The 121,896-nt window shown below is 48.3% G+C and overlaps 4 protein-coding genes and 2 long non-coding RNA genes across 11 annotated transcripts; 3 read left to right on the forward strand and 3 right to left on the reverse strand.

The window, feature by feature from the left end:
• Positions 1-18,307: 18,307 nt before the first annotated feature.
• Positions 18,308-19,606, reverse strand: LOC135306715 (uncharacterized). Its single transcript, XR_010367484.1, has 2 exons — positions 19,462-19,606; positions 18,308-19,117 (listed from the first exon to the last, which is right to left on the reverse strand). It is a non-coding gene; the product is annotated as an uncharacterized LOC135306715 (long non-coding RNA).
• Positions 19,607-19,759: 153 nt separating this feature from the next.
• On the forward strand, positions 19,760-79,281 carry FBXW4 (F-box and WD repeat domain containing 4). Of its 2 annotated transcripts, XM_064431104.1 has the most exons (9): positions 19,760-20,145; positions 31,129-31,224; positions 33,956-34,141; positions 35,309-35,441; positions 37,742-37,836; positions 65,399-65,464; positions 77,835-77,975; positions 78,132-78,273; positions 78,526-79,281. In XM_064431104.1, the coding sequence occupies exons 1-9, from the start codon at positions 19,895-19,897 to the stop codon at positions 78,640-78,642; spliced, it is 1,227 nt and encodes a 408-aa protein (XP_064287174.1). In that variant the 5' UTR covers positions 19,760-19,894; the 3' UTR covers positions 78,643-79,281. The 2 variants fall into 2 exon arrangements, with proteins under 2 accessions (XP_064287174.1, XP_064287176.1); XM_064431106.1 differs by lacking the exon at positions 65,399-65,464.
• A 153-nt stretch (positions 79,282-79,434) lies between these two features.
• Positions 79,435-99,530, forward strand: POLL (DNA polymerase lambda). Of its 5 annotated transcripts, none has more exons than XM_064431099.1 (10): positions 88,029-88,411; positions 88,879-88,947; positions 89,334-89,473; positions 89,717-90,014; positions 90,616-90,781; positions 93,320-93,643; positions 94,151-94,324; positions 95,231-95,359; positions 97,291-97,459; positions 97,759-99,530. In XM_064431099.1, the coding sequence occupies exons 1-10, from the start codon at positions 88,215-88,217 to the stop codon at positions 98,121-98,123; spliced, it is 2,031 nt and encodes a 676-aa protein (XP_064287169.1). In that variant the 5' UTR covers positions 88,029-88,214; the 3' UTR covers positions 98,124-99,530. The 5 variants fall into 5 exon arrangements, with proteins under 5 accessions (XP_064287172.1, XP_064287169.1, XP_064287170.1 ...); XM_064431100.1 differs by having other exon boundaries at positions 89,720-90,014; XM_064431102.1 differs by lacking the exons at positions 88,029-88,411; positions 88,879-88,947 and adding an exon at positions 79,435-80,489.
• DPCD (deleted in primary ciliary dyskinesia homolog (mouse)) lies at positions 80,890-88,039 on the reverse strand. The gene is made up of 6 exons (XM_064431107.1): positions 87,886-88,039; positions 87,578-87,658; positions 86,851-86,975; positions 85,912-86,045; positions 82,219-82,321; positions 80,890-81,097 (listed from the first exon to the last, which is right to left on the reverse strand). The coding sequence occupies exons 1-6, from the start codon at positions 87,947-87,949 to the stop codon at positions 80,993-80,995; spliced, it is 612 nt and encodes a 203-aa protein (XP_064287177.1). The 5' UTR covers positions 87,950-88,039; the 3' UTR covers positions 80,890-80,992.
• A 684-nt stretch (positions 99,531-100,214) lies between the features above and the next one.
• On the forward strand, positions 100,215-112,435 carry LOC135306717 (uncharacterized). The gene is made up of 3 exons (XR_010367485.1): positions 100,215-102,063; positions 103,024-103,199; positions 111,480-112,435. It is a non-coding gene; the product is annotated as an uncharacterized LOC135306717 (long non-coding RNA).
• A 243-nt stretch (positions 112,436-112,678) lies between these two features.
• Positions 112,679-121,149, reverse strand: LOC135306716 (solute carrier family 2, facilitated glucose transporter member 9-like). The gene is made up of 12 exons (XM_064431108.1): positions 120,898-121,149; positions 119,885-119,983; positions 119,298-119,458; positions 119,088-119,212; positions 118,692-118,837; positions 118,481-118,613; positions 117,949-118,136; positions 117,725-117,835; positions 116,474-116,575; positions 115,847-115,922; positions 114,213-114,340; positions 112,679-113,996 (listed from the first exon to the last, which is right to left on the reverse strand). Exons 1-12 carry the CDS (start codon positions 121,036-121,038, stop codon positions 113,757-113,759), a joined length of 1,650 nt encoding a protein of 549 aa, XP_064287178.1. The 5' UTR covers positions 121,039-121,149; the 3' UTR covers positions 112,679-113,756.
• Between the last annotated feature and the right edge of the window lie 747 nt (positions 121,150-121,896).

Here is a 121,896-nt window from a genome sequence, read left to right on the forward strand (position 1 = left end):
AATCTCCTCTTTAATGAGCTGCTCCCAGAGTAAGGAGCAGCCCTTGTCCCAAACACATCATGTTTCCTCTGGTCCACTGCAGCAGGTGCCATAAGCTGTCAAGATAAACATAAGCACATGTCTAGTGGGTACCACAGCAAAAGAGAGTCCTGAGAAGGGATTTGAAGACGAGCTGGAAGGTGTCCCTGTGGAAGTTCATAACAAACTTTAGGAAAACTCCAGTAACAACCTTTAAAAAAAAAAACATAAGAGCCTCCTGAAGTGCAGGATGAGACCTAGGCTGTACATCCACAGGATTTTTGACTATCAGGATGTGAAATGGGACCTTGAGTGCTGGCTGTGCCTGCTCAGGCCCCGGGCTGTGGCTGTGCTCCCTATCTCCCCATGAGAAGCAGAAGCCCAGCTGGGAGCCAGCCCTTTGGTAATGGCCTGCGAATTTCCCTGGACTCTGTTAATTGCCGCCTGGCTGCTAGTTACAACTCCAAGTCAATTGCTGGGAGTGTTGGGCCCTGCAAAACAACCCCTTGAAATCAGTTGTTAGCCCAATTAACAACCAGTTTGGCTTCGGTTCAGGCTGTTAACCATCAAACAGCTAACTGCTGGTAATGATTGATTTCTCAGCAGTTGGGGCTGCAGTGGAGGAGCCAACCTGTGTCACAAAATGCCATTAAAACCATAATTTTGTGAATGCATCTGGCTCAGGCAAACGTTTGAGCTGTCCCACACCAGGAGAGCAGGCAAGGGGATGACCAGAACTTTTATCCATTTTGATTAAAGTTGGGGTCACTGGTGTGTGTTGGGGTGAGCTGGCTGCCACCACACAGTGCTCTGGGAAGGCAGGCACCACTCTTTGCAGGGCAACCATTGATACTCAGGGGGCATCACAGCATTCAAAGCCCCCACATGGATGGGCACTGCTCATTGTCCAGCTCTCTTCCACAGTTACTGTTCCAGCCAGCAGACCTGCACAGATTAATGTATCTCATCTGGATGTGCAGGTGTTTCCACAAACCACCAATTCCATCTGCACCACCAGCCAGGAGCTTGTACAGGGACAGCAGCTCCCATCAGCATGTGCAAGCTTGGGGACGTCTCCACAGCAGCCTGGGACATTGTGCTTGCTGGAATATAGACTCCTCAGCAGGTGTGAGTATCTCTACAAAAACTATAAAATACTCTTTGGGTCCCAGGGTTTAGGCAGGGTTTGTTTGAGGCTGCTGGTCAGGTCTTCATTCTCTTCTCTCCACAGTTTCAGGTCCTGGTTCTCCACTGTGCCCTGACAGGCTGGTTCAAACACATTGCTGGTGTTATACCAAGAGCTTTTTCTCCCTGATCAAAGTGCCTGATTCAAGCTGTAGCATGTCTGGGGAGGAGGAAGACAGCCACCTGTTACGGAAAGACACTGAAAATGCCGAGGATGTGCTGCAGAGGTTGACTTTGTGAAATGTAGGCTCCAATGCAGGGTGAGGAGGGAGCACCTTGATGAACAGCACTGTGGTGGTTGTGCTTCTGTGGGTACTCGGGGGCCTGTGGTCCTGCCAGGGCCGCAGCCCTGAAGCCTGAGCTCAGTTTCTGAAGCTGGGACCTGGTGCCTTTCAGCAGGACACGTGCTCCTGACACCCATGCAGATGTTTCAAAGATCTTCCTGCAGGGTTCCTCTAAGTGCAGATCTGGCTCTCCCTGGAGCCATGCTCTCTGTCCTTTCACTGCAAGTATGGTCATCCCAGACTCCCACCAGTACACACCCCTGCGTGGTGCATGTTTTCTGTAATTAGCTGTATTAGATCCTTGGGCACACAGGACAAAGTTGCTTTTTCATCAGATACCTAATAAAAGAAGGTGTGTTCTCTCCCACCTTGGGATTACCTTGTCACCTGTACTGGGGGGGCTGGGGTGCAGCTGAAACTCCCCCATGCCAGGCAGTGAATGTGCAGTGAGCCTCCGCATCCGGGAGATCAGTCAGGGTTTCACCTCCAGTGGGTACAAGAAGAAACTGGTTCTTGCAAAAGTAAAAACGAGGAGTTTGGGGTAAGCAGACAACCCAGTTTTCTCACTCATTATATCTGTGAGCAAATGTTTTACTTGCAGCTTATGCGTTTGACTGGGCTGAGTTACAGCAGTCCCAGTCTGTGCATCTTCTGGGTGCCCCGTTGCCCCTGAGCTGCTGTTGAGCACATCCTTCCAGGTGGTGCTGATGGGTGCCTCTTGCCTGCTGGAGTTGGATGAGCTCTGCCTGGTCAAACTCTTTGTACACCAGAGAAGGTCAGCTATAAACAGAAATGATTGGTTTTGTTGGGGGCTCTTTTTAGACATCAAAAAATGCTCCATCATCACCAGGCTGGCTTAGCTTTCAGCAGCCAATGCAAACAGAGCCAAACCCTCAGCAGAGAATTTAGCAAGAGAAGAGCAGACTTTCCAGAGCTATTCTGCCAAAGTATCACATCCTCATTCCTCCTTACACTTTGTGCCACATCAGTTGATGCTGTTCTGGGCTCTGCACAGACACAGGGTGAACACAGAGGAGCTCCCAGCCAGAGCTGAAAGCAAGTGGCATAGCCCCTCTTTAGAGAAGGTGTGGGGAAAATTAGTAACCAGAAAGATTAAGATCTGATAGAAATTCTGGCAGAGCTGCAAATCAGCTGAATCAATCTGTAAGAGGCCAAGAAAAGGTATGGCAGTGGTCCAGTGGGAGAAGCAATGCATATATGCAATAATCTGAGTTATAAATGAGGTATAAAACCACAAACCTGATATTTTTTTTCTAAACCTCATGTCCAATTCCTCAGCTTTGACTGAAGATTGGACTCTATCCTGAATGCTGACTGGATTTGTTACATCAGCAGATTTCAAGGTTGTGGGGAATATTCCGAATGTTTGTCTCAGTCTTCTGCCACACTTGGATGAGAGAAACCTGCTCAGTGCCTTCTGAGTGAAAGTCACTTAAGGAACAGGAAGAAAGGATATTCTGCAGGGACCCCATATTTCAATATTCTTGTCATTTTTTGGCCTAAAATGCCTAACTTCAACTCACAGCACTTGATCTTGCCCTCTTCCAGCCTGCAGTCTCATCCCACCTGACCAAGTTTCTCCAGGCAGAGCAAGCAGGTTTTCCAGGACTCTCTGAACTCTTGTAGGGATTTTTAAAGCTGATTCCCATCTGTCAATATCTCTTGTGAAGTGCAGCCAAGTGTCTTGGCCTCAGCATCTGGTGATATATTCTGGTGTTGGCTTGGCTGTGTCCAGGACCTCGAGAGGAGAAAAGATGCATTGGCCACCCACTGGGGTGATGTCTCTGCTCAGAGCTGGTGTTTTCCAAGAGGCTCTTGCAGGACTTGCAGAGCAATTGAAACCAACCATGGAGCTGTAATCCTCATTCAGAGGGCACCACTACAACTCCAGTCTGTTTTGAAGAAGAGAGACATGATGGTCCTCACAGGAGGTGCAGGTAAGGCAGTTACAGTCTCCTGACATTTATATCCAGCTGCAATGGCTGCAGCACATCTCTAAGGCAAAGGCAGCGTTTATTTTATAATGAAATCTGAAATGCCAGATCCCGTGCCTTCCCAGGAGGACTCCATCTCCTGTCATCTATATATTGACATCTGATCTATTTTTGGTCTCAGTTTTGATGGGTAAAGCCACAGTCTTTCCTCCAATTTGACTAGAACCACTGTGGATAAGTTCACATGTGAGCAGAAGGTGGTTTGACCTAATTATCCTCCATGCCCATGTCTGCAATTCTCTCACACTAAGCCGGCACAGCGACAGCAGTGAGAGCACAAGTTTCATATACTCAAGGGTTTTGGCAGAATCTGTGTTTCTGGAGCTGGTCACTGACCCCAGATGCTGCCCCACAGCACTTTTGAGGAGTGACTGAGATGTAGAGGGGCACAATAGGGCAGGAAGTGCTGTGGAAACTGCAAATTCCCAAGGCTGTGGCTGTGGCTTGTGGCAGTATGTGCAGCACCTGCTGCTCTGACCCAAATCCCACCACTGTCACAAGCTGGTTAATTATAAGAAAAGCTCTTTCCTACTAATTGCTGCTGGCTGGTAAAGGGGCATCCCCAGCCCCTAAAGAACTGGTGGGATCAAGAGTGGGGAGTGGTGGCTGCTGACATGTGCTGAGCCATTGCAGCCTCCACTGTGGAGCCTGCAGGTGTCTGCACTTCTCTCCCTCTCAGAGCGATCACTGCAAGGAGCTGAGAGTTTCACCACCTCCCCCTGCAGAGCCGTGGGTTTGCCACGCACTTGACACCAGTGCAGGGGATGACTTGTGCTTGACGACTGTCCCCACCACAGCAGCCACCTGTCCTTCACAGTGCTCCCCTCCAACCTCCTTGCAAGGGTTGTGGCATTCCCAGAATGAGGCTGAACTCCAGGGTGGGGTGGTGGGATGTGGAGGTGGCACACCCAGGGCCATGTTGCCAGCTGGTGAATGTGACAGCCTCCAGGCCACTATGGTCCCAGACACTCCAGTCACCAGCTGGGGCTCCCCAAACCAAGTCTGGGGCTTCCTGGAGGACCCAGTTTGCCTTCAGCTTCAGTAAGGTTGAGAAACTTCCCTACAGTTAAGAGAAAATTGCAGCTGAGATTCTTGTCCTGATGGTGATCCTCTGTGAGCTGGGATTTCAGACAAATCCTCAGCACTGTGACATGGGATCACGTTACATGTGGTGTGGATGGGGCATTTCTTTTGTGTATTTGCTGCCTTTGGTGTGGAAAGCTGTACTGCTGATGTGAGCAAAGGGACAAACAGCAAGGGGGACAAAGCAGGCAGGAGTGTGGACAAGTCCTGCGTGGAAAAGCAGAAGCAACTGGACTGGCCAGTGGAAGGGCAAGGAGGGGCTTTGTGTCCCATCCTGTGCTCCCTAAAGTTTCCTGGGAATGAATACCTGTTGGAAGGAGAAGGAAGCTGGAGCTGGTTAGTGAAGCACATAGGCTTTTAGTCCTCTTGTCACCCAGGAGATGACAAATGTGGAGTCTCTGCTATTGAGACCAAGTGAACCCCTAATGGGCTGCTTCAAGGGACTGTCACTTAGAGGAATGGCAGTGTGACAAAGACAGCTATTTCATGGCCACTTTACCAGGCAGCACCCACTGCTCACTGCTCCTGTGCTGCCTGCTCCCCAGAGCCAGGCTCACCCTGTGGCATGGCAAGCTGGGACGAGCTGGCCATAACCTGTCCTGCTGAACGGTCCAGAGGAGCTGCACTGACTTCCTGGGGCAGATGTTGGACACCGAGATCAGACTCTGCTCTGGGCAGCATCACAGCTCTGTGCACTGCTGGGTACTTATGGATCTGCCTTGCTGGTTGGTGCCAGTGCAGGAAAGCTCTGAGTGTGCCAGCTTGCAGGATTTTATGCACAGGGTGGATAATGCTGCCACTGTTGTTGTCTGGAGCAGGTTTGGAGCTGTTACTTGAAGCTGGCCATGTGGGAAACAGTCATAATACAAAAGGTCATAAGGATAAAGGTAGAGTGGGTGCCAGTGGGGCATGAAGAGCTCAGCATGGGGAGGAGGGGAATCATCAACATAGCACAGAATCCTCATCCCCAGAAACCTTACTGTGCTGTTTCTTGCTCTGCTTTAAACCTATAGAGAAGCTGTGGGGGTAGGAACTCTGAAGTTTGTGTATTATTTCAGGAACATACACTGTGGGGAAGCAGATCTTTCCCTACCATAGCAGAGAATCCGTTCTTCTGCCAACAGCCTGCACAGAGAAGACTCTGCCCTAGATAAGACCCGAGGCAGCAGGTGAACATCAGGACCATAACACAGACTTAGCTGCAAGCTGGGTGCACCATTTACTGGTGGGAGCTGTCACAGAAAGCAACAGGTCTCCGGAGTTATTTGCCTGTATTGAGCTGCTAGGAAATGTCTGACCTTCCTTGAAACCAGAGTATGCAGAGCAGCCTGCTTACCCTCAGCAGTGATCTCTGGGCAGGAAGCTCAGATGTGAGCGATGAAGGCAGCAGCTTTGCTGAGGAAATGCATTTAATTTGATCTACACTGCAGTTTTTGTTGGAAAAAATGTTGATGCAGTAACATTCTGCACAGTAACTAGGGGTGGATTAAAGGTCATAGAGATAATGTAGCATGCTGAACTCACAGGTGGCAGATGGGAAAAGTCCAAGACGCACCGGGAAAGTCTCCCTGAAGTGTCTTCTCTGCAGCTTTATCTGTTCTACTCAAGAACTGTGTTTGCTTCTCCTTCCTAGCAGGTTTCACTCTTGCCTGGACACTTCTGCATACTGGGAATAGCTTGGCTAGTAAGGCTGCCCCTGAATTTTTCCCCCATGCTTTAAATCATGGGGTGAGCACTTAGCATGGTGCAGGTGGAGCAGGGAAGTGTCTGCTGATGGGGATGCAGAGATGGCTGGGCAAACACAGGCTCCAAGAAGCACTTTCCTGTGCACACAGATGGGTCTCGCTGCAGAGCATGCTCTGGGAGAGAGCTGGAGCAGGTTTCCCTGTCTGCTGCAACTTTTGCAGTTACCTGAGGAGATGGGAAGTCTTCTGTGGAAGACAGCAGGTCTGTGACGGAAGCATTTTAAAAGACTGTTCCCAGAGGTGTAAAATTCAGCACTGTGCATTGGGAGTGCCTGTGTGTCAATGAACAGTGGAGAGCCTCACACGGTCCTGCTCAGGACATGGAACGAATGGCCAAGCACCTGAGCTCCTCCTGCCCCCTGTGTGAAACAGAGCTGGTGCCAAACCACTCCACAGGCCACTGGAAGTTTAATGCAGGTTTCCCAGAGGTTTTGGAGCATGCAGTGAAGGATGTTGCAGTGCAAAGCACTGCTGTTTATTCCACCCTTATCAGCCAGTGGAGAAAAATGCAGAGTTCATTGTGACATCCACTGAAATGTCATGGGGAGAAAAAGCCAACTGCCCAGCAGTGAAATCACCCTGTCCTGCAGGACAGACAGACAGACAGCCCTGTCCTCGTCCCCCCAGCCCCTCCCGTATTTTGTGCTGTGTCCCAGCAGAGGGAGCCCGAGTTTATTAACAAATCCCGATCCCGGAGATGGCTGCTATCAAGGTGGTACCAAACCCCGGGCAGGATTCTGGCTGCTGGAGGAAGGCAGCAGCAGGAGCAGGGGTCTGGCAGTGATGTTGAAAGCAGGATCGTGTTTTCAGCCAGGGGAGCAAGCGAATGGTGAGCCAGGATGCCGTGCAAGGAACTCTGCTCCTGGAACACTGCAACTGTGTCAGGAGATGGATGGCCTGCAGCAGCCAGCAGCATGCTCACTGCACCGGGAAAACATTTTGCATCAACAGCTGCAGCAGATCCACACTGCGATGGATGAACTGAGTTTCATTTACTTCAGAGGCTGCTTCAAGGCAGTCAGCAACCTGTGTACCTGCACTTGTGCTGGGCTGGCCAGTTTTAATCCTGTCATCTGGACAGCTCTCCCAATAGTGTTCAAAGCCATCAATCACTGCGGTGCCAAATCCACAGCTGCTCGGCACCTTGTGCCTGAGTCTGATCCCATTCAGGCTGCATGGTAATGCTGTATAACCTTCCAAGCACAGGCCAGTGGCCCTGAGCCACCCAGCACGAGCTTTTGCACTGGTTTCCCTTGGTTTTAGAGGTTCTATGTTAGTGCACAGAGTTTAGTTGAAGGAAGCAGGAGCATTTTTAGTGAAGTGCCTTCTCAGAGCTCATGAGGATGCCCTAAGTTTTCTTTGCTGATAATGCGAGATGAAATGGTTCCCAGGGAGACAGAAGATTCCTGGCTCTGTGTTCTTTTTTACAGCCAGCAGTTGCACTGATACCATGGATGTGTGCATGGGTACAAGATTATCTGGGAGAGAAAAGGTTGTGTGATTGGGGTGCAGGGGGGTCACAGATAATTTTAGGCCAAATCCGAAAACCATTAATATCAATGCAAAGCTCCTCATTAGCCTGAGCAAGCACAGAGATTCTTGTTTTAGAAGCTGAGTAACAAATGGTGACATTTTAGGATGCAGGGATGAGAAGGCAAATGACTCAGGCTGCACTTTACAGAAAGCAGCAGGCAGATATTTTCCGAGGCAACTTTTAAAGGGAAGGTTAAATTTCTCCGAGATAAGGAGAGCTCCAGCTCGCTGGAATGCATCGTGACCCCCCCCACACATCATCCTATGATAACAGCTGCTGTGCTGGAAACCTAATGCTGATGAAAGAGTTAAAGGCTGGTTGATGGGCAATATCGGTGACACACCTCTGAATTGAGCATACTCCTGGAGTGAGACTGCGGACTGGTGTTACTCAATGAATAGAGGCCACTCCAAGGGAGTTTTTCCTTGAATAGAATGGGGTCAGGGAGCCGCTTTGGGGAACAATGGTTGCCACCGGCTAGCTGAATTTCTTACAATCACACACCATACCCCCTGATCAAATAGCTCCTTTGTCAGTCTGATATAAAAACATGTCATACAATGATGATCTGGAAGAATGACAAGAGCTGGCCTTTCAAAGAGATCAGAAGGGCTTGTTTTGCACAAAAAGAGCCCCCATCAGAGTCAAGACAGAAAAAAATGGAGAATAAAAGGGGGTGAATGGAAACAAACAGCAATAACAACAACAACAGAAAAGAGGGCAAGTTGGAAACTTTGGTCTGGCTTGTTTCACAGCATCCCGTAGCCACAGCAGTGCAGCACGGTCGAGTTGAATCTCTTTCAGTATGGACGTGGATGTCAGATTGCACTGCCATTGGGTTCCATTGTCATTCTGCACTGGGACAGAAGAAATTGCTGGATGGGAAAAGGTCACTTGGCCCAACGAATCATCTCCCTGCCCCCCCGAAAATGTCTCAACACCATCTCTCTCCTTTCTCACTGTAGTTCACTCCTCTGCCTTTTTAATGCAACGTTCATCTGCTGTCTTTATGCTCCTGTACAAAGTTCAGATTGCCCAGAAGGCTATTCTTGTCCATCTGTTCATGTGAGCTGGAAAATGTCTTTATTCTTCCCTACTACCTTGTTAACTTTAATATTTTTTTTCCCTCGAAGTATGTACCCTGTTTTCAACCCTATTTTCAGGATTTTCAGGGACGTAATTGAGATTCTGGATGGAGAGAAAGAGTTTTCCCCCAAAGAATGTTTCAAGATGGGCAGGGAAGTGGATCCCTGTCTGCTACTTGCAAGGGAGCTGCATTCCTACAGTATCTGTCACAGGAGTCCCAAGAGATGGCATTTACACACAATCATTACAATTATTTGCAAGCCAGAAAAGCTCAGCAGACCTGGAAGTGGGCAACTAAAGCTGCCATGTAATTTCAGCACCTAAAAGGGTTTGAAAAAAAAATTGTATTTAGATTTTAATCTGGTATTATATAAAATAAGAAGTCAGAACAGTCAGAAGAAATAGCATGTAAAAGACTGAGCTCTTGGGAAACTGTTTCTGAAAATACACTCACAATAACAACACACCAAAGCTTTGCCCTATGTTTAAGTTATCTTTATTTATTTTTTTAACCACAGCATTTGCTCTAAACAAAAACAAAACCCAAAAAAACCATTGCTAATGCTTCCAGGAGTTTGCATGATTAAGCACACAAACCAGGAGATACCTTGCAGAATGGATAACTATGTACTTCTTTTTATCTTCAAGACAAATATCTATTTTCATCTAGGATTTCTTCATTGTACAGTGTTACTTGCCCCTTTCTGCAATTTTGTACAGAATCTGTTGTACTCCTATGCACATTACTCATATGTTAATTTTTAAGAAAAATACTAGGTAAACTCTATTTACAGAATACATTGTTTATTAAATACAGAGAATATTTATAAACACACACATAACACTGACATATGTAAACCAAATAGAATTGATGCTGACCTGAATAGCTAAGATCTTCAATTCCTTTACATAGAAGTCGGTATAGCATAAAATTAGGGTCATAATTAATCACCTCCTCTCCTGAATAAAGGTCTGAAAAGCTAGCTGAAAATAACTAGGCCATATTCTGTGGGTGCAGGTAAAATTAGGATACAGGTTACAGATTCTGGGTAGGTTACATTTCAAGACTGTTCCTACCAGTGTATTTGAGGTGGTAGAGGAAATAGAGGACATGCTGTGCAGTGTTGTTTGGGAATTAATTTGGAATTGCAGTATTAAAATTTGCACCACAGCAAAATGGTGCAGAAGGTAGGTGAGACACAGCACATGTAGTGTTAAGAGTCAGAAACTAGACACTGAAATATTTATTTAGACACCTAAATAAAATGTTCTCGGTGGTCTTGAGCACCCAACAGTGCTCTGCACGATTTTCAGAGCCAGTGACAGACAAACGACTTTTGAGTTTGTCAGTCTGAAAGGCAGATTTTAGTGCTTGTATTTGTGGTTTTCCAGCTGGAAACCACAGGTAGCAAAGAAAGTGACAATTGAGTTCTCAAATGGGATGTACCTGCCCTGGGACCGGCTGCTGACTGAACTGAACACCTGGTAAGTGGTGATCGGGTTTCTGCAGTGCTGGTTTTGATCTAGCTGCCATTAAAGCATACCAAGACCTCATCATTTTGTGATCAAGGGGGGCTACTTGAGAAGAAGCCCTTGGCATGCCATTACCTGCTGGCTGGACTTTACAAGCCCAGTTTGCCTGGGAGAGTGTTATGCATGTCCTACAGGACTGGGGCTCTGCTCCACTGGGTGTGATATCCACCTGCAACTTCACAGCACTTTCATTTTTCTTACTTAAACCATTTTGAAATTGTGTTTGGTTTTCACTGGATATTTGTTTTGTGGTTAGTCTTGGTTACTGGGTTTTCTTTATTGTGGAAGTTCTGGATAGGTGGATAATTTTTGTGTTTTCTTTAGGTGACGCCCTGTTTCAATATAAAGCAGCATAATTCTGTAAAACTTAGGGAAAACTCTTGTTTACAGCACCCTCGCATCTGGTCCTGAGACCCTGGACAACTCTGGGAAAGAAAAAAATATGTTAAGGGAACACTCACTGTGGAATTAACTGTTCCAAAGACTGGAAGGCATAAGAGCCAGCTTGCACACACATCTTAATTTTGTCCTTTTGTCAACAGGTTGTACAATCAAAATTTAAGTGACACTTCTGTCTTCTTTGGGCTGCTGGCTCTGCTGTGCTGAATCTCACCTGTTCAAGTTTCCAGTGAACCTTCTTGCATTCTCCTCTGCTTCTTACCCTGCAGTTATAACCTCAGTATTGGGAGCAAGCCTGGAAAATTTCAGAATGAAAACTGAAACCTTCCAAAAGGTAGGAGCAAATAAAAAACAGAGGATATTAATATAGCAACAGCTGGACTTCAGCTTTAATAACGTATATTTTTTTAGAGCACGTAGCAATTCAGATCAGACAGAGGTATTTGTGTGCTCCTGTTAAATCAGGCCTCTTGCCAATAACACAGTGAGAGGCTGGTGCACTCTATTAAAATATTAATTACCAAGCCCCTTTCTTTTGATGGGTCTACTAAAGATACTTCAAATGGATATGTGAGAATTGATCAAAGATTCTGCAGGTTGTTGCCACTGCTCACTGGGCATTTCAAACCAAAGGAGAACCTGACTCCCATGAAAAAGATACTGTGTTTTTACAAGCAATAAAAAAACACTGGTCACTTGATTGCTATGGGGATGGATATAACTAAACCGGGCTTTCTTAAGGCAGAGAGCACGATCTAAGAGAAACAAAAAAAGACATGGGAGAGGGAGGGAAAGAGCGAGCAAGAGAGAGCTGAATTGATTTCAGTCTGTTCAGGTCTAGCTGGAAAACACAATGCAGTGAAACGGTCCCTTAGTCGGCAAGCTTCTTTTCCTAGGTTTTTCCCATGGTTTGAAGTGGAGAGGGAGGGATGGTATTAGAAAAAGTGTGTATGTGAGAGAGAGAGAGAGAAGGCTGTAGGAAAGGCAGAGAGATGAGAGACATCGTGTAAAATAGTCCTTTCCTTCTGGGGAGTGGAAAACTTTGATGTCCACATCTCTGGTTTTAAAGTGGCAGTGTCAGGTTCAGGCTGAAAGGTCCTGATATTTGAATCCTTGTGCTTGCGCTCAGGACTTTGCCTGTGCACACACCTGCACATCCAAACACCTGCCAGAGCATCCACACAGCAAATGGGCCCCACACTTCAGAGGGGCAACAGAAAACAAGCAAGGAGATGGCTTCACTGGTGCCTTGTACAGGTATTCATGCTGGGAAAAGAAAAGGCACTTTTGTATGTGTGTGCATGAAAAAAGACATAACCAAAAGGGAAAAAATGCTGTGGACTTTACCTGCCTTAGAAAGCTGTTTTCTTCCTGGCATTACTAATGCAGTTATTAGGCTCAGAGTGTGTTAAAGGCTCACAGTGGCTAAACAGATGAAGAAGCACAATTACTACTGAGGAGAATAATCTGTGAGAAGCACTGTGATTTGTCAGGCTTCACCATACTAGTAAATTCAGTTTCAAGAGTCACAACCTATGTCTGTTACTCAGAAGCCTTTTCTCCTCTGCAGGGACATGGACATCTTGTCCAGCCTGGATGTTTTGTACTTGAAATGCATTTCAATAGATTATTACTAACACTTCAGGCATACTAACAATGGTAAATCCACTGCAAACTGGATGAAAAGAAAAAGGATAGGAGAGAATTTAGCACTCATGGCAGTCAAGTGAATTCTGATAAAAGTTGACCCAGTGTGCAAGAGTCTCTTTCTCCTTTTCTCCCTTCCAAGAGCAGGAAGGTTTGTACTCATGGTGGAGCTGAGGGGGCTCATGCTCTGCTGGGTAGCAAGCTAATCTCACTGGAATCTGCACCCAAAAACTGCACCACATGCTAAAACCAGAAAGGTATTTGAGAATTGTGCAGTTTCAGATCAAGCCCATGGCAGATGTAAGTGTTGCTGTGATGGCCTGGGACTGTGAGGTCTGTTTCAAGCCAGAATAGAAGCATATGTGCATGGGGTGGCTTGTGGGTCCTGATGGGAGACAGACAATGGATCAATCTATGTTCAATTGACAGACCTCCTTTACTGGAGGGGGAGATTTTGACTTGAATCCCTGGAATGTCGGCATTTTTCTTCAGAATACTCAATTTTCAGTTTAAATAGATAGAGTGAAAAGCCTATTTTCATGGCAGGTGGGCTAGAGAAGGGAGGTTTTAATGACTCTTTATTCTTGGATTTATAATCTGACACGCTGTATGCACATGTGTTTGTCACAAAACTGTGTGAGGTGCCCACCACCCAACCACGCATTGTCCAACAGATGTTAAAGCCATCAAGTGTGTTTGCTTCCAGTTCCAAAGGAAAACATTCTCTATTTTGGGACCTGGGATTTTTTTTTTTTAAACTGATCTAAACAAACAAATAAAAATAGTCTTGGAGAGTGGGGCCTTATGTGATCATACAAAACTGTGTAAATGAGGATCTAAGGCCTGTTCCCTGACCCATAAACTGGGTTAGTAATCAGTGGTTCCTGCAGTTTGTTATTGTCGTCACAAAACCTGAGGTTAGGCTGCAGACTATTTAAAAATCACGTGCACTACCAACACGGGGTATCTAAACATACACTTACTGCACTGACAAAGCATTAATTGCTCCTTCTAACAATACTTGAGAGGCTCAGTCACAGCAGAGGTCATGTCGTGTGAGGTACTGTAGGGGCACAGAAAGGACAGTGCTTTCCCCAAGGTGGGTGCTAGCTGAAGACCCCAAATCTATCATGAATTTGTGTGGTAGGACTGTGCACAAGGTGCTCTGCTGCAGCACTAGGACCTACTGTGTGCAGACAGTGGGATACCGTCCTTGATTTATTTATATGTGTGTTTCATTTTTAAGAGGAGAGAGGATAAAACCTGCCTTATGGGTTGGCATAAGCTGAACTGAATAGAAAGAAAGGCTGTTTCTAGCACCAGCCAGATTCCTGTTGCTGCACTGTAAATCTCTTAACTTCAAATTAATGAATTTTGTGTTTCAGTAGTAAGAAATAGAATTAGCCAGCAAGAAATAAAAAATGTCAGCTTCCAGACTGAGAAATCCTATTGTGAAAGAAAGGACAAATAGTGAAATGTTTCCTCTGACTGTAGAAAAAGAGAGAAGTAAGCCTAGGACTCTAATAATTTTGCTTATTTGTAGTTGCTGCAGGTAATTAGGCTCCGTCTTGCTTGCCTGGTCAAGGCAGACCCAAAACCATTTGTAGGATTAGGTTTGCTCACCTTTCTTAAACAAACTATTACCTTGTAAGTGATATGACAGCAGTGAATCCTCCAAGAGCAATGAATCCCTCTGTACCCATGGACACAGGATGAGTCAGGGCACTGTCAGACTTGCTCAAGGCAGGTGAGGAACTGCACAATGCAGCCATGTAGGTAGAAGGAAAATGCAGGATAAAACAGTGTCACAGTCACTGCTACACAAAAATATTTATATTGCTTTATAAATACTCCAAAAAGTTTTGGAACTACTTGTGGAATTAATAAAAACTGAGCTGAGAATCCCTAGAAACAACTTTGTATGTCTTGATCTCACTCCTAAAAATGCCAGCGGTATTTGAATGTTTAGTTCCTCAGGTTTTAAGGACGAAAGGAAAAAGCCCCTAAAATATCTTCATAGGTAGCCCCTATAAAAGAACAAGATTCAAAAGCATTCCTTCAGGAGATCAAGGACGGTCCAGCCTTTGAAGCCTGGAGGATTGGGAAATTTAAAGATCTTTGTGGCAATCATATTGTGCCATTAGAAATCTACCATTTGGAATTGTAAAGTGTTTAAAAGGAATGATTCCAAATTCCACAGCTGTCTGGTGAATGACAACTTGATGTGGCCTGGGGGGGAGGAAGAAGGTCATTGTTGGGAAAACAGTTAAAATGAACATTTTCTGAACCGATGCTTTAGATAATACTTTGATAAATGAGGTTTAAAACAAATAAAATATTCCGGGTGACTTCCTGGGAAGAAAGATTAGTAAAACAAACAAACAAAACTCAAAATGCAAAGACAAGAAATAGGTATATGGCTTGTACTTAGCAAATAACAGAGGACTCTTCAAAATAAAATGCACAATAAGCAGAGTCTGAACCAGTAAGATGAGACACTTCTGCTGGCTATGGGAGGTGATATATTTTTTTTATTGCACTGCAGTTTTGCCAAGCAAGAAAGATTCTGGAAGGCTCTGTTCATTTTGATACACTAAAATATTCGAGAATCCCTTTTTATTGCCTTTTTTCCCAAACCATTCAAGCAGCTCAGCTGCTTGATCAAAATACAAAAGCATTGCATGTGCCTAGCAAGTGGATAATGAAAGTGATCCCCTCAGTTTAGTATCTTTGTCAGCAGAGTGTAGTGAGAAAAGTAAACAAACAGCATCACTGATGACAAACTGATTTATGGAATTGTTTGTTATCATAATTTTCAGCATAATCATGACTAAAGGTCTCAGTCCTGTGGCTGTTAAGAACATTTTAAGGACGGCTGCTAGCTGTGTGCCCATAGTATTCATCAAAAGCTTCTTGTGGATGGGTTTTGGAATAGGGTTTGTTCAGAATATTTTTAAGGGAAGATTTTTTCATCTCCCTTTAACAGAACCTGTATTAAACAGCTTCTAATCGTGGTTTCTTCTGGCAAATATTTTATAGGTAAAACCAAATCAATATGTATAATTTGGGAGAAAATTTAAAAGCAGAAAATTTGCCCCCAAATTCAGCATAACCTTTTAATTTTATCCTCTTTAATCCTTTGATAATTTTTGTGCTTCTCCTACAGAAAAGCAATTTTGCTAATCACCTTTGTGCCAATCCCTGCATTCCTGACAATAGCGTGAACAGCTTCCATCAAAGTCTTTGATGTGGGAAAGACACACACACACATATAATCTGAAAACAATTCAGCTCCTTGGCTCTCAATGGTGAGCACTCTGCTTTAATAGAGTGCAAGTTCTGTGGAGGTTTCTAATCCTTTCTGCCAAACAGAAGAGACACAGTCAGGTAGCACACCTTATTCAGAAGTTAAAATAACATGTTACTTGCTCTTAGAGAAAATCAAAACAACTCAAGATCAAAAACAGATTCCGCCAACCCTAACGGGATAGACTTTCTACTCAGATAACTCTTGATCTAAGTGTGTAACAAGTAACCTGCTTTAATCCCTCAAAGCGATGGTGTTACAGATAAGTACTGTAGTAGCAGAAGAGGTGTCTTAAGTTTCAGAAATACACAAAAGCATTGGTTGGAAGGAAAAACAAAACAAAGAGCTGTCCACATGAATGTGTCTTTAGGTGGAAAGGTGTATTTGAGGGCACTGCAAATAATAAAACCCCTTGAAGACAGAAAAAAAAAATTGACAGGCAGGTATTCAAATGGTGTTTCTCCAAGCTGGATTTCATTGACTTATGCTGTTAAGGCTGTGCAGACATAAGCCCCCTGATTCTTAGTTTACAAGCTGTGATACTGGAATGGTCTGCTACTTCAGCACAGAACCCTACCCCCTCTTCTAGAGGTTCAGACTGGTCATGAGCCATGAAAAGGACTGGGATCTTTGTAAGATTTGGGAATGATACATTATTATGCTTACACTGCACAGAGCACCTGCTTCAAGTCCTTTATTAGAGTGTGAACAATGCAGTGCAAAATAATTATATAAATATTAATATTATAATAAATGCAGTGCATGCTACACATACAGTTTTAGGAATGGTTCAGAACCTTCCTCAGTTCTTGCTCCTGCAGACACCTACATAAGCACTTACTTTGGCATTAATGCAGAGTAAGGCTATGAGGTTCTCAGTCTGCAATGCACAGCTTTGTGACAGCTCTGCAACAGGCAGAACCCAAAACCATGCCTGAGAGTGTGTGCAAGGGTAAGCAGTTGCTGGTCTATTTCTCTGAAAAAAGAACCCAGAGAAAGTAATGGATGACATTTACATTTTGGGCAAAAAATAACTATTGTTACTATGTTGTAAGACTATGGTCCATACTTTAAAACAATGCCATGTTTAAGAGGAACGTATTGTAATTTTTTTCTTCATACTGCTCTATGTCCCCTTGTTGGAGTGTAGTTGACCTTCTCCAAGATTACTGGGTGTAAACACCTTCCATCTTAACCAAATATTTCACAGTTGTTTATACCTTGGGTTACAGACTGGAAGGCACCAAGGCCCCCTTCTTCACTTGCACTTGTCCATACCTTGGGCCTGGCATCCCAGGACGTCATACTGCCCGTGCACTTTGCACCCAGGCTCCTTCTGGTCCGCACCAAGTAGTTTTTCTTGGTAAAGCAGCACAGCCAGAGGCTGGAAACTGTCCACTGGAATTTGGGTGCCACACAGTGCAGGAGATGCACAATGCACATGTTGCCTCTGTAGAGTAAGAGAGCCTAAGACTGGAAGAGACCCCTTGGGCTGTGTTGGTCTGATATCCTGAGTTAGGACTACCCAGGTCAATTCCTGGTGAAGTTTTAGCAATTGTTGTCAAGCTTCTCACTCACTCACTCTCTCTCTCTCAAAGGATAAAAACTCAAAACCAAACCCAACTGGTATTGTTTTTTATGAATCCATTAATGGTGAATCTACCATAAATCTTGGTAAGCTGTTTCAACAGTTGATTTTATTGACTACAAAAGCACACTTCATTCATGAATTTGTTTCCCATCACCTTCTGTCAAGAGATCTTATCTCTTTGTCTGTTAAATGGAAGATCCAGATTTTTCTTCCTGTTTCAGTGCTCATAAGGTATGATCACCTCACACCTTAACCTTCTCTTTAGAAAGCTAAAATAGATTGAGCTCTTTGGGTCTTACTACAAAACATGTTTGACAGTTCTGTAATCATTCTTTACTACTCTTCTTTGAAACCCCTCTAAACATCCTTCTTGAAGTGTTGTCTGGACAAATTATTTCCAAAACAGTCACAACAGAGTCAAAACCAGAGGTAAAAGAACTCTGAGCTCCTGTTTGTTCCCAGGACAGCACTAGCCCTTTGGTCACAGCACAGCAGAAGGAGCTCACGTTCAGCTGATTATTCATCTTAATGAAGTCTTTACGGAATTGCAGCTTTGCAGGATAGAGTTACATCCTTTCAGTGTGACCTACGTTCTTTGTTCCTAGATGTGAGACTTTACATTTGGCTTGATTGAAATACATATGATGTGATTATGCCTTAACTTAACTTAGGGCTATGCAGCCATAAGCATCCTTTGCCTCTTGCTCCATGCTCTGTGCCTCCTACAAAGTTTTGCTAAGAAGGATTTCAGATTTTTTTCAGATTGTTAGTAAATATCTTAAATAGTGTGGGGTGCACAAGCAGTCTCTGTGGGATCCTACTAGAAAAAGACCAACTTGATATTAAGTATGTCTTTACAATAACAATTTCAGACAGTCACTCAGCTTTTAAAGCTTTTATTTTAATCAATAATTTTAATGTTTCAGAAAGTATTGTAGTCTGTTACAAAAAGAACAAGTTTTGTGTTATCAGAAAGATATGAAATTGACATAAAATTGCATTCACACAAAGTTTCCATAATTTTAAGGAAAATTTGTTGTATTACCTCCCTTTCAGCTGGCTACTTAAGTCCTGTACTAGATGTGCTGTTAATTTCAAATGAGCTCAAACTCAGGTTGAGAAAATTTTAATTACTTCAGACATCACTCCTTGAAAATGGTGATAAAAAAATCTGCTTCTGAAACTTCCTTGACTTCCAGGGTATATTAAAACTTAGTGTAAATGGACCAGAGAGCTCCTTATCCAGCAGTTTTGAATTCTAAAACACGAGGCTTCCAGACCTGTTGATTTATTCATAGCAGTATTTGGGAGCTTCAGATTAGACAGACAAGATGACTTTCTGGAATAGGATGCAAGTACTGTCAAGTGGCCTGTATACTATGGTAACATCATTATATGCTAAAATTTATTATCCTACTCCACCCTGCAACATGAGATGTTGATTGTGGTGGCTAAGTGATACCTGTTCAAAGCATTCTAGGCAGATGATGAACTTCTTATAATTTATCTTTTTTTTTTTTTTTTTTATTCTGAGGAAGAAATTTCCCCAGCATTTCAGGCTTATGTAGAGTGGAAAGTACTGTAAGAAAGAATAACACAACACTAGACTCATATTTTCCTGCTCCACTGTCTGTGGACAGCTACTTTGCCATTTTGGACCAGAATCCTGCCTTGTCAGTACTCCAGGCTCCTGTGGATGGCAACAATGACTCAGTTATTATGAACTGTTCTTTCGAGGTGGTGTGCTTGTGTATGTATGTGTACACACACGTGTGAACTGTGGGCACTTTTCAGACCCAAACCACTCTGCAGGGGGTGGGAATGGTTTGCAAGGAAGGGTGCAGGTGAAAAGCCAGCCCTAAATCCATTGTAGCAAGGCCTGCTCTTATATGGGGAAGACCCTTTCTTTTATGTGTCATGGGGATCTGGGAGTGTTGAAAACTGCTGTGCAGCACCAGATGACCCCTGCTGTCACTCTGTGGGTGACAGGCGCTTCTGACCCTGGTCAAGGATAATTAACGAGCATTAAATCACCTTGCTGTTCACCTTCCTTTGCAGGACTGCAGTACCTAGCCGGTGTTGCTCCAGGTGGCGAGGCAGATGTTCTGGTTACCTGGGATCACCATCTCCACCATTAATTGTTCACGTTATTAGGGAATACTCGGATCAGGTGACGTTGCTAAGCCCAGAGCGGAAGACACAGACCCGTGAGCCGGTCGTGGCGTGGCGAGGGGGTGCGGGGGAGGGCAAGCGGCTCCCGTTAATGAATTAATCGGCTAACGAGGGGGGGCTCGGCGGCCCGTGCCCCCTCCGGTCCCGGCAGCCGCCTCCTCCCCCGGAGGGGGCAGTGACAGGCAGCGGCTTCTGCCCCATGTGACTGGGGAGCGGCTGCCCCGTCCATGGCTTGGCCTCCCCCGGGCAGCAGCAGCTCCGGCTCCCGGGGAGGAGGGGCGGGAGCTGCTGCTCCATGGGGAGGAAGGGCAGCCCCCGGTCCCCCCAGGCGGAGGGGGGATCCCGGGCCGCCTCCCCCCCCTCCCCGCTCTGGGCCTTACCTGAGGAGCTGCTGCTCCTCATCTGCTCCTACCTGGACGCGCAGGCCTTGGGCCGCCTGGCCCAGGTCTGCCGCCGCCTGCGCTTCCTCAGCGGCCGCGATGTCCTCTGGAGGCGCATAGCCCGCGGCTGCCTCAACTCCGGCTTCACCCAGCTCGGCACCGATGTGTAAGCGCGGCCTTCCCGGCGGAAGGGCGGGGGGCGGCGGCGGCGGCGGCCCGGAAAGGCCGGGGATGCCGCGGCCCAGCCGGTTGCCAGGGCCGCGCTGCGCTCCTGGCGTGGCTCCGCTGGGCCGCGAGGGGCGGGGGACGCGGGGCCATTCCCCGAGCGCGGTTGCGCCGCCCTTTCCCTGCGCCAGGAGGGGCGGCGAGGGCGCGGAAGGGCCTCCCTGGCAGGGAGCGGCCGAGGGCGCACGCCGGGTGGCGGGGCCCAGCCCCGGCGCTGCCCGCAGGGGTGGGGGAGGCGCCTCTCGTCCCCACGAGGCAGCGGCGGGGATGGCGGCGTTTCACGGGGTGTCTCAATGGCAGGCCCAGCGGGAGTGCTGGAGCGTGAGGCCCTCTCCACGTCTGGAGAACTGTGTCCAGTTCTGGCCTCCTCGATACAAGAAAGACAGGGAGCTACGGGTGAGGGTCCAGCGGAGGCCAGGAACAATGATAAGAGGTCTGAACTCTCCCCTGTGGGAGCCAGGCCTGTTCAGTCTAGAGATGACTGAGAAGGATCTCATCAATGCATTGAAGTATCTCAAAGGCAGGTGCCAGCAACAGGATGAGTAGCAACGTCCATAAACTAAAACAACAAAGTTTCACCTGCACATGAGGAAGAACGTTATGCTGAGGGTGGCAAAGCACTGGAATGGGCTGCCAAGGGAGGGCATGGAGTCTGCCTCTGGAGACATTCAAATCCCACCTGGACTCATGGCTGTGTAACCTGCTCTAGGTCACCCTGCCTTGGCAGGGAGGTTGGGTTAGATTATGTTTAGAGGTCTTTTCCAACCCTAATAACTCTGTGATTTTGTGATCTTCTCAGTCCCCAGACCCCTCCAAACACTGAGGCTTGGGGGCTTCAGGCTAGGGGAGGTTGGAGCACAAGGAGATGGAGCTGTGTGCAGCTGGCATGGATCCTATATGCCCACATGCCCTCCCCACTTCTGAGCACTGATTTCTGCCATGGTCTTAAAAGCACCTCAGAGAAGAAGCTGCAAGGGAGCAAGGCCTGGGAAAAGGCTGGAGAGTGGGCTCAGCACATTCTTAGGTGAAAGAGCTTTTGTGGGCCCCCAGGAACACATATCTTAGGTTCTCTCAGAGCAGCTTGCTGGTATGAATGGTGATGGCTGGCACGGAGAAAGTGACTCTTGGACTTTTCATAGCTTCTGGGTTTTAAAGTTTTGTGAGTAGGAATTATTTGAGTTTTTTTCCCCAGTTCAATAGCAGAGCACAGGTTAGGAATAGGGTCAAGCCCTCTAGGCTTTGCAGTGTGTATGACACCAACATTTTCTTAGATGAAGTACCTTTGGGCCTTGGGCCTTGCTTAGTGATGATCCAGAGTTTGCCTTTCCTCTTTCAAATTTGGCTGTGTGCCAAATGCCACTTGGAGGCAACTTCACAAAGTGAGCCTTCCTTCCTCATTTAAGGATCCCAAGAGAGGTTTGTGTTGTTGGGATCTACAAATCCCTTCCTATGGCTTCTCTTTAGCTGCCAGCATGGATCTTGTTTGTCATTTAGTGACTCAGTATTGTTTCCATAAACACTGTGCTGACATGACTCAAAAGAAAGGATGGCAAGTTTTGACCCTTGTTTTGCTGTCTGATGTTGCTGTCTCATCAATGCATAGACTTTAGAGAAACAATTATGGCTTCTGCTGGCAGGAGCAGCAGAACTTTGCTGGTGCTGAAAATCCTTGTGTTGGGTTTTCAGGCCAGCACTTCAACCCACTCAGTGTTCACAGGTTGGAAGTTAAGCAAAGTTCCCTTGCAAGTCAAGGGGAATAAGCACTGTGGAATGGCTGTGCTTTGGACTCTTGTCTACTGTGATATATGATTTTGTCTCCTGAGGAAATGAAGTTCTGTATTTTTCATTAAGAATAAGGTGATACTCTGCTCCTTCAGTTGCAGTAGGGATCAGGTGTACAGCAGAGCAGGTGCAGTGTGTGTAAGGACCACCACTTCCCCCTGCAGAGGAATGCAGGTCTATAAACAGCTACAGAAGAGATTTGCTAGGTCAGAGGGTTTCAGAGAAGGGAAGGCTGCTTGAGTATCATGAACTCACAGGGATTTCAGTGCTGTTAGATTTGCTGTGAACAGAGGTTTTTTTTAGTAATTCTAGGATGTACTTTTGTGTTGTGTCCTATTTTCAAGTTTTCCTCAAACAACTCCACTACTGAGGGCTGCTTTTAACATTGGTCAGCATTTCCTTGGTCCTGGGGAGTTCAGACATAGGTAACACACTAAGTTATATTGCAAGTGGTTGTGAAGAAGCCTTGAGATATATCTAGAGGATGATTCCTTTAATTACTTTTAACTTCATAGAAAGCTCAGACAGTCTCCAGTTCCTTGAAATAGTGTATCAAATCCTATGGAGAATACCTGAAAAACAAACACTTGTTTTGGATCTCTGGGTGGAGATCCAGCACCTGGGGCAGCTGCAGGAGTTTTACTCCAGTAGGGTAGAGTTTGGCAACAGATACAAGGCAAGGGCATATTGCAGAACCAGGATTTCTGGATATCTGAACATCTGCAGAAGAACCAGTATGGCTGCATGTGTTGAGTTATACAGCTGTAAAATTTGTATTACTTAGCTGAAGAAGAGTTTAATAGTCTCTGTGGCAGCTGAAGGGTTTTAACTAGCCATGTCTCTTCTGTAGCACTTGCTCCTCGTGTCTCCAAGAGCAATCTCTTGCAATTGAGGGAGTAAGATTTGCAGAGAGATGCTGTATTTTATTTGAGTAATCAGTACAAGCTGGGGAGGGAGTTTCGGCAAGTTTCTGGGCACACCATCCTTCTTAATAGCAATTTTAAGTAGGGACCTGGTAGATTGCTTGTTGAAGGTAAAATTTGAGCTGAGTAGGTATTTAAGCTAAAATATTACTGTGAAAATAGAGTGGTGATGAAGATGTTGGATAGCTGGACCTTGATAACTGTGCTCTCTTAGCAATATGGAATAACTCTTGAGTTTGTCAGACTTGGCTTTGACTCATTCAGGAGCTGAAGCTTCTGTTGCATGTTCTGGCTAATGTTGCAGGTGAACACTAGTTTTTACTTTTGAGAGGTTTTTGTGCAATACTGTTTGCAGTTGAGAAAGCAAAGGCTGGAACCGTTTATGGTTAATATACTTAATGAAATAACATGCATGGTTCTCACATTAGATCTTAAACTGATGGTCCCTAGGAGGCTGGCATAAGTTAAAAACTAGTCTAGGGAGTATTTACAGTTTAAGACAAAAATCCATCTCAGAATAGTTTGATCATTTCTGCTGTTAAGTGGCTTTTGATAAGCCATCTGTTAATGCTTTGTAAATAGCCATAAATTTGAGCCTAAAGGAGATAGCTGTGAAACTTAACTCCTGCCCCCACTTTCCCATTTTTAAAAAGGTGATTAACTTGGAAATTACACTCTTTCTTTAAAATGCTTTTTCTTTTGGGTATATCTTCAGATAATTGTCACAACAAGGATCAGAAGAAACAAGCTTTATCTCCTATGTGAAAAAAACTGTTTGAACAGTCAGCTTGCTTATTAAACTTCTTTCTGCCAAAATAGGGAAGTGGTAAGATTGATAAGAAACTGGTTGCAAACTTCTAGCTGTTAGCAGCATGGAGAAGAAAAATAGTAATATATTTAAAAAAAATTAATTTAAAAAATGGTCATTCTGGCTACATACTTTTAAAAATTGCCAGCTGTGGTTATCTCTGGGCATGTGCTTGTTCTTAAACAGTATTAAATTAAGTTGCTAATGAAGTCAAAGGAAGGTGTGGACTTAAGCCCAGACACTAGCTGTTATGCTGAAAGGCATATTCACAACATTGACAGTCTCTAATGTTTTCACTTTCTGGTAGATTCAGCCAAATGGGAGTCACAGATGTAAGCCAAGTTAAGTGTTTAAGGCACTTAATTCAATTGTGCACTTTTAGGAGAAGAAAGAAGTTTGCTTTGAGGGATGTATCTGTACACTTCATCCCCTTGGCAGAGGGGAGGGAATCACTAAGGTTCACATTCACCTGAGTCCCTGTGTTAGGATGGTAGGGGCTGACCTGGAAGAGTTCTTAAAGCACATTCTCAGTGTTAAAAATGTGCTGTTTCTTCATTGAATCAGCAGTAACTACATGTTCAATAGAATATTGTGTCACTGTTATGGAAGTACTTTTATGGAGTGGCTTTACATGGATGTGCTTCTTGGCATCTGAACTGTGAGTCTCTCCAGATCAGGTTTTCACTTTTTCTGTATAAACAAGCTAATTTTATAGATAGATCTGTACTGCTACAAGACCTTGTCAGGAGGATGGTAAAAAGAGAGTCCTTATGCTAAGATTTTTGCTTTACTCAGTCATAGGAGCAGCTGAAGTAAAAGTTGAGCCATGTCTTCACGATCTAAGGTGAAAGGAGAATTTTTTGTTTCAAAAATGCGTGGCAGCATATCACAGAAAAGTTAAGACTTAACAACACTTTCTGCAGCTAAACTGTAGCTGAGTAATAACACAAAGCCTTTGGGGGTTTTGGTGATGTAGTGATATTACAGTTGTGTCCTGTAGTCTGTGTCTGTTTTGCCAGCTGTTGTACAGCCCCAGCAAGAGCAGTCTCTGTCCTGATGAGCTTGCTGCCTAAATAGCCAGGGTAAACAGGGGCTGGAGGGGAAGGAGAGGCAGGGAGATGTCAACCAAGCTGCCCTCTCTGCAGCAGGTCAGTGTCAGAGCCAGGAATAGCAGAGGGTGCTTTAAGCCTTTATCCAGGGCCTGCTTGCTGGACCACCTTGGACTGGAGAAATCGGAGAGGCAAAGAGCTCATTGTAAGGTGATTCTTTATTTAAGGCATGGAAGAAAGGAATAAAGTTGCAGCTGGGCTAAACTTATTTCCTCTTTGTTACAAAGGAATTTTAGAGGGCAGGTTAAAAGTTGGAACCTAAATAGCTTGACAATTTGTTCTTTGTAATGTATTAATAGATGTCAAAATATAGAAGTGTTCCACTGCATGTTTTCTCTTCCCCTGTCTCTTGTTCTGCCTTGCCCACTAGGATCATGGTATATTCTCCAGTTCAGAGAAGCAGATTCATTAATGGACAGATTTATCATCTATGAGTATTTAAGAGCTTGTATAAGCATTTTGGTGAGTTAATAAAAGCTGGGTTTTCTCCAGATCTTGGAAAAATGTATACACCTACAGGAGCAGGAAATGGCCAATCTGTGCAAGTCAAATCCAAATGCAAACTGCAGCAATCATAGGAGACCTCAGCCTTCACCACTGGAGGGGGAGGGAGTGTGAGTGCTTGTAAAGCTGCTTCATATTCCTTCATCTTTTAAAACTTGTTTTAAAAACAAAGTTTCATTACTTTAAGACAGAAATGAAGAAGGCAATGAACTGGTGCAGATGATGCAGAGGGGAATACTCTGGGGAGGATATTGCAGTAACAGAAAAAGCCTGGATGAGGGAATGCAGCTCTTGCTTTGTGCTGGAAAAGTTGGTGGTTTTTATAAACTGCTGTTACATTTATTCTTACTCTGCCTTAAACTGTTAGTGCTGAGCAGGACAGATCTGCCAGGACAGCTCCGCAACATTGAAACTGCTGCTTTTTCTGGATATGTGAAATTGCTTGTAAGAGTTCTTTGAGACCTGCCTATCCTTTCCTTAAGATCTTCACTGATTCAAAGAGAGAAGAATTTTATGTAGTTCAGGGCTTAAAATATGTGTTTTGTTTTGCTTGTTGTTGTTACCCTATTGGGCTAGGTATGGGTTATTTCATTCTATCCAAGTACTTACCTGACAATCTACTCTTTCAAATCAGAGTACACATCATACTTCTTCAGAAGCTTCAGGTTTTCTCATAATCTTTCCAGGGCAGTGCATTTTTTGAAGAAGCCCATATTTTGTCTCCTAAAAGACTATGAAACTCCCTGAGGGAGTCCAAATCCTGACAGAAGTTTCTAGCCCATATCCCATTGCAGTCCCTTGTAAGGGAGAGGGCCTCTGGTGGCAGAGTGACCTGGCTCAGTCTTGGTAGTGGTGGTTTTTTGGGAAGCCTTTGTGAAAGTTTGTGTCCTTGCTGTGTGCACAGAAATTTATTTGTACCTTTGGGCATCATGACAGCCTCTGCTTTCTTCATGAGGTGACTTGTTCACAAGAACTGTTTGGTGGAGCAGTTGACAGATTGGTAGCATCTGAGGTGGCACAGACACACCAGAGGAAGCAAGGAACAGTGAGGAACAGTCAGCAGAGCTCTTTTCCATCTCAGAGTTATTTGAACCCACGTCCCATAGGGAGAGGGGAGCACAGAGGACAGGCTGAACATGGCAGTAAGCTAAATAAGGGTCATGTGCTAAAGGAATTCAGTTGGAATTTTGGTCCTGGAAGAGACATTTAGAAAGCCAGCCGACTTGTTGAGGACAGTAACAGGGGCTCCTGACATAAATAACTTTTCCCTCTTGGCTGGCTGTTGGTGGCCCATGACTTGTAGCTGCACTGAGACCCTGGCGCTCGACAGGTGTGTCCTGACTACACAAATAAGTGCAGTTGGTCATTGTGTTAGCCAGCCTTGCCACAGGGCCAAGGTTGATAGTGGGGCTTAGCCACTGTGACCTGTTTGTTCTCTCCATGACCCTTCCAGTCAAGCCTCAGGCAGGCTGGTGACAGCTTTTATGCAGACAGCAGATTTTGTCCACAGAAGAAATTCAGTCTCTGCAGACTTGCAATTCCAGATGAGCTCTTCAGCACTTAAAATGTAGCAAAACATGAGGGACTTTGGTGGGTTAAGGTGCCCCATGCAGCTGGGAAAATACACGGCATGACATGATGGTGTTGTGTTCTGTAACACGGCCTGTGTTGTTGCAGGCACCACTGTTTTGGCACATGCTGAAATTGTAGACAGCCAGCAGAAATCTCCCTGGGATGCAGTACAGCACAGAAGCTTTTGCAGAAATATAATTTCTGGTAAAAAAGGACTTGGGATGGGGAGGGGATCATTGAAGGCAAGATCTATTGGAGGTGAAGCTTTAGGAGGTGATGTGCTCTGGCTGAGTGATTCTTTCATTGTTTTATTTTGGGGCCCGGGCCAGCAGCTGCCTTGGTACCTGAGGTCACCTGGGTCAGTGGTGCTGTGTGGGGACAGTTCCAGTCTTTTACTTCAGCAGCTGGGAAGTGGGCTCCAGAAGGAATATTACATTTCTTTTGGTAACTCTGCCAAGAAAGAGAGGAAATTCATAATTTGAGCAAAATACTTTTAGCTTTTTTTTTTGTAGGGTGGGGAGAGGTAGGAAGGGGGAAATGAAAAATCCTTTATAATGGCTTGCTTGGGATGATTTTTCTCTTGGAGCTCCCTCTCAGGCTGTAAGAAATGTTCACCTTCTCTTTCTTAGTATAACCAAGTCTTTGAAAAGGGAGCCTCCATCAGGAGTGCATGCAATTGGAAACATGCATTGGCTCAGGTCATGTATTGCACTATGATTTGGGATCCTGATAGAGTGCTTTTTGGTGGTAGTTAGATAATAACAAAGCCTTTTATGTCCTGACTAAAGTAACTTTATCAAATATTGATAATTGTGATGCCCTAGCCGAGGTCTAAGATGATGCACTGTAAATGGCTTTAAGAACATTTTGCTTGAATTTCATTGTGTTCTCATAATCAGTCTTCACTCATTCCTTCATTCTGTGTTTCCTGTCATCCTTCTAGGATGCTGGACTGTACCCCAGTTGCTTTCTGATGCAGGCCTGTGTAGGTCCTGCTAAAAATAGCAGTCTTTCCCCAGTGAGTCAGCCTTCAGCAGTCTTGAAGTTCACTGTTGGGTGGCTTCTCTGGGAACATGAATGCCAAGATCTTGATTCCACAGAGTACTTAAGCATGTGCTGCATTTTAAGCATGTGGCTTAATATTTTTCTGGATTGTATACTAAGAAAGATTGAGGTGTCAATTGGCCAGTAGATAGTGTTCCCTCCATAGCATTTTATATAGCATTTGACTTCATGTGGTAGTTTAGTCTCCTGAATTTCTGGATGTTCAACACAGTTGCTGAAGTAAGAGGTACCTGGTTAAGTCAACCACTCAGTGCAGATGTCTGATGTCTGTTGATTGCCTCGGGAATCATGGAAAAATTCTTAACAGTTTGCAAGTGTAGAAAGTGTGTTGATCATGACTGAAACAAAGTAGGCTCTTGTAGGAGAGAAAAGGAATTTTTAATCAAATTGTTAAGTTTATATGGTGATAACATTTTTAACTTTCTAAGATTTGAGAATTGTTCTCAGGCATTGCAGTGATACTCTTCACATTTTTTGATGCATTCTGGGAATTGCTCTGGAGGAATGCTGTTGAGGAAGCAAATCAAGTGATCAAATTGTATCTCAGCAGTTGATTCCATAACTGGGCTTGATTTAACTTCTGGTGCGAGGGATCAAATGTCTCTGACCACTTCAGCATTTGCTGCCCCATAATTGACAAAGGGGAGGGATGTATCAATCCGATTTCTACATCATCTTTCTCCATATGGTCTGTCCCATTTCTTACATCTATTTTGAATAAATTAAATGTCTGGGATATAAAAGGAGGATACTTTTAAGACATGTTTAAATTAGCTGGATCCAAAGTTGCTATATGGAGGAGGAAGGCTGGATGAATAACATATTTATTAAGAGTAAAACAAAAAAAAAACCAAAGCAACACCATCACCACCCTCCCTCCCAAATCCTATCAGACCTCCCACATACAGTCTCCCCAACCCAACCCTCGTCCTCTCCAGACAGGAGCTGTTGATATGTGGAAAGAGTGAAGTGTCTGTTTCAGAAGTAACTGCAATAATGAACTGGGGCTCTGGGCTGAGCCAACATGTGACTCTTCAGAACTTCCATTTTCAGCAGTAGGAGGATCAAGGCTGCTAGAAAAGGGACCAGCAGGATAAGATGGAGGCTGCTTTTTTGACCTTGGAGTCACCTTTTTCAGAGCCTTGGAAATGACATCTAGTTTTAGTAGGGTTTATGCATTGAGCTCAGAATGTCTGGTTGGGCCAGCATGTGCTGGAAGGGGGATATGGCACGAGTGTGTTTTCCATCACTGTGCAAGCTGGTGACTTAAAATCTGTGTGTGGGGAGAACTTAAGAGAGGGTTGAGAGTAGGGAGCAGAAGTGTTTTGGAGTAATGAATGGAATTGCATGTAGGCGGAGAGCCTGAACTCTGTCTGGGAGAGTAATAAGCAATGATGAGAGTGGATCTGACCTGACTTTTTGGTACTGTGCATTCCTCATCTCAGACACTATCTGGCCTCATGTGCTCTCGCAAGTGCTCCCTTTAAAAAAGGAATTCCTCTTCTTGCAGCCTAGTCTAACTCTGTTTTGGTTTTGTTTGTTTGTTTTTAAATGGCTATGAAAAATAAAGAGCCAGTAGCTTTCTAAATTCAGTTTTAATTGGTGTGGCTCTACTGATCATAAATGTAAAGTTGCAAAGCTTTCCAGAGGATGAAAAGCTTTTCTGTGTGTGGTTTCTGTTTTTGTTTAAAATGGGTCACATGCCCAGGAATGCAGTCAAATTATAATGGTGACTAAGTGCCGGAAAGCATAGGAAAGAGGAGGGAAGGGTGAGCAGAAAAAAAGGAGCCTGAGGCTATGGAAGGAAGGCTGGGAAAATAGGAGTCTGGCCAGACCCCAGGGCCAGGTTAGAGATTCTTACACCCATTAACACAGGAGATGTTTATTTACAGGGAGCTAATCTTTGTTTTAAAAATGACAGAGTACCCAAAAATGCTACTTTTGGGAAGTGGATTGGAGGGACTGTAGGGATGGGAGGAAGTAACTGATTCTGATGAGGCTCCAGTTCCCATTTCTCAAGGATCTTCCCTTCTCTCTATGAATGTGGGTATTGGTATTGGCTTTGAGAAATGTATGAATGTGGGATAAACTCTTGTAGTCTAGTAAGTGTAACCCCTAATTACAAAGGATACTTTCTAGAGTTTCTTCTTGTTTGTAGTTTTCTGATCTTTTTATCTAAGCAGCTCCAGTAAGGATATTGAATAATTAAATTTATGATATGAAAAAGATGGGAGCTAAAGTTGCCTTTCCCCGTGTCTTTAATCAGCTCTGGATCATGAAAACAAAACAGATGTTGAACAGCTGCTTGAACTGGGTATATTAATGTAGACTCTAAGGAGACCTTGGTCCCAGGTCTCTGTGGTACCTACTTTTTGTCACATCTTGAAGAGTATTGACCTTGGTTTGTCTCAGCTCATTCCAATAACTTTGATTTGTAGCCCAGCAATAGTCTCTCTTTTAGTAGCTTTGTCTGACTGTAAAGATTCCAGTGATATGCTGGAATTCTCTATCCTTTGGTGAGCTGCTGCAAAAGATAGTTTTTCTTTGGGTGTATGTGCATTGGATTGTTTATACACATGAATGTATTTTATCTTTAGTTTGAACACATCTTGATTTCTGATTATTGTATCTGGTTATGGGATTGTCAGACAGGTGAGACTCTGGAACAGTTTCTTTACTATTCCTTCTGGATGACACTCTCTGGCTTCTTGTTTCAGTGTTCTCCTGACTAGTGTTTCCTCCATCTGTTCTTGTGTGGTGTTGTCCTTATCTTAAATAGCTCTTGTCAGTCTCTATTCAAAGGGTGATGTCCTATATCTCTGGTTCTTCTGGTGGTTTCTTTCTGTGTCATCTTGTTTGGATTACATTTTGTTTGAACCTGTGCTGCATTCAGTATACTTGGTCAAGTCTTGATCATATTTCAGGTTTGTGATCATCAGAGGTGGGTTTCTTTGCTGGTAATCTCCCACACTTGTCAGTGCTCCTTTCTTGTCACCTCTCACGAATGTCCTCACTGTCGTGTGGCACTGCATCATCAGTGTGTGTCAGTTCATCATTGTGGAACCAGGGTGAGAGCTTACCTGTGGCCATTTTGAATGCATTTGTTGTCCAGAAGGCATCAGTCCTGGTTGCTAATCTCATCTCTCCTTCTCTGTCTGCAGAGCTGCTGGCATTCCAGTGAAGGAAAGGGTGAAGGTATCTCAGAACTGGAGGCACGGACGCTGCCGGAGGGAGACAGTCCTGAAATGGAAATGCAAGCAAGTGGATTCTTCCTTTTCTTCTTCTTTGTTATGTGACAGCTGCTGTGGGGCCTTGGGTTTGTGCCTGTGCCCTGAAATGAGATGTTTCCTGCTCCTTGTGCTCCATGGGATCTTACAAGTGATTGCTGCTGGCTTATTTTGGCTGTTCCTGGCTAGCTGGATGTGGGGAACCAGAGTTGCTGCCTTGCCCTAGGGATTCATGCTGAATGTCAGGAGTTTCTTTCTTAGCCATTTGAATTTTTCTTTGTTCTGATCTGTACAGTTTTAGTCATATTTAGCAACCTTTATGACAAACTGTTGCATTCATGTCTACTGCTGTGCACCATGAGCAATCTTTTGTTCTGCTCTCACAATGAGCCCCCACTGATCCCAGATGTGACTTAGGTGTTCCCTCAAAATGCTTCATTTGTCTCCCGTGGTTTATCCTGGATCCTGATTTGGATGTACAAATCTAAAATGCTAATTGCCATTCATCTGCCTTCTGCTCCCTCATTCTCATGCTTCTCTCCTTCACTTAAATAAAAAAAGTATATTTGACATTAATAATGGGAGCTTGTTGTTAAACTCTTGTTTGCAACAGTCTACTTGGCTTTCAAAGCAAAGCATAAGATAGGTCTCTTGTCTGAGCTGCACATCGAAATTTTCAGCTTTCACATTATCAGACTGAAGGAAAAATGAGAAAGACTGTGGTTTGTTAGCTGCTGAAGAACAGGGACCTTCTACTGAGCTTTCATGCCTTTTTGTGCTGTGTAGATTGAAGTGGTGGATAATGTGCCACTTCTTGCCTAGAGTCCTGGGAACAGCTGTAATGAGCAGAGTGGGTTTTGGTGCAGGTTGTATACCTGCCTTTGAAGTGCTTGCAACCATCTGTGAAGACAGGCTCTGTGGATATTAGAGATCATTACTAAACCAGCTTCCCAAGTGAAAAGGCAAGGACTGATTTAATGAGGCCACCATCCAAATGGCATCTCCTAATTTTCATTTATTCTGCTTCAGATTTTTTACTTCTCCTTATGAAAAAGCCATAGAAAAAGGTAAAAAGCTAAACTTCTGCAAAAGGAGAGCTGCAGAAACTGGCTGTAGTCTAGGTAAGCTGGATATTCACTTGCTTTTAGAGTACTGCGTAGGAGTGGAGGAAGGAAGGGGAAATCAAAGCCTGCCTAAACCCAAAGCTCCTGCTCTAAAGATGCCTCTTACTTTTTCCATGTATATGATCAAGTCCCAGATGAATATTATAAACTCAACTGCTTTGTCCATGTGATTAAAGGCCTGTTACTGGAGATGAATACAGGCAAGCTGGAACCTTCTGTCTAATGAGCAATCTTGTCCTCTTGCTTGTATCTAGTTGTTCACTGTGATGTTACAAGGTATGGCTGTGTATAATGACTCTGATGACTCAGAAAATCATGACCTCTGAGGATAAATGATCTAAAAAAAGAGGGAGATAGGTTTTTATGAGAAGCCCCACTGCTTTCAAAGCCATTTGTTCCTGAACAGTTTGAAAACTGAAAGGCTACTCTGTAGAAGGGCTCTGGATTTGCTCGGTGTTTCCATGGACATTGGTGCACTTGGCAATGAGTGCAGAGCAGAGACAATTTCACACATCCATGCCCCATAGGACACGAGTCCCATGTGTCTTTGTATCTGGCCTCACTATATCCAGAAATCTTATTTGCTGATTCTCTGTTGGCTACACAAAAGCAAAATCTTGAGAAAAGCTCTCACTGCCTAAGTGTGTATTGTAGCCTATTTTCTTCTATATTTTGGTTTTGTTTCAAGAATAAATAAACTTCTCGAGATGGTAGACTTGATTCAGATGTTGCATGAGTGTCGTGTCCTCTTCTTGATCTCCCAGAAAGTAAAGCATGTTTTCCATATGTAATATCAATCTTCAGAATACTTTGGAATAGTTTTTTTGGCTCCCCTGCCCATGGCCTGGAAACTGTCTGTTCCATATGAGCCTGCCACTGTCCCACGTAAAGCAGTGGGCAGAAAGGGCATATGGGCTCTTCTAAAAGATGGGCAAAAGAAACCAAGAGCTTGCTCTACAGCTTATGGCTCAGCAGAGAAAGAGGTGTGAATGTAGAAAAGTATGTCCTCTGTATGATGAGCGTAAAGTTCTTGGGTAGCCTCAGAGTGCAGGAGGCAGGTGACTTTCTGTCTGTAGGAAGATCTGTGGTGTTTTGGTGACATGCTCCCCTGCTTAGAGATGTGTGGAACAGTGGCAGCTTTGTGGTCTCTGCTGGGCACCAGCAAATAGTGTTCAGGATCAAGAGTGACTGTTTGCACCAACAGCCTCACATTGAATGCTCTCTTAGAAATGCTCAGCATAGCTCACCAACACCAGAGTCTAGTTTCTTAAGAAGTACAGAGCTCATGTGCAGGTTCAGGGGTCCTAAAGTATTTCCCTATCTATGTTCACTAGACTTTTGGCCATCCTCTCTTTCAGAGATTCCGTGCTTCCTTTTCCTCACTCTGCGTTAGAAAAATGCCAGCAATGTAATCTGCTTTTTATGTTGCTAGAGAAGCTTCACTTGTAGCTGTGCTGCTATATTAAGCCCTGCTTTTTCATGTCACCTGCTGCTCCAACTTCACTTTTCTTGAGCAGGCATTTGTTTTTGTTGATATGTTTGTGTATGGATTTTTTTTTCTTTTTCTGTGTGAGGTTGTTTTGTTTTGTTTTCTTCTCCCCACTCCTGCATGCTCCCAACCTGCTGTCTGTTTGCAGTTTGATGCCCTGGATGGAGCTGGATGGTGAATATCTCTACCTGTCTCAAGCGGAGAACATCCAGGCATACCAGCTCTGTGCAGAGGGGACAGGTTTGCAGCGTCACCCCCAGGCCATCTTCTCTGGCCACCAGGAGGACGTGTGTCGCTTTGTTCTTGTCAACTCCCACATTGTCAGTGGAGGGGGGTAAGTTGGGTGAATGAAGGAGCCCGAGGGTTTTACCAGTGAAGTTGGAAAGATTCTGTGTAACTGCAGCCCAGAGCAGAGGAGCCAGTTTTGGTACACAGTGTCCTCATGCTTGGCTGTGGTCAGCTGCTGCTGCTTCCTCTCTTATAATTTTGGTTCTGGCTTGAAAAAGCTTCTCCTGCAGCAGTGAAGGAGCTGAGTCTCATACTGTTGACCTTAAAAAGTGTCCTTTGCTCTGTAAACTTGTGGTGATGTCCACAGGATTGTTGAATCAGGAATGACTGATCAGGCAAACCTGACTGCTGTGCAAATTTCATTTCTTTCCCTGTTAGAGCCAGGGTAGCTCGACTGTTCTGATAATCAGTACTGCTGGTTAGCTGGGACTGCAGTAGAGCAGAAAGTTTTCTAGAGACAAGTGTGTGTTTATTAGACACACTGATATAATTGTGGAGAGGGGGGAAACTGCCAAGCCTTCCAGCACACACACACTTCTCCAATTCATTTTGCATTTGACTGGACTTTTACAGTTACAGCAAGTGACAGCACTTTCATTAATAGCTAAAACGATAAAAATATGCACAACAGTTAAGCACAGAATTGGGAGAGATAAGCTGTCTGCCCTGGGTATTGTGGGACTTTCCCCTATGAACTGTAGACCAAAATTCAGGAGAAAATGGAGGCTTGCATTTAAAATTCCAGTAACTGTGCTGCTTGAAAAAGGTCTAAATGTCTGGATAGTGAATTCAAAGCACAGCACCCTGCATGGCTGCTCTGAAATGAATGAAAAGCTGAGGCTTGGACATGGGTGACAATGTCCTCTCACTTGTTCCCTTACTCCAGCCATTCAGCATACAGACGGGATTCTGGCAAGCTCAAAGTAGTAGGAGGAGGAATGGCTACTTTGCTATAGTTTCTGCAGCTTAACACAAAGTGAAGGGTGAAAAGATAGCCAGGAAAATTTTCACGTGCATCAGATCAGGCTTTAACTGGCCAGATGTGGAATTGCAAGAGAACAGGTGATGTGTGAAGAGTGGAGGGTTCATAATGCTCCATGAATTTCAGCCCCTGTCAGAGACCAGTCCTGGTCTTTTTGTAGCACTCCAAAGCATTAGTGGAAGGTGCATGTCCAAGAAGTCCAAATTCCCTGCCTGTGGATTTGTTTTTCAGAGATGGAAGTATTGTCCTTCACAAGCTCCACGGCTCCTACAGCGTCAAGTTCTCTGCACATGAGCAGGAGGTGAACTGTGTGGACTTCCAAGGCGGCCTCATTGTCAGCGGCTCCCGGGACCGAACAGCCAAGGTGAGCAGGGAGTGTTTCAGCAGCTGCAGGTGCTGCTGTAGAGGTGACTTCAGAGGTCTTGTGCCGTGAATATTCAAGTGTCAGCAGAACTGTTGTGAGCCCTGTACTCCTTGCAGGAGGAATGCTGACTGTCTTGGCTCATGTCTCTGAAAAGATGCTTGCTCTGCCAGGCTTGTTAGAAAGAGATTTGGCAGTAATTTACAGCATCAGCTGCTGGCTTAAACTTGGAAGTGCAGAAGGCAGCAGCTGATGTTTTGCTTCTTTTCCTGTACATCCATCTACACTGTAGTGGAGAGGCATGCCAGTTAGTGTGAAATTTGCTGTATGGATCTCAAACTCATCCTTGTGTGATTTAACATTGCAATGTGGTTTAACATACTCTCTGTTATATATTCAATCTCTGTAAAGGATAGGATGATGTCTTTTCCAAATCTATGGTTATTTACTAATTTTGTTGTTTATTTATTTGTGTGGGGATTTTTTTCTTGTTTGGTTTTTTGTTTTTTTAAAAAATGGTTCTTGGTTTGCAAACCAGGAATGAAGTTAGACTATGAGTATTGTTAGCTCCTGTTTATCTCTTCCAGCTGGCATCACTGGGTCCTGTCACATAATTTTTGGCTATTTCTTTTTGGGGCAGGACCTTGTTGATTTTTGTCCTTCTGGATCTGGTTGGCAATGCTTTGTTCCTGTGTGGACTTGGAGACTTGTTCATCTGAGCTGTAATCAGCTTTGTTTGATCAGTTTAGGAAGCTCTACACAGATGTTTCACCCTTATCCTGCTAGCATGATGCAGTACCCGTAGTATAAAACCTTTCAAGGTTTTATAGGAAGTGTGTGAAGCAGCATGACCCGATTTATTTTTGTTGGTCCCTCTGTACAGATGTACTCCTGAGTAAAATCACTTCCAAGTAAAGCAAGCAATGTTCCAATGCAAAAGGCAATTTTGGGATTGCTGTTTGCCTCCTGGGAGCAAGACCTTGATGCTGCTTTGTCTCACACTTCAGCAGTGCTGCTCCTCTCTGGTCTGTGGATCCTCTTTTCTGGGAGAGTGCCTTCTTGCTACTTCTCTGACAGCTGGAGGAGACATCCCCGACCTTGAGAACAAATTCCTGAAGCCCAGAGGGGAATTTCAAGCTGTTTTTCTTAGAGCTAGTGTGAGATCTTGCCCACACAGTGCTCCCTACAGCATATACTCTGGGGATGTTCACCTCTTATTTTTTATCATCTCTTTCGCTGTCTTGTTTGCGTGAATGAGGCTCTTGGAGAGTGGAAGGGAATCCCTACCAACCTTTTAAAGGGGCTCTAAGTGTCTAAGCTATTGAGGGCTCTGCTGAGTGTTGATTAGGACTAAGCCCTGAAGAGCTGTTAATGTACATTCCTGTGTGATAGGCAGCAGATAGTGTGCTCTGAGCAATATTTTTAACCTGTAGGAGATAGGGATGCCTTAAAGGAGTTAAGCTTTTCTGCTGCTTTTGCTGACACTAGGTGCTAAATTCCCCGCTGACAAGAATAGCCTGCAATCCTGGGCATTATCAACAAACAAACAAATAGGGCACTCCACGCTTTGAAGTCTTGAAGCAAAACACTGGGGGTTGGTTACAGACAACTGGGGGGCTTGAGTCCTGTGGGCCAAGAATGATGGCAAGGTGGAGAAAATGAGGGGCCACTAGCAGAGGCCCCAGCAAGAATTTTGGGGCCTTTATTAGGACCCAGAAACAAAGGGGTGAACTGGTGGAAGGAGATGTGCGTGTTTGCACTGTTGGAGGAGGGAAGGAATTCTCTCATACTGTCAGTGAGCAAGAGCAGCCAATTTGAAAGCAGCCTGGGGTACACTTAGAAAAACTTGGTCTAAAGTGGGGTCTTCTAAAAGAAGATTATTTTACAGGCTGGTGAATGATTAACTTTATAGTTAATATTAATGGAAAATATTCTGGGATGCTATTAAGTCTTCCCACACTGTTCAAGAGAACAGATTTGAACAAATCCTAATTGTCTTTTATTTAACTACAGAAGATGAGGAGTTTGTGTTGAATGCTGCCCTTAGAGAGCAAGTGGTGATGGGGGTGCTCTCTGTTACCCATGGGGTGGAAGGTCATACTTATAAGCTGACTTCAAGTGCTTGTTTCTGCCAGCAATTGAAGGCTCTGCTCCCCCAAAATAAGTAATTTGAATTCAGGGAGAGCATCTGTGGGAAGGTGAGCATGGCAGTTTGGGCAGCTCTTCCAACACAACATTAGCAGCAAGCATCCTGCATTCTGCAATTTTGGGTGATGTGGCATAACATGCATCTCTCTCTTTAGGTTTGGTCGCTGTCGGCAGGCAGAGTTGGTCAGTGCCTACATACAGTGCAGACAGAGGATCGAGTGTGGTCCATTGCCATCAGCCCATTATTAAGGTAACAGATCTCTTTATTCCCAATTTTCATCAGAAAGAAGTAAAGGACTTGGATAGGCTGTGTGTCCACAAATCTTTGTGAGGCACCAATGTGACGGTTCAGGGACTTGGTTTGTGTGGAGGCTGATCAGGTGCTTGTGCCTGCAGCAGGAGCTCAGGGAAGAGCATGTGGTCCTTATTTCCTATACCAGCAGAGTAATCCCCTTATAAAGAGGCCATGAAGGTGGCCCTGGGTTCCTCTTAGTGCCTCAGGTGGGACCTGCTCATTCTTTCTTGAGGAAGGAACGCTGACTTGCTAATTAGAAACAGTCAGCTGGATCCTCTTGAGATTTTCTGTGCTGAAAAGATGCCAACTTGTATTCTTACTCTCTGGCAGAAGAGATGCTGAGCAAAAAGGTCCCTGCTTGAGAGCTGCATGCAGTGGTTAGAACTCAGGGTTTTTTGAACATGTTGAACTGGCAAAGATGGAGTTCAGGGATGTGGTTTTCCAGCCTCTGTTGCCTGTAGCTCTGTGCTTCTAGTGCAGGCATAATGCTACAATTACAGGTTCAGCATGGAAGGCAAGGACAATGCATACACCAGTGTCTTCCAGGGTGTTCTTTGAAGTGCTCCTGTTATTGAGGAAGTGAAAATCTGAGAAACTCTCAGTGTTAAAATCTTACACCAACCAGCAGTGGTCTATCTCTTTGGTTCTCTGTTAAACTCTCCTGCGTGCAAGAGAGGTTCTTCCTCAGCATACCTCAGGGAAGAGGGGAAGAAGAGCTGCTGTTGCTGCTCATGTGATGTCTGCAACTGCTGAATTTTAGGCTTGCAAAATCAAAATACTGTCCACAACTGCTATCCTTGTTAGATTTCCAAGTTTGTTTTGCAGGCAGCAGAAACTTAGTGGTACTGAGCTAATGGCTTTATCACGGAAATGACACCCCAGGCTTGCTGTGATTTTGCTGTTGTCTTGTTCCTTTGCTCTGAGTGTTTGAGACAATTAGTGTTTTTGAAGACTAGCCATGTGCATTAGTGCCACTGCAAGATGTGAGATAGAAGCCCTTTGCTGTCTTCTGTGCTGCAAGGGTCCCTTTTCTGGCAGGCTGTGGCTCAGGCACCGTGGCTAGTTAGAGGCCAGTGGCATTCTGCTTCCTCCTCCTAAGTGATGACCTACTGCCATGGCCTCTTGTCAGGACGGTGTTCCTCTCCATGGTGTGCATGCTTGTGCACACTCTCTGTCACAATATTTACCCTCAGTCTCCCCACCCCCCTTTCCTCCCTGCAGGGTGATAAATTGGAGGTGGTGGAACAGCTAACCCATGAACAAGTGGGCTTAAATTGTGCGCTCTCATTTTTTATGAGATTCTGGACTGTACCAGCCTCTCCCACTAGCCCAACCTACTGCACCCTCCCCTTACCCCTCCATATTTTAGGGAGGGGGGTGTGGAGAATTAGAGCCAATTAGCCACGTCATTAATTCTTCAATTTGACGGCTGATATAGCAGGGCCTGAAACACGCTGCTGACCTCGTATAATGGGAACCCTGCTCCTTAACATATTGACGATGGGAGAAGTTAATTAAAATTCCACAGAGAGAAGGTGTCGGCTAACCTATAAACCTGTCGCTTCTCAGAACAAATCGCAGCCATCCTAGAAGAGAGAGAGGATCAGAGCAGGAGGGCATGTGGTGGGGGTTGGCCAGGGCAAGGGGCAGGGGAGATGAATTTTTCACTAATAGGTTTTATTACTTGCTGTCTAATGAGGGTGAGTATCAAAAAGATAATATCTGGTGTCCAGCAAAGTCTGCTTTGGGGAGCTCTGTGGTTTCTGTTTTATTTGCAGGAGCCCATATTTCACCCATATGCATTCTCTATGCACTTATGTCTAAAGCTTTTCCTCCCCTGCAGTGCCCATCCTTCTAGACAGAGCTTGGATACATTTGTTCCCCAGTGAGGCTGAACATGGCCTATAACCTCCACTTCCTCCTAAACATTTAACATGACCTTCTGATTCTCCCTTCTCAGTTGTGCTGATGTAAACTGAGATCTCCTCCATAAGGACAGGTAGTTCTACTGGTATATAACTGCTGGAGAATCAGGCTCCAGCCACCTAAGTATTTTGGCCCACTGTTGCTAAGAAATGGCAGATGTCTCTACTATGGACACAGAGCTCAAAGCAGTTGTGTGCAGTGGGTTAGGAGCAAGGAAGGGTCCTCCAACTCTAGCCATTCAAAGTTGCTTTGGAGAAGCAGTAGTTTCCTGACCTGGAAGTTTGCCAGGACTTAGACTCTCTAGAGTGGTCAGGGTGGTATTCTTACTGAACTTCAGCTGTTAATGGGCTGAAACTTTTTGTCTTTTCAGTGATATCTTCCTCTGTGTGAAGCTTCTTACAGAGTATCCCATATGCTTCTGACCCACAGCTGGGTTTTCTGCTGTGCCTGCTGTAGTCCTGCACTGCTGGACTGCTACTCTAGAGGACAGTACCAGTACACTCAGGCTGAACATTAGAGACTTGTGCTCTTAGAGCACAGCTCCTCTGGTTTCAGGCATTTTTCCTGCTTTGATTTGTCTATATTTTCCCTGTGTCACTGCAGAGATCATACTGTACATATGCGGAGCTGGGGGAGGAGGCTTCCTTGTTCTTAGTGTAGTGGTGCTATTCTGGATGTTTCTGGGTCTGCAAACAGAATGATTCCTATAAGGGAGATTAGGTAGGGGAAGAGGTATTAAAAGGGTACCAAGAATATTGGATCATCTCTTCATATTGTGCAGGGGAAAACTGTGCTTAGTCCTTTACTTAAGTCTTTCAGCCATGGAAGTGTCTTGACATCCATGTGTGTTGTTGGAGCCTCATTGCTTTGGGGATCCCTAACAGTGCACTGCATGGTAATGGGGATGGGAGGGCATTGTGTTCATTCTGGGTTTTCAGCAAGTCTGCAGAGTTATGCAGGTGCTTTGTATAGCAGGTTACACATTGCATGTCTCATAAATGACTAGAGAAGACTCTGAGAGAGTTCTTAAAGTAGGATACTTAAAATAAGACTACCTCAGCTTCTTTCATCCACTGGTATAATTGATCTCTGAAGCTGTCCTTCTCCATGGATTAGTAAAATGCTGTACTTACTCTGCTGCATACCCTAAATTACATTTCTTAGCTGCTATTAATCCTCTTCCCCCTACGAGTTCATTTGCCTTTTGAACTCTGCATCACGCAGATGTTAAACTTTCATTTACTGGTGCTTACTGCAGTGACTTATGTGTGCTCTGGGACCAGGGCAAACCTAAGTGCAGTGGACCAATTCAAATGTGCAGGAGTTTCTGGTAGAGCAGTGGAACCTTCATGCTTTGTGGTTCCCTGAGGTGGCAGTAGCCAGGGAAGAGATGGGAGCAGTGTACAATGTAAACTGGAGGGGAAAGAAAAAAGTGCACTTCCATGTTAAGTTCATTATTAATCTTGGATCTAGATTTCTTTTTTTTGTGTTGAATTTAAAAAAGTACTCAGATCTAAGCTGACTTCTCCTGCCAGGTCTGGCCACTGGCGTTTGCTATTTTGATTTTTAAATATTTATCATGAGATGCTGTACTCAAAATGTGTCAGATTTTAAAGGAAGCAAAGAAAAGATGGAGGCACACAAATGGTTTCCAATGTGCGACTGTAGATGAGCAGCAGGATGCCAGGTTTCAGCTGTGGGTAGAGAGCTAGGAAACCCTTGGTACACTTTGGGGCAATCATAAAGTGCCCTACTGTGACAGAAACAGGCTGTGTGTGTGTAAGTCCAAGAGACAGTCTCTTCTTTTCTGACTTTGTCATTAGTCTGCTGCAATAGATGACTTCTCCTTTTGGATATTGCCTTGGTGAAGTGCAGGTTAACTGGAGAGAGAAGGAAAGTTTGTACTGAAGACTAGCTGTGTGCATTGGATGCTTAATTTAAAGGAAAATATGTACTTACATGAACAGCTACATTTAAAAAGCCAGGCTGGCTCTCCTGTTTATGCAGTGTGGTAGTCGAGATCCAACTCCTCTATTTGAACATGCTGATTTTAACCTAATTGCCTCTCCCATGGATTATTATATGAGGAGGTAATATCTGAGGATATCTCTGCTTCTATGGACAACCTCAGGCAAATTGTAAAACGTGCCCCAAACTCATTGGGGAAAGGAAGGAAGAGAAAGGTTACTTTACTAAATGGGCCTCTCTTCCATTGGGAGCGATCAAAATGATTAATTTTGAGGGCTTCTTTTTAATAGTTATCTAGAAACTTCTTGTGAAACTGTAACAATCTGATCTTGCAGGTTGTCTTACAGCAAAACAACTCACTTGAATCAGAGTAACTTTGCAGTGGTTTTAACTGTGCAATTGAAGCCCTAATGGGTAGAAGTTAAAATGTTGGATAATGCTCCCCTGCCCTCATTTCTTACTCCGATTTCATCAGCAGGTTTCCCCTACTGCATATCAAGATGAGCTGTTGGCTGTAGTGTGCTCTGCTTTGACCTTGCTTTGTGCAGTTAACCTCTGTGAGTCTACTAGGACCTGGGAGAAGTAACTGAGTTTTGTTGGGGTTTGTGCATTGCCAGCAAAACAGCCGGCAGCAATAGCTCTGCTGTCCTTGGGGATCTTCACAGAGCCTGGCCGGTTTGAATAATTGAGAGGGGACTCTGACCTGCAGCTGTTTCTTAAGCAGGGCAGGAAGAACCTGCTCAACTGTGAGATCCCAGAGTGGACGTGCAGAGTTAGTGGTGGCATTAACTGCCATCTTTTACTGACCTCAGAGGGCGATCTGGATGTGGGTTTGTAGGTATATGCAACAGCCATAACTGACTTGGTGCTCTTTCACCCTAAAGCTGAGGAGCAGGAAATGAGTATCAGGTTCTCCCCTCTGGAGCTAAAATGACACCTGTGTCTTATCCATTTGCCCTGACTGTTCCCTTGATGTTGGGAGGAAGAAGACTTTGTTTTACCTTCTTTAACTGTGTGATAATAGCTCTATTTTGTCTTCTTCACATGGGTGAACGCATGAACACGCATGTCTGTTTTCCCTCTCCTCTAGAAACAAACAAATATGCAAATATTTCTGTAAAACTGCAGCTTACCTTTCTTCACTTGAATTTCTTTCTTTTGCCCTCTAAAGCTCACGTGATTGATGACTTCCTCCCTTTTTGTCACTTTTGGCCAATACTCTAATTTATATATTTTCTGTGACTGTGTGAATTGACTCACTAGTGGTTGCAGGCAGGTGAGCAGGTTTTGGGAGGCAGTAGCTGACTGAGTTGGAACGCAGACATCTGTTTCTAATTGTGTTGAGCTGTGTTGCATATTGAATTTTTTTTTCCTCCCCCTGCAGTTTTTTATCATTTTCCCCCTTGCTTGAGGGGAAAGTCTGTCTCAGAAAGCTTGGAGGAAGCATCTTTCTTGTGCTGCATGGTTTGCACAGGAGAATCCATGACTGTTTAATCGATGTGACAGAAGAAACTTAGTTGAGGGGGCTGGTAACCTTATGGTTTGAGGTTTCCATTTCCAGTTTGTGATTGTTTTCTTTTTGCTTTTTAAGTTCGCAGGGGGAGAAGGTAACTTCACCAGACCTTGGCTGCTGTTTACCTTTGCTCAGTTGTGCAGTGTGCCTTTGTTTTTCCACCTTTGATCAGTGTCCTGCCAACAGATAATTTAGCAATTGCATCCTAGGGTGGAAGTGTGGAGTTAATGTTAAAATTAGGGTTTTTTTTCCTTTCCTTACTTCTGTGGCTGATGGAGCAGAGAAGAAGAGAGGGGAGGTGAAGGGGGCCATAAATTCTAGACCTGGTGATTCTGTTCCTTGTAGAGAAATGAAAGCCTCTGATGTCTCTTCAGCACTTTCATTAACATTTAAATTAAGGGTTTGTTTTTCAGGTGGCTTCAGTCGAAGCCCTTTCATAGTCTGACACATGGAGGCTGTTCTCTTTTCTCTCTCTCTTTCTCCAGCTTGCATATCAGTGTACAATAGTAATCACTGTTTTATTTTTTTTTTCTGATCTCTCAGGAGGGCAGCGACCTGACAAGCTGTACCAGAGGTTCAAAGAGAGACAGAAATGGAGTGCAAAGGTAGATGAGCAGGAGGATGCCAGGTTTCACTCCTACAATTAGAGTGGTGTCTGTTCCCTCCCCGCCTTTCAAATGACTGCTTTTGGGGGCGGGAAGGGACACAGAGGGATGGACATTTCTTGCACGGTGAGAGCCCCAGGTGCAGATGCCTCTAACCAGGCTCAGCTTCCACTGTTACTCCTCCCAGATGAGGCTGAACCTGTCACTCAGAGGATGCAAGCTCATGCCCTGAGGTGGGAAGTGAAGCTGTAGTGTCCTAAGATAGCAGCCTGGCCCTTCTAAAGGAGTGTTGATTCACTCTGAGGACAGCAGGAGACTGACCCTCAGCCTGCCATTGGCATTTGAAAGGAGGGTGATAGTGGAGGATATTGCCCTGAAGTAAAGGCAGTATCTGTCTTTTGTGCTGCAGGGTTTAAGTAATGTCTGCTCTGAGCACTGCAGCCTACAGTGTCTGAGGTGTCGGTTTGGTTCTTGGCTTACAACGACCTAAGCCAGACCATGCTTTGCCATGGCTAAGCAGTTTTTGGTCTAAGAGCAATTGGTTCAACATCAAGAAAAAAAAGCTGTTTTCCACCTGCTTCAACAGTTGTGTAAAAGCCAAGGAACAAAGGGATAATTTTAGGAATGTCAGTGACTTGCAGTGGAGAAGCAGTGTAGTAGGATTTGTGTAAAGACATCAGTATTTGTCCCAGAGCTCTTTTGAGGTCTTCCACTTCTCATCTCTTACCCAGCTGGTCACCAGTGGTAGGCTGTTACCTTCTGCAGGCTCTCTGGCAGGAATGAGGGGCTCGAGTAGCACTGCACTGGTATCTTTTAGCTACAAGACAGAGGAAGATGAGCCAACACGTGAGCAGTGCTTAGCATTAAAAAAACTTGCAGCTTGGTTGCTGTGACTGTGCCACTTCCTATGACTTCACCATAATACCACCCCAAATTTGTTTTTCTTTCACTAAGACCTTCATCCAGGTGGGCTTTGAATATGCCAACAGGGTGAGAGCAGCAAGCTGGCATGGGATCAGGAAGGCTATTCCCTGAATGACAGTAGATATGGTGCATAAAGAAGAGTACCAAAATTTTCTATTTTTTCAAGACTGATCATAAGTATGCCAGTGACTTATACTATGTGGCTCTTCTGGAGGACCTAATTCAAAGTCATGCACTCGCAGAAGTATCCTATATATGCTGAATAATGTTCCTGTTATGGAGTTTGGATTTCTTTCTTTCCTTTTTGTGTGAACTGTCACAGACTGTACTCTGTCATTTCTTGTGTCACTTGTCAGGTTGAAGTATTATGTCTGACTGTTCTGGGTGTATGGTGGTGACTCAGTGAGTGATGCAGAACAACCTTTCAGAGGAAGTTGATCTTGTCCGTGTTCTGATGCTCTGGAGTTGTCTGGTGGGATGTACTTCTCTGATGCCATCTGACCATGCTCAGATTGTTTTGTTTCCATCCCATTGTTCTGGCAGTGCACATGGCTCCTACCTCCTCTCTATGAGATATTTCTGTGTAATCCTAAAAACCACTGCCATCATCATCATCATCTTGGTATCTTCATCCTGTATCATGCAAGGGGGCAGTCAGAATGTCTGCTCTGCCCTACTGGCATCTATCCACTCTTTCAGGTGCTTTTGGAGACTCAGAGATTCACATCCACTGAGTTTTTCTTCTTCAGGACTCTCTGTTGGATGGTGCTGACCATGTTTGGTGAAACCCACATCCCACGCAAACCGAAGATATCAGCAATAGGAAAGAGGATATTTACTATTTGTGTCATAGTGCCCTCAATCATGGCTTCTGAGCCACTTCCAGTGTTGCTCACTCTGTAACTTTCCAGTGAGAAATGCTTTTAATTTAAGCTCTCCTGAGGCTGCATGCCAGCACAGAGCTCTGCTTGGCTGCTCTAGTGGTACTTGGGGCAAGTGTGCTGCAGCACTAGCTGGGGCAACTCCTACTAATTCTCTGTGGAAGTCCCACTGTATTTATGGGTGGGGAGGACAGGGGAATGCTTGCTCTCCCACTTTCCCCCATGTTGTCTCAAAAGTCCTTGGTGCATCTTTGATTAGGTGTAGGTCAGAAGAATTTCCACATCGTGACCTTAATAACTGGGGTTGATTGGCAGGCAGGCTGCGGAGAGGGAGCAGCCTGGCCCTTTCATCTCCCTTGGTGCCGTGCTGGGACAATGGGCCAGCATATTTTCCTTGTTGTTCCTCATTTGAAAAGGGTCTGGTATCTCTACTAGGTACCTGTGACATGGGGGTCTTGATTGGGGTCTCATAAAGGGCCCTGTCACTGTGTCCAAAGGCCAGGAATACAAAGGCGGTCAGTGGGTGGGGGTCTCAGCTGACCACTGAAGAAGGGAGGGGAGGGTCCTGGAAGCAGTGGAGGGAGAAGCAACCCCTGATGGGAGACTTTAAAGGGGGGAGGGGGGGAGGAGGCGGCCCATTTTTGTCCCGAACTCATCAAGCACATCTGCAGAATTGTCCCAGCCTCTGCCTCCCAGTTTCAAAAGAAAATGATCGTTTGATAAACCGTCCTGATTCACCACTTTCTCACAAGGGAGGGAGACCCACCTTTGACCTCTATGATTTCACATTGGGCCCAGCTCCCCCCCATCCAATTGCTGGAGAAACTTTGAAATGCATCCCTTGTGCTCCCTTTCCTTCTCCCTCTTTCCCTTCACTCTCTCTTCCCCTTGCTATTTTTTTTCTCTTTAGTCCCCCTCCTCCTCTTCCCACTACCCCCACCTTCCCCACTCTCCCGCTTTGTAAAAAAGCAGGCGTACTGCTTTGGAGTTTAGGCAAGTAATTAGTAAAATCTTTTCTGCAGCACAATAAAACCACAGCCCTTGGCCTGCATATTCCCACAATTTACATACTCGCGGGCATTCGAGAAAACAAGTGGTATTCCCAGTGCATCGTTGCCTATGAAAATCATTTGGAAGGCAGGGAGGGGAGGGTGCTGAGACCCACTCGCTCCTGCGAGCTATAGGAATGTGCATGAATATATTAAAATGTTTTCACACAATGCTTGTATTTTCCAGCGGGAAGAGGCATCTTCTGGATGAAAGGCGGCTGGCCCAGACACAGGCCTCTTCCAAACGTTCTTTCCCACTCAGGGTTTGTTTGCATGGACCAGATAGAGAGGGGGCCTGGAAGGGGAGGAAGGGGCAAGGCTGCTATCCATGAAGAGTAAATCTTTGTGTGCCTCTTACCCGTTCCCCATTTGTGGTCTCAGAAAGTCAAATTATGAGGGAATTGTGTCTGCAGAGGGAGGCAGGAAGGGAGATCATCAGGACTTTCTGAAAAAGGTTTTGGAGGCATTGCAAACGTAGAGAGGAAATAGCTTGTAATGGACCATATAGTGCTGTGACCAATGGGATTCAGTAGCTGCAGCAGGAAATGACTGAGAGGGAGCTGACTATCTCGAGCAGTATTAGCAATGTGCCTATTAATAACAGAAAACACGCTTGCAGTACTTTTCCATCTTTATCTTACTGTCAAGAACAGGCTACTCAATGCTCAGTCTGGGCAGCATGTCCAGCTGTTCTACTTTTTCCAAGAGGGTGGTTGTTCCAGGCAGTGCCACCAGTGGAACCCAGCAGTTTCCACTTCTTTTCAATCAGGGCCCACTTAGTTGCTTTTCCTCCAAAGAGGTTCTTTGGTCACTTTCAACTTACAGGATGTTGACAACAGGTGTGTAGTGAATCTTGTGTCTAGAGATTATAGATATGTGATTTCCTTTCTAACAGACAAGAACTGATGTAGAAAATTGAAGTGAAGGGAGGGAGAGACTGAACACAAGTAATGAATAGCTTGGCTTAGGAGCAGGGTTTGTATGTAGGGAGGACTGTGGGTTCAGCTCCAGGAATACTGTTTTATTTGAGAATACTGGGGCAGGCTTCAAAGAGGCTTTGCTTGGAGATAGCATGGTGGCTGCATTTTTTATTATTTTTTTTTCAGTAATAGTCTTTTGGTGACTTTGAAAGCCCTTTGAAATTTCTGTGGGAAGTGGTGTGGCACCAGCAAGGACATCTGGATGCCTTTTCCCTATGTAGTGCCAGCTCTTCTGGGTGGATGACCTGTCCAGATGGGTTCTGCCCTGAGGATTTGTGTGTCTGTCCAGCTGCAGCCATGGCAGCAGAAGTTTGTGGATGCCATGCAGAGCTATTCCAAGACCCGTTGCTACCCATCTGAAGTCTCTGCTCTCCTAAGGAATTTTCAGAATGCAGACTCCCAGAACGAGGCATAAGCCATTTAGAGAGGAGTGGGAATGCTTTATTGAGAATTTCTCCTCAGCTGAGCCACCTCTTCATGTCCTTTCTGACCAGACTCTCCCTGTGACAGATGAGAGAAAATGTATTCCCCAAGACCTACAAGGAGGTAAACAATTTAGCATCTCAAAGCCTTTTGCAAAAGAGTATTTTGCATGGCAGCATTTCCTAAAATGGATCTGCAGAAATAGCAAAGCTCTGTAATGCTGTTGCTCCTGGCTGGCCTCCACTGGTCATACTGGTGTTGGTCATGGTGCAAAGGTCTCTAACCTTTTGTTGGAAACAACCAACAACCTAACTTGCAAGAGGGCTTACTTCTTATTTTTAATTATTGTCTTCCCAATTCCCTGCTCCTCCCCTTCATCTTTCTGCATTTCTTAAAGAGGCAGTGGAGGGAAAAAAGCTTTGGTTTTTGTTTGGGAAGGGGGTTAGCAAGGGCGACATGGCCCCTGCAACCTCTCATAGGGGTGTCTTGTCAGGGCGCGGCATGGAGGGCACAAACAGATCATAACCTTTAAATGAAAATGTGATGGAGGGGAGAGATGAAAGCAGTGAAACAAATTAGATACATCTAGAGGGGGTGCTCAACTGGAGAAAATTAGCATTTCTTCCTAATTGGAGTGCAGGGCATTCCATTACAGGGTTTCATTACAAGGAGGGAAGCACTGGGCCTCTTTGGAGGATTCCCCCCTGCCCTTGGTTTTTCTAGAAGTAAAAAGAAATATATTTGGAGAGAACTGCAAAAGTACTGAATTTATCAGAGTGAACGTTTCAGACTGCTGCAGGAGAAAGAATATAGTAAAGCACCAGTTCTTTATTTATTAAGACAAGAAAGTTATGATTGTGTACACATGAAGGCAGTTGCTAGTCCTAGTTTTCCTGAAGGAAACTAAAAAGTATACAGGAGGCTGCAGGTGATGATGACTTTCTGATTCAAGTTTTGATTGCTGAATCAAATTTCTAGACTACCCAAAATGAGCTAGTTTGTTTGAAGCAAAGGGGTATGTTTTTGATTATGATCAATGGAGTCAATTCAGACCCATTTTATACTGCATATCAAGCCCATGCTGCACAAAACACTTGTTTAATGTGTGTTTGCCTGATTCTACCTATAACTAGAGCTGTTCTGTCCAACAGAAATTTGCTTATATCCCTGGGAAGACAATGGCCAACTCCCAGCACAGAATGTCTGGTGGCTGCTTTGGGGCTTGTGCACAGCTTTGTGATCCAAATAGCTTGTGCCAGCTTGAGGAGCAGGCAGACGTGGATGTGCTTTATATGTACATCTCTATGTGTGAATGGGGGCAAGGAGTAACTCAGAAAGAATTCAAGGGACAAGGTTTTGCATTGCATTTCCTGCTTAGAAGTAGAGTGGGACAGTTTCTTTTTTCCAAAGCATAGATGACTAGATTATTTATCAGTCAGTGCTCTCAGGAAAGGCTGGAGGGAAGAGGAGAGGGGAGAGGAAGAAGAGAAAAGCATACTTTCTTCAGGTGTGTGGTATGTAATGTATGTTGCTCTTCCAATCTACAGTTACAAACTTTTCCGTTCCAGCTCAAGAGAGAGAATACATGAGTGTATCAATATGGATTTTAGGAAGCTGCTGAAGGAAGGGCTCTGTCTACAGAGAAGGTGTTTCCTGGCAGAGGGGGAGATGTTTGCAGCAGCACTGCCTTCATCCTGGGCAGGCTCTGTCATCCATGTGCTTGGGATGAAGTTGCAGATGGTATGAATTTACAGAAGTCATAAATGTAAATCTCTGACTTATCACTTACTGCTGAATTTTGGCATTTTGACACAGAGCATAGCACTGCCCACAAGAATATCTTCAGGCTTAGAGAAAATACTGATAAAAAGGAAAGCATGGCTTGGAGATGGGCTTCTCCTATATTAGGTCTGGCACATATCAGGATGATGATGTCTCCCATTGCAGCATTCTCCTTGTCACTTCAGTCCTCACAGAAGATGCTTGGCAGACTGTTTAAAATAAGGCAAGAGGGGAACAGGACCAGAGAGGCTGAAATTTGTAGAGGAGCGAATGAGTAACACAAGATAGTCATCCTTGAAGGAAAACCGGTTCCTCTGAAGAGCAGGAATTTCTCCTTTATGTGTGCATCTGGCTTGAATGCTAATACACTTTCAGATGGAGCATGCCAGAGTGCCTCTTGCCTGTAGCTAAGCTTCAGTTTCCTTGGCTTGCTGGCATCATGAATCTCTGCTTGAGTTAAATCGGACACTGGCAACGTGGACGGAATTGTGTGGCTCTGACTCTCTTCTTGGCTCCTTTGCCTCTGGTTTCTTTTCAGAGCAGTGTGAAACTGTTATAGACTGGAAGGCAGAGTGGAAAGTCTGTTCTTTCTGTGCAGTGTTGCCTGTATTGTGTTCTGTGGTTCATTATCTAGGATTTGCCAGGTCTTCTCTACCTTCCCTCCTAACTGCATGGAACACAACTGCTGCAACCAATTTCTTGCTCTTTAGAGGTGTTGTGGGTTCATGATGCTCCATTCACCATCCCTACATGTGGGATGTACTCTTACTGCTTTGTAGGCTTCCTCACACTTAGCAGGTGCAGGGCTAATTTGCAACCAGGTATTAAAGCTGGCTTTTAATGTGCATTGCCCTGTCTAATTAGTAAATTCTTGTTCTTTCCCCTCTGAGATTGAAGTACATATTCCTTTAAGTCTAACCGTCCATCAAAGAGGACTTGAATGAGGCCCTGCTATGGTTGGTAGACACAGGCAGCTAATGACAAGAGAGAGCCCATTTCCTTTGTGAAGAGAGACCTGTACCAAGGTGATTTATAGTCCCAAAGATTTATTAGTGTGGGGGCTGAAGAGTCTTGCAAGCTGGAACCCAACAGCTTAGTTTTTTTTTCAGGGGAAAAATAAATCTGTGTACCTCTTCCCTATTTCTGAAAGAAGTGAATTCATCAGTAGCAGCAATTGCTACTATTGCTGTGCTTAGTCTCTTCCTTCTGGTGCAGCTGTGTTGAGCTTTACACCTGTGCTTTGTTCAGTGACCTGCTTTGGCTGTTCAGGCTGGTTTAATGAGGGATGGGGATGGAGCAGGACCGTCTGATTCAAGGGTTTCTCTCTTGTGTCTGATATTCTGTCTTGGCCTAAAGCATGTTTGCATTTTCTGTATACTACCCTGGATTTTCTCCTCTTTGACAGTGGAGAAGCAAGAGAGCCTGCTCCAGATATTAGAAAAGTAGTAATGTTTCTCTAACATCTGTTTTTTGATGGTCTCAGAGCAGAAGGTTGTGGAGGTGAATGATGCCAGCAGTTTTGAAAATGATTTTGTAAACTCATGGATAGCAGGTTCATAATGAGGAGCTAGGTGGGGATGCACTCTTTAAAATCCTTAACACAGAAACTGTGGATGCAAAGTGAATGACCAAAGAAGGTTGCCAAGCTCACATGTTCTTCCTGAACAGCATCTGCCAGTACCACTGGAGATGAAAAAGGTGACCTTGATGGGCCATGGCTGGACAAAAGTGGGCATTTCTCTTCTTCTTCCAGCCATGGTGGGTCAGTCCAGCATGCTTCTACCCCAGCATTTGGTGTTCAGCAGTGGTTAGTAGTAAATGTCTATGGAGAAGGTAAGAAACAAGAGCAAAAGATCCTTTCCTGCCTATTCCTTCCCAGCTTCCAATTAGGAGAGGTTAGGGCTTCCCTGGCTAGACTTTTCATCAGGACCAATGTTTCTTTCTTATTTGCAGAAGATAGCTCTGTGAGCAGCTCATCTCTTCTTTCTGAACCTGTTAATGTTCTGGGCTTCACAGGCTCCTTTCAAAATCAGTATTGTGTCTTGACTGAAGGAGGAAGAAATGTGTTGTTCCATTTTTAAACCTTTTGCCTGATTGTCTTATGTGGTTATACAGTGAATTACTTCTCTCTCTGGATACCCTTCACTGTTTAAAGTTTTAATATTTTTCCCAAGCTACCACAACTCTAGTATCAATGGCCTTGTGTGAAGCAGTAGCAAGCCACAACTTGGAGGTACTTGCTGGCCAGTTGTTTGGAGTGGAGTTTTTATGGAGTGCAGTTCAGGCATCCTTGAGCTGTGCTAAGCTCATCACTTCCTCCCAGTGCAGCCTCTGATTGGAGTCCACAGAGATGTAGCCCAGCATGAATTGATGGCCATGTAATTGATTCTTGTGCATTCACATGATAAAAGATTATTGTCAGTTTCAACTGGGATACTTGTAACTGGCTGCAGAATCAAATACTGATGTTTGAGTAATGTGCTCATTTCAGTGTAGGATGTGTGAGTGAGCTTGGTTTTGGCATTTCTTTGTGTGGGTGTTTGACTTAACAAATAGAAGTTGTTCTTTTAATAGCTGTGTTTTTGAATGTGACTTCTTAAATTCTCAGAGCACATGGAAATAGGGCAAGCAGTGGAAAGGAGGAAACTGTGGTTTCACACTCCTACCCACAAAGCTGCCTATGCATTCAAAGCTTCCAGACTTTGTTCCTTGAAGTGTTGGAGGGCTGCCTGCCAGCAGGTTGTCCTGCTTCACCTGGACAGCAGCTTACTGAGTGGCAGGAGTCAGTGTGGTACTTAATATCCCTTTATCAGATTTTTTTTTGTCATGAAAGGACAATGTATGTTAGGTAATCCTCTGTTCCATTGCAGATTTGAGATGTGTGCCTGAAGTCTTTTTCTCAGTCCTTTCCAATGCAATCCTTTCCCTCTAATACCATTTTTATCTGTAATTTTCCCCAATATACTGACATAAAGCATTGTAATAAATTACTACTCACCTTCTTGTCTTATTGTTTCCCTATCTCTATGTCATCTATTTTGTGTGATCACTTTCCTATCTTCGTCTGGCTTATCTCAGTTATCAGTGCAATTCCATAATTCTTAGCCTGCCTTGCAGCTCAGCCTGATTACAGATACTGAAGGTGATAATCTGTGCTGTGAAACTGTGCCTTCTTGATGTCAGCATGGTTTGAACTCTGGCTTCTACAAAATTTTTCCAGGGAGTTTTTGGGTGATTTGGGATCTGTGTCGGAGGTGGTCATAAAACGTCTTTATGCCTTAGGTGTGTGTTATTTGTTAATGAAACCTTGTATGTCATTCTCTGCATGCAGGGCTGGGGCTTTCTGGCCTGACTGCCAGGTTTGATTTTTCACTCTGGTGCTTGCTCACAACCAAGCATGCCCTGAATCTGCAGATGGGGAGGAGGGGTTTTATTCAGGATCTTGGTTCCTTAGGGCTGAAGAGTTGACATGCTCCAAACACGTAGTATGAAAACCCTGAAGCAAATCATATTGTGAGGTGGAAGCTGCCCAGAGCTTTAAGGGCAAGTGGATTAAGGTTGTTTGCAAGCGTGTCCATGTCAGGACTGGAATGATCAGCACAGGAAAGCTCTAGGAGTCATTTCATGGCTGAGTTAAACGCAGATGAGGCTTTGCTTCCCTCCTCCACAGAGCACCTGTGTCTCCATGCCTCAGTGTCCTGGCCCTCTCTGTGTGTAGCATGTGCTCCATGTACATGCCTTTCCCCTTTCACCTTTTCTGGTCTTTGACTTCTTAAAACCCTCTGAGCATTATTTCTCTGTCCCCTGATGAAGAACTCATTTAGACTTAATTTGTAATTTGTTTGAATATCACAAGGCAGAGGAGGAAGATCAAGCACTCTGTTTTTGGGATTTGAGTTCTTTCCCCTAAAAGCATGAACAAATACAGCTCCTACCTCTGCATGGTATTGAGAAAGAACTGCTGGCCTGTGTGCTAAGATAAGGAAAGTAAATGTTTGACTCCACTTCTTCCTCAACATCCTGATCACTTTTTAAAAAATTCTCCTAAATATTAGAGTTTGAATTTATTATATGTGTGTCTGTATGGAAAAGGGAAAAGACAAAAATAATTTGTGGCTTGTGGCACCAGTAAAAGAGATTCCTTCCACCTCTACTTTTAAACTGAAACATTCTTGATTTTTAGTTGTTCTGGCAGACCTGAAAGGATTCTCCCTTCCCCCTGACCTCACTGGCATGCATGGATTGCTGCTTATTGAAAAGTAATTTTCTGTCATAGATTCTAATGGAAAAGTTTATATAAAATGTCATTCTATATATATACATGCATTTTTAAAACAATACTTGTTAACTGAAAACTTTACCAGTCACATCTGAAAAAATACTGGGATTGGTCTTGGCAGTCCTGAACCTTAAAAAATAAAAATGTGATATTTTATAAATAGAAGAGATTTTCTTCTTTTGCATCATGATTCTTTAAGCATTTTCTATACATGAGCAAATATTTAGACTTTTGTCCAAAGCAGTGACAGCTGGAATATTTACTTATATCAATTCCATATGTCCTCTTGTAGGGTGTGAGGTTATAAGAAGAAAAAGCCCTGGACCACATAAAGTTTGTGATAAAGTGTGAGCAGAGATGACATTACATATCTTTTCCCACTGGTGCAGGGAATGTTTACTCTGCTTCTCTGCACAGGCTTGAAATTGGCCTGGTCAACAAGGGCCTGCTTTTGTTCATTCTTGGTGTCTGCTTCTCAGATGCTGGCATGGATTTCACAGCAAGCATACTTTGTCCAGAGGTGTCAAAAGTTGCTTCTAAGGAAAAGTCTTGAGAATTGATGGGTCAAAGGCACACAGTATCTGGCTGAACTCGTTTATCTGTGACAAGTACTTAAGGCATCTTGGGTGAGGCTGAAATAAATAGGATTGAAATTGAAAAATGATCCTTTCTGGAAGAGTCTTTCGTAAAATGTGATAGAAATAGATATGGCCTGAAAAGAAACCAGAATCATGGGGTTGAATGAAGCAATTTGCTTCTCTAGTTTGCAACCTGCTGCAGCATTGTGTCACCGTTGTATTTTAGGCAGCTCAGAAATTAAAAGTCTGTGCCCTGGGGGTTGTGCTGCCTGCCTGCTCCCTTCCTACAATTGGAGTCCCTGAGGATCTCCTTTCCTTGTCATCAGGATTGTTGTAATTGCATCATCTCCTAGGGCTTGCTCAGCACTCTGGTGTACCTGTCCTTTGGTAATAGTGGCATCTTTTCACTTCCCTGCTGGATCTTTGTGCCTTCATTGCACAATCAGGACCAAGCTTTTAGATTGACAATTCTTGCTTTCTACTAGGATATTGCAATCATAAGAGACACAAGGTGAGTTTTTTAAAACTTTAACATCAAACAAAAAATCCCCCAGACCCCATTGCACTGAAGCTGTGATCATTAATCCAGCTGAGCAGCGCAGCTTTAACTTGTCTACAAGACCTGACAAGTCAGGACAAGCATTTCTGTCCTGAAGGCAATGGTGATAATTCAAAAAAAGCATAGATTCTGACAAGTCCTGAGAATCAGCAGGGGCAGCATGTCACACACAGGATGCCAGTTTCTGGCTTGTGGGGTATCTGACATCAGTCTGATTTAATACAGGAGCGATACACTGGTGGCCAAGTTTTTTGTACCCACATGCAGCAGGTTTCCTGGTAGTTTTGCAAAACCAAAGTAGCAGAAAGGGAGACAGAACAAGTGAGGTCCCACTATGAAAAACAGTTTTGGTTTGCTAATGGGAGATGCCTCAGCAAAAAGAGAACTTGGAGCCTTTTTTGCTGTCCTCCTGGTTATTGTCCTCAGTTGTTGCCTGACTCTTGGAGCAGATGCTGGAGGAGTTGACTTACTTTTTCATGATTTTTCTCAGCAATAAGAGTTCCTACTCTGTCCTCACAGTTCTTGCTATCCTATTTGGGACCTGCACTGTCCAACTTATTCTCCCTGTGTCTATTGTCTTTCTAAATCTCAGTGTGAAGGTACTAGAGTAGAAATCCTGTCCTGGGAGCATGGGCTACACCAGGCCTTCAAGAATCTGTCATGCATCGCACCCCTTCACATGCTTCTATTGTGCATCACTGGATCTCTTGTCTCCTTTATGGCTTTTTTGGCATCCTGCACTGCCCTGTTCCACAGGCTGGGGGAAGGATGCCATGGGCTGACTCCCTCAGTGTGTGTCCCACCGCTGGCTGTGCCCCAGCCATGCCAGGCAAACTGTCCCGCTCCCACCCCCTCCTCTTGCTCGGCCCAGATTGGAGCCCCGAGAGGTCTTTGTCCGCCTGTTGAGAGCAGCCCCCGTTCCTCCATTCCCACATGGCACACCCTCCCCAGCAGCCCTCTCCCCATTCAGCAGTTTGGGCTGAAAGAACCTTGGCTAATTACGCGGGGCTGAAAATTACCACTTTGCCGTGTTTTCCTGCTGCTGGGCCCATTTGTGTGGGGCCTGTAGTTAGAGGGAACAAAGTCCCCCCCGTGGAGCCAGGCAGGCCCCAAGTGTGAAGCTACAGGTACAAGCAAGAGGGGAATGAAGGGAATAATTACCAGCTTCTCCAGGTGAAAGCCCCGTTAAAACTTCAATAAGCCAATTAGGGGCCAGGGTGTGTGTGCGGGGAGAGTCTCCCCCACCTATAACTGATTCCCACCAGGCAATTAACAGAAATCATTTCACGGAGGGGAGGATAAGAAATGGCTCTTAGAAATTGTCTTGAGTTGGGAGGGGGGGCTGAAACAGCACGACTGCTGCAATGGTCCTCATGTACTCCAACCTCCTTGCTCACTGTGTGGCCTGAAAATGTTGGTGGGGCTAGGAGGAGAGGGAGGAGGGAGGGAAAATGGCAAAGAAAAAGGAATCGCTGGAGCTTTACACCTGGGCAGGCTTTGAGGAAGTGAGGGCTGGAGTTCAGAGCTTCTTGTAAGGCTGTGTGTGGGCCCAGAGCCCCAAGCTCAAGGGGGCTGCTGGGTCTGGGGAAGATTGAGCTCAGGGTGTCTTCCCCATGGGGGCGAGGGGGAAGGATAACAGTACAGACCAGAGCAGGGAGGGGAAACGTGATGGGTGTGAAGGCTGGAGGTGGGTGTGCAGGTTGGTGAGAAGTGAATGCCAGGCCCTCAGAGATCTGCCCAAGGTGCATGATAGTCTGCAGGTACAAATGGTTCCAGTGTCTAATACTGTGCATGTATCTCATCCAGAGGTCATGTTTTTCTGCTTTTCAGTCAGCAGCTTCACCTGTTCCTTCCTTTCAATTCATTAAAAAAACCCAGGGAATTTTCTCAAGATAAGAGATTATAAATTATCTTGCAACTCCCATGAACTCCCATGGCTTGTGCAGCAGCTGGAGGTAGAGCATGCTGTCTGGTGGGTACCTCTCAGGAGTCTTGCCCATTGGTGTTTGAAAGGCTGCTCTGGGGAGTAGAGCAAGAGTAGAGCATAGGATGAAGTTGCTACAGATGGCTGAGACTTCTGTAGTGATGTTGGAAGGGAGAGTGCTTTGTGTGAGTAAGGAAGTTGAGACACCAGCTGTGGTTATTTCACCTGCACTTGAAAAAGAAAAAAAACCCAAATAAAACTTTAACTCCTCAAAGCATAAATGTAACCTTAGTAGCCACTTTCTTTGAATTTCTAATGTTAAAGCTTCTGAGCATTAAATATGTTCTTTGAGATTTTGTTCTGGTTACTGATAAGCTGATATAACTGTGCTGTAGTGGTGTTTAATCACCTAGCCTCAAACTGACCTGAAAGTCCCTAGATTTCATCCTTTTACTTCTTTTTTTTTCTCCCCTTCTTTTTCTTCCCAGAAAGCTGTCTGTGGTAGGAATAGAGAGCTGTATCTCTTGCACGGCCCAGATTTTAAACTCAGAAGTGATTACTCAGTTGAGTCATGTTTCTTTATTTTTCAGCTTTTAAGATGTAACCCCAGTGGTTGCCTGCAGAGAGCTCTGCTCACAGAAAGGCCTGGTAGACATGCACAGACAAATCAGTTTTGGCACAGACCTTGATTATTGGTACAAGTTATTGAGATCAATGCCTGAATTATGTTCTGGATTAAATTTCTGTTATGGTTAAGGAGTCTCTTTTTTTCTGTAGTAACAGTAATAACTTGAGCATCATTTGGATTTTAAATTTGGTCTCGAGAGAGATAAGGAGTTCCTGTGCAAAGACCTCTGCATGAACAACTACTCCATGCCTGGCAAGCCCGGAGGTTTGGGGAGTGAGGAAAGATGAAGATTGTTGGACATAGCATGTAAATATGTATTTTACACTGTTAAAAACAGGTTTTTAAGACTTTTCCTTCAATAAAGGAGCAGGTTGATTTCAAATACTTGTATAGCTACAAAAGAAATTCTGTTTGAAGTTCTGAAAAATGACAGGAGCACTATGAAAAGCACAGTTCCAATATTCCTCTTGTACAGGAATACTCAGGATCCTCAATCAACTTTTATAGAGCTAATCTGAATGTGGTCCTCTTTTGAACATTTGCTTTTTCCTAAAAGCGTGTGTCATGTGGAGTGTTGGGGAAAGCATTGATACTTAGATGTGAACAGGCCTAGGAACATCAGGACTGTTTTGTGGATTGAATCACTAATTTCTAATCAAGGGTATTTTCCCATTCCATACTGTAGTGTGGAAGAGTGTGCATGTGTTTGTCTTGTCTGGAATCTTTGTCCTGATGTCATTGAGCTCAGTTTTTCTCCAGAAATGAGGACTGTGCTCTGTGTCTGGTGGCTTGTTTTCACAGAACTTACCTGCTGCAGGGCTGCTGAAGGGACAGTGATCAAGGTTGCAGGTAACTTGGGCACAGAGTATGGGGTGAAACTGCAGAGAAGTGAAGGCAGGATGGAGGTGTCTAGGTTGGACACCTGCTAAGCAGCTTGCTGGAGTAGGGGTGATCAGTCTGCCATGCCAGGAATTTGGCTTTTGGGGGTATGAAAAGCTTTTTCTGCTCTTCAGCCTGAGTGTCTCTGAAGTTTGGAGGAAGACATGAAGTTAGAGACCAAGGAAGAAAGCTGGAGAGGTGAAGCTGATGTTTCCTCTGTCATGAGGCATGAAGTATTTGACTTGGGAGGCAGCAACACAAGCATTTCTTCTTTCTCATGAGCTGGAGTTCTGCCTCAAATGTGACTTTATGTTTCAATCCAGCCTCTCTACAGTGCCCTTCAGTACAAAATGTAAATGCTGTCCTTTTGGGGACCACTTTTTAGTGGTCCACTTGAGGTGGCATATGAATGAGTTATTAGTCCATCTGTTCATGCATGTGTCACTGGTGCTCCTTGCAAGAGCACAGGATTTCCTCGTGGAGCAGTAGTGGTTGTCAGCATTGCAGAGTTCATGGTCTTCTCTATGCATTTTGCTTTCTCTCTGTGCTGAGTCCATGGTGGGGTATGGCAGAGCTGTTCTGTACCTTCTCTGTGTGACATTTATGAGGTATATCAGGAGCACAATTTAACTCTGACTTGACTGGTGCCTTGGGGGATGCTGAAGCATGCATGTGAGTTCAAAGTAGCAGCAGCAAACCTGCCAGAGCTTTCCAGTCTGGAACAAGCCTGGCTATTTGCTTTCAGCTGCTGTGTGTTTTTGGCAAGGTTATTCAGCAAAAGGTGAGGCTGTGCTGCAGTGGGATTCTTCTGCTTGTTCAGGTGAGCTTTAGGTGCACTGTCTTACCTGCTGATTTTTACTGAATTTGTGGTTATAGAATGTTAACATATAACCCAGCTGTCTTGACTTCTGAGATACTGAAGGTGCTTGGTTCAGTTCTCTGATCATCCTGTGAGAAGTACAAAATACAGCTAAAGGAACTGGTCTAGGACAGTGAGGGGGCAACAACAGCCTGACATGACCACCCAGTCCTGGGTTTGTCCAGCACTGCCTGCATCTAAGGCAGGTGGCATTTCTTGCATATTTTGGTGCCTGCTTGCTCATAAAGAAGATGCTAAACAGATGCTGTGCTGTTTTTTTTTTTCTCCTTGCAAATTAAATGCCCCTGGGGAAGGAGCACTTGCTCCCCTGCACTCTCTGTCTCTCTCCCTTTGTGTGTATCTGGTCTGTTGGAGAAGTCTCAAGCTGGAGGTGGCAAAACTCCCTGTGCTGGGTTTCTGACCCCCTCGTCTCCCCTTCACAATGTTGTTACTGTTGCATCTGCTCTTCAGCAGGGGCTCCATCAAGTTTATGTGACCTTAGCACTGTATTCATGGTGGAGGAGTTACCTTCCATAATGATGTCAACTGATGAGGCTGGCGGGATGGTGGCGGCCGCGATAAGACATGACATGTTCTAATGATTCGCCTTAGCGAGCTGCGTGTGTGTGTTGGGGGGGCACGGAGGGGCTTGGAGAGGGGAGGTGGGGGCCCCACAGGTGCCGACAAAGACTTTGACCTTTGCTGCTATAATATCAGTGTTTCACAGGCAGGGCGGTTCGGTAACCCACTTTCAGCCCATCAAAAATTGATTTAATTGCAATTTTTTCCCCCAATTAGGAGCACTGGAGCTTAACTAATTGGAGTAATAGAGAGTAATAAGGCTCTGATAAAAAGCCTTCCTCTGCCTCCTTTGTATCTTGTGTCATCGCCTGTCAGAGGTCAGAGAGCTTGCATATTCTATTAGGCAGAGTTGCCTTCATTTGTACAAATTAGTTTACCCAACAGTAATTAAAATGCCAGTGCGGGTCGGGGAGAGCTGAATACAATTGATGGGCACGTTGGTGAAGGATTTGACAGCTCCGGTGGCCTCCCTTGCCAAAGCGTGTCAGTGCTGAATCAAAGGCTACACAAACCCACAGACCCGTGTGTTTAACCCGCGGCACTGTCGGCACCAACTGCTCTCTCTCTTCTCCTGTCTCCCTTTTGGACTTGCTTTCTCTTCTCCTTCTTTTCCCATCTCACTTGAGACTTTTTAAAATAGATGTTTCCCATCTTTGAGCTCTCCTTTCTGTTGATCGCTTTCATAACACTGCTACCAACCCCCCCATCCTGTCTCCCCTGGTTCTCCCCCTTCTCTCCCCCCACCTTCCACATTCCCAGCTGCAGAACTCTGTCAAGTAATAACTTCTTTGTTTCCCAGTCCAATGAGTCTCCATATATAATAGTTTCCAAAATGGAACAACGATGTCCAATTCCAGGGGCCGGGGGAGAGCACCAGGAGGAAGGAATGGGCACTTGCACATGTCAAGCCAATTCTGGACTTGAAATCCCTGAAGAGGAGAATAGAACTAGAGAAGCAATCTGTTTACAGTACAGGGAAGGGCACAGGCCTGGGGCACAGGGGAGGTGTATTGAGAAGAGGTGGGAAAGGACCTGTTTTATCCAGGTTCCTTCAATGACTTTGCATTGCAGGATTTCCAGCTCAGGCAGGACCCACTCTAGAGGCTGGGTTGATAGTGGGGAAAGTATGTGGTGTTCAATGTGACTTGTATTTCTGGCGCTGATACTGTTTCCCAGCCTCAGGATAAACAACATCTTTCCAAAAGGACTGATGGGCATCTACCTCCCTCCCTCTGGTTTGTTCACATCTGGCAATGGTCTGTCCAGGATGGGGTAAAGAGGGATGCTACATGAGTCAAATTGTAGTTGGCACCTTGGGACTAGCCATGGGATTGTTGCAGCTGGAGTGTAGCCAGAGCACTACTGCTGTTGCCAGAAATGCCATGGGATCTTCAACAGCCCCAATTCAGATGGAGAGTTCTCGTGTTTCTTCCAGCAGCACTGCCAGGATGTGTGTTCTCTTTCATTTCCTGGCCCAGCTTCTGTTGTGGGGGGATGATGTCTAATGAAATGTCTCTTCTGCAACATAGAGGTCGGCTTCTGGAGAAGCAGGATCTTAGTTTTTTTGTTGTTTTTTTCCCCCCTCTTGTTTATTCCTCTCATCTCTGTCAGAAGGGAGTCTCCGATAAGAAAGAGGACATCAAAGTATCAGATGAGTTGGAAGATTCCTTGTGTTGGACAACAAAAATATGCTGTTTATGAAGTATGTGTGTCTTAATGCTGTGCAAAATTCTTGCCTTCCTAGTTTGGTTTTTGATTTGGTTTTAGTTCCTAGGGGATCCCTGTGAAGACAACATGCCCTGTTATGGAAGTCCTACAATGGTGCTTTTTTCCCCTTTAGAAGGGCCTTTTAGGGGGAGCTTGTAGTGATGGTAGTCAGCAGCTTTCAAAGGACAGAAGGAAGCTTAGTAGGGAAGGGGCTTTACATCTCCAAGACCACCTGGAGACTGGCCGTAGCAGTTTTTGTGGTGGATGTAGATGCATCTGATCAGTCAGTGTGCATCATATACTTTGGGTAGATGAGTCATGCCTGCATTATTCAGGGTATCCTGTACTCCCCTCTTCCCAATCTAGTCTCTCCTCTGGCTGTGGAAAGCAGTGTGGGCAAAATGAATGACACTCCCTAAGCTGGTAACTCAGATCAAACTGTTTTTCTTGGGCAGCTGGCAACAATAGTTGTGAAAAAGCTGCACTTCTCTAAGTTGGAGGGTTTTCTTATGTGTGCTCTGTGCTAAGAGCCTTCTTGAAGATAGACTGAAAGAAACAAGCCTGATAGAAGTCTTCAGCCTGATCTTCCACACTAAACGAAGTTTCATAAGTTTTGGAGCCAAACTTTATATGCTTTCCTCCAATCTGCATGTTGTTTTAGACATATGAAAGCTGACTTGCATTGCTCTTTTGCCTGAAGTAAAACTGTCACCTCTGAGAGGCTCCCAGTTATGAGACACCTGAGGCTTCAAGGTGTGTGTGCCTGCAGATCAGACTCAAGGTGAGGGGCCCTGTATCATGCCCTGGAATCCAGACTTTAAGGTCAGTTCTCAGGCTTCGAGAATTTCTCATTGGCACCCCTTCTTGTGCATGTTGTTTTGTGAATGCTGCATTCTAATGCTGCAGTGAAGGTGGCCTGCTCTTGTGGGAGAAGTCTTATCTTTGCTTGCTAATGGGCTCAGGCTGTTAAAGATAAGGCCTGCAAACCTGATCCCACTGAAGTATGAGACAAAATTCCTGTTGACTGAATGGAGTCAGCTTTACCCAGAAGAGACTTGTTTGTGGCCCTGAGGCCTGTATTCCATGCTGGAGAAAAATCTCTTTATCTAATGCTTTTTTCTCTCTTTTTTCTTTTTTTTTTTCTCTGAGGGGTGAGGGGTAAGGACCAAGGAGGGAAAGCTGAAGTCCAGAACTGACAGCATGAGGGAGGATTAGACCTAGCTGTTCCTCCCACCTTTTTCTCCCTGTTGGTGTGCCTCCATGGTAATTTAGACCTGTGGCAACCATCAAAGCCTTGTGCATACCTTCTGCACAAAGGGATCTGTCTCCCACATGAGAGTGTTCTCTGCTGGGACAGAGTCAGTTTGTCCCCCAAAAGAAAAATCTTAAGCACCCAATTGCCTGCTTGACTGACTCCCTGACTGCTATTGTGTTTCTAACCACAGTAATTGACTTTAGTAGTTATTAATGGATTATGTCTGGGGAGGGGGGACAAAACCCAACACCTAACTTTGTAGCAGAGGGACCTCCTGACCAAAGTGTTGCTTTCCAGACATGGGGCTTGAGCGACAAGCTGTCAAAGTGGGTGTCTTTTGCTTGTTTTCCTCTGAGGTGGGTGACATCAGCAAAAGAGAAATGTTCCCTCCTGTCCTGGACTATGGTGGAGAGAAGGCAAGCATTGAGCAGAAATCATGTTTCCAAAGATTAAACGCTGCACACTTTCTTAATTGATCGTGGTGGCTGCTGTACAGCAACAGGAATTGGATTATTTTCCATAAACTCTCAGGCTTTGGTCAAGGACTTACATGCAGAAGAGAAATGTGAGCACCCTGCAGCACCTGCAGGGACTGCCCAGTGCTACAGGTGCTTTGGCTGATTGCATGTGCACTGCCAATGAACCTGGAATGTTGCATGTAGGAGACACTTTGAAATAGCTCTAGTTCTGCAGGCCTTTTCTAGCCTGAAAGGCAGCTAAGAGTCACAGAATTTGTGGAGACCTCCATGGTGTGGTTTGATGGTTTGAAATGGTTTGATGTTATCTGCTTGCCTCTTTTGCAGAGTGTTTTTTCAGTGCTGCTTTGGCTGTACGGTTTGGAGAAGCCAGTTGCTGAGCTAAACCACAGAGATAGGAGTAGAAGGAGTCCTGAGTTTCAGTCCTGCTTCCATCTGGTCCTTCTCTGGCTTTGATTGAGTTGAACCTGTGTTCACCCCTTGGCTGCTGAGTGCCTTCTTGCAGCAGCAGCAGTGCTGCTCACAGAAGTCAAGGGTGCTGCAAGAATCCATTCCTGGTGCAGTAGAGGCTTGCAGACACCCTGACTTCCCCACAAAGAAAGAATGCTGTAGAGGATCAAAGAAATGTTTCAAAACTGCTCTAACTGCTATTTTTATATACATGACATTGTTTTCTTATTTTGCCTTCATCTTTCAGCTGCCAGTCCTGTGTCATACTGCAAAAGTTCTTTAGGCAAAGCGTAGAGATGGCTTTTATTTAAAGCAGGCTCCATTTCCTGTGTTCATTCTATCCTTGTTGCATTGACTTAAACAGAGTTTTGGCATTTTATTCTCAGTAGCTGCAATAAATATGGCTTTGTGAGAGGTCATTTGTAACTTACTTAGAAATCCTTGTATGAGCTGCTTCCTCTTATTTGGACTGAGAATGGGAAGCTGGCACGAAACAAGCAGTGTGGTTTGGAGAGCACAGCACCCATGTTCCTCGTGCTTGATTTTAAGGATTTGTTCTGTCTTATGAACTAGTATGAGGTCAGTGGGTGTCAGGTGACCTCTGGAGCCAGCATGTGCAGCGGGGACATAGCACTGCCAAGAGGACTTTGGAATGGGCCCTGCTGGAGGGTGTAAACGGAGCCAAATATTGCTGCAGGAGAGCTGTGCTGCCTCTAACAGAGAGTGCCTGAGCACTGGGGAGGGCAACCTGATCCAGCTTTGAAATTGGCCCTGCTCTGAGCAGGCTGGACCAGAGACCTCTATTCTGTGGTTCTTTAGGCCTGTGATGCTGCAGCCAGTTCATGATTGTATTCAGAAGTTGCCAACAAGCAGAAGTGAGACATGAAGTAGGAAATAAGAGTAAATTTTCCATGGGGTCTTTCTGCAGCTTACAGCACTGACTGTGTATGAAACATGCTAAGTACTGTACTGAGTCATTTGAAAATGTTGTTTACAGCTGTTCCTGTTTAGGTTTTCCTTTTGTATTTACAAATACATCTTTATATCCTGCCAGTTCTCTGCAGTTGTGACCTGCTGCATCTGGGAAACTCAGCTAGTGAGAGTCCTGTGGCAGCTCTCCTTTTGCTGCTGCCTGTCCCTTGTGAAATGTGGTGGGACATGCTGACATCATCTTGAACAAGAATTCAAAGTGTGTCTTGTAACCTGTTTTCTCTGTCTTGCTCATGCACTTTCTTCAGAACACGAGGATTAGTAAGTGTTTTTTGTTTGTTTCTTTGTTTTTTTAAACAGCTCATTTGTGACAGGGACAGCCTGCTGTGGACACATCTCACCTCTGAGAATCTGGGACCTTGAGAGGTGAGTGAGCTTCCAGGTTACAGGGAGGGACTTGACAAGAAAAGTGAATAACAATACAAGATTGGAAATGCTGCAAAAGGGTATCATTCCTTTTGTCAGTATAGGCAAGGGATGATAGAAGATGAGATGTTGAGGAGTGGGGGACAAAGCAAACTGGTGTGGAAAGTCATATGTGGGGGGTGGTTCTGGTTCAGTAACTTGGCTTTTCTTCTCAGCTTTTCCAGTTGATGGCACAGCCATCCTGGTTTCTTCCCATTACCTGTATACAGTCAAAATATACCCATTACACCCTCCTTTTCATCTCTCTCTGTTGATACCTCAGCCAGAGGAGGTGAGGAAGGTGATCCTTATCCTCCCATTCACCCACTTCTCTGTGGTGCTGGGAAGCCAGAGGCAAACACAGGCTCTGAAGTCACCTTTTCCTGACTGGCAATTCCAGTAGCTCAGAGAGGTGATGTGTGGCAACAGGTTATCTATGGAAGTGACTTAGGCACATTGTCTTCTCTTTGTCCTAATAAGCACTGAGGAGGTTAATTGCTGTGGCCTCTGATTTGGGGTCTTTGGGTAGTTCCTGTTCAGTGAAGGTGCTGACCTTAGCCACTGGGGAAACGTTGTTCTCAAATCTTGATGTGAGACTCAACTGCTGACAAATTTGAAACTCTCAGCCTGAGGGTCTTAGTGTAGTGATGGACAGACAGCAAATATTTCACAGGATTATTGGAATGGCAGCTCTGCCTTGCAGGACTGGGATGCTCTGGGTAGGAGTGGCATGGCCCAGATTATCCAAAGGAGTCCTGTCAGGATTGAGGTAAGCAATGGCAGAAGGGGCCTGAGGGATATCAGTAGAGCTGTATTTAGGGAAAGAGGGTAGAGGAAGATTGGTGTGGACACAGGGTAGGTCTGAGACCAGTTGCCTTCTAATCTATAGTTTAAATAGTGTAAATTGTTTAAGTCAACTGTATCAAATACAAATTCAAACCAACACTTTTTTTTCTCTGAAGTAACAAAAATACTTTGCAACAGTGCATCCTACAAAGGACAAGCTGGAGCAGGCAAGAGCACCAGTGCATTAGTTATGGTGCATGTTTCTTAGTGATCCATCCAGTGGTGCCTTTGGAGTACCCCAGAAGGATGCAGGCTATGCTGTGATACCCCTGCCCATCAAGTCTTCTGGCTGTTCTTGAATAGAGGCATCTGACAGGGGTGAGGAGATGGTCAACCCTCTCCCCCCTGCCCCAGCCTTTCTGACAGCCTTTCCCAAGGAAGCCTGAAGAGATAATAAAGCTGTGTAGAAAATAGGATTAAGGTAATGAACAAGCACAGCGGAGTTTGATCTTTCAATAACGTAAAAGCCTGAGTGACAGGCAAATAAAAAAGCCAAGGCAACCTAGGCCACTGGGCCTCTGTTGAAATGGCTAGAGTGTCAAACTTATTCTTCCCTCTTCACCTGTCACAGCTGGAATGCACCACGCCACTGGGTCTTTTCCTCTGCAGGGACCTGTGTGTGAGCTGGTAGACTCGTGAGCATGTGCAGGGTAGGAGGCTGAGTAGGAAGCATGGCTGGGACTCTAGCATGTAAAGCTTGGTGTCATTATTCATAGAAAGGGAGAACAGAGCTGTCCTTCCAGGTCTTGACTCTCCATAAACTGTTCATCTTCCCAGCAGAGCTTTGGATCCATCTTCAAAGGTTCCAGTGATTGCCAGAAGTGATCTTGTAGGGAATGCTGTCTGTAGCTTTGAAGCTTTTGAATGTTGTCTCCCTGGTCAGACTCCAGGAGTGAGAGTGTGGCATGGAAACTTAAAATCTTAGAGCCACCCAAGACTTAAAAACTCCTCCTGTGCTCAGTGTGTCCTGATAACATCTGGTAGTCAGAGCCAGGGCCTCTGAGTTTGCTGCTTACCTTTTTCTTGTGGCCACAAAAGGGCCCAGAGGCTGCCCTGCAGAGGCTGAACGTGGCAGGGATGTCTGAAACCAGAATCCAGGTAACTTCTGTCAAAAAACAAAATTGGGAAGGGTAGAATGATGTATAAGGTATGTTCTTGAAAACCACAGAATCCTTAGCAGCCCTGAGGTCTTTAGTGCTGACCAGGATCAGCTAGTTCAGCAAGGGAAGTTTTCTTTGCATCGGGGGGGTGAGTAAGTAACAGTACAACAGTTTCTGTGCCATTCTCTTCCATTGGGGTAGGTGGTCTTTTTACCCAACAGCTGAGATCTGGAACGTGCTACAAAAGGATTTAAAGCTTAAATAACCTTTTGTGTACTGATCATCTCAGTTCCAGGCCAGATAAGTCCTCGGCTGATGCTTGTCGCTGTTGGTCATGGTATGTTTTGTATTTATGACCTTCGCTGTTCCCTGACCCTGGGGCAGCCATTCTCATCCCTCCAAGAGGAAGGGGATAATATCTTCACCTGTAAATATGTCCTGTGCTTTGAAAAGGGCTTGACTGGTTTTGGTGTAGAGGAAATTTTTAGTGGGGAAAGGAAACGCCTCTTGCTGCATCCCGCTCCCACAACTGTCTTTCATTTCTGACTCTGCTGAGATGATGGCGTTGGATCAAAGCCACAACAGGCAGCAACAAGCAATTGTCAAGGGAGTCTAAAGCAGGGGAATGACTGCATAATGCCAAAACACTGTCTCTGATGGCTGAAATTCCAGCTGCTGCTACACCTGGCCCTGTCTCGTGTAATGAAGGAGGATTTAGATTTTTTTCATATGCTTTTGAAGCTGGCTAGCTGCACTTGTGGAGGACATCTCTCACCCCTCACATGCTACCTTGCGCCATCTGATTGCTTTTAGATGTGGGGAAGTTGCTGTGCACTTATTCCCACTCTGGATCAAGGTGTGTGTATGTAGAAGCAGCTGTAAGTTCAGTGATTAGAGGCCTGCAAGGGGAGCAGTGATCAATATGGGCCACACGATACTAACCTGTGTCCTTGCATCAAGTATCAGGGCTTGCAGACTCCTTGTCCTCTTCCAAGTACCCTTGTCCTTCCTTTAGTGAAGGATATGATGGCAGCTGCCCCTCTTGCAGGTCAGGTTCCTCTGCTCATTTCTGCCTTTCTCTATTCAGACCGTCCTGTCTTGTTTGCCAGTGTGAGTGTGTGGCTCAACAGAACAGCCACTTAATGGCAAGCAAGAGAAAAGGAAACCTTATTCAATCGTCCTCCTCTTTTTTCTTCTTTCTATTGCCTTTGGGAGTTTAAACTCCTTGGAAGATGAGGGTCATGCACCACTGACAGCTCCAAGGCCAGCATTTGTCATTTGCCTGCAGAGGACTGTTGCTTCCCATGTTATTGGGGTGGTCTTGCATGTTGTTAAAAGACAAATGCCCCTGTCTCAAGGATGCATCTCCATAAGATAGAATAATCCAGAGGTCTCTTTGCAGCAACTCTTGGAGCTATTCTGCAAAGCCTGGCATTTGAAATGGACTAGTGATCTATCTTACATGGTAGTCTTCATGCTACAAACACTTTGAATGCACAAATCCTACAGTGTTATTCCTGTGACATGACATGACATGCTGCAGGGCACAAGAGCTCTGAAAACTGAACCAAAGTTAACTGCCCTGCAAGCCACCCAGATCCTCTGCCTTTTAAATAGCCAGTCTTTATCCAACTCCTCCCCCCTTTTGAAGGTATTTTTGGCAGAGTGGGGATTTTGTTTGTTTGTTTTCTGGTGGGTTTTTTTTTTTTTTTTTTTTTAAGAACCCTCTAATTTCTTGTTCGGTTTTTCCCCTGCTCCTGAGCCCTTTGAAAGTAGTTTTATGCCGTCACTGACACCAAACTGACACTTTGCGTTTCCCCACTTCTTATCCCTTTATGGCAACAGATGTTGAAATTTTGTATCCCTTTTATCTGTCCCTCTTTGCCCTCTTCCTGTAATTAGGTTTCCCTTGTTAGCAGTACAAAGTGGCCCGGTTTGCTGCCTGGCCTTTTGAGCCATTGTGTCGGAGCACATTTTTTTCCTTCTCTTTCGGAAGAGTTCCTTCCCCCTTAAGTAATAGGCAGGGTGTGGGCCAGAGCTGTGGCTATTTCTTGTTTCTTTGTTCTCCATTTATCTCTGCCACCTTTTTCAAAGAGATGGAGAAAAAAAATAGAGTGCATGGAAGGGGAAGATACAGAGTTGCATTTCTTGACCATCAGACCCCCTGCTCTTCAGGTGTTCAAGGCAGGTGCCTTTGATGTCTGCAGCTTTTGGGAAAGTGGGAGGTAGAGGATTCATGGGAGTGACTTGGGAGTGGAGGAGAAGGGTGATTCAGGTGTATGGATGGTGCCCTCAGCAGAGGGTTGGGAAGGAGTCTCAGGTAGCCAGGCAGCTGCTGAGCAGGTTACTAATCTGTTCTGCCTACGGTGTTATTGCACTGTGCTCTTTCTTTCCAAGAGCCAACATGAGTGTTACCATCTTTAAGCAGCTGGCTGAAGTTTGCTAATGTGCTGCTGCTGTATTTCTAGTGTGTGTTTCCATGGGTCCATTGCTACGTTACATCTGGTCCATGGAGGGGGCAAGAATGAGTTGCTGTCTTTTCAGCTTTTGGCTTATGTTGATCTGCATCCATTTTGATGGCTCTTCATAGCCCATAGAGTTAAAATTTGTGCTCCCTGTACTGGTCTTAAACAGCAAGTGTAATTTGAGAGTTGAAGCGTGTAGCACTGAAGACTTTAGTCAGCTGATCACTACTGATGATTTCCTGTTTAAATCCAGTCCTTCTAGACTTTGTCTTCTGTTGTGCTCCATTTTTTAATTGTGTGGAAGTAGATGAGTGAAATGAAAATCTGCAGGTCTAGTTCTTGGTTATAAGTCTTGCTGAATGTTTTCAATAAAAGTTTTTAATGTAGAAGCTTGGCTCAAGTCTTCTTAATGTTGTGTTCTAAAATAATTTCTGTAGAAGAGCATTCTCTCCCCAGCTTTGAACTCCAAGGTTTATGCAAGTTTGAGACCCTCTAATTTAATCACCAAAGGAGCTTTTGGGTGAAGGAAGCAAATATATTCAGAACTGGAGTTGGTAGATCAAAAGGAAAGGTGACTAACTCCAAGAAGTGTGGGGTGTCTGTTTCACCCCAGCATTTAAACTGGATTTATCTGTGCCTCTTTGCCCTCTTCCACCCACAGAGAAGTGGGTGTATATGTCTGATAACAGTAAAGACAAGCAAATGTTACCTGTCATTGATACCAGTTTCACTGGGTTTGGGGAGCAGCAGAATAAATGCAGTAGATGTGGAATACCCTTTCCAGCCCTGCTTTTCTATAGATTCATATACCAGGCATCTTTTTTTGCCAAGGAAACTCCTCCAGGCTTTGTGGGAAAGAGACTCCCTATTCTTTTCAGACTTGCATTTCTTTCTCAGCATCTCTGTCGTGGCTGAACACAGTTTTAAATCACAATGACCAATCCAGACCTTGAGATCTTGAGTGTTGTTGGAAGCAGAACACCAGGCCTATGGCTGGCTTGAGCCCATTCTGGAGAAAGCTTGCTCAACCATGGAACCTCTTAAGTGATGGTTTCTTGGATGACTGTCCCTTTTGGAAGACTTTGTTGTGTTCAGAACTCCGTCTCCTGTCTATAATGGATAGCTTCAGTCTTGTCTGTGCAATGTATTCCCATGGTATGCATGTTTTCTCTAAACTGAGGCCTTGTTGTTCTTTACTGATTTCTGCTTGGGCTTTGGTTTTGTGACACTATGTTTCTGAACTCTCTCACATAAGCTTCTCCTTTCTTTTTGTTAAGAGGGCTCTGGTCCATCTTAACCTAAATGTAAAATCATTGTAAGAGGAGGAACATACAGCTGTTTATCCTAAATCCTTTCTTCCCCATGGCAGTCTTGGCCCTATCTCACTAGAAAGGACGATGAGGCCAGCTCCTGCCTTTTGGATGTGTGCATGTTCAGGGCATGCTGCAGCCTTTGAACTCTTGTTCAGGCATATTTATGACAACTTTACAAGGCCCTGAACAATCAGAGAGCATGGGTGGGGGCTGGACACTCCAAGCACATCAATCAGTTTCATCCCTCTGAGCCAAAGCAAAAGTAATCTTTATTTTTCCCTGGGTTGAGAGAGAATCAACAGAGGCAAGAGAGAAGAATGGGAAGGAGTGAATGAGGAACCCCCTCTGTCACTGGCTAGTGGTAGCTCATTTAAACAGATGGCTTTGTTTTGATTTGGACTCTCCATTTTTTTGTCTCCCCACTAAAGGAGACCTGCAGAGCTCTGTCCAGAAAGGGAGCAATACAGCCGCCTGTTCCCACACAAGTGGGGCGAAAGGCGAGAGGCTTTGAGAATTCCCTGCTTCTTTTCCTCGCCTCCCCCTTTTTCTCTTCCTCCAAGAAATCACAGTTTGAGAATTCCCCCCTACTCCTCCCGTTGGAAAGAAAGACAGAGAAGACATTCTTGACATTCTTTGCAGAGAAAAGGGGTTAAATGTCTGAATTTGGGGGTCACCATGTTATACAAATTGCAATCTAATCGTTTTTACAAGAACACACGTGTGCTAAGAAAAGGAGCCATGGACAAGAAAGAAAAGGGGATAGACAACCTTTTTTGTCCTGTCTTCTTTTTTTTTCCCCTCAAGGTTTTGGACTATTGTCATGTCCTGTCTCTCTCCCCTCCTCACCCCCGAGAGGGAGAACATTGGTTTTATAGTTAAATTGGTTCGTAAAGCAGAAGGGCTTGGTGCCATTTCTGTTTGTTTTCCCAAATAAAAGCCCCAGCAGGGTCTCTTTTGCACCGTTGTGGCTTTATTTGAAGAAACTGGCTTTTTCCCATAGCCCAGTGTGTCAGTTTATCCTCTGAACTTAACCTTACGGGAACCCGAACAACAAAAACTCACAGGGTCCCAGAGCTGGAAAGGTAAAGAAATTGTATCTTTTTATTGGACCATTTAAAATGTGTGTGGGCCAATTCAGAGAAAGCAGAAGAAAAGAAGGCAAAACTCCCTTTTCTGTCTCTCCTCTCAACACAATCTCAGACCGTCGTTGGTGTCTTTCCCCCCTACTGCCTCGAGTCCCTTCAGCTGCTCTGAGGAATCAGAGAGAGGCATTTGCCCTGAAAGTCGCTTGAAGCAGCATCTCTGAGCCATCTCACTTGGAGGTGCTCCCTCAAAATTCCCCAATCCAATCCCACACCTCCCTGCAGGAATTAGTAGCCTGGTCTAAATGCAGGGGCAACTTTGGGGTAGGATAGAAGACTAACTTTGTCAAGGATCTGCATTTCTCCCTGTGTACAATACAGATATTTTTTGATCCAGCCTTTCCCTTCTTAGCATAAGTTGCTGCATCCCCTCAGTGCTTAGCTGCTATTACAAAGCACCTAGAAGAGACAGCAGCTCGGCTCTTATCTTTGGTTTTGGTGCACTTTCCTCATTGGGTGACAGAAATTGTGCAAATGCTACACTTGGGATAATTATTTTTAAATGGATTTGTTTTCCTTTCTCGTTGTTTGATACTCAGATCAAATATCCCAGTGTTTGGAACTGAATAGGGCTCTTTATACCTTTTTTTTAAAGTATATGCTTCCCACCTGTCTTGTTTCAAATAGTTATTGGGGCTGAAATACTGCTTTACAACTCTCTTTGGTTTTTGAACAGTCATCTGCTTATGTGCAGATTCTCCTCTTTGATGGATGATCACAGTTCACAGATGAGGATTCCAGAGCAAGTGAATTGTCCTCAGTTTTGCACATCTCTGTTTTCAACAGATGTTCAAAATTCAGCAGTTTCCTAGAGTTCACATATTTATATAATATCAATTCTAGTGAATTGGGGTCACCAGAAATTGAGGGTAGGGAGAAAAATGTTGTTTCATTCCAGCTTTTGGAGCGTAGTTTCTTGTGTACTGGAGACAGCTGGGCAAGATACTCAGCAAATGGGCAAGTTCCAGGGAGGTAAGTGCAGACTTCTTTTGGACTGTCAGAAAGATATCAGGGAGATCCTGAGCTCTTATGGCCACACAAATAGTTGCAGTGGCTTGAAAGGCTGTATATAACTTTAACTTGGTGAAGCAACATCCCATGGGTTATCTGGAAAGTAACCATATGGGCTCTGCCATGAGTGGTTGTGTTTTGTCTTCATATTAGTGATTGAGAAGGAATAGAACTTGAAGCCGTTTTTAAAAAAAGAACAAGAACTTAAAGAAACAAGACTGTTTCTTCTCTTCACTTTGCTTCTGGGCTGCCTGTCTTCTGGACTTATCAGGACAGCTATACTTATGGCTAGATTTCTAGCATGGAAAGGAAGGAGTGAAATGTGGAAATCCTGAATAAATATCTGATTTTAAAAGTGATTTTTAAAAGTCTTGAAGAACTTGGAAACTGATTGAGATGAATCAAAGGGTTCTCTATAGTGTCTGAACAAAATGCCTTTCATGGTTGGACTCATCAGTTGGATACATTTACCAGGCACATCGACCTGGTTTAAACATCTTGTTCTATCACCAAGGAGTCCAGAGCCTAGTGCCAGCACAGCTTTCCTGTACTAGGGATGAAATAGGCTGCTGGATTTGCTCTGCCTCTGTTCCTTGTGGGCAGCTACTGGATTAGTGCCAGTATTATTCAGTCTGTCTAGATGCTTAACAGGAAGTATGAAAAATTAGGACTATTATGAGATTCCTCACCACTCAAGCCTTACTTGTGTGTTTGTAGGTGCCATATTGGCCTCGGTGGTTTGTGGTTAAAGTGCTGAAATTGAGAGCTCTTGCTCTAGAATGGTCTTTCCAGAAGACTTGCACTGTCACATTTGTGATTCTGCCTCACAGAGCTCCACTGGTGCAGAGTTGTTTCTGTTGCTGCCACCCAGCACTGGGACTGGACACGGGCACTGTCTGGCCCAGGCTGTTCAGTACAAAGACAAGCAAAGCTCCAACCATCTGCACAGGTAACCTGGCTTGCCTGAAGAAGACCTGGGAGCAAAACAGCTGCTTTCTACTGCTGGAGGGCCATGGCAGGGTGGGGAGATAGTGTGGCCCTTCTATGTTTGGGCTCACTTAGTCTTCACAGACACTTCTTGACTAACCTTCACAGCCCGTAACAAGGACAGACCCTCTGAAGTACTGAGGATCAGCCTACCTGGGATTTGAAAGGTGTTTAGATGAAAAAGGGACCACAGATTAAAGAAGGCGGCTGTTTCCTGCTGTGTTTGGCTGGTGCTGGTGAAAAAGGTCCAAAATAGCTATGCCATCTCTTTCTGTCCCTCATGGAGAAGGTATCTTTTGTCCCTCTAAGTTGTTACAAACCATTGGTGATGTGCTGGTATAGCTGCTGCTGTTCTGTTGCCTGTTCATGACCTTATCTTGGTCCTTTGTGGGTTATTAAGGATTAGCTATGGGTTTTGCTCCCAAGAAAGGGGGAAGCTGTTCAGGTGTGAGGTTCAAGGGAAGGGATTATTTGGGATAACCAAGAGTGGATAATTTGTGGGCACTAACTTGTGATCCCAAGAGTGGAAGAGTTGTGGTGGCAGAATTCCCTTCCCAGCATGGGCTCAGCATGGCTGTGTGTGCTGCAGGCTCATAGAGCTAGGCTGGCATGGTGATAGCTGTCCAGAGACACCTTAATCTGCTGAATAAAGGGGAAATATGAATTGTGTTCTGCATCTTTTTCACCTAAAGTGTGCCCATGCCAGAACACATTCGTGTTTTGTTTGTGTCCCCAGTGTAGAACACAGTAAATTTTCCCCTGGTGCCAGATGGTTAAGTGCTTCACTGTAGCAACTACCACATTGCTTCTGTAAATTGCCAAAGAGCTGCTCCTGTTTCCAAGGGCTGCAGATCCCACCTGAGAGCTGCTTTGGCTGACCTGTTCTTGGGCCAGAAGAACTGAATTGATTAACAAACCAGCAAGGAAGGTTTACTTTGCTGCAGTAAGTTGCAAATATCTGTGCTCATTTTATGCCTACAGAGAAAAGCCAGTCCTTTTCTGCTTCCTTTTTTTGTTGCCTGGGATGGAAATGTAAGCAGAAGGAGGAAAACTGGTGTGAATCTGTTGAAGTGCTTGGGTACCACTGCAGTGAGGTGTGAAGCACCTGGGTGGTGCTCAGGGTCCAAGCTGCTGGTGCTGCCTAGAGCTTGCTGGGGTAGCTCACCTCTTGGGGGTAACTCCTTGCTCCTGCCTGAGCAACTGGCAGAAGGTTCTGTCAGTTGGGCAGTCTGATGTCTTATGCATCTCACAGGTAGTCCAAGGATTCTTGTCTGGGAGAGCAGCTGACTCCTCCTCATACCTCTGTTGTATGTCTTACAGCTCTGGGCCACACATCTTGTAGGATGAAGAAGTTTTTGCAGATTCCTTGATAAGGGCTGTGTGCATGTCCATTTGTCCTGCTGGCTTTGCAGAATGGCAGATGGAGGGGATCTATGTGCTTGGAAAGGGTGGGAGAGTGCCAGAGCACTCACATCCATCCATGTCTCACTCCACAGTGGATCTGATGACCCATCTGTGCCAACCAAACCCCACTGCCCTTCCTCACAGCGCTCAAACCTTGAGTGCTTCAATCTGTCAACCCACAGACAGGTGCAGAATTGCTGCTGGGTTGGTTTACAAGTAACCTTCCAAGGGTTAATGTGTTGTGAGAAGGTTGCAAAGGGCTGAAGCCTGGAATCCCCTCGATTCCTTGCCTGGAGAAACACAAAGTCCAATAAGCCAGCACCCCTGGATTCGTGTTGGGGGGGATTAATTCATGCACTTGATGTTAAAGCTTGTCCGAGAGGTTTGCATGGGGGGGCCATTGCTAGGGCTGGTTGGCCTCTCTAAATGGTTGCTAGGGCCCTGGCATCAAGGTCCAATGTAGCTGCCCACAGCCACGGTCACGGAGGGAATTACACAGCCACAAAGAAATTGTTATTCTACATAATCTGCTCTTTGGAGAGTGACTGTGGGGAAACAGGCTGGCCCCAGCATGCCGCCAGCTCTGTGATCATAGAAGCGTGCTGGCTGCAAAGATCGGCCAGGGCTCGCCTTCTGATCTGGGGACACCAGGGCTCGAGGCGCTAATCTGCTTTATCAGCGATTTCTCTCTCCTGACACAAAGGTGTTTACTTGTTTTAACATCTCCCAGGACTCTATTTCTCCTTTTGTGTGGTCTTTATCCCCCGACGAGGGCTTTAGCCCAGATTACAGACAGAATTAAGGCATTTGGCGATGTGCCTCAGAACTGTGTGATGCTGGATCAAGGAGCAGAATGTAACAAAATAATGGAGGGAGATGCTGAGAGTGACCCCACTGCGGGATCCTTGCTGTTGGCTTTCAGGACTGCTTCATTGTCCTGAGAACCAGGAGGCTGTTAGTGAGGGGTGGCCATGCAGCAGAGTTTGAAAAGCAGGTGCTTCAAGTTTTATTGTGTCCAGCATTTTTGATGTAGAGGGTGTGAGGAAAAGGAGAAGGAAAAAAAGGAGGGTTTGCAATAGGTGGCCATTTCAAGAAGCTGGGCAGATTGCCCACTCCATTCCCAAGAGTCTGTCATGTCTGAATATCACTGACTGCTGCAGCAGGTGGAATGACACCGGGACAGGCTGTGCCATGCACCTGATGACATTCTGTGTTAGCCAGGGAAGTGGCTCAAGCTTCTTCTTGAGGTCTGGCAGGCTGGGACCTCACCAGACACCATCCACCAGGTGAGCTGCTGGATGGTTCTGCATATGAACAAGCAACAGAGTGATACCACCACAAAGCACTCAGCATAGAGCTTCATGGAGATCTTGCTTTTGCTCTTTCACTGCAGGCAAGGAATTAAAAAGGAGGAAAGGGTCAAAAATAAGGAGAAAAATCTAGCCTTTGGAAGGTCATTTCCAGATGACTGATCATTGGGGTGGTTGCTTTTGATGTTCAGCCCCAGATATGGTGTTTGTAGAATGTGGTATAACTGGAGGGGGTTGAGGACAGCAGCCATGGCAGACTGGGTGGGAAGGTCTGATTTGCCTGTGGGTCTGTGCTGTGTGTCAAAGATCTAGGGAAATACCCCAGTGGACAGTATTTTGAAGGACAGAGTATGGGATGGAATTGAACATGTAAATAGCTCTTGCAGACTATTTGGAGTCTGACTAAGCTGGGAGTTGTCTCCTGTGGAAGTGGAACCATATAATTCAGAATACTGGTCACTTCTCCCAGGGAATGGGATCGCATTCTGCTGGGGGTCAGCTGCACCTGTACCTTGGCTCTTCCTCTTCCAGCTGGGACTCCTGCTGGTCACCCTTCATGACCCTTCATGGTTAGTGGCCCAACCAATAGCAGAAGCTGGGCGTGGGAGAGGAAAACTGTGTGGGGTTTTGTATTCTGTTGTATCACAGAAATGAGATCTGGAAGATTTCTGTGACACCATCTGTGCTCTGGCCAGCTGAACTGGAAGGGCTTTTTGCTCTGAATGACTCTTCCCCTCACGTGTTTCATTGCAGTGGTGAGCTGGTGACCTGTTTAGGGACCGACTTCCACCGTGGAGCTGGAGTCCTGGATGTGTTCTATGAAACCCCCTCCCTTCTCCTTTCTTGTGGGTATGACACCTACATCCGCTACTGGGACATACGGACCAGCACCAGGTGAGCCTGCCCTCCTGGCATCTGGGGCCACGCAAGGCTCCTGGAGTGTCCTTGTGCAGCGTCTGGGAACTCAGCTCTCACTGACTTAGCTCCTTCAGGCTAAGTGGATGGAGGAGTGGAGGCTCAGCCCTGCTCTGGTTTGTGTTGCCCTTGCAGGAAGTGCGTCCAGGAGTGGGAAGAACCCCATGACAGTGCCCTGTACTGCATAAGGAGTGACAAGAACCATATGATTGCCAGTGGCTCTTCCTACTACGGTGTGGTACGCCTCTGGGATAAGCGGCAGACTCGGTGCCTGCAGGTGAGCACCAGTGGGAGACTGAGCAGCAGCAGAGCTTCTCAGCTGTTCTCTGGCAACCCAGTGTGCATGCCTTGTGGGCAGAAGAAAGAGGGGCTGCTGGGCTCTCTTTGGGGCTAGTCCACCATGGCAAACCTACCCTATATGCAGGGAAAATCTGCTTTCTCAGACATCTCAGCCTTTGGATCTGTAACACCACCCAGCATCTTTGGGCTGACCTTGTTTCTGAAAGGTTGATTTTCCTGTTTTTTGCAGAGCTTTCACCTGTCTTCACCCACCAGCAGCCCAGTGTACTGCCTCCGTTTCAGTACCACCCACCTGTACGCTGCCCTGGCGTCAGCCCTGCACGTCCTGGACTTCACGGCCTCCTGAAGGGCACCACAGCTGCTTCTGGTGACCCCAACTCAGCAGAGCTGACACTTGGCTCAGGGAATTGCAGGGCAGGAGAGGTGAGAAAAGGCCCACAAGGCTTCTGAAGGGACTTTTTTGCCTGCCAGAAAGCTACAATGAAGAGTGCACAAAGGGCCAAACTTTCTCCACCTTACCTGCCTGTTCGTGAAAATAATAGGCCAATTGTCCTTTATTCTTTTTATTTTGTGCAAGTCGGGAATTGTTTTATTAACTGTGTTACTTTTTTTCTTTTTCCTTCCTTTTTTTCCTGTGGATACATCATTTGAGGGGCAAGTTGAGCCAGGTTGCCCCATCAGCTGTGTGCTGGTCAGTTTGAGATCAGCCAAGCTCTAAGCACGTGAAACAAGACTAGGCTGTGTGTGGGGTGAACTGATTTGGTAGAAGGGAAAGGTGCCTGGAGTGAGGCCCTCCTTTCTCCTTAACTTGCTGTTCTGACAGCTGCTTGTGTTGTCCTTCACAGCCAAGAGCAACAATTGAGCTAAAAGGCAGAGCCAGCCCTGCTTTCAGTGTGCCTCCCCAAGTTGGCCATCAGGTCAAGCTATGCACTTGGCAGGGCTGAAATAGTCGTGTTTTGCTAAATAAATCTGAAAGGAAACAAAAGAGATTGTATGTTTTGTTTCAAGTTCTGAAGGAGTTATGATGTTACCTGCTGATTGCAGAGGCCTGGGTGGGGGAGGTTGGACCTATTTTCATATGCTGTCTCCATGTCTTATAGATCTCTCTCCCTGGCTAGACCCTGTGACACTGCTGCATTGGAGGTTCTTGGGAACTTGGATCTCCTGTCACTTTTTCAAACAAGATTTCAAAAAGTAGCATCTGTGACTCATTTGGTGCCTGCTTAATGAAGCAGCAAACAAGACTAGTATGAGCACCTGGATGTGATTTACTGGGATCCTGTAGACACATTCAAGTGGGCTCTGCTCCTTTTTGTGTCATCCTTCTGAACCTGACGTGGGTCTCTGAACAACCATACCTTTCAGCATGCTCGGTGCTGTGTGATTGGATGTGGATAATGTGCTGTGAGTGGTGTCTGGGGTCTGGCCCTCCTTGGGGAAGGAAGTGTGGGAACCCTTCTTGATTGAGTTTGGGTGTCCTGGATAGGCAGAGGAGAGGTTTTTAACACAAACTGAGAGCACTCCTGGGGTGAGCCACTTAGCATGGTGCTTTGTTAGAACTTAGTATATTAATTTCCACTGTCAGAAGGCTGCTCTTCCCTTGTGATGCACAAGAATTGGAGGAATATGCTTGCTGGAGCCCCAGAGTCTAAAGAATTGTCACGGTTTGAAAGCAGCCTCATCAGGGGAGCTATGTTAGGAGCCCATGAGCAGCTCACTTTGGAGGTAGGGTTTGCTTGTGTAGTAGTAAGTGTTCAAGTATGAACTAGGATGGAACAACATTCAGAAATCTAAGCAAGGGGATGGCTGTTGGAGGAGCTGGTAAAGCAGACTGTTGGGGCTGTCCCTGTGCAGTGAGGTTTGCAGTGGTCCATGTTTGTGCCTTCACAGAAGGGTGGGCAGCTGCTGCTCCTTAGCTGGCCAGTAGCCCAGCCACTGCTTCCCCTCCGTGCCATGCAAATGGAGGCAGCTGCACGTTGGTTCCTGCCCTCTGCACAGCCCTGTCACGTGGTGGATGGCTGGCAGTAAGGAAGCAGCTGCATGTCTTCCTCTTTACCCTGTTTCATTGGCTGTGCCCACTCAGGTCTAAACACTGATGCTGTTTGCTGAGATAGCAAAGTCACCAGAGCATCCCGACTGCACGGAGGAGCTGCATAACTGCACAGGAAGGAGCTGCTTCCAAGTACATCCCAGGCAAGTCATGGGTGTGAGGGGGGAGTTCTTGTTTTCCAAACATTACTGCCTTCAGCAATGGTGGCAGATGGGGAATTCCCGAGGTGTCATGTTGGATGGGGACAGGGCTGCTGGTTGTAGATGTGGTGTGCTTCCTTTGCATACTGCAGCTTCCCACAATTCATAGAAGGATCATTCCAACCCTGGAAATGTTCAAGGCCAGGTTAGATGAGGCTTTGAGCAGTCTGGTCTAGTGGAAGGTGTCCCTGCCCATGACAGGGAGGTTAGAACTAGATGATCTTTAAGGTCCTTTCCAACACAAATCATTCTATTGTTCTATGAAATGTCTGCATAAATCAGCAGCCAGGTCAACTGCCCTGTCATCTTCCTAGGCTTACAAAAATTCCTCCAAATGGCTCTATTAACAACAACAACAACAACATTTTTATTAGATAAGGCAAAATAAACACCATGAAGCTGTGCCAGAGAGCTGCCCCTCACCTCAACCTCTTAGCAGCCACTGCCTACTGGGTCTTACAGTCTCCATCCCCACTGTTAGCTGCCTTTATCTTCTTCAGCTCCTTCTGCAGCTGCTCTTCTGCAGCCAGGATCTCCTTCGGCTTCTGGTACTGCAGGACAGAGAGAAATGCCCTTAGCACTCCTGAGCTCCTGTTCAGCCTCTGCTCCAAGCAGACCAACTGCAACCTGTTGCTGCCAGCCCAGCAAGGGCCCTCCTGCCAAGGGAGGCCTTGCCATTACCAGCAGCCTCTGAAGCCTGTCTAGAGAGGTGGTGCTATCAAGCTAAAGACATTTGGCAAGTTCTGGAGAGTCTTTTACGGTGCAAGTAAAACTTTCCAGTTAGGTGTGGAATCTTGGCCCCCATCAACCCCTCTGGAATATCCTGGCAAGCAGATCCTTGCTGTGCTCACTGATCGTATGCTCACAAGTGGTTATATATATATATCTGTATATATATATATAGATATATGTGTGGGGTTTTTTTTAATGCAGAGAGAAGTAAGAGTTGCAGTTCCTCTATCTTCCTTTCAGAGGCCTCTCACCCAGCTGCAGCTTAGTGGTGGATGCAGGTGCTTTTTGCAAGGTTTGGCCAGTAGCAAACAGAAGCTCAGGAGGACTCAAGGTGCTCCTCTTGGGCCATTTCCTCTGCACGTGCAGCCCAGGTTTGCTGCCAGGTTTCTCACGGAGGGTGTCCCCTCTGTGTAGCTGACTTCTGCACTGAATAAGGCAAACACCTGTTGCTCAAAAGCATCTGTCTGCTCCTTGCAACAAGAAGTGTGTGTCTCTTGCTTCCACGTGTGTGGAAGAGTTCCCTCTCTGACACAAAGCAGCAGGTGATTATTTTTTTATTATTCTGTTTTAAGACTCCGAGACCTCAAAGTGCAGCAGATCCTTGGGCTTTTATGCTCTGAGACAAAAGAAACAAGTGTCACTGAGAGTGGAGGCTTGCTCAGGCCTGAGGGAGGGAATACATGGAAAACAGGGCACAACAGACTCTCTTCCACCTGCATGTCACCTTGAGCAGCAAGGAGGGCCTCTCCTGCCACCTGGGATCTCCTGGCTAGTGTCAGCATGCCCAGTGTAATCTGAAACTCCCACTGACTGTGTGACAGAGAAGGAGCTGCATGGGTGACCCTCAGCTCTGCCTCATTTCCCCATGTGTAAAAACTTTAGCTTCTTTGTGGACATAAAGAGAAGGGCAGACTGCTGATCTGCATGGTTAAAACCTCACCGTGATGATCAGGGTGTTGTTGGCATGGCTGAAGCTCAGGGCAGCTGCATCCAAGGGGAGGTGGTATCGGTCCAGATCAGGAATAGAGAACTTTTTATAGTACCTACAAATGAGAGAGGAGACAGAAATAAGAAGGTGGGGTTTCTATTCTGTCCCTAGGAGTGCTGAGACACAGCCTGGTGGTCTACAAAGTGTACATGAGGACAACAGACCTCTCAGGGCTGGCAGGAGGCCCTTGTGCCATGTTGTGTGCCTGCTGGTGCCCCCAGATTAGCAGGAGCACTAGAAACAAACCTCCAAACTGGAAACCAGAGCTGGCAAAGTCCTGAAGAGCTTTGGTGTATGACAGCAGGCTTGGTCCCTCCAGCTTGCCTGTATTAATGCCAGCTATGGTTAGACTACTCAGCCCTACCAAGGTGTTCATTGTCTTTTTCCCTGCTCATGGTCTCTCATTCCTCTAAGTAAACAGCTTTCTTAAGCTTTTGTCAAAATAGCTGTCAAAGCTCTTGTGGCATGACTTTCCTCTGTGATACATCATTCTGTGTTGCAATCCTTCCTAAACCCCTCTTTTTAACTTCTTGCTGTACTTCCTAGGTAGCTTCTTGCTTTGGTGGCATGGTGGTGCTCATGCACACCCTGGGCACAGATCTCCAGGTGTAACTGCCCACAAACCCTGAGCCTCTGCTCTGCAGCATCTCCATGCAGCACCTCTCAAATGGTGGCTGTGCTGCTCCTCTGCACTTACACCTCTCCTAGCTCCTTCCCTGGTTCCTATCCCAGTCTTCCAATAACCTCTCACATCCAAGCAGAGGACAGAGAGGTTTTTGCCAGCTAAGAGATTTCCTAAGACTTCGGAGCCAGAACGCTGCAGACCTGTGTCTGTGCTTGCCCTTGCATTGCTTGCCCTGCATCTACTGCTTCTCTCTGGGGCTGCACCACATACACTGGCTTGTTGTCTTGTGCCCACCCAGAGGCACGGCTGGATTCTTAGTCTCTTCCAACACTCTTGTGGGCAGTCCTCTCCAAGGAATTGGCCTGTAGCTGGTACTGAGGTGCCTGGAGCAGAGTGGGACTAGGCAGTGGCTGCTGCCATGAGGGGTGGTTCTCAATTGAGCTGGCTGTGTGTGAGGCTTGGCCTCTCTAGCTACCTCTGCCCAAACTGCAGTTTATTTTCCAAGTCACGGTGAAAACAGCTACAAAGGGCAAATGGCTTTCCCGGTGCAGTGGGAGGAATGTACACGGCTTGTTACCGCAGGGCTCAAACCGTTCTGTGTTGTCACTGCTGTCGGTATTTGGAAAAGGTGGCAGACATGGATAATAAGGGAGATGTCAAAGGTTAAACAGCAGAGATTAGATGAACACAAAGACATGTTAAGGAAGTGTTAACTTCTTACCGATTAGACAAAAAAAAAGCAGTACACAGAAAAAAACCCACTGTTTCAAAGGGCCTTGGGAGTCATCAATGAAACAGCAGCATTCTGCTGCCCCAGGACTAAGGAGAAGGGGAGAAGAATGGCTTTGGCTGGCCTCAAACTAAAATCTGTGACAAGATCAAAGGAAACCAGATCTGCCTTGCCAACCCCTCCTCCTCCTAACATTACCACTGCCTCTCACTACAATAATTGAATCACGTTTGGCGTTTGGGGAGGTGGCTTTCTAGGTTTGTTTTTAGAGTTCAGTTTAATGGATTTATTTTACAGCAAGAGGTTTTAAGCAAATCCCACTTGAGCAGCCCTTGCCGTGGCCAGAGGGAACAGAGTGACTGTTGGAAGTGAAGAGCTCCTGTCTGGGCTGGGGAGGTAGCTGATGGGTGGTTATCCCAGCCGGTGCAGGGCTGATTCTCTGCCCTCTCCTCTCACCCCATGGCCAAGGGGCAGTATTACACTCTGAGCCCGAGTCCTGGCCCGAGATCCACAGTATGTATGTCAAATCACCTCTATTATTTTCCTACTGGAAACCCACTTTTTGTTAGCCCGTAGGGAAAACTGCTACTGGTATGCTGAGAATTTAGAGCTGAGCTATTCAGTAGTGACTTGGCAGCCCATCCTGTTACTTGTGCCTCTGGCTGGCGGTCAGCACAGCTCTGTTGCTCAGAAGCAGCATGGCTGACTTCCAAGGGTTGGAGAGGCTCCGAGGCTTCCTTTCTCTCCCGTAGTGATGTGCACTCTCTCTGTGGATTCCAGGCTGTTGTTGCTATCTTGGAATTAGTTGCTGAGTGGTGCCTTGCCCTGGCCGAGACCCAGGAGAAATGATCTAAGATATCCTGGAGCCTGTACTAAGTGTGCTAGTGCTGGTGTCTGTCCCTGCTCCCTACTGACAGCAACGTCATTCTTGTCCTCAGTGAGCTGGCTTTCAGCTTTAATTCTGAAAGTCCTTAACTGTCAGACACAGGCCATGAGTGGCTGTTGGGTCCTCTGGCACTGGTCTGAGAGAGAACAAGTGTCAGAATAAGTGTCATGGAAGACCCTCCTGAGAGAGGTACAAAAAAGCCAGAAGTCAGGTAGGGCGTAGGTAAAGCCTCAGTGCTGCATTATAACCTTATGGCACCTACACAGGAAATTCCCACATACACAGGCAAGGAACTCCCCACATACACACCACTATCAGTAGGACTGGGAGTAGATAAGCCTGTCTGTGACAGAATGTGGTTGGATTTAGGATCAAGTACTCCACTCCTGTCCTAGCTCCATGGATATCCATGTGTGGCTGATGGGAATCTCATTCATCTTTTCCTACATGGTCTCCCTACTAGAGCACCACTGTTCTGTGAATTCCTCTGTGTGCATTTAGGCCAACATCTTTCTGTATTAGAGCTGTATTTTTTTGTTGTTTCTATGGGTTAGCTTCCCTCTTCCCAGCTTTCTGGTTTTGAGTCCCCAGGTGTGCTGGTGTGCAGAGCTCCAGCAGCCCTTTTTACCGGGAGACTCGCGGGTGCCGCGGCGCGGAGCCCTCGGCAGCAGAGGGGCCGCAGTTCTGTGCCGACAGCACCACCTACAGCCACTTCCATCACCTTCCCCTGTGCTCCCAAGGCTCGTTCCGTGCACTCACTTCCCAATACTGCAGCTCATCTTGGCTTATCTGAGGCTGTACATGCTTTGGGACACTGTGTGTTTTATTCCACGTGAGATGCCATGTATTGACACACTGCAAGATGTGGCTTTAACGGGATTTTCCATTTTCTTCCTCCCATCTCAAATCTCACTTGGCAGAACACTGTGGTGCTTCCTTCCCAGATTCAGTCTGTCTTTTTTGCTCACTACCTCCAGATCATGTCAATGGCATTGTGACTATGCAGGGGGAATCTGTCTGGGTGCCCGTGACTTTGCTGTCCATGTTGAATCCTGCAGCATTCTGAGATGCAGTGACTAAATCAGAGGGAGCAAATGGAATGTTCCAGCTTCAAGAAGTCTGCAAGACTCTTACTTAATTTTTCTAAGGAAGTGACATCTGACAGTAAGAACAGTGCAAGCACCACCCTAGAGGAGCCAAGATGAGTTTGCAATGTCCAGTGCAGAGCTTGGGGGGCCCTACTTGTAAACGTGTCTGAGGCAGTTGGGAGTGGAAACTGGGCAGCAGGAGATGTGCTGCAAGGTGAGGCCCTCATCCCTTGCACACTAGGGACAGAAGAGGGGACAGCCCCCGTGGCAGCCCACCCCAAGGGACTGCAGCACCGGCAGTGCTGTCCTTACTGACTTCTTGTTGGTGGTGCGCACGACGCAGCAGCGCTGCTCCTCCTCCACGGAGACGCTGTAGACCTCCTTGGGGTAGGGAAGGTTACGGATCCGCCACTGGAAGCTGCTCAGGGTATCCTTCCTCATGAAGATGGGCTACAGCAAATAAGTACCTTTAAGCAAGGCCCCTCCAGCTGTCTCCTCTCCTCCCTGTCTCCTTCCTGTACTACCTTGTGAGACTCCACATGGGAACAACTGTTCTTTCACTGGAGCATTAGGGAGTAACTCAAGAAGCTGCCTGAGCACCACTCTCCTACAGCTAAGGCTGCTCTGCCTTTGCCCAGGGCACTGCTTGCAGGAGGCTGAGAGTGTTCAGTGAGGAAGCCTTGCAGCACAGGGTTACAGGGGCCTCTTCCTCACAGACAACCAAATAGTGAGCTCTGCCTGCTCTAGGAACCTGCTGGATTCAGTCCTTGCTCTGCCCCAATTTGTGGTGCAGAGCTGTGCTTGTGTTTCAGAAGCACAGCTTCTGAAAAGATGATGAGAGACTAAAACAGCTGCACCCTCAGCTAGAGGGGTGTGAAGATGAAACAAGCTGTGCCCTATTGGAGCAGCCTGGTATGCACTGCCTGTGCCTTTCATTGCTACCACCTTTGTTTTCTATCCCCTGACTTGTCCTGGCACTGGCCTTCCTCTCACCCCACTCTTTCAAGACAGTGTAGTAGTTGGCCACACAGAAATACAGTTTCTTTGTTTAAGGAAACTACAAATCTCTTGAAGACTCCTAAAAAAACCTAAGCTGTGGCTTCTTTCCACTCAGCCCTGCAGTTTTGGGGTGACTTGTAGCACAGTGCTGGGTGCATTAAGGCTGTCTCTTGGTGACCTGCGCTCTACCAGCTACTGCTGTAAGCACACGACAAGGGAGTTTTAGGTGCAGTGGTGCCTGCAGACCCTTACGTACATTGCAGCTGCTCTCTGTTATAAGCTCTGACTCCAGTGCTCCCAGGAGTGGCGAGGTCGGCTCTCCCACTTCCACCTGCCACTTGCCAGTGCCCCCAAGGGTGTTCTTCTCTCGCCATTTTCTACCTGGGGAAGAGAGAAGAAGGGCTTTCATTCTTCTGCTCTCTAAGAACTCCAGCAACTGACTGCCAAAGCTGCCCAGCACACTGAGATGATATGAATATATGTAATTCCAGTCATTTCGACTTCGGTGTGATTTGATCTGCTAGCTGGCCTATTCCCAGGTCAGAAATTCTGTGCTGAATGCCTCTTTTTTGCTATTTGGTGCTGAAGCCATGGTGGGGTTGCGACAGGTGCTGTGCTGCAGCTGATGTGGTTTTGGACACGAGCCATAAACAACACTTTGTTTGCGGTAGCAGAAGCCACCAAAAAGCATATTTCAGCCCTTCATGTGGTACAGACTTGGTGCCTGGCAACTATGATGGCAATCCCATGTGGTCCATCCAAGTCTGCTGTGACAGATGGGATGTCTGGGGGAGATCCTGGGCTAAAGCAAGGTCTGCTGTGCTATGAAAGTCAGAGAACCCTGGCTGCAACCTGGATCCTACTTCTGTCCCTACAAAATGCCCGCCTCCCGGAGTAGGCAGGGATGATTTGTTCCTGACCAGGTGGTCCCTCTCAACACCCCAGCCCGAGGGCACAGACCCACTGCCCTGCAGAGCACTTACTGATTAACTGGCCAGTCTTAATGTCATACTCTTCGGCCATCTCCTTGCCATCCTCGAACAAATAGTGGATCTTCCGCTTCCCTAGAGGCAAGGCAGATGATGAGAGGAAAGCGGACACAGCTACCCCTGCGTGTAGGGCTCTGTCCCGCTGTCCGGGACCCCGTCCCACTGCCCGCGTTGATGTCCTTGTGTCCTTCCCGGGGGCCCTGCCCGGGGAGGGGGCTGTGCCCAGGAGCGCTCCCCTCCGCGCCCGCCCGCCGCAGGACCACCCTCACTCCGGGCTATCCCGACCCTGGCCCCGCGGTTACCGTCCTGCACCAGCGCCGTCTTGCCGGCCGCCCGCAGCCGCTCCAGCCAGCTCGGCACCGCCATGGCGGCCGCGCCGTCGCCGCGGCAACGCGGAAACTTCCGCCCGCCGCCGGAAGCGCTTCCGGCCCGCGAGCTGAGCGCGGCCCGGCCCGGCCCGGCCCCGCTCCTTCGGGGCCTTCCCCTCCCGGCCGCCCCCCTCGGCTCCCCGGGCACAGCCGCGAGGGCCGGGGGATCCTTCTTGCCACCGAGGCTGTGGGTGCTGCCAGCCCCGAGCTGGCGGTCCTCAAAGCTTCGCGGCCTGAGGAGGCAGGTTTGGTGCCCGTGGGTTATGGGAGTTAAAGCACAGCGTGCAGAAACACACTTCGCAGCCCTGCAGCGCGCTTGGGCACCCGGAGCCTTGGCGGGCTCTTGGGGTGGGTTTTTTCTTTACCTAATAGAAAGGATTACTTTCCAGAGTCCAGCGGGCTTTTTTTTTTTTTTTTTTTTTGGTCAAAACGTCCTGAAAACTGAAACGTTTCAGCGAAGGTGAGTTTTACAAGTGTGGCAGGATTTCTGTTCCCATGGAGTTGAACTCTTGCTCACAGAGGTGAGGGCTTGAGTGGAGCTCTGGGTTGCTTTTCAGAGGATTATGTTTAGTGCTCAGATGAGAAGGTGACCATAGCAGGAAGCCATGGCCCAATGGGACTATTTTCACTTTTCCAGGTTTGGTAGGATAGGTTTGTGGTGGACTGTGTGTGAGAACTCTAAGAGAAACACAGAGTGCTGCACAGAGGGGAAACCAGGCTGGTGTTCACTCAGTGCTGCAGCCACGTGGAGGGGGCTGTTGGGATATACAGTGATCTGGGGCTTGTCTGGGCTACAAAAAACTGAGCTTCTTGTGGCCTGCTAGTACAAGCTGCAAGGTTTGCATTTGCAAGGCCTGTCATGGTAAAGCTACAGTTGTACCCGCATTGAACTTGGCTAGTTAATCTTTGGTAATTTGCTGTTTCCAGATGGAGCCAAGTTGGAGTTTTCCTCTTGTGGCTGTGTGAAACACCTGGTGCCAATCAGCGTTTTGTCTAGTAGGTGACTGGATTTCAGCCCTGGCAGGGGAAGTGTTTCCCTCTTGGGAATGTGCTTAAGAAGTACCTGGGAAATAAAGTTGCTTCTTTAGGCTGAGCAGATAGGGGCTCTAAACTGTTAAAGTAGTTGAATGCTTTCCATTGTAAGAGCTCAGCTGCTGAGGTTTCTAAGGCATTCAGGGTTAACTTAAGTGACTTTCTGACTTTGGTTTTTCTGACCTTGTGGACTGCAATTCTTGGTTCTGGTTGCTTCCCTCAGGCTGAGCATTTTTGGAAGGCAACAACAAAAAACTTCAGAACAACAAAGACAGTGAGCAACATGGGTGAATCTTGAGTTGTGGTTAGGTAAGATCTAAGCAACCTTGCTCTTTCTTTTTTGTGTGTAGCAGTTGCTGCTTTCCCACCGGGCCTATGGAGCCACGGGGGATTGTCAAAGCCTTTCCCAAGAGGAAGAAGGTGAGGGATGACTCGGAGAAAAGCATCCCTCCAAAGATCCTGAAAGAGCAAGGAGCAGAGATACCCGAGGGTAAGTCCTGTGTCCGTGTGGTGCAGGTTATAATGCTTACACCCAGCGTGCTAGCTGCAAGTGCTGCTCCCCAGGTGCTTTTTCTGGCCCTCGGTGTGCTCTCGGTAGTGCTCATGGCCAGCTTGGTTTGGTGTGTCCCCAGAGACTGCCTGCCAGGGCTGCTGCCATCAAGTGCCGTGTGAGAGCTGTACCCTGCTGGGCTGCGGCACTTCTCCTGTCACCGTGTCCCCGTGCTTTCCTCAGCAGAGTGGCTGAAGCCAGTCGTCGCCTACGTGCTGCAAGCCGGCCTGGGGCGGGCGCGGGCCGAGCTCTTCCGCAGGCAGATTGCCCAGCACGGGGGCGTGGTTCGCGGCCAGCTCTGCTCGGGGGTGACACACGTCATCGTGGCCGAGGACATGGACTGCGAGCGCGCCTTTCGGCTCCTCGGGTTAACCAGGCTGCCCCCGGGGCTGCTGCTGGTGAAGGCAGCCTGGCTCAGTGCTTGCCTTAGAGACCAGGAGCTGCTGAGTACTGCTGGCTATGGTGTCTCCATCCCGCGCAGGTATGCCACTGTGCCGTTCCTCCCTGCATTTCCTCTGGCCTAAACTGAGCAGCACTGCAGTTTGACCTCTGCTCAAAATCATGGACTGCAGCTCCTTGCAGCTCAGACTCAAAAGTTCTGTGTGGTAGCAAAACATATAATAGGGCCCAGAAGTTCTGCCAGAAGTCCTGTCACTTGCTACAGGTGCTAAAGGCACCTCTTCCTGATCCATCAGTGATAACAAGGTGTCTCTTGAAAATACTGAGGATTAAATACTGTTTCTTACTTATTGCAGATGAAAGGTAGAGAGAAATTGGAAACTAGGCACAAGAGGAAATTAAAAATGGAGCAGCAGGCACAGATTAGGATCAGGATGTTTTGGCAATGTTTTGGAAAGAGAGTCTAAGAGTGAGGTAGGTAGGAGTGGAAGTTGCAGGTCAGCAAGGTAAATGTTAACTGGGGAGTTGAGCTAAAACCAGAGTAATTAATCCATTATCTGAGAGAGTACAATTCATATGGGTTGTTTGGTCCATCCCAAAACATGCAGAAGGATTTCTTGGTCAAACTTCTGGGGGTTGAGAAGTCCTGCTTCTCCTGTACTGAGATATCCAATCCATGGCAGGTACCTGGAGGAGGAGGAATTGCAGAAAGAACAGCAACAGATCCTGGACAGAGAAAAAATCCAGCTCCCAGCAGAGGAGGGAGCAGTGAAACTGAGCACTGAATCACACGTGGAGGATTCCTCACAGCAAGGCTTGGGCACCCTTGGACAGCAGCAAATGGCTGGGGTGAGGCTTTCCTGCAGAGGTCCATCTCCTTGTGAGCAGATCCTGCTTGCTGCTTTTCCTGGCTAAGAGCATCCCTGCAGGGACACCATGTGGGATTTTCTCAGTGAAGGGAAGGTGTTTGGGTGTTGCAGTGAGCCAGACTCAGGCTGTGGACTGCTTCTCTTTGTCCTTTTTAGGTGTTACAAATAGAAACAGCTCCCCTAAATTGCTGTTCCCATCAGAACCTTTCCAGATGAAGCAGTCCTGGTGCTCTAATCAGGACAAGGCTCACTATGGTGATACTCACTTATGTCCTTTTGAGGAATATTCCCTGTCTGAGAATATCTTCTTTTCAGGAAGCTGTGATATTTCATCCCATGTTCCTGCCTGAGGCATGTGGATCAGTTCTCCACTCCTTGGCAAACACCCTGTTCAGAAACATGTTGGTACAGTGGATCAGGTTGCTACTAGAAGGATCTTGGAGGTGTTCTTAAAATATCTGTGTTGGGTTATTAGTGGCTTCTGCTGTGAGTCAGCATCTCTGGCCTGCTGTTAGCTTTCCTTCCCTTCTCTGTATTTTTGCTCAAATTTGCTGAATTCTTCTTGAGCATTCATGTCATTCAAATCTGTCTGTAGCAAAGTTACCTCAAACATTCCCAGCAGCTGCCTTGTATTACTGGCATCTGTTTTGCAACACAGTCCAAAATTTTGTTGCCCAAGGTCTGCAATTACTCTCTACCTGGCAGTTCACTAAGGGCACAAAAGCCACATTTGTAGACATTTCAGTAAAATCCCTTGTCCCAGGCTTACATCTATGTGACCTGGGGAGGAGTGGGATGCTTGAGACCCAGCTGCAGCAATAAAGCTGAAACTTAGTTTAGAAACTTAGTTTAGCTTTTAAGCAGTAGCTTTTTAAATTTTTTTAAGTAGCTTTTTCAGTCTTTTCTAGCTTGGGTGGATGTTTTTTGTCTAGGAGATGATGGGTGTCAGTGTTTCATACTAAATAGAGACTGATGTGGGAGTTCTGCCTTTGGATGTAAACTCCTGTGAGAAAATCCTGTTAGAGTCAGACCAGCAAGCACTTTTTGACTGGCATGCAGATGCAGTAGTTCTCTGCAAGGCAGCCTCGTAAGCAGTGCCAGTTACTCTCTGGTAACCCAGAGCTGTCACCCCAGGGTGCCTGTCTCTCAAGTAGTCTGTTGCTCCTAGTTGGTTTTGCATATTGGTTATAAAGAGTCCATCAGCTTTGCTGATGAAGTGTAGAGAGTCAGGGGTTTAAGGGCTGTTTCACCTCTGTGACACTGCTGGCCAAGAGGATGGGAATTGCTTCCAGCTCCAGCTGCAGAGTTCTCTGTGTTGTGAATGGATAACATGCCCCTTTATATGATTTTAAGGGGCTTACTGACTTATCTGAGCCTTCTGAGGCTTTGCTGCCCTTAGAGAGAGCAGCATCTCAAGGGAATTGCATTTCAAGACAAATTAAACTGATTAAATCTGTCAAATTTTCAGTCTTACCCGGTTTTCAGACTTATAAAACAAGACTGCAAACACATCCCATCTATGTGTCTCCAGACCTCCTACGTCCTCAGCCAGCAGAACCAGAGGTTGTAAGGATGTGGCTCTTACTTAGGCTCACACTCTGCTGAAACTCATAACAGAACATGACGTGCTGCATGTAATTACTAGACTGATCCAAAACAGCCCTGCATCACTCAGAGTTACTTCCACAACACAGAAGCTCTTGGATCTTCATAGAGTCCTGTGTTTATACATCAGGGGAGATGGGGACCCCAGTGAGCAAAGCAGTCTCCAAAGTCTCTGTGTGGCTTTCCACTTCTATCCCCTTTTGTTCATTACCTGAAGCTGAGGCTCATTGTTTCTTAAGTCTACACAGAGGCATCTTAATGCTGAGGGTATCAGCAAATGCATACAGTGGTTCTTTCTTCTGTCACTGAGGAATGTGGAGTCCTTTGTGTCATTCCTTCCTCCCCTTTTCTCTTGCAGATAGCCATGGGGAAAATGAGGGGGTTTAAATTTACTACTCTTGTTAAGATTTTGTGTCTGTAAACTGAAAACAAAGTTCAGTGCCTATCTGCTGCCATCTGCATCATGGGATAGAAGTTGCTGAGTCTGAATGTGAGAGATGTGTCTATGCTGCCACCAGATGACTTAAAGGTTTCCCAGTGGGAGTAGGGAGTCAGCATCTCTGCCAGCCAGGGATTTTGGCATTGTCATACCTTGCTGCTGGCAGCAATTGCTCACTTAGTCAGTGTCTTACCTCAGTTAGGAGCTTGGCTGTAGGAGGGGACTCTGTGTTTGAATCCCAGGTAGACAGCAGTATAGTCTCCTGTGTGAGATGTGTGAGTGTAGCTTGAGGCGTGAGGAATTGTGGTGTGCATATAACCAGCCACTTCTAGAGGTGGCAGTTGGAGCGTGGCATGCCCAGGAGGGAGGGTGGTTAGTGCTCTGGCTTCCTAATCTTAGAAGTAGCTGGTGCCAAGGGCATGTATGAGGCATGTACTTATTCTCACACAGCTGCTTTCTGATTTTGCCCTAAAGAAATATTCTGATGATGAAGACAGTGAAGGAGAAGATGCTGGTGTCACCCAGGGAGACCTGGAAGCATTGATTTCTGGCCACTACCCTGTGAAATCATCAGAGGAGATCAGTGATAGCTCTGACACAGTGGCCCAGCCTCCCAGCAAGTGGGTTTGTGCCCAGTCTTCCAACACCAAGAAGGAAAATCACAACCAATGCATCACAGAGAAGCTGGAAGTGCTGGCAAAGGCTTACTCTGTCCAGGGGGACAAGTGGAGAGCTCTGGGCTATTCCAAAGCAATCAATGCACTCAAGAGCTACCACAAACCAGTCACCTCCTACCAGGTAAAACACCTCCCCAGGGGGGTGGAGCAGGGAGATGGACCTTTGATGGAAGTTGTATAGCAAGTGCAAGTTGAGATTTACTGACCACACACAGTGTTTGCAGAACAGTAGAAAAATGAATTCTGAGCCTTCTAGGGCCAGACCTGGACACTCTCAAGATAAGTGCCTTCCTTAGACACAATGCAGGGACATTTTCACCTTGCTCTTCATCAACAGCAACTGGCCACCAATAGTAATAACATGTAAAACTAACTGGATATGAATCTTCGGGGCTGTGACAGTTCAGCAGTTCAGTGAGTTCATGTTTCAGTCCCATTCTGCAGGCTTGTCCTTTTCCACTTGAATTGATCAGCCAAGGTAAGCCTGGGCTAGAGAGGAGATCATCAGGGAGGACTAGTCCTGCCACGTACCCTTTACTCATCAAAGGACTAAGCTCTGAGTCAGTAGCAGCTCTCCAGCTTGTCTGTGATCTTTGCTTTTCCAGTAGCAGTTCTGGTTTCTTTCTAGGAAGCCTGTAAAATCCCTGGGATTGGGAAGCGCATGGCAGAGAAGATCCTGGAGATCTTGGAGAGTGGGCACCTGCGCAAGCTGGATCACATCAGTGAGAGCGTGCCTGTGCTGGAGTTATTTTCCAACATCTGGGGAGCAGGGGTCAAGACAGCTCAGATGTGGTACCAGCAGGTAAGTCCAGAGGTACCAGCAGGTAACCAAGAGGCTCTTGGGTTATGGTTTGAAGACTGCTGCTGAGTGTAGAATTATTTTCACAAATAGTTTTTAATTGCCGATATCTACAGGTAAGATTTAAATCTGTTTTTTTTGGGGAGGAACTATGAGGTTGGGTCCCATTGTGTCTCAGCACCCTGCTGAGACTTTAATTGTGCTGGGACAGGTAAAGGACAAAGATGTGGAGAAGAGGAATGGGAGACATGCTGCCTCTGCTGTAGCATCACTTTTTGGAGCTCATGTCACACTAGTCATGACAATGATGTTGCTGAGAGCCAGGCTTGAATCAGTTCATCTTGGCCTTGAGAGCTCCTGATACAATTGCTGACTGTTGGCCTGTAGCTGTCAGAGTAGCCATCCATTTTGTCTAAAAGTTATTACAAGAATGAGGTTGGAATAATTGTGCCAACAGGAGCAGCCCAGGCCACTGGGTGGGCTCCTTCTTTAAAAGCAGTTTGTCTCCTGAGCATGAGCTAATGAAGCCTGGTTTCCTGTATTGTTTGGTCTGTGACTGGATTCTTGACTTAAAAACGCGTTTGTGTTCATGCTCTCAGCTTTCTCTCATTGCGATGTTGTGGGTGTTGTTCCTTTACCTGCATTACGTGTTTTCCTTCGGGGTGTAGGGACACCATGCCTTAAGAGCAGTAGCCTTCTGTCAGAGGAAGGGTGGAGATTGGGTGGATAGTGCGATTGCCTAAATCCCTTCTTCTAGGAACTAGGCCCTAAAGTGTTCTTTACGTGTGATCTCAGAAGCTGTGACTTGGCCTGAGCTTGAGACAGGCTAAATACAGTTTTCCCAAGTCTTCATGGAAAGGAAGAACAGTCTTGGTAAATGTCTGAATATCAGCACATGGTCTGCTCTAGGGTTTCCGGACGCTGGATGACATCCGCACCAAGGCCACTCTGACCAGCCAGCAGGCTGTGGGGCTGAAGCACTACACGGATTTCCTGGAGCGCATGCCTCGGGAGGAAGCTGCAGAAATAGAGCAGACTGTGAGTAGCTTGGCCACAGGCCCTCAGAGTGCAGTACCTGCTGGGACATGACAGGAAGGTACATGCTGTAAAAGTAACCCTCGTGTTATAGCTGAGCTCTTCAGCCCCTCCTTTTAGTGGAGTCAGTGCTTGGGGGACCCTTTCTGGGCATGGGCACACAAGGCACCTACCTTGCCCTGTAAGAAAGTTCAGTCTGAGTGTCTGGCAAGGAGGAGGATACTTCACTGGGGTTAGTCCTACACACTGCTTAGAAGAAGGCTGTATGTGGCATGGTGGGATAAGCAGGTTCCCAGCTCTGCTTTCTTGCCTCTCATCATGTCTGCTTTCAGCTGAGGTGTCCCTGGTGCTGCTGCTTCAAAGGAAGCTGTGAGCACCTCATGATCTAGTTGTCAGGTAGAGAAGAGAGGGTGGATACCCTTGGTAGAATCAAAGGGGATCCAAGCTGCAAATGAGTGCTTCTTGCTGTAGGATGCTGTAGCACTCCATGTCTATGGGGTGCTAAGCCAGTGTACCCTAATGTGAGCAGAGAGCCTGGGGGACACACTGTCATTGCTACCCCTGTGCTGTCCAGTCACCATGGAAGCAGCAGCCAGTGTGACCCTGTCACTCGGCCACAGGGCCTGGCCATGAAGAATACCTTCCTGCCAGGCTCCTGCTGGGGTGTCAGTCCTGTGTGCCGGATTAGCCATCTTGGTGGTGAGTGGTCCCTTTCCCAGGCAGGCTGGGCTGAGGAGCTGGCTCTTGGGAGTGGGTCTATTGTTATCTTGATGGGATTACTGTGCTTCCCTCCATACACACGCACACACACCTCTGATCCAGGCCCTGGAGAGAGAATGAGGGATTAGTCACTGTCTGTGCTGCCTGTCACAGTGAGATCTGAGGAGCTTTTAGGCTCTCGGGTGGGGCTGGGAGTTTTCTAGAAATCTTCATTTAAAGCCAGAAGGGGGGCAAAAACACCAGAGGAGAGCTTGCTCCGCATGAGAAAGGCTTGTGGCTTCTTGGAGCACCTTTGGGGCAAAGGTTAATGGGTTTATCCCTTGCTAATGAAGGATGATCCCCAAGAGTGACAAGGGGCTGTGGGCACGGACACTGCCTTGCTGAACCCCAGCCTCTGTGATGGCCCCATCACTAGGAATTGCTGAGCCCTTCATTATTTGCTGCCAGCAGGGTGATTGGCACAATCAGGGCAATAATACTTTAGGCCTGTCAGGGACTTGGGAGCCTTTCTTAAACATGTAATGAATGAAGCCATCAGAGTTAGCACTGTCTGCACAAAACAGGAGCTGGGGTCCAGCTTGGAGAAGACTGTAATAGGGGAAGTTCTTATTATGTGTTTGATTGCTGGCAGCAGCATGTTGGCATCCCATTGGTCTAAACTGCTGGGACAGTTGTGCTTTTTCTGAGTCAGGAAACCCAGCTCTCCTGCATAGGCAGAGCTCCTTGCAGGAGTGAGTTCCAAGGGGTACTCACAGATTTTATGCTGTGTTGGATCCTGCTGGGGAGACTTCACAAGCCCATCCCTGTTTTTGAAACAAGGCCTGTGATCATCACCTGTTGAACTGATTTGCTTTGTGGGCAGAACTGGTGAGCCTTGTGCTTGTAGGACAGCTGAAAAACCTCTTATCTCATGCTGTCTCAGAAACTGAAGGCTCTGAAAGCTTGTGCAGTACTTTGCCCCTTCATATTCCTGCTTGTCCCAATCCAGTGCTCCCAAGAGCTGATGGTCGATCACTGCATGGCGTGGCATTGTGCAGGACTGGGTGGAGGCCACTCTGGCTCACTCCTCCCCTGACAGCAGGCCAGCCTTCTTGGTGGGGCAGTGTGCCATGCCTGCATCTGGAGATGCAGGACAGGCCTGAAGGCTGGCACGAGATCCTTTCCTGCCTTGATGAAAAGGGCATGGTCTGACTCCTCATCCCTCTTTCTCAAAGGTCAGACAAGCTGCCCTGGCCCTGAAGCCTGGCCTCGTGTGTGTTGCCTGTGGCTCCTACCGTCGGGGGAAGGCCACCTGTGGAGATGTGGATGTGCTGGTCACTCACCCGGATGGGCAGTCTCACCGTGGGGTGTTCAGCAAGCTGCTCAGCAGCCTCCGCAGGAGCGGTAAGAGGGTGGGGAAGCTGCTCTTGGAATGGCCAAGGCAAGGAGGCAATGGCATTCATTGAAGGATAGGTGATCACTACTCCCTAGGATGGGACATTTTGTTAGTCCTTAAAATTACTGCCCCTGGACCCGGCTCAGCTGCAGCTTTAAGGGGAGAATATTGCTGCAGCTCTGCATGTTATCCCTGGGGTCCCACAGCTCATTATGGGACACTTCTGCTGCTCTCTGGGCAGTGGGGAGTGCAGCATGGAGGTGTCCATCTACCACTGAGCTCCTCTTGGCCCGTTCTCTCTTCCCAGGCTTCCTTACAGATGACCTGGTGAGCCAGGAGGACAACGGTGACCAGCAGAAGTACCTGGGCGTGTGCCGCCTGCCCGGGCCGGCGCGGCGGCACCGCCGGCTCGACATCATCGTGGTGCCGTACCGCGAGTTCGCCTGCGCCCTGCTCTACTTCACGGGCTCGGCTCACTTCAACCGCTCCATGCGCGCCCTGGCCAAGACCAAGGGCATGAGCCTGTCGGAGCACGCGCTCAGCTCGGCCGTGGTGCGAGGCCCTGGGGGTGCCAAGGTGGCAGCTGGCCATGCCCTGCCCACCCCCACCGAGAGAGATGTCTTCCTTCAGCTGGGGCTGCCTTACCGGGAGCCCTCCGAACGCGACTGGTGACGCCTGGTTCTCACCCTGGGCTTGCTGCTGTTTTGAAGGATCTGATTTCCCCAGTGGTGGAAAGGCTCTGTGGTGCCTGCAGGCTGAGGAACATATCCCAGCAAACGGGGCTCCTTGTAAGCATGAGGCGTGGCTGCTGGGCAGAGCTCTGTGGCTTCCTCAGCAGAGGCTGTGGGCTGGAACCACACTGGAAGTGGTCTCTTGGTGTGGCTGCCAAAAGGGCTCACTGCCCATCAGCTGCCCTGGCCCTGCTCTCCCCAACTTCGGAATATTAGGGTTGCAGAACCTTGTGATCCAGCCCCTTACAGTGCTTGGGAACAGGGGAAGTGGGATGCATCTTCCTCTGTATCTGAGCACTGACACTGTGAAATTTCTGTTCTGAGCTGTGAATGAAGGCAGCAGAGGTCTAGCTTGGTTCTGTGACAGGCCTTCCTCCTCACTACTGCTGGCAGCTGCTACTGCAGGAGTCTCAAGGGGTAAACCTGTGCTGCTGCTGTGTCCTTCTGTCTGAGCTGATGTGTCCTTTGATGGATCCTCTTGCACAGGGCCAGGCTGCTGTGCCTGCCACCAGCTTTCCCTGGTGCCAGCTAAGACTTGAAAGAGACATAGGGACCTGAGGTGCTGTACCTGCTTGCTCCCAGCCTCATGTTCTGAGGATCCTCCAGATTTACTCAGAGCCCTGGTGTGGCCCAAGACCTCGTTTCTTGGTGCAGGAGAGGAGCAGAGCTCACAGCTTGGGGAACTGTGCTCAGGAGGGATTTGAATGTAATGGCACTGAATGTAACCCAGCAGCACTGTGTGTCTGTCTGTTGGAGGCATGGAGACAGAGAGAAACACAAGGAGATAGTCAAGTTCTAACTGGGGCAAAGCAAAACCTTTTCCCTTTTTTTTGTGTGGAAGCCATGGAGTCATCTGGTCTTTGATCAGGGAAAGTGTGTGTTTGTATATGCATGTGGCAGGTCCCACCAGTTCCATGGGAGTGAATTTTATTTCTCAGGAAACATTGACTATTTTATATTGTGGAGATGAATTTCCCAGAGACATTGAGTGCTCTGGCTGCTACAGATATTGCAGTGGTTGCTGCTGGCAGAGGTGCCCTGGTGGGCATTTCTGTGCCAGGACCCCAGGGCTCTTGCTCCCTTGTGGGGGATCTGGCCCTATCACTTAGGGTGACAAAGCTGCACGTTTGCTGCTAGGGCAGGCACAAACCAGGTGGGTTTGCACAGTTCCTGTGGCTGCTGGGCACCAGCAGGGCTGGGGCTTTGCTGGGGTGGCCCACACCCAGCAGTGGCATTTGTCAACCCAGCCTTTCTGCTGGACACCTGAGGGAAGTGAATGTCTTTGGCATGTCTTGGTGCTTTTAAATTTGAAGTGTAATAAATAAATCCCTTCTATCTTTTCCCTTGATATCTCTGTCTTTTTGCACTCTGCACTGTGACTGTTGGGACTGTGGCTTACCAGGAGCTCCTCCTGTGCTGGTTCATTTCCCTGGTTTCAGTGGAGGTGGAGAACACGCAGTGGAGATCATCACTGTTGGACCAGCACTTCTGGCTCTCAGGGCAGGGAGCTGCTGGCCACCATCCTCTGTCCTGGCCATGTGGCTGAGCTGGGATTGGCTGTTCACTGACTCAGAGTTCTTGAGCTCGGGGCCTTTGGAGGGGGCAGAGGGCCCTCATGTGGCTAACTGTAGCCAGGTGGGCCATGGATGGATAAGGACCATTTCTCCTGGGTGTAGCTCTGGGGGTTGAAAAGGGCAGGAGATGAAGGAGCACAAGGAGCTTGTCCAGAGCAGCTGGAGGGTGACCTCTCTGGATGTTGCTTCTCCCTCATCCTGGTTCAGAGGGAGAAACATGAGAAGCTGGGCCGTGGCACTGTGAGTCAACCCTCCGTGGGCAGAGGGGACAGAGCTGCCCCACACATGCTCCTCTCTATACCTCTAATCCCTGCCTTGCAGCAGGGCCTCACCACCCCCTTCTCACAGCCCACCTCCTGCCTCTTCCAAGCCACAGCATGCCCCACTTGGCAAGAAGGTACAAGGGATGGGGGTGCTGGGGTGTCTGGGAAGAGGTGGGGGCCGAGTCCCCAGGATCAGTGCAGGCAGGGAGAGCAAACGTGGTTTTAGGCATCTCTAATGAGGTCTTGCCCAGTTTCTGCTTCCCAGGAAGGGGCTTCAGCTATTCCCCCCTCCCCAGCACACCCCCTCCCGCTCTCCCTGGCTGTGAGTCTGATCATCCTGAAAATTAAAAATAAAACAAAATGCAGCAGCACTTAAAGAACGAGTGGAAAGTCATGGAGCCGGGACAGGCCCTCGGGTTCTGCTGCAGAGCCCCTTGCTCCCACTCTGCCATCCCTGCACCCCGAAGGTGAGTCTAGACTGGGGTCTCAGGCCATTCCTGTCCCCTTAAAAAGCACCTCTCTGCCTCCCTCATCGAAAAGGAAGAAAAGCTCTGGACAAAGAAAAAGCTCTGGGTGTTAGGCAGCCCTTCCCACCCTGCTCCCTACCCTGTGGGAAGGACACCCATCCTCAGCTGTCCTGCTCATCCTGGTGCAGGGATGGGAGGGGGCTGGTGGAAAGGGGTGCAGAGAGGGTAGTTTGGCCTCCAACTCTGGCACTTTGTGTTCATGAGTAAATATTTGCTAATGGCAGCATGGCTGGGCGAATGTAGGGGAGCTGCTGCTCCCCCCGTCGGAGCAGGCAGGGAAATGAATATGAATTTATCATGATTAGGTGAACTCAGCAGGGAGAGCGGGAGAGAGAGGGCTAGGCAGGGAGGGGGCGGGCGAAGATGGATCTGTGCAATAAAATTAAATAAGGACACCAAATAGAGTCACTTCTCACGCACTCGCCCGCCCTCCCGCGTGCAGGGCCTCTCCTGCCTCCCGCGCTTCTCTGGCTTTGCTGATTTCTCTCTTTCCTCGAATTTATGAGGCCAATTATGAAGATGAGGTTGGAAGTTCTCAGAAGTTCACTAAATGCAAAGTGTGGTCCCTGCTGTTCCTATCAAATTAATTAACCAAGTGCTATTGATGGCCGGGCTGACGTCGGTGCGGAGCGTGAGGGAAGGGCTGCTGGGTGCAGCTGAGCAAGCCTGGAGGGCAGAGCACCCTGCAGGGCACCCTCAGGGCCAGTGGGTGCAGAGTGAGCCCTGCCTGGGCAGCCACTGGGCAGCAGGAGCAAGGAATGCAGCAGGGCATGTGTCAGGTCCCGGTGTGATGGTTTGTATTGCAGTCCCTGTTTGCAGCAGTTTCCTCTGTCTGGAGTCCTCAGACCAGGGATCCCACAGAGGCAGAACACAGAGGGCAGATCCAAGCATCCCTACAGGTGTCCAGCTCCTGGCATGGCTCTGGCTGTGTGTCTCCACCATCCCAGCTCCTGCTTCTCTTTGCTGGCTTCACTCCTGTCCCAGTGATCAATGGGCTTTGGTTGGGCTGGAAAACAGCACAAACAGAGGCATTTACAACCCTGCTGTCTCTCCAACAGGGCCATAACTCAGGCTCCCCGTCACCGTGGGGAATGGGAGCCAGGAGCTCCTGCTTTGGTGGCAGCAGCAGCACCGACATTTTTCCTCCCGTGGTAAATGTGTTACTTGGGGATAATTTACCTGCTTATGTCAGGTTTTAAAAAGAAACAGACTGGCTGCTGAGCAGCTCATGACACTTGCAGTTTGCATGGCATGAACACACATGTCTACCCAGAGAAAAGAGATCACCTAAGCTGAAAGGACCTGTTTGCAAATGTCTGCACTTTGGAGCCGCAGTCTCGGCGTGGAGTCTGTCGAGCACTGAGCCTGAGATCTTGCCACAGTCCGTCCCTCCATGGGCTCTCCAGGGTGTGCAGCCACCGGCAGGCTCTGGCAATGCCCACTGCGCCGGAGCTGCCTGGGGCTGCCTGTCCCACGTCTCCCGCAGGGTCCATCCTCTGCCCGCACCCCTTCTCCAGGTGAGCGGATCGGGGCCTGTGGGAGCTGCCGGTGCCCTGTGGTGGCCGAACGCCTGGCGGGCACCCAGGGCGGCTGAGGCGCTGCGGCGGCGGCTCCATCAGCCGCCCTGCTCGCCGGCAGCAGAGGGAGCCGGAGCACCGGGGATGGCAGCGCGGGCACGCACGAGGAGGCCGGGCCGGGATGGGATGGGCCGGGATGGGCCGGGCTGGGCCGGGCTGGGCTGGGCTGGGCCGGGATGGGATGGGCCGGGATGGGCAGGGCCGGGCAGGGAGCCCCATGGCGGGAGAGAAACCCCTCTTCACCCAGATCTTCCCCTCGCGGGGCAGCGGGAGGTGCCCCAGCCCTCGGACTGTCCCCTCAGCCCCGTGTGTCATCTCTCAGACACATCCCCCCTGTGGTGCCCAGCTCTGTGGTGGACACTTCCTGAGCTGGCCCTCGATCCCCTGTCTGGGCTTTTAGGGTCTTGGCCCCGCTGTTGTGTTCTGGGGAGCCATGTAGCCTCTCTCTGTGGCACAGCCCCTTGTCCCCTGCTTCTCTTCACCCTGAGGACCTGCTGGTGGGACAGCAGGGTCCCCAGGGAGCCTGGCTGGGTGTGAGGGGGGCAAGGCTGGTAGGGTCCTACAGCACGTGGTGGGCTCTTGTCACTGCTGTCCCCAAGCCTCCTTGCCCGTAGGGAGCTGATTTATGTCCGGGCCAGCTTGACTGACCTCCTGCTTGGGCTCAGGCACTATAACTAATGGCAGGTCAGCGGAGCTACAGCTAAAGTGAAGTGGCTGGCATGGGTCAGGCAGGGGGGATGCAGAGCAGGGCGTGCTGAGGATCCCAGCTCCAACAGCACAGCTGCCCAGAGCAGTGAACAGCGGGGTGAAGCAGGTGTAGCTCCCAGTACACCCCCTCCACCCTATCCCCTGCTCCTGAGCTCTCTTTCTGACCATCCTCTCCTTCTGTTTTAACCACAGGATGTTCTGGTCAGTGGTATAAAGCCTGGAGAAGGGGCTCCTTGTTGGGGGAAACTGAAGAACACATGGACTGGTGGTTTCATGAACATGAACAGCAGAGCCAGGGAGGGCACCAGGTGTCTGAGCCCAGCTCCTGCCCAGGACTGAGGGTGAGGGACCAGCAGGACCTGATACAGGTACAGCAGAGGACAGTGCCACAGTTGGTGGCCTGAAGTGCCCCCTTTGGTCTGTTGCTCTCACCTTCTGCTTGATCCATGATCCTTAGGGTGCAGAAATCTCCTGTGGGGGTACATCCCCCTGTTCCCTTGTGACAGGTTTACCTCCAGGTCCCAGAGCCCCGTGTGCATGGTCCCTGTATCACTCAGCCCAGCTCAGCATACTCCCTGGGTGTTTTGGCACTAAGCTCTGTTTGTTTCCCAGCTGGAGGGGATGACCAGCCCAGCATCCAGCCAGGCTGTGAGAGCTGAGCTCTGAGGACAGCTACATCAGCTGCCATCCCAATCCCTGCCTGCACCAACTGCTGAGGTGAGGCCTGAACATGGCTGTGAACCTGGATATTCATGTACCCACCAGGCAGCTGCTCCACTTCCTGGGATGATGCCAGCCCAACCTGCCAGCCTAGGTGGTTGAGGGGAGCCCTTGGGGGTGCAATAAAAGACACCCAATGCCACTCCTGGCCAAACACTGAGCTCCCCTCTGTCCAGCAGTAAGGGAGAACATTTTTGCTGACACCCTGCCTTTGCTCTCTGCTTGGGAAGGGCGAGAACAGCAAAACATGTCTGAGTAGGGCATCAGGACTTTCCCAGGGATAAGCTGTATCTGCCTGCCTGTGCTGGTATGGGCTCATTTTTGTGAACAGTACAGCCAAGGGCTGGGTGTGCAGGCTGCCAAGCCCCTGGCTGGGCAGGCAGGGCTCTGTGAGCCTCTCCTGGCACTGCCTGGCCATCCCACAGGTGCAGTGGATCTGTCACAGTCCTGCCAGTCCTGCTGCTGGTCACAAACTGAAGGGTGTGCTGGTGTCCAGACTGCCACTTGTGCTTTCCACCTGGTAGCACACATTTCTGCTCCTATTTCTCAGCCAAGGATATTACTGACTTTGCAAGGCTGCAGAGAGAGCTCCCATCCTTCTAAGCAACCTCTCCCCAACAGGTTTGTCAAGTCCTCCACATGACCCCACTGTGGGTTGCTCTTGCAATGTTACAGGGGTGATTTATCTTTTTTAGGGTCCTTCTTAGGGCTAAGCTGGGTTCAGTCAGCAGCAGCTTGAGGCCAATGCTTAAGCATCACCCTTGAGCACTGGCCCCTGACAGGTCCAGGTGCAGCCTCCAAAGCTCATCCCAGCTGGGGAAGCAAGTCCCCTGGTTGAACCTGCTGCAAAAACAGGAACTTGTTGTGTTCCCAGCTGGCTCTCAGCAAAGGTGATTTGTTCAAAATGATTTCCATGGCCTCTGCACTTACTTTTGCTGCTGGATCCAGGAGAGCAGGTTTAGTCTAGGCTGCTAGGCAGCACCAGAGGCTGTTTCATCCAGAAGCAGCTATTGGAAGTCTTTGCTCAGCTCTCATTCTGAATAGGTCTAAAATTAGATCTGGGGTACAAAAGTTGATGAACACAGATAGGTGAGTCTGGCTTCAGACTCAGCAGCTTAGCAGCTTTTACAACAGAGCTGGGATGCTCCCACTGACAGTGGTTGCCATTTGGGATCAGTTTTGCTCCAGCAATATTTCAAGTTTGTCAAAGCCCCTTTGAAGGCCTGGGCAGGTGAAAGGAGCATGGGGAGCTGTAATAAGTGTAAGCCTTAAAAAACTTCCTGAAATGACCAATAAATCCCCCAGGACATGACAGGAATCATTCAGGGATCTTTCCTGAGCAAACCTAGCTCTCCATTGAAAGGGAAAAGTACTTTCAAAAGCATGTTCAGAGCAGCACAATGTGGTTCCTTCCTCCCAGGAAGGGAGTAGCCTTTGTCCAAGCCTCCTTCTCCATCACCCAAGGACAGTGACATTCCCTGACAGGTCCCTGTGCCACTTGCTCCCCTTACCTTGCTCTCTTCTGCCGGGAATTATTAAGCTGTATGGCACAAAGCCAAATAAAGGGACAGCCTGAGCCTGCAGACTGCCTGGCATGAGGTAAATACGTGCTGGACCTGGTCAGGACCTGCAGGAGATGCTGCTCTGTGCTATCCTGTGGGGTGTAGGGTGTGGGGGGGCTGCATCCCCTTGGCACCACCTTCATCAGGTCTGGTGAGGGCTGGGGGTGCCCAGACCTTCCCTGTGTGTAGAAAAGATGGGAAAACTGCATTGGTGTGGCTCCTCAGCACATCTGCAAGGTGCAGTCAGGGATAGGTCCAGCTGCACAGAAGGGCCCTGGTGGCAGTGCCACTGCTCCTGTCTCAGGAGCTGGACTGGAGGAGCTGTTGGGTGCCCACTGAGACACCCCACAAGGCTGACTCACAGCTGTGAGTGCTCTTCAGATCTCCGGGGAGAGGTCAGGGAATGAGTTGTCATTTGCACATCTCTTTCTCCAGGTGAAAACACCCAAGGAGGCTGGGGATGTGGGCAGAGGTGGAGAGGGGGACCAGTTCTACCTCCTTGCTGGGGAGCTGGGAGGGTGTGAGGGGTGTGCAGGCAGCTGGCTGGCAGTGGGGAGGTGTGGGGGCAGTGGGGAAAGTGCCTGCCTGCAGAGTCTGGGCACCCCATCCAGGTTGTGGGGTGTTTATCCCCACTGTGCACCCCTGGCAGGGGCCGACTCCTCCTTTCCCCCAGCAGGTGCTCCCGCCTCAGTGGCATCTGTGGTCGTGTCCTTGTCACCAAGGGCACAGCCATCGGTGTGCTCAGTGGGTGTGGACACACAGAACTCCTGGAGGGACTGACCCCACACAGCTGCCTTCTCCCATCCTGTCCCAAAGCAAGTCACTGCTTCCCATGAGCATCCCACGGACCCTGTTCAGCCCCGCCAATGGCCACCCCCTCTGTGATCAGTACTGGTGTCCCTGCTCCACGGCGGCTGAGCCTCTTCCCAGGGTGGCACTGTCCCACCCGTCCCCTCTCTGCCGTGCTCCCCCCGCCACCTCACATGCTGCAGCAGATGGTGGAGGTGACATTTGTCTCCGAGTGACACATTTGATGGTGGCCGTGTCCCCTCCTCCCTTTGCCCCGGATGGGGGAACCTTGAGCCCACCTGGCAGAGGAAAACTGGGCCGGCAGAGGCAGAGGGGTCCCCCAGCCCCCACCCGTCCTGCACACCCCCAGAGGTCTGCACTCTTGTCCACGTCCATCCCCACCAAGCCCTCTCCCACGCTCTGGGGCACCAGGGCAGCTGGGGGACACCGTCCCTGAGGGCCAGTGCCCATCACCGAGGGGCGTTTGAGGGGGGGACTAGGTGGGAGCCGGGCACCAGGGACTCCTGTTCATTCTCCGTTTTCTGCCTTAATTAGAACCCGGAGAGACCAGGCGAAATCGCATTAGCGCGGGGCCCCGGTGCGCTGAGCCATCCATCTTTTTTTATTACAGCGTAATGGGGCTGCTCGCGAGGCGCCGTGCGATTTGTCACAGGCCTCGTTCCCTGATAACGGGCATTTGTCATCACTTTCTTCCCGTGTTAATGTCATCATCGGCGAGCTGACAGGCAGACCCGTTGAGGGAGCGCTGGCGACAGACCACATCCGTCAACCTAATATTTCCATGGCTGTGGGGATCAGCCGGGCTGCGAACACACATTAAAGCGCTTATGAGGGGAGGGGGAAAAAAAAAAAAAAAAAGGGGTTTTCATTAATTAAAATGTTAGTGTGAGCGTGTGAGAGCGTGAGCGTGTGCGTGGGTGGCACTGCGTGGGACAGGGGACACTGCGGCGTGGGGCGGGTGCGGCACGGTGGCCTTTTAACGGAGCTCACATCAGCTCCTGAAACCCATTTAAAAGATATTTGGGACTGGGGAATCAGCGGTGAGCACGGTGGAAAGGTCATTGTTAATAAGGGAGAGCACATGGGAGCACGTGGGGAGGGCGCAGGCATGGCCGGTGGAGGATGGCGGAGATTGTCATCCCCCTGGAGCGGGGGCGTGTTTGTCCCACCGGGAATGCTTGAGCCACTTCTGTCATCGAGTGAGTGGCCTCAAATCCACATGGCAGAAGGATGAGGTAGGGGGAAGGAAACCCTGCCGTGGGGTTGCCCCATAGCTGGCCAAGAGCAGGAGTGGGGTGTGGGATGGGCTGTGGGGCTGCAGCCCCCCAAACAGGGGTTTGGGATGAGCTCTGCAGCTGCAAGATGCGCTCGTGGCAGAAGTCTAGAGGGTCAAACCTGGGATGTCCCCCCCAAGCAACCAGTGAGGAGACCTGCCCTGGTCCTGAGGCCATTTAGTGACGAGGGGGCTCAGGTCCTCACCCCAGAATGTGTGGCTGTTGCCATGGAAATGGGTGGTGGTGACTGGGAGGAGCGGGTGTGTGGTATCTTGGGTTTTCCTGTCAGTGGGAGTTTGTTTTCTGGACTTTTCTGGGGTTCCTGTGTCACACAGAACAGAAAGGCTTAGTGGGTTGTTTTTTGTGTTTTTTTTGTTTGTTTGTTTGTTTTTTTGATGGGTTTTTTTGGTGTTTTGTTTTGTTTTGGGTTTTTTTTTCTTTTTTTTTCTTTTTTTTCCCCTTTAATTCTCTTTTTTGGGGTTTTTGAAGATTTGGGGATGTGCATCTCAGTCCAATCCACCCAGCTCCCATGATGTACTAGTACAACACCAATTTGCACTGCAAAATAAGGAGCTCTTACACAAAATGAGACCAAAGATGCTGCTTACTCTGCTCAGATTCCATCCTCAGGTTCCCTGGGAATATCCCTTGATGTTCCTGGACACAGGGCTAGAAGAACAGGCCATGGCAGGGCTCAGGCAGGTTGGGCAGTGCTGAAACCCTGCTGAGTGCAGACAGGGGCTCACAGTTTGAAAATGTGGCTGCACAGAGCCTTCACCCCATGTCCCCCATCCCGGGGATGGCCAAGGGCAGCCTGTGAAGAGGAACATGTCTCATAGCCCAGGAAAGCTCATTACTCTTTCTTTAATTGTTTTTCTTCTTTTTCGGCTCTTCTGTCCTTCCTCATTCCAGTCACAGGCTCTGTGCGTGGGAAAGTCAGGTTTGGGATGAGTGTGGGGTGTTTGTAGAGACCTGGATCCTTTTCATGCGTGCACACGAGCACACACTGCTGCACACACAGCCCATAAGGAATTTCTGTGAGTGCACCCCAGCCTTTGGCCCACTGCTGAGCACTGGGCATAGGTGGAGCTGGGAGGGGGTGGTTTTCTCCAGGTGCTGGTGGGGAAACTGAGGCATGGAGCAGGGTTTGCAGTCCTCATCCACACCATGGATCATACACATCAAACAGGTCATCCCATCACCAGCAACATCCAACAAGTCTGCAGACATCAGGGAAAAGGAAAGTCTGCAGGAAATTTTTCTTAGGACTGCCCAGCAGTGGTCAGGCTCCCAACCCTGTGCCATCCCAACACCCCCGGCAGCAAACCCTGCCACCAGACCTCCCTCCACTGCGCTCCCCGCCATAAATCACTGCCCTGCATTGGCCGAGGACCTTTTAAAAAGGATTTATTAGGGGGGATTTAAGCACAGGCAGCGATAGGGTTTCATAAATCGAAAGGCAATAGCGCTCCTGGTTCCCGGCCCGCTCGGGGGGGACAGCCCTGCTCCCCCCGCTCCCCCGGCCCTCGAACAGCTCCTCCCGGCACCGCCGCCCCCGCCGCTCCCCTTCCTCCCCGTCTGTGGAGACCGCGAGTGTGGAAAATCCCCAGACAGGGAGTGTAAATGCTTGTTCTTTGTAAATGAAGAACATAATTAACATTAAATTAAGGTAATACAAATGAAGACAACACAGAGCCTGACAGGATGAGTGTTTGGGGAGGCAGTAGAGAGAAGTGATTCATATTTTTAATTTACTGTACAAATAGACTAGCAGGGCTGGGGGGAAAAGGGCCATCCAAGTGGAGTGGGGATTTTTTTTTTCCCACTGTTGTTTTGCTGTGCTTTAAGCACACAATGACTATTAAAGTCAACTGCCCATATAATAGGACATCTCCTACATGACTGCTCTCCGAGAGGCAGCTTGCTGTAGCAATAAATTCTGGGAGTGCCATCTGCTGGTGTGCACCTCCGCCGGGCACCCTCGCTCCGGCCACCCGGCCCGGCCGAGTCCTGGCACCCCACAACTGCTGCAGAGACCTGCAGAGCACCAGCCACGGGCCTGCAGGCTTCCATGCAGAATTATTATATTTCTCATAGGGTGATAAACACTTTCCCCCATCTAACTGTAAATATTTTTCATTATATATATTTTTTTTTCTGAAGTTGGGTAGGTATTGTTGATGCCGGGGAAATATTTTAGGCTTTTAAAAGATACGAATCACTGTTCTCCACCCCTCTGAAGTGCTGGGTTTCAGCTGAGTGCCTGTTACACAGAACACAGAAAAAACCCCACCCATTTTACCTGCAGAAAGACTGTTGATCAGTCCATGAGAACTGCAGGCTGGACCTGGCTCTGCACTTTAAGGAGGTGATAGCTGTGGTCTCAGCCTGGGGAGGGACAACTTTCAGCCATGAGGGAGCCAGGTTTATCATGGCACAAAAGTGTCCATGGGGCTGTGACACCTGGAATGGGCACACCTACACTGCCTGTGTGTCCCTGTTCCACTCCCTGGGAAACTCCTGACACCACCAGGCAAAGGAAAAAACAAAAGAAGGTTCCGAGAGGACCCATTCCTTAAAAAAAATCACCCTTCCCAGGCAGAAGATGACCTGGGATGGTGCTGAAAGATTCCTCTGGTATGTCAAAACAGGAGAGGAATTTTCACCTTTTTGGGGGGAGGGGGCTTTCCTAATTTTGGGTGTGCAATCTTTTCTGTCTGGGTAACTTGTATCCGGGCAGTTATTACTGTGATAATACTGTGATATTACTGTGTTGCCCAGGGCAGACACTTGGCCAACTTGCCCTTGAAAACTTCCAGGGATGGGGCGTCCACTACTTCTCTGGGCAGCATGTTCCAGTGCCTCACCACTCTCACAGTCAAGAATTTCTCCCTAATCTGATCCAAACCTGCTTTTTGTTGGTTCAAAAAATTCTTTCTTGCCGTATCACTGCATGCCCTTGTACCAAGTCCCTTCCCAGTTCTTGCAGCCCTTTATCCAGTGAAACATCCCCAGAGCCTTCTCTTCTCCCGGCTAAACAACCTCAGCCATCTCAGCCTGTCTTCATAGGAGAGGTGCTCCAGCACTCTGAGCATCTTCATGGCCGCCTCTGGACTTGTTCCAGCAGGCCCATGTCCTTCCTGTGCTGAGGTCCCCAGAGGTGGACACAGTATTGCAGCTGGGAATCACTGGAGGGGACTAGAGGGACAGAATCCCTTGACCTGTTGGTCAGACCTCCTGTGATGCAGCCCAGGACACGATTGGCTTCCTGGGCTGCAGGCATGGATTGCAGGGCCATGTCAAGCCTCTCGTCCACCTCCAAGTCCCTGAATCAGTCCCTGAATCCCTCAAATACACCCAGGGCCCAGGCTGCAAACACAGGGTCTGTTTCCAAACCGAGCTGACCCCAGGCAATGCTCCCTGTGCCCAGCCCCATTCTCCCGGGGCTGCTGAGCTGGGAGCATGGACAATCTCAGTGAGACAAGAGGGAGGGACCAATTCTGCACCAGCCCCTCCGGGGCAACACGGTGCTGCCCCAGCACTGCTTTTTCCACATGGAATATGAGAGGAGGTGGAGCACACAGGAACCCCCTTCAGTCAAAACTGGTTCCTGATGGGGCTCTGCAGCCAGATGAGATTTGTGGGGGTGAAGGCATCCCCACTGTGGTGACAGGGACAGTGCTGTTGGAACACCTGGTGAAACCAGTGCAAAAGGGTTCCCCAAAGGCTTGGTGGATGCCCAGGATCCATCCTCCTGGAGCCCATCTCTGCTGGAGCCATGGGACTGAGGGCACTGGCAGGGTGTGAGTGCTCCGTGGCTTGTCTGACCGTGCTCTGCGGCCACTTGTGGCCTCACCAGTCCCCAGAGATTGCACAGGGACACCAGGGTGTGTCCAGCAAGCCTTGATCAGCTTTCCAGTTGGGATGTGACCATTCACCTTGAGCCAGGTGAGCTCAAGCCTAGAGAGCTTCTATGGAGGATGTGCAGATATCCAGTGATGGACCATGACCATTTCCTTGAGGACCACCATTCAAAGCAGCTGGAGAGTTCCACCCAGGGTCTTTTCTCCCATTCCACATTGTCCAGGGCTGAGGCCCAGCCCTCCATGTGAATACCTCAGCCTTGAACCCACCCAGCCTTTAGCACTGGGCACACCAGGAGAAGGCACTTGTGCATTTGGAGAGAGCCACCTTCATCTTCATTTCCGCAAACCTTAAGAGGTTCAGCAGCATTTCCAGCTGCCCAAGTAATTTCTCAGACTCTTCTTTGCACCTTTTCCAGCTTTTCAAGGTCTACTTGGACACTACTAGAGAATACAGCCTTATCCTCACCAGACAGAACCAGTGCTTTTGAAAGCCTCAATCCAGGGAGCTGGATTTCAACATGGGGAAGCAGCTTTGGACATGGAAAAGCGGCTCAGAGCTCACCCAGCCATATCCTTCCTGAGAAGCCTGCAGTGGAGCAGCTGGGAAGGCCTCCCAGGCAAGACAAGCAGAGACGAAGCCCAAATCCCTCTTTTGCAGGAGTACCAGGTCAGTGGCATGGGGCAGTTTGAACTACAACCCCCCCAAAAAATCTTGTCCCAATAGCCTCAGAAAAAACTGAGGGGTTGCCAGAGTTCCATGAGCATGGGGGTTCCTCACCCCCAGGCCCTGATGGAAAAGAGGATGGACATGTCCTTTGACATGGTACCCTCAAACGAGTCCCCAGGAACAAATACATCCAAAGGACACCATAGAATATTTCCAGTGACCCTCAGTCCTTGGAAAGAGGGCACTTCTGGCTCTGGTGGCATCCAAAACCCTGACAGAAATGGGTCCTGACCCCACATTTCCCAGGTCTGCCCCATCTCACTGGCCACTTAGAGCAGTCCTTGGCCGTAAGGCAACATTCCGACTCCTTGGCTATGCCAGGACCCCAGGAATGGGGGGCCGGTCCCAGGGGGGCCATTGCCTCACACATGGAGGGCAGGGGGCATCCTCCAAGCTGCCCCACATGCTGGGTGGGAGAGATAGATAAATACCAGAATAAATAAATACAAGTGGCAAAGAGGCCTGAAATGATGCTGTCGTTTGCTGGGAATGAGAGACACAAGTGTAATTTAGGTTTTGATATTATCAAAGTCTCGCTGCTCTAAAACAGCAGGGCACTCAGTGCCTCATTAATAAAGGATAAACTTGGAGTCTATTTACAATGCACTTTTTGGGGTTATTTACACTCCATTATACATATGTAATGCTGCACATATTTACCGCTCTGCTCTGCGCCGAGAGCGGAGTCGGGAGGAGGCAGAGTGGGGAGCGCCGGGCTGCGGAGCCTGACCCTGCTCTGCCTCATGTCCTTAAACGCCTCAGCGTGCACCAGAGCCCCAGGCTGCTGCCTGAGGATGGAAAGGACAGGAGCAGTCACTGGGGACCCACTACGGCCCAGTCCCTGTCCCTATGGGGCCAGCACCCGCACACACCCAGAGGGGCCCTGAGGATTTGCCAAGGGATGTGGGAAGGGCTCCTCACTAAGTGACCACAAACACCAAACACCAGGCTGTGGACCAGTCATGGAGAGGGAAACTGGAAAAATAAAAGGCTAAATTATTTGCAAAAAATGATGTTTGTGCTGGCATGAATGTTTTGGCCACACAGCCCTCCCCCCAACCTGGGCTTACCTCTCACCAGCACAAAATGTTGTCGTTTTCCTGCAGATGACAGCTCCCGGCAGGTCTGGGAACCCCGTGGTGTACCATGGTATTTGTGGGAGCTGCTGGGGGTGTCCTGGGACACAGGACAGCCTCTCCCTGCAAACACAGCCCCCAGGATTCAGGGCAGAGCCATGGGAGCGGTCGTGCTTGGAGAGCACGTTGGGGTCACAGCAATTCACGGGGTGCAGTAAGGGGATCAGGGTGTATCCTGGATCCCTTTGTCCTCCAGGGAGTTTGGGAGTGAGCAGAGTTCCCATGGAAGCACTCAGTGGCCAGGCACCAAGGGTTTCCAGCAGCCTGCGGAGGGAACAGTGGCTGCACAGTCACCCCCAGCTCAGAACTGCTCCATGTCCCTTCTGCAGCAGCCTCCAGCTTTGCATGACCAGCTTGGGGTGAGATGCAAGAGCCATCCTGACCACCCTTCCTAGAAAATGTGGGGTGACTTTGACCTTTCCAGTCACAGAGGGCAGGAGGACAAGCCCCTCTTCCCATTCTGCTCTTCCCTGGTGATGGAGAAGCACCCGCCCATTCCAGCACACTCCTGCTTGCTGCCATTCCAGGCTAAACTTGCCAAACAATGGCTCTGGTGGCAATGCCCTTTATTAAACAGATCATGCCAGAAGCTCCTGCCAAGGCCCCACACCCAGGAGCAATGAGAATCCCCTGCTCCAGGGGGTCCCCTTGTCTCTGCGGGAGCATCTCCTCCAGCATGGGGACCATGCCCAGCAGTCAGTGCAACCTTGGTGCATCAATGGGGCTCACCCAGGGCCCAGACTGTGCCATGGAGAGACCCAGCGATGACCAGGTTGGAACCAATTGGTCCCCACATCCTTCCCCATCCCCATCCTCCCAGCCCACTGAGATCAGGGCAGGCTGGAGCCTGAGCCCTCCAGGGAGCTGCCCTCCAAAGCCCCGTAGCCATCGAGCTTCATCATGCCAATGAGGGGGGCTGGCACGCAGAGGACGGAGCGGCGCGTGGCGAAGACGTGGCTGATCTCCATGAAGGTTTTGTTCTTGGTCTCGGGGATGACAAGGTAGACATATAGGGCCACCAGCAGGCAGACACCACAGAAAACCAGGTAGCAAAAGGCACCGGCTGACATCTGGGGACAAGAGCAGGATGAGGCAGAGAGCCAGGCACTCCCAAACTGGGCATGGCACGAGGCAGTGTCCCCTGCCATCACCCTGCCCTGGGCTGGCTCTGTTCAGCACTGAGCTGAGCCAAGAGCACAGGCATCCCTGCCTTGGCACCCCATCCTGGGAGAGCAGCAGGGCTGTGTCCGTTCCCTCCATCTCCCGGGGCCCCTCTGAACTGGTACCTGCAGGAAGGGGAAGATGAAGCCGACGGTGAAGTTGCAGAGCCAGTTGAGGGAGCCCCCCACAATGTAGGCAGCCGGGCGGTGTGACTGCGTGAAGAGCTCGGCTGTCATCAGGAAGGGGACACCAGCTGCAGAAGGAGGGGACACAGCAAGGCTAGGGAGGACAGGGTGACCCAGGCACCCCTGGGGTCAACAGGTTCTGCCCACTTCAGTGCTGTGGCCAAAGGGCTGGAGCCCAGCAAGACTCACGGTTCAAACTGGTGGTGCTGGGAGAGCCGGAGGACACAGGGAGTGTGGTGGAGCAGTGTCCTGCCCTTGGTCTCCCTTGGGATATATCTGGAGGGGTTGGTGTCCCCCTGACATACCACACTGGCACATTGCTGGGTGCTCAGGCCAGTTCCCCAGTTTTTGACTGGAAAGTTTCAGACTGAGTCAAAATAAAGGTGGAACATTTCATGTGGGTCCTCGTTTTCCAAAAATGTTCCTAAATGCTGGTATATTAAATCTCATAGAGATCACAGGCATAGAGAAACACCTTTCTGGCACCCTCCATAATGCCCTTTCCAGACTCCTTTGGTCAAAACAGTTTAGAAAACTTCCTTCTGTCAGTCAGCTTCTGTTGCCACTGTGGCTGATTTGGGGACAAAAGAAGCAACCACTTCTCTGAGCATCAGAATCTCTCTCAGGACACAGAAATGCCATTTTCCAACCTGCTTTTCCCATGTATAGTGAAAAAACCCAGAATGTATGGAAGTGGTTTCCCAAGCCAACTTGTAAGTGGTCCAAAAACTGGACACAGGGTGTGGCTATTTCTCCTAGAAGGACTTAGCCTCTCCAGCCTAGTGTCACTGAGACAGAAGTCCTGGGTCCCAGGACTGTCCCTCTGTTGGGGGCAGGATCCGAGGTCCAGAGTACCTTCCAAGAGAGACAGGAATCTGGCAAAGGACTGTTTTTGATATGGTGACATGCCTGGGGTCCCAGCTGCCTGAAACAGGGCTGTCTGGACCTCTTTACAAATGCAGGGAAAAGATGAACCAAAAACCAAGTGTAAGAAGTGAGGGAGGAGTGGGCCCCCTGACGGACTCTTACTCACAGCTCACCCAGAACAGAGATATATATTTTTTTTTGTTTTAAAACTCCTATTCATCATTGTTTGTGAACAATGAGCCATTAAAATCCTAATTAAAGATGTAATTACAGTGAATAAAGTCTGGGCTGAGGATGAATTATAGATCTGTTAAGAGCTCTGCTAATACATCAACTGGGTAAACCAGTCCAGGTTTCACTCCTGGCTGTTGGAGCCTGCACTCCATTAGGGGCAGGATGGTTCTCACCAGCTGCACTGTGATAGGAGTGGTGACAGTTCCACAGGGGTCTGGGCAAGGCTGCCAGGGCTTTCACTCTGCTTCCTCCTGGAGCATGGCCCAGCAGGAGGAGCTGGAGTGTGCCCTGGGGATGTGTGGGGCTGGAGGGGTTTGTGGTGAGGTTTCACTGGAGGTACAGCACCAAGAACCAGGGCTGGACCATGGGGACGGGACCAAGGCTCAGGTCCTGCCACCTGCCTGCAAACCCCGCTGTGTCCCAGAGCCCCCGTTCCCAGCCCAGTGCTCCCAGTGGGGCAGCCCCAGACCCACCTGGTCCCATGCAGAAGCCAGCGATGATGCCGACCACGCAGGCAACGCTGAGGTAGCGCATCCAGGGCAGGGCGGCCTGCGAGGGGACATGGGCTGGGGAGGCTGCAGGGGCTGGCCCCGAGCTTCACAGCCAGCACCCCTGGGACACGCCTGCAGGCCTGCCCTCGGCTTGGTGGCTCACGGGGACAGCGGCCACACAGGACACATTGGTGAGATGCAGACAAGCAATGGGTGCTTTGGGGTAAAGCTGCTGAGGGTCAGCCTCAGCCAACTCAGCAGCTCATGATGTTGCAGGAACCCCAGAGCCACGGGAGCATCCTCTGGAAGCAGACAGCAGGAGAAGGACCCTTCACCTGCCCTGGCATTTCACAGCTGCTTGCCTGGGAAAAACTATTTCTGGAAAAAACCTACCAGAAGCAGCAGGATTTTTCTCATATGGATTTGTATTTTCTTTTTTTGTTGTTGTTCTTGGTGCTAAATTTACCTTCTCTTTAACTTTGAAGGGAAAACATGACTTGGAACAGCCAGCTCCCCTCTCATTTCCACGCATGCTCCTTCCCCCAGGATTCTACCCATCCCTCCACCACTGAGGCCCAGATAATGGGGGTGGCAGTGGCCAGGCCCTACCTGCAGCAGCAGGGAGATGGTGATGCCAGCTGAGCAGACACCCATGGCACAGAAGCCGGTGATGATGAGGGGCCGCCGGCCCACCCTCTCGATGGTGAAGCACTGCCAAGAGAGAGCAGAGACTGGCAGGGTGCTGGGGAGCTCCAGGGTGGATGGGAGCACCCCTGAACCCCAGATCAGCTGTAGGTGGGAGGATGCTCCTGGGGGCATCTGGGGTCTGGGGGCAACCCCAGCTCAGAGTTCCAGGGTTGGGGCTGGGGCATGGAAAGTGCCAGGGGCGAGCAGGCATGGGGCAGGAGATGGGTCCCACAGAGCAGGGGTGAGGGTGCAGGGTTGGGGCTGGCTGGGGTGACCCACAAGCCACACTGGCACCAGTGCCAGGCGGAAATGCTGGGAGGGGGGTGTTTGTGGGGCAGTGGGCACAGCAGGGTGTGGGCAGGCAGCGCAGCGGCAGTGGGAGCAGGCAGGGTATTGACAGCAGAACAAATGCCTGTAATTTTATAACCAATCTCAGCATGTCCATCAGGGGCCATTTGTGGGGCTGCTCCCAAGCAATCTGGCTCTATGCTGGGGGGGCTGTGACGCCCCCACAGAAAGGGGAGGGGTGCAGGGGGTACCCTTCAGAGAGGCAGGGGACCCCACTCTGCTCTGGATTTGGCTATGAAAGCGGGGAGCAGCCCCCCACTCATTCCCTCTTTTCTGGGAGCAGCCACCCCCATCCATCTCTGTAATTGTCAGGGAGTGGATTTAGTGCCGGGTGGCTTGGGCTGGCCCTGGGTGACACTTGCAGATGGGACAAGGGCCATAAATCTGCCTGGCCCAGTGCTAACTCTCCAGCTAAATGAGGGCTGGCTGGGGGGGCCAGGGCTGCTAGCCTGGGGCCAGCCCAGTGCTTGGCTGGGGGCGGGGGAAATGGGGACATGTGACTCTGCTAACGGAGGGACAATGAAAGCGAGAGCCAGAAGAAACTTCTAGTCCCCTCCATCATCTCCATCCAACCTTCTCTTTGCCTGCCATCTCTACCCAACCTCCCTGTGACCCTAAAATTATCTCAAAATATGACTCCTAAAGTGAGCCTGTCTCATCCCATCTCCCATCCCCATTTCCATGACAAATCCTTTGCCCCCAGAAAAGGGGCTGTGCTGTGGCACAGACGATATCTGGGGGTCCACTCTGTCCCCCCATTTGATGGTGCTGGCAAGAGGGCTGTGGCACGGAGGGGCTGTGTCCGTCTGTCTGTCCCTCACTCACCCCGATCAGCCCGGCAACGACCTCAATGGCGCCGGTGCCCATGGTGGTGTAGGGGATCTGGGACACGGGGATCCCGGCGTTCTCGAAGATGGTGTTGGTGTAAAACCAGATCTGCGAGGAGGGGACACAGCGTGAGCTGAGGGACAGAGCCACAGGCACTCAAGGACACGAGCTGCCAGGGCTCAGCTCAGGCTGTGTCCCGGGGCAGGAGCACTGGGGCTTACGGCATCAATCCCCGAGAGCTGCATGCCAGCGTTCACCACCAGCACCGAGAGCGTCTGCCAGCGCACCGAGCGCTCCCGCAGCAGCTGCCAGACTGATGCCATCTCCACGGAGGAGAGCGACCGCTGCTCCTCCTTCATCTCCTCGATCACATCCTGGACGTCGGGGCTCCCCAGGAACCGGCGCAGTGCTGGGGGAGAGGGGGCCATGGACACGTGTCCCCAGCACAGGGTGGGTGCTCACAGCTATGGCACCAGGTAGGGCTTGGCTCTATCCTGGCCCAGCCTCCCCAGCAGCCCCATACGGGGCTCAGCATCCATAGGAAATGGGGAAAAGCCTCACACCACAGTGCTGGGCACCATGGAAATGCTGTGGCACAACCGGGTGGGACAGAAGCCCTGAACCATCAGGACTGTATTGGGCTGTCAGGCATGGGCATGCAAGAATGTCATGAGGAAGCGCCTTGGTCTTGGAAGACCTTGGAGAAGCACCCAGCACCTTCCAGAGCCAGGCTCCCCAGGGACACCCCCTCACCTTTGGTGGCCCCACAGATGTCATTTCTCTCTATCAGCAGGTACCGAGGGCTCTCTGGGAAGCAGTGCAGCAGCAGGAGCTGGAGGGAGGCAGGAACAACCACCACGGACAGGAAAAGGGGCCAGAACCTGTCCTGGGAGGAGTTGAAATGGGATGTGTCATGGGGGGCACAGAGCAGTGTCCAGCATGTGGGCTGGGGTATTGTGCTCACCTTGCCCAGCAGTTCTGGCAGGCCCAGGACCTGGGCCGAGAAAACCCCCAGGCAGATGAAGATGCTGGGCACGAGGCCCAGGAATCCCCGCAGGTTCTTGGGAGCGATTTCTCCCAGGTAGAGGGGCACCACACTGAGACAGATACCTGGGGGGCACAGGAGGCACTGGGATGGCAGAGGCACTGGGGAGAAGGGTACCTAGCCAGACCCCAGGTCCATCTCCTCCCATATCCAGCATCAAACACAGTGGAGACCCCACGGCATTGGAGGTGGCCCTGGCTGTACCAGAGAACCCCTCCACAGAGCCTGTGGGGAATACAAAACCTACAAAAAGCCCCCAGGAATAGGGGGCTGAGCCGTGAGGAAGGGGCTGTGCACAGCCCAGGCAGCACCCACCTGAGTGGATGCCCGTGATGGAGCGGCCGATGATCACCATCTCGGGGCACCCCAGCTCCCGGCTGAAGCCCATGAAGCCGCCGGCCAGGAGGACGAGGAGAGCGCTGCGGCTCAGAGCACCATTCCTGGCAGGCACAGGCAGCAGGGCAGCTCCTCCAGCCCCAAGCCACCACCTCTGAGCCACCGTGGCCCGTGGTGTGGCACCCTTACCTGCCGTAGCGCTCCACCAGCACCCCCACCAGCAGGGAGCCCAGCAGCCCGCCCAGGGCGAAGATGGAGACAGTCAGGGCGTACAGGAGGGTCAGGGGGGCAGGGCCCAGCCCGTGCCCGTACCGCTGGGACCACGTGGCGTTGTAGAAAGCCTTTATGTGCTGCAGGGCAGAGACACACACAGATGTGCTGGCACAAAGGGGAAGACAGGATCTATAGGACAATACAATGGGTTTAACAGCATTAAAGGATGGCAGAACATCTTATGACTGGGATGTGCTGGTCTGGTTGCTCAGCAAGTCTCAGCACCTGAGAGGCCTAAGGATGACTTAGAGATACCAAAGAGAGCACTCAAGCTGGAGCAGGGAGGTTGTGGCCAGCTTTCCAGGCCCTGCTTTCCCAGGAGAACCAGTTTGGTGTACATGAACATGGACTGTGATGTCCTTCCCATGCCATTCCTCTCTGGGTGACTGCTCAAGGAAAATGCCAGTGCTCTGATGTGGGGCTGCTGGGCAGCTGTCCCTGCCCCTCCAAGGGTGGATGCAGAGCCATTTTCCCTGCTCCCAGGGAGGTTGCCCATCCCTTACCTCTGCCGGTGAGTTCACCACAGCAAGGTTGTAGCCATAGAGCATGGAGGAGCCAAAGGATACCAGAAGGGTGACAGACAGCAGGGGGAAGGTGAGACGCTGGGAAAGAGGAGGAAGGATCAGCACAGCCCTGGCCAGCAGAGCCAGGAGCCAAGGTATCCAGAACTGCCCCTTTTCCAGTAGGGATGATCTTGGCCCAGAGCAAAGACCCCAGTGCAATGGAATCCTGTGTTGACATTGCTTCACACCAGTGCCCAGCCCAGCTGATCCAGCTTCCTCGTGGCTGGTCTTGTGGCTGTGCTGTGAGGTTTTTTACCATGGTGGTGACCCAGCCTGGGTAACCTGGGCACCCCTGCCCCCAGCTGGAAGGGGCAGCAGATGGAAAGGGGCAGGCAGGAAAATGAGGGACACCCATCCCCATACCTCCGTGGAGCAGCTGGGTGGTGCTGCTGTGAGCAGCCCAACACCACTGAAATGTTCCCGTGGAAGGTCCCAGCACACCCCAAAACACCACATGGACCAACCTCCTGAGCCCTCACCCCCTGCAACACCTTTCCCCCCCGCTCCTGCTGGGGTCCCCACTGCGGGGAGCCGGTGGGAGCAGCCACCCTGCAGCTCTGACCCAGCCCAGCCCAGGATCGGGGGGCTCAGGAGCATTCCGAGCACCCCCAGCTGCAGGGACAGCCCCGGCTGCTGCAATGAATGTCCCGAGGATGAATGTCCCCGGAGGGACGCGGCTCCCAGGGCGGGACGAGCCAGGGTCCCCAGGAGCAGCCCCGCTCCCGGCACCGAGCCCGACCCTCCGCACGGTAGCCGGATCCGTAGCACCCGGCAGCTCCCGGCTCACGCACAGCAAATCCCCCCTAATCCCACCAGGAATCCCAAGCCGGGAAAATAAGGGAGGGGGATGTCAGGCCGAGGGGTGTCAGGCCGGGGCTAGAGGGGGACAGGGACGCCGTAGGGCGGACGGGAAGCGGGGATGGGGCAGCCCTCCCGGGCCGCAGGGAGCTCACCCCGGTGATGTCCCCGCCGGGCCGCGGGGTCCCTGTCCCGAGCGGCGGCGAGAGGCTGCGGGCGGAGCGCGGGGACGGAGGAGGAGGAGGAGAGGGGGAGGAAGGCAGCCCCGGCCCGGCGGCCCGGCTGGTCTCTCCCATTTTTAGACAGAAGAAGGAGGAGGTGAGGGAAGGCAGGGCAGGGCAGCCGGGGCGGCCGGAGGAGGAGTCCGGGAGCCGCTCCCCTCGCCGGGGGCAGGGGCAGCCCCGCCGGACGGGGTCCCGGCCCAGCCCGGGGGCAGCGGAGCCCTGAGGTGATGCTCTGCCACCATGAGAGCTCTCGCATGTCCCCTCTCAAGGGGAGTGACCCCGGGAACCGTAAGTGGGGCAACACCACGGCACCATCGCCGAGGCTGGCGGCGAGGGGCGGCCCCGCATCCCCCAACACCCCCATCCCCTCCGGCCCCGCATCCCCCAACACCCCCATCCCCTCCGGCCCCGCATCCCCCAACACCCCCATCCCCTCCGGCCCCCGGAGGGTGGATGTGCCCATCCCCCGCGCTCGGGAAGAGGCTGGCAGCCCACGGCCATGGCTGGAGGCAGCTGCCTTCCCCGGACACGGAGGGACACAGCCCCCAGCCCCAGAGAGGAGAGAATCGGCTCATGGCAGCTCAGAGGAATCCAATTTTGCTGCGGCCAGGAGCTGCCTCCCCTGCTGCTAATGAAGTGCCTTTAATTAGCAGCCTAATAGCAAGCTCTTAATTTGCCGAAGAGCCAGTTGGAAGGATGGGGACCCCACTAAGCCACGGCTGGCAACAGCTCCGAGGGCTTAAAAGGGACAGGTCCCGAGAGGCTGGCCCCACTCAGGCGGTGCCGCGGGGCCAGGAGAGCGGGGCAGAGCTGGGAGAGCCCCGTGGGCACCCAGGCCAGCCCCAGCCGGGCTGTCTGGGCTGTGCCGGAGTCCAGGCACCACATTCCCCCACGGAGGGTGTTCCAGCTCTGGTCTCCCCCTGCACATGA

This window comes from Passer domesticus, chromosome 8 (genome assembly GCF_036417665.1).
Source record: "Passer domesticus isolate bPasDom1 chromosome 8, bPasDom1.hap1, whole genome shotgun sequence".
NCBI classification, from domain to species: domain Eukaryota; kingdom Metazoa; phylum Chordata; class Aves; order Passeriformes; family Passeridae; genus Passer; species Passer domesticus.

Coding starts and splice junctions, on each gene's coding strand:
- FBXW4 (XM_064431104.1), top strand. CDS start 19,895: ATGGGGAGGAAGGGCAGCCCCCGGTCCCCCCAGGCGGAGGGGGGATCC. Junction 20,146..31,128: donor ACCCAGCTCGGCACCGATGT/GTAAGCGCGGCC, acceptor CTCTGTCTGCAG/AGCTGCTGGCATTCCAGTGA. Junction 35,442..37,741: donor CCCGGGACCGAACAGCCAAG/GTGAGCAGGGAG, acceptor CTCTCTCTTTAG/GTTTGGTCGCTGTCGGCAGG.
- DPCD (XM_064431107.1), bottom strand. CDS start 87,949: ATGGCGGTGCCGAGCTGGCTGGAGCGGCTGCGGGCGGCCGGCAAGACG. Junction 86,976..87,577: donor TAAGACTGGCCAGTTAATCA/GTAAGTGCTCTG, acceptor TCTCTTCCCCAG/GTAGAAAATGGCGAGAGAAG. Junction 86,046..86,850: donor TAACAGAGAGCAGCTGCAAT/GTACGTAAGGGT, acceptor TATTTGCTGTAG/CCCATCTTCATGAGGAAGGA.
- POLL (XM_064431099.1), top strand. CDS start 88,215: ATGGGAGTTAAAGCACAGCGTGCAGAAACACACTTCGCAGCCCTGCAG. Junction 94,325..95,230: donor CTCAGATGTGGTACCAGCAG/GTAAGTCCAGAG, acceptor GGTCTGCTCTAG/GGTTTCCGGACGCTGGATGA. Junction 97,460..97,758: donor CAGCAGCCTCCGCAGGAGCG/GTAAGAGGGTGG, acceptor CTCTCTTCCCAG/GCTTCCTTACAGATGACCTG.
- LOC135306716 (XM_064431108.1), bottom strand. CDS start 121,038: ATGGGAGAGACCAGCCGGGCCGCCGGGCCGGGGCTGCCTTCCTCCCCC. Junction 119,213..119,297: donor CTGGTGGAGCGCTACGGCAG/GTAAGGGTGCCA, acceptor TGTGCCTGCCAG/GAATGGTGCTCTGAGCCGCA. Junction 114,341..115,846: donor TGGCTTCTGCATGGGACCAG/GTGGGTCTGGGG, acceptor CTCCTTCTGCAG/CTGGTGTCCCCTTCCTGATG.